This window comes from Phalacrocorax carbo, chromosome 3 (genome assembly GCF_963921805.1).
Source record: "Phalacrocorax carbo chromosome 3, bPhaCar2.1, whole genome shotgun sequence".
Lineage (NCBI taxonomy): Eukaryota > Metazoa > Chordata > Aves > Suliformes > Phalacrocoracidae > Phalacrocorax > Phalacrocorax carbo.
The window spans coordinates 26,187,690-26,331,868 of NC_087515.1; the positions used below are offsets into that span (position 1 = coordinate 26,187,690).

General features: G+C 39.2%; 1 protein-coding gene across 1 annotated transcript; it reads left to right on the forward strand.

Moving 5' to 3' along the window:
• Positions 1–24,541: 24,541 nt before the first annotated feature.
• KCNK2 (potassium two pore domain channel subfamily K member 2) lies at positions 24,542–105,751 on the forward strand. The gene is made up of 7 exons (XM_064445473.1): positions 24,542–24,639; positions 24,935–25,367; positions 39,293–39,410; positions 75,346–75,506; positions 78,271–78,457; positions 88,346–88,485; positions 103,432–105,751. The coding sequence occupies exons 1-7, from the start codon at positions 24,542–24,544 to the stop codon at positions 103,747–103,749; spliced, it is 1,455 nt and encodes a 484-aa protein (XP_064301543.1). The 3' UTR covers positions 103,750–105,751.
• The last annotated feature ends 38,428 nt before the right edge of the window (positions 105,752–144,179 follow it).

Below are 144,179 nucleotides of genomic sequence, written 5' to 3' on the forward strand. Positions count from 1 at the left end.
GTAAACCACAAAATAACATGAAGACAAATACCTTTTTGGCCTCCTTCCACTGTTTTATTTATTACATCCTTCTTCATTTTTCAACATCAAGATTCAACATCAGCCTATCTTCAGTGTTCAGCTACTGTTCCTAGTGTTTTGGAAGGAGATGGAGATCAGCTTGCTTTGGTCACTGTTTATTCTTTGAAATAGCATGACAAGCAGTTTGTGGATTAGGCAGGAGCTATGTTCTCTGTAAATTACTGTAACTTATAGATGAAATAGTGCTCTAGAGCTGTGCAAAGATACAGTGTCAAAGCAAGGGGTTCTAGTGGTGGGACCAAGGGAAGGTGAGTGGCTGAGAGCCATCAGCAATGGGGCTGTGACATTTAGTGCTCAGCCTGTATAGACTGGGGAAGAAGAGAGAAGAACCCAATACTAATCCAGGCAAGAGAGACCCCCTTGTCAGAAAGAGAGTGCCTGGCGACAGAGCTTTCTTCAGAGAGCTTTTTAACTCTTACCTCTATCAAACTAGGTGAAACTGACCTCAGTACAGCTCTGCAGCTTTCTATCCCTGTATGCTTCAAAGAACTGGAGTCCTTTCTGTGCTTAGACTAAAGTGAGCCCACTTCAGTAAAATAAGAGACAATTGTGGCAGATTGAGTTCTGAATTGTTACTTTAAACCTTTTGCAGAAATGCCGATAATTTACAGAGTAGCATTAACAGTAAGGTTATTTTCTTTTGTAAACTTTGCTAAAATCGGCCCTCCAAAAGGAAGACCATGTCTTTTAATTCTTGAAATAAATCCATTGCTTTGCAGGGACACTTAGTTATGTAACTGATATTTTTTATTTTATTTTTTAAAACAGACTCATGTGTTCTATGTTATGAAACACTGAGAAAGATTTAAAAAATTGTTCTCTAAAATATGCTTTGCACACATTCTGCAAGAATCTGCATTCTCAGATCTATAAAGATATGCTGTTCTTAGGCATAAAAGCAAAATTCCTTTACCAGTCTGTAATGTTTTAAGCAGAAACCCATCCCAACTACTATGTTTATTTCAGAAAAATATAAAATTAAAAACAAAACCCACAGAAACAGCAAAAACATTGAACTGCCAACTCGTGAGCTTGAAGCATCAAATTTTGCAAAGTTCTAGTTTAAAGAAGTAAAGAGAACCAGGAATTTTTAAAAAAGAACATAGTTTCTTTGCTCCGTATCTAAAACGCTTTAACTAATGCCGAAGTTAAAAGGAAGGCATTTTCTCCCCTATCTAGGGTGCCTGTTTTTTCTTAAATTGAAGCCAAAACTGCAGAGCTTCTTTCTTTTCCTGGATGAATAGTCCTTTTGTAGCAAATAACTTCGCATGTGGCCAGGGGCCGCAAAGCAGCACTTTCAGGCAGCTTCATAGTTTTAGCTTTGGAGCCACATCTTTGATTGTCTTGACAAATAAGCAACAACAATGAAGGTCTACCTTGAAAGTCTGCTTCCAGCAGGCAAGAAGCTGCATTCTAGAAATGTGCTGTCTATGTAGGGGTTTGTACAAGCGTGAGGCCGCAAGGCTGGTAACGCTCCAGTGCGGGAAGGGCTGAACAGGAGAGGTGCCTGTGTGTGAGGTTGGGTCACGTGCTCTTCCTGGTTTGGGTAAAAACGGAGATATTTTAAACATACTTTTTTTGATTTTAAACAAATTATTTAGTGCATTTTTAGATCCACAAACATCACTTTTTCTATGAATGAAAAAAGGTATCTGAAATGTTAAAAATTAACTATCATGAAGAATGAAATGTTGTTTTCATTGCTACAGGATTTTTGTTCTTGGAATTAATAGACAAAAGAATTGTGATTCCTGGAAATTAAATATATGGCAGTAAAGTGATAGTCATCAAAACCTACAAGTTTGACTTTTGGGTCAAATTAAAGGCTGCTAATATCATCTACAGTGTCTTACTTCAGGGATTGTTCAGGAAGACCAGTATATCCCATATTAGTTATTTAAATATGAACCTGATCCATGTCAGATGAGGAATGCCTGTTGCTGGTTACATGTAACAAAAAAAAGCCATCACTTCTTTTTAATTTTGAATCTGCACGTAAAGCAATGTAAAAGCGCAAAATATATCCTAATAGCTCTTTTGTTCCGGATTATTTTTTTTGACTTAGTCTCTCTGCAAGTCAGAATACTCATTATTTAAAAGCTTGATGGCAAAATCAAGTGATTCAAAATACATAAACTTAACCAGGAAACTATTTTATTCACTTTGGGATAAGAATTAAGATTGTAATATAATGCTTTTTACCGATGATTTGTGGTGGGAAGAGAGGCCCAGAGAAGAATAACATTTTTTCCACAAAATTAATTAGTAGTTTTAGGAGCTGTTGTACTGGAACAATACATTGGACACAGTTAGATCAGCTTGGAAGCAACTTAAGGGAGCTTACAACCTCACTTTTTCCTGCTACCTGATAAGTATATAAGTCTCCATATGTAAAACCAGCAAGATCCTATACAGGCAGAACAATCCATTCAGAATTGATTGACAAGTAGAAGAAACCCTTCCAACCCTATGTTCTAAGCCAAAATATGTTGCTTATTTCTGTATTTAACATGGACCAAATCTTGCACCAAAGTTGAAAAAAAATATTTTCATTTCATGTATTTTTACTAAAAATGTTATGTGTAGATTATTTAGGAGAAAAATTATTTTGACTCATTTTCTCCCTCAAAGATTGGGAGTTATATATGCTGTATCATATTAGAAACTAAGCATCTGTTAATGCCAGAAGAAAAACTTTCTTAACAATCACCTGAATGATGGAGTGGTGGTTGCTGAACTGTTAATTTGAAAACTGTAATGACAGAATCTCCAGTTTTATATTCCTTTATGCCGCTGAGAAATGCCTGCTGCTTTGTTGTTCTGTTTTCATTTTCATCATGTTCCAAACCAGAAATGTATTACTGTCTAAAAATGTGTTGGTAGGTAATAGAGAAAGGCAAGTGAAAGGTCAAATCTCTTGCAAACTGGTAAAACCACATAACTTCAATTTAAATAGAAGCTGCATTATATGACCAGAGATAAGCAACTTACGGATTGTAGTATAATTTATAAAATAAAGAACACTATCATTAAGGGTGCCTGGGACTGTAGCACTGATGAATAAGGCAAAATTCCCATTGACTTGCCTTTACATGTGTGCTGGGTTCTTGTTTGATTGAGGTAAGGGAATTTGTTTGGATTTTCTCTGCCGCACCTAATACCACTTTTATTTTTTCCCACTCTTCACAAAAACACGTGTACAAAACAACAACTCCTCAGTGAGAGGCGTGCCCACATAATGATTTTATCATGCTAATATTCCCATTATTCCCTCAAATAGATCTTTCAATTTTCCCGGCTACTATTTGCTTTATATTTGCTCACAAAACAACTTAGTGTATTGTGTGCACTTATGTACGCACAGGAAAGTTAGTAGAATGCTAAAGGAAGTGCTGACACCATGCTCTGCTTTCTCAGACTTGTTACTTTACCTCCAAAGGACTCTTAAGAGATTGCTGCAGGAGCCCGTCAAAGTCTCATTCTGCCCCCATTCCATGGTTAACGAGGATAGCTTCAGAGATGTTACCAATACACCAGAAGCAGCAGGAGGGATGCAGAGGCCCTACCAGAGCCTGTGCAGGTGATCTTTGTCACATGGAAGACAGAAGCTCAGATCGTGTCCCCATCTATAAACATGTGGCTTGAGGTTGTGCAGCCTCAATAGCTCTGAGAGTTGAATCTTCACCCCCTTTTTGAAGTACCTTCATGGTGTAAGTCAATGAGGCCATGGCAGCTGCTGGCAATACATGCTAACCCACTCCCACACCACAAGAGATCTGCCTTCAGCCCCACTGTTCATCTCACACGGAGAAAGCAGAGCCTTGAATACCTGGATAAACTTTCAAATACGAGACTGTATTTGGCTATTACAGTACCAGTGCTGCCCAAACTGCTTCTGTCCAACTCTTCTGTAGAAAGGGAAGCAGATCAGCAGGGCCCATCTGTAATGTGCACATGTCACTGGCTGAGCCTGGTGTACATAGTCTGATCTCTCACACAAATAAGCGTTTGCTTCCAAAGCAGTCCAGGCAGGCGGAAATCAAACATTGGAGCTGAGTGCAACATTTTGAAAATCACACTGAACTTTTATTATATACTTTTTTAAAAGGTGTGCTACCTCCAGTATAACCTTGGCTATTGCAAAGAACCAAACGAAATACTGAAGTGACATCCACTACCAATTAATGGAGGAAAAAGGTTTCTAAAGTTTTCTTGAGGCCTTTTTTGGAATGTTGTAGTGCTTCAGATCAGACATTGACCACTTTCAAATGTTACTGTAATTATTTTAAGGAATTTTGAAAACCCTCTGTCAAGCAGAGTATAAAAAACACAGTTGCAGAAATAATCTGGTTTGGGACTGAAGTGGAAAGATGTATAGCCCCTGTTGATGACATGTATGCAGAAATAATGTGGTGAAAAGTGATAGGCATCATCACACTTTTGCTTTAATTTGGAAAACCCATGTAAAGAATAAACTGTAGGAGACTGAAAGTAAAATCCTATTAATGTATGAATCACTGCTGCTTGGATCTGATGACCTCTGGAATGCAATTTCCTATGAACCAAATGGTTGCAAGAAAATGGCAGGGAAGGGCCTCGCTGAAGAGCTCTGCTGACGTAGCTCAGCCCCGCTGTAGTTGGCATTTCAGAGTATGAGCTATACTTCACCATCTGTCTTCTGGGCTACCATCATCTCTCTTCATACTGTCAGCAAACATAGAGAGGCAAGACACTCAGGAGATGCTGTACCCTACAGCTTCCCTTGTTCTTTGTATGTGCTGGCTGGAGTTGAGTCCTTTTTGAGACTGTGGCAATTATCACCTCATGTGTCAGCAATGGCTTTATGGTGGTTCTTTGACGTACTGAGAAATGGCCAGCTCTCAGCCTGTGAACCAAAGCAGAAAGTAACAATACTTATCTTATTCAAGGTGGGACAGTATTCTTGCCTTTACCAAAGTGCATGATACAAAAGTAAAATTAAGTGTAAAACTCTGTTGAAATCAATAACGAAGCTCAGTGAAACCACTGTTTCACTGCAGACACTCGACTAGGCAGTTTTCCTTCGTCATTGCCTGGGCACTGCACATGAACTGTGTGGCCATTTGCCTGTATAGCAAGTGTTCTGGGAATCTTTCTTTAGCTACTTAGAGTTACTGCAAGAGTCTTGTTTTTCTTGCTACGTAAATGCAACCTGATAATAAAAAATCCAAAAGAAGCTGATATATAAACTGTGCCTTTTTACCAAGAGTAAGAAAAGATGAATTTAATGAACAAGGAATTTGTAGCAATGGTATACTTCTGGCATTCTTAAAAAATATACAATGTATATAAAAATTGCATCTGAAAAGCTTATCCTTATGAATATAAGGAGAGAAAAACTTTCAGCATGTATAAAATCCTTAGAGGGAAGAAACCACACGTTACTGACCTTGCAAAATAAAATTTTTTCGTCATTTATATGCTTCATTTCATTAATCCTGTCCTCATACAGATTGTAAAGAGGTTGGGATACTTATATTCGAGAATCTACTTCAGGTTTCTATTCAACTGAGGTAAGTATCCAGCAGGAGGGGACGCCACCATGAAGAGCTCACCCAGACTGCTATTGTGTGGTAAAAAGAAGGCGCACAGATGAGGAATGAAATTCTGTATAGAAGTTTTCTATGTTACAGATGCTATTGCTTCCATAGAGAACTGAACACTTGTGCAAAGAAGAGAACATCATCTTCACAATGCAAATGTGCCTAACACAAGTGCAAAGCTATGGATTTGGGTGGCTTAAAATATAAAATTGAAAACTGGGGGATATAAACTGTCTCTCAACAGAGATGTAATGACAGGAAAGAAAAATACAGCTATATCCAGGAAACATATTTACTAACAGGCTTTGCAAAAGTATTTGGGATTTCTGGTAAACCATAACAAACACTGCAGAAATCCTGTTTTTAGCTGTGGGTACAGAACAGCTTCTTTGCAAAAACTCAAGTATACTTAAAGCTATGGGGAGACAGGATTGTAACAGGACAGTGATGGCAGAACTGTGGATGCCTCCAGCTGTATGACTTGAGAGTGTGCTGTAAGGCAGCCTGTATGACAGATCTCTAGACAGAAAATCATCAGCTCTTAAACAGAGGGTCATTCCTGGCACAGGCTGGCAGTCCTCAGAGTTAAGAATGGGGTAAGTCTACTGTCTTCTCTACGGAGCTCCCAACCATCGTTTTGAAATTCTCAAAATAGGTAGGCATTTGTCTGGGAACCTCTGTGTTGGTTTCTCCAAAATGTGTTCACTGATCCATTGGGCACTGTGCACTTTTCATTTTAAACTAACATTAAAATGTGCATCAGAGCTCTGTTTCCCATAATCTATGGGAAAAATTATGGGGTGGGAACTTTGCTTTTACTGAGTTTATTCAGCACTGTATAGTGCCTTAGCCATGCACGGCTTTTATGCATGGATGTAATTATACCCTGTACTCTAGCTGTGGATGTCTATTTGCATCACTGCAGGGTTAGCATATAGTAATAGGGGTGTATGATAATCATGAAAGGCTAATGCCTTCATCCAGGTTGGTGGCAGACAGAACTAGACAGCAGGAACGCACATCTGGCGTAGCGGGGACAAGGCTGTGTTGCTGTTCTTTGCTGCCATGAATTGGAGATGGTGAGAATTTTTTTTTGAGGTGTAATAAAATGTCTTTGATGACAGAAGCCAGTTCTTCAAGGAAAAAAAAAAAACTTTGCTCACAGGAAAGCATCAGTCTAACTAAATCTTCCCATGGGAACCTGCATTTCAGCTCCACCACGGACACAGTAATGCAACTTCTTTATACTGCCAGGTGCTGGATTAAGCAGATTGATACTGTCCCTTGACTCCTCCATATTCCAGATGAGGGTCCTGACCTACTGTGTAGTTGCTTATGTGGAAGAGGGCATTCACATGTGTGGGAAGGTCCAGGTTGTGACTACCTGCGCAGTCAGTGCACACACTGCCATCTTAGTTTAGCTTCAGCAATTGCCTGGCTTCTTAGAGCCTCCTCAGCAGCAAATAAGTCATATCAGCCTCTGACACCCTTTAGACGAAACAAGAAAAGGTTTATATTCATCCAAAGTAAGAAGAATAACTCTTAACAGCAGAGGAAATGGAGATGAAAAATCCTGAAAAGAAAACATTTAGATAACCAAACAACCCACAGTCAGCCCATGCCCACTCTTCTGATTAATTTTCCCAGCTCTATCCACAAACATATATTTTGTTCCCTGTGACTGCCCCAGAAAGGGTTGTCCTCCTCTTCACCGACATTTTTTCTATTTCACATGGGAACAAGCAGAGCCTCTTCTGCCATTTCCAAACACATAAGCAGAAGTATATTGTAGGGGCAAGTAACCCTGCTAACCTATGCAAATATCAAAAAAGAGTGTGAGGATTATATTAGAAAGGGTAAAAAAGTGTTAGTAATATGAAGAAGTAGAAAGAGCAGAGAAAGACTGCTTTTTAAATCTGTCTTTAAATTATTTACCTGGCACTTGACAGCTCACAATTTAAAATTTTTTCATTCATCTTAATGTTTAATCACAATTTTTAATTATATTAGTAACTTGAGGCCTCTTCTTAACTCAGCAATAGCTTCATCTTCTATTAATAAATGGCACATATCCTTGGCTTTGACACTTACTTGCTGCGAGTGTTTTGGCTTTGATAGAACATGCAGTCCAGGACACTGTTACTGCCTCTTAATTCTCAAATCTTCTCAAGTTATCAGTACAGTGTTTCACCCTGATGATAATAACTTAGCATAAAAATGTTCGACTTCCACTGTGGTTCTTAGTGCTACTGTTGCTAAAAATAGAGGAGATCAGAGAACAAGTTCTTAAAAAAAAAATCTTATTCTAAAAGACATTCTTCCAGATGGTTTTTCTTCTCCTTAGTCTGGAGAATGGACAGCCAGGTACCTGAGAGCTGTGTGTTGGAAGAACGTTACATCTCAGTGTGTGTGACTGAAAGGGTTTGGGATGAAGGTCTCGGGTTCTTTGAGCTGCATGCCAAATGAACTCCTATACTGGGGTTAGAGTGCTCATGTGGCTGTGGGCTGCGTTGGTTTAGAGGCTGCTGAGGGACATGAGCCAAAGGGCATGGCTTCATCTGGGATCCAGAGGCCAAATCCACAAGGGACCACTAAAAGATCTGGGACTTGCTGAGCTATTCACTCTCCCCACAGCTCTCTGAAGTCTATGTGGTTCTGTGAAGACTGGAGAATGTGGCTTATGGGGTCAGGAAGATTGACCATCTCTCTGCTGAGCCTCTGAGATGAATCTCCTGTTTTTGCAGGCAGCATGTCAGATAAATCTTTTTTATAAATTGACCAACCTCTATTTTACAATGCCAGGGTTTTTTTCTCATCCTCCCTATTGAGAGTTTGTTCCAGAAGCTAGCTCTTATGCTTTCCAGCCAAAATTTATTCACAAAATGGTTTTGGTTTTGTGCCAACATGGTCCATTAGCTCAAAAAAGTCTTTTTGATTGATTTACACACAGAAATCAGATGTCTTCTCAGCCTTCATTTTGTCGGAAAAAGAGAGCCGAGGTCTTCCAGTTTCCTCTGACACAATCCATCTAGAAGTCTTTTCTGCCTCTCTTTGGGCTAATTTTTGTGGAGCACCAATGACTAGAACTAAGCGCACTTTTCTCACTGGTGTTTCACTGGGGCCCATGGGTTGGCATGCAGCACTCTGATAGCACTTGCTGGCCAAACCCACCTCCTATGTATTGTTGATACTAGCAAAAATAATCAGTATAAAAAAGATGGCGGATTTAACAGGACTTATAATAAATTTGGTTAAAACATACTGGAAGGGCACAGCTTATTATGTGGCACTTCTTTGTATTCATACAGTGATAACACCAGGATCAGGAACCAGAATGCACTGGTCCACATGAGTAGTGCTCTTTGTAGGTGGGTCTGAAAGGATCAGTACCCGAATGTGTGATGTTCAGTGGCTTTCTGCTCAGGGCTGGCCACTTTGGGTTCCCTTCAGAAAGTGTTAACTCTCCCCCTTCACTTATAGGAGATGTACTGCTCATAAGAATCTCCTTCCTATGGCCACAAAGCTTATTTTAGACTCAGGTTGAAGCAAGGGTTTAAGGATAATTGGGCCCTGAATAGTCTCAGGCAGAAGTGTAAATTCCCTCTGCAATTATTGCTTTGAGCCAGAACAGATCAACAGCAAGAGGAAAAAGAAGAGAATCATCAGCTTCCCTCCCTCACAAGCTCCAGTTTACATATAGCTGGCATATATTTGTCAGTTTACCTGTTACAATTAGAAAGATTCATCACAGTTACAGGATCCAGCTTGGGCACTTGCATTAATTACCACCAAGCATACTCTCTGGTATCTGAAGAAGAGAGGAAAAGAACTATGCATTCAGTGTCAGAAAAGTAGAAGAAAATGTGAGGGATGAAGGACTACAGCTATTGCATCTGGGTTCTCAAGAAATGCAGAGGGATTAAAGGATAATTTTTTAGCTTCAAAAAGAAAAGTTTCAAAAGGGAAAGGTGGGCAAAAGCTAGCTACTCTTTTTCCAGGATCCTCAGGCCAGAGGCAGCGGATATTATTTAATAACCTACAATTAAAGAAGAGCAGTCTAATTACCAGCTTGCGCTTAAAAAAAGTTGAGAGAGACACACTCTTTGAAAGAATTAAATTCTGAGAGGATTAATTGCATGTGAAATACCCACAAGAGAAATTTATTTAATATTTGTCAAAAAACCCATTTTTTTTTCGCTGTTCATGAGATCCTAATTCTGAGATCAGATTGCAGTAGAGAGACCAAAACTGAGAGAGAAACATCATATGAGATTCTGACATGTTTAGAGGCAGTTGTGTTAGTTTGTCAGGCTGCAGAACACTCTTGGATGAGAATGCAAGTTTTAAAAGGAAAAGAGGTGATGGCACAGTAGATTGGGCTGACAAGGAAATCTTATTTTAAAAATTGATTGACAAAGTAAAAAAAAAACTTCACCAGTTCTTATGTGGAGTGAATTTTCAAGAAGTAATGTGAAAGTTTACACCTGAAGGAAAAAATGGGGAACTAAACAATTCCTGGCCTTCAATAGAGCTACCATTTTGGCAAGAAACAAAACTATCTGTGGGAAGCTGCACCTAAAAGGAAACTAAGTATAAGTATTCTGCACAGTGAGGAAGATTGTTCTGTGGAAATTGCTCAGATAGAGAGCCATTTCAGATGACTGAAATGCCCTCTTGAACATGAATGGAATTGTTGTTGCTTATAAATTGGATATTGATACCCAGGTCAATATGAAATCTTCAGGCAATTTGAATACAAACAAAAAAGCCCAGGCTGTGCAGTGAGAAACTCAGTTCCATAATAGCTGTATACAAACTAAATGTAATTGCAAAGCAGTCTCTTTAAAACATAAACTTTTACTTCTTATTGAGGGAGATGGAAGCTGGAAATGAGTGTGGTACTTGCCTCTCACAGGGAGAATGTGTAAGCTAGAAGGCCAGAAGAACTTGGAGGTAGGAAGAAAAACAGATTAAAAAAAACCAAACTAAATTAAGATATAGACAGCAAAGAAAAAATTATAAGGCAAACTTCACAAAGAAAAAGGAATATGAAAATAGTCATTATGGTTGTAAGAGAAGACTAAGGAAAATGTAGAACAAAGATCAGAAGTTAAATGTACATGCACGGTTAAAGAAACTTTCTATCCATGGTCATGATATCCGTTATATGTTTTGGAGATTTTAGAAACAAATGCCCATTACAAAGGAGAAAAATGGCTCAGTTCTCTCAGCGCACATTTACAACTGAATAGACAAAGAGCTAAACCGCAACCTGTTAAAAATTTCTTGTCCGCAGGGAACTCCCTGTGTAATCTTGTCAAGTCACTATTTTCTAGATCCCTTTGATAAAAATGGACATAGCAACACTTTTCCATCTCAAAAAATTAATGACATAAACAGCACTTCAGTGTTTAACACAGATATGCTATTGTAATCAGGCCAATACACACATCTTACCTATCTAGACTTAGCAGTCTGTGTTAGAGAGAAAATTTATTGTAAGGACTAAAGGGATAGGCAGATTTGAATAATTGGCATGCCCTCCATTCTAAATTAGTGGGTGACTGTGTTTTGGTTTGGTTCATATGCTGATTTTGAATATGGTGGGTAAGTGGGTTTCTATCATAGTTCCATTTTCTCCAAAACCAAGCTCTGCACACTTTTTTTCAGGTACACTTTTTTTCAGGTACACTTTTTTTCAGGTACACTTTTTTTAGTGTTTGCCCTTTGTGCCTTTCTGCAGCTAGTCTTTTCTGAGAGCTGTGCTCTGCTGAATGCCCATGGAAACTTCTTAAGCAGGTGGGCTACTTCTGTGTCACAGTATGTGGGAGTCCTTCCCATTTCCCTGGGCTCAGAAGCCAAGGCAGGCTGAATGCCACTGCTGTACTGGGGCAAGACCCAGGCATGCATCATTCCATTGTCCCTGCACCTCCCAGACCCAGTTCCCATGCCAAGGAAAGCTCAAGCCCAGAGCCAGAGCACGAGCCGTGGCACGTTGTAGCCGGGTGTTGGTCTGAACGCTCTGTGGAGCAGGACCCTGGGGCGTGCCAAGGCATGCATGGGAATGTAAATATAGACACAGCCACAGATCATGTGAGAACTGAACGCCTGTAAGTTTTTGGATTTCCTTTGAAGTTGATGGGAATTTGCCTGAATAAGGCATGCATAAAAATGGAATAAAAGTGTTCAGTTTTGGCCTGTTAGGACATGGGTGCCAATAGTAAATGCTTTATTGCTGAAATCATAAGCAGGTAAATACTTGGGGATTAAGAATGCTCCACCCAATGGCTTGCTGGTTAAAGCATTCACAGGGAGGTAGAAGATGTGAGCCCAGATCTCCTCTCCGTCCCTTGGGTGGATGCTTCAGCTACTGAGCTGCACCAAGTGGTGCCTTTTTGCTCTTTGTTCTCTCCCATTCCTTCCTCACTTCCCATTTTTAACTCTATCCTTGTCAAGTACTTCAAAAAGCCCACCAAAACAACATCTGGAATCTGAACTGTGAACAGATCCTTCCTTGAGAGATTTAAATCCCAGAGCTCGGCAGGATTCAGTACGCTTCTTTTTCTGTAGTGATGCTCAGTGGCTAGTTGACATCAGGTCCTGGAAGACGGTTGTGAATTCCTCTTGTGGGTGAATGACTTTTCCCGTATGTTATATAGGGAGCTTGGGTTCTAACTTTGGTCTGCATTAGCTGTGTTTGAAAAGTGACTAAAGCTAGAGGCATCAGCACAAAGCGTGGTGACTTTTACATCACTGTGTTGACTAAGCCCAAATCCCATAAGACCCAAGGTGAAATCACGAGAGATAATGACCAAAGCTTGGCTGACTTTACTTACAGTGTTGTAATCCAAGACAGTGGGATTGCTCCAGTATGCAGTAACTGAGGAGATGTGAATCTGGACTGGAAGAAATACCGGCTTAGCTACCCATGTGCTCCGTTATTGTAGGCAGCTAGACCACCTAATTCCTTTCACAAACTGGTGACCAGCTTGACATTATAAATTCTGTGGCATTAAATGAATATGAGTCTAAGGAACATAAAGGTACAGGCTTCACTACTGCAGCATCTTGTACATCAGTATGTTTGTAGTAAGGGGTCTAGGGGAACATCTATGGTGAGATAGGGAGTCCCATGATGCAGATCAGAAATTCACACATTTGAATGCCAGTAATCTGTTCAGCTAAGTGATAGCTCTAACTTTGTTGAACTGTAGGAGTGTATAAACAAGCTCATTAAGCTACTGGTATTTATTTCATTATTATAAACTGCTTGCAATATACTAATATAATTTTTTTAATCTTAGAGTAAGAATTAGAGCTTATAGCTAGTATGTAAATGCACTTAGTGTAGGTAATACAGATGTATACCTATCTAAAGTGTGAAAGTGGTATATTGAAGGATGCATGGCTGTTAGTTCATTGGTAATTGTTATATATGGCTTTAATATTATTTACTTTAAGAGAAACATGGCTAAGTGTGACACTTTAAGTATAAGCTGTGTTTTCCATATAGAGCTTTCTGTTAAATATTCTACACAGCAGCTATTGTGCGTATGTTCTCCCCTAAGTGGTCATTTTGAATGGCTGGTAGTTCAGCAGTTATTGACAGGTTCCTTTCTTGTCTAAAAATAGAGGAATGTGTGGATCCTTGTACACAGCAGGTATTCAAGTAATAATGAAAGTGACTGATGATAAAAAGCTTTCTTTCTACTCTTCTGTCATCAACAACCTATTGGGATCAAGAGAACACTGGGATAGAAATTAATCTTCCTTGAGTTATTCTAAACAGTCAGCTGATGGGAGATTTCTTTGATCTCATTCAGTTGAAATTGATTAATTCTGTTAATTACTCTGTTTGAACTGAGTTAGCAGGAATTTTCTGCGTCTTGCAGCATCCTTGATGGTTTGTCTTCTTGCATGCCAAACAAGTAAACTCAGTAAAGAATTTGAAGGGAGGTGGTGTCAGTGTCGTGTTTGCTGACTAAGACTGATGATGACTATCAGTGATAAATGTCTGTAGAAGTGATCAGATGTAATTTGTTTCTGTACTTGGATTTTTCATTGAAACTGTCACTGGTTAAAATGCATAAATAGTCCTTGGAGCAGGAATGCATGTCTACCTCTGCCAAGTGAATACATAATCACTAAGCTAGGAATGTTTTCTCTCTTTCTCCCTCTGTCCTTTTCCCACCTCATGAATCCTGAATTCTGTGGGAAGAACTGGGGTTGTATTAGAGTTCTTTAATGCCTGCTGGATTACAGGGTTGTCATAAATCTAAGGAGGTCCCTTGAATCTCACGCAATCTTCTTATTGCCCTGATGCCTGCTAAGTAGGTTCTGATTAACATTGATAGTGGGGGACGAAACTCCTACCTAGAGTCTGTTTTCTCCAGTAAACAGACAGAATCTTATGAGCTAGAAGAGACACTTGGGGTGCTTGGGACTGTAAGAATAGTCTGACATACACTGAAGTATTTTCCACATACTGAGGAGACGGCTGCTTAAGGTTTGTCAGCCATCCCGAAATCCCTTTTTGCTCTAACTAGCTTTCAGTCAAAAAAAAAGTTAATTTATTATACTAAAACATTAAGATTAAAAAAAAAGAAATAAATCAGTGACTATTTCTGGAGAGAGGTATGAGAAATGAAACAATAAAACATGTTGTAGCTACATCTCATTCTAGTTAGGCTTCAAGGTGATTTGTCTTTCCCACGTAGCTAGTAGACATTGAAGCCAAAATAAGTTCCAAAATAATTGCCACATCCCTCTGGTGCTGGGATCCAGTTTGCTTGCCTCTTGCCTGCCACAGGTGTCTTTGCTCTATAAAAGTGCCTTTGGAGTGCCTTTCTGTGACAGTGTAGGCTCAGCTGGAAGTCAGCGGCTAACTGACTCTGAAGACAGCCTTTTTGCAATAGGAAGGCAAAACATAATGACAAGCTCAGTGCTTGCTCTGGGGGTAAACAGGTCATTTACTTGTTTTCAGTAAAATTCTTTAGGCTTATGGCAAGGGAGGTTAAACTTCCTAAGCACCCTTGTACATATATTACTATTTATAAAGCTAAGGTATAAACCTTATTTTGCACAAATATGTAAGTGAGAACAACAAATACAGCTCAGTAATATTTCCTAGAGATCAGACACAATCACAGGACAGCACACTTGAGTCCAGTACTGTAAGTGTGGCTTGCTAGAACTGGGAGAGTCCTAGTGATAAGCTCTCTCCTGGAAGGTGAAAGATGTGGATTTAAATTCCTTTATGCAGAAGAAATAATGTGAGTCCTTTTCCCCATATCCTGAGAGAGTCTTCTAATCATTGAACCATTGCACAAAATCTGGGGGAGCCGTTTCTTTTATTTATGTTTTAAAAGAAACTGGTAACTATGTCTACATTTTACATAAAGTTAGTTCTGATAGCCTTCCAGAAAAGCCTACTAAGTAAAATCCCCTGAGGAGATAAGTAAGAAAGGCTTATTTTCTGGATCAATTGGGCATAAGAATGCCATTAGTGTTGAGCAGCATGGTGGGAAGTGTATTTGTGTCCAGAAGCAGAAAGCTCGCTAAAGAACGCCCGTGGTAAAAACCAAGCCACATGGAAATTAAAAGAAATAGGTGTTTTGGGATCACAGTTTTGCACAGAGGTGCCTCTGTCCAAGTCGGACGCCATGTCTGTCCCCTGCATAATGATCCAGAAAAAAAAAGAAGTAGCTGACATAGAAGTAACTCCAGAACTGGAGGCAACACAGACATGCCATAGAAGTACTGTATTTGAGCTAGTGTGCAATGCTGAGAAGTCAGGGTTACTAGTCTGAGTGTGCTGCTGTGAAGACCATACCTGCCCTACCTTCAGGAGCTGGCAGTATTCTTGTGTTATGCTTCACGATCTTATGCATGCAGCAGCTTGCTCTGAATTCCCACATGGCTCCTTGTGCAGGGTTCTGCTGTCATGTACAGGTACATCCAAAATCCTTCACATCTGGATTACACCTATTTCTGTAGATTTGCTAGCAGGACACCAGACCTACTCCCTGTGACCCTGTAAGTTAGGAATAAGGGGTATTTTTCCCACAAGTCTACCTGACTAGTTACAATATTGTGATCATAGCTGACTTTCCAAAATATTCTAGGCAATTTTTATGAGTAAGAAGAAAATCACCAGATCATCCCTCTAAAATAAAGAAAGAAATTGCCAGTGAGTCCCCAAGGATCTGGTACAAATGAGACTTCCTTACTCACTGCTTTTGTTGCACTTCTTCCATTGAGATATTCTTTCTGGATAATGCCTTAAGTAAATTTTTTGAGTAGTAATCCCCTTAATATCTGAAGTTGTTCTGAGAGAGAACATGAAAAGCTAGGAAAGCAATAATTTCAGGAACTCGTTTCTTTATGGCTTTTCTATTAACTCTTCTTGCCAGTCATGCTTCTGAAATTGGTATACTCCCATTTTTAACAAAAAAAATTCAGAGAAACTTTACATAAATTGTTACAGGGCGCCAGTTATGCTATATCTGGTGCCAATATATATAATTTCAAAAAATAATATTTTTTATTGAAGAATACCTTTTACACTAGCATAATGAATTTTTTACAATCTTACTTTGCCCACTTTATGCAATAGGGCAAGTGATCTTTTTGAGCATGTGATTATAAAAATATTAAGTTGTTGAGGATTTTAGAAATAGAACAGCCTTCTTGTCCTGGCCGCTAAAATGTCATGGAAATTTCATAACGTTAATTTTAGCTGTTTTATATGAAGGGGTCATATGAACTAAATTTCTCACCAGTCACAGACCTAAGTGCATCTGGTTCTATTTGGTGCCTGGGGTATTTACATCTGGGGTATATTTATATTTACTATGCAAAGAGTAAAATGTGGACCAGTCTTCCTCTATATTTTGTAGCTACATTTTCCTGGGAGCTGGAGACCAGCTTTTAATGTTCCCTCTGACAACTGAAGATGAAACAGCAAACTACAAAACAGTGGATCAATTTCCTTGCATGCTTAATATCAGTGGCATGACAGAACTGAAAGACCTTACTTCTAGCAAAAATGTAAAGATAGATTTGCAGATACTTTAAAGGTGAAAGGATGAGTATGAACCTTTAGCTTGGTGTTCTGCCGACACAGTCCATAGCTGCCAACTCAAGATTAAACCACCAGCCCAGAATTTCAAGGTCCATGCTTTAAAGCAAACAGAGGGAAGAGTGTTCAAGGATGGAAGCGCTGACCAATGCCAATGCACCGTGCATCTGAGTGAAAGTAATTTATGCTTCTTGCTGTCCAAGCACCTTACAAAAACTGGGCTCTTGTTCACCCAGCTTTCTGACTGCATGGTGCCAGTGCCATCTTTATCACAGCGGAAGGATTTGATCACTGGAAAGGGCAGGTGATCCTTTGCAGATAAAGCTATGAAGTTGTGATGCCCAGATTTTCAAAGTCAGACTCTTAATGTGACATGAAATTGCCTCTTTACCTCTGCTTGGTGCTTAAGCATGAATCTGGGAGATACTTCTTTTGCTCAGAGTTTTAAAAGCTGAAACTCTATGCCTCTTTAAAGTAACTAACCATTACTTACAACTGCCATATTTTGACGTTAGCATTAGCGCACAGCTTAGTTTCACAGAGTGATTTGTGAGCTCTGTGCCTGGCTTGAGGGGAGGAGAAAATGACAAAATAATTGAGAAGAGATAAAATAAGAAGTCTATCCTTAGAACAAACTATTGAATTAAAAAAACAAACAAACAAACAACTACCAAATGCTGTCTTTCTATAAAAAATCTGTAGCGTCTTTTCCAGATGTAACTCCATGTAGCTGAACATGCAGAGACTCCCAGAAAACAGAGTCTCTTGTGCACATTTGAAAATAATTCATAGATTTCGCTGCACTTTCTCATATGGCTACTGCCACGTAGACTAAGTCTGGTGGTTTTAAAACATAAATGATACTTAATGTTCTCCTTTTTCATCTCCTGATTTGTGTTCTTTATTTCTGCTAGCAAGTTCTTTCGTTATCCCTGCATGATACTGATATAGTCTTGCCTGGGCTATTTTCTCTTCTCTTGTCTTTGTCTGGTTTGTTTTGCTTCGTCCAAATTTTATTTGTGGATTATTCTACAAGAAAAGCACTAATGCTATTTTAGGCGATTTCCAGTGTCCTCTGTCTGTATTTTATTTTATTTAGAAATTGTTGTGCCATAGGTCTGTGTCACTATTTCCAGAGTTCTCTAAAATGTGGATGTAGTACTTTACAAAGATAAAAATAAAACCCTCAGGTCCTCAAGACATAATTTAAAAGTAAGCACCTGCTTACTTACTCAAGGAGGTTTCCTTATCTGCCTTTAGAGTCAGCACAAACTTTGCTCATTCTCTTGTCAGACCTGATACGTTCTTTTTCTTTCAAAATGCTCCATTCTTTTCTCCAGCCTGCAAAGACAATACAGAGATTAGGTTTCCATCTCATAAGTCATCCAGTAGCGCCATGAAAATCTACGAGGACAGTTGCATGATTGCTACTAATGGGTGTGGACAGCCAGATATAAAATCTAGATATTTCCATTGTCAGTCTCCTATTTTGAAGAGACCACAACTAGCAGAAATGAAAAACAAATTACAAACCAGCAATTTTGTAGAACATTTTGATGATTACAGAAAAACATTTTGTAATCATCCCAAAGCACCACTAGCTTTCCCTCAAGGAGATCAGTAATTCAAAGTAGTAGTAAGTTTTTCCCATGCATTAATAATCCATAATAAAGGTGACATATGGCAATTCACATTTATCATTGATGAGAATGGCATTGAAAAGTTAGTTATAATTGTTGCTTCTGAAGCTGTCCAAGCATAACTGATTTGTGAAAGCAAATATGAAAAAACAGTGGCAGAACATGTGACAAATAAATCCCATTAGGTCTGGTAACACGACAAAGGCAGGGAGGAAACCCACTGGGAGATTTGCAAGCCAGTAAAGAAAAATACACATTCACAATATTAATTACTACAGCGAATACTTTATGGGTTCTAAAACAACTTCCCACTTGCTGTACGTGGATAAATAGATAAGAATTACTAGTGATGGAAAGAATTAGAACCTAATTAAAACTGACAACTGAGCTGTATGAAAATAGATGGGCACATGTAAACATTTTTTCTAGTAATTGATGAGGTGAGAAACAATGGCTTTTCTGCTGAACAAATAATTCCTCACACTGTAAGACACTCAGGGTAGGTGTAATAGCTTGCTAGTGAGATAAAACTCATTAATACTAATACTCTAGCTGCACCACATATGCTTCACTCATTTAAAATTGTGAATTAAAAGTGATCACATATTTTTAAATGGCACTGCTTTAAGGCTTTACCATTTTCAGAGGCAGATGAGGGCTGAGTATCACTGAGCTGCAAGTGCCTCTTGCCTGTTGCCTTCTCCTTGGCCTCCTAACGCTGGCGGTGGGCTGGGAGGGTGCAGGCTCAGCACGGTCACTGGGAGCAGTCCTGTGTCCTTGCTGCCTCTGAAGCACATAGTTTGCCTTCTCAATTTGCTCAAAGGAGAAGCAGGCTGTATGCCATTAGTTTCTTGTTTAGTGTAAATTCCCATCACAGGATATGACTAATGGCTTTATGGCAGAATACAGTAACATGGCATGAACTTAATGTCATAATTATCCATAAAGAACTGACAGAGATCTTTTAATGTCTCCAAAGAAGTCAAGAGACAAGTCATTTATAAGTCCCACTGAATAAATAAAATAAGCCTTAAAATTAACTTACTAAATAAGTCCAGTAATATTTCTGCTGAGCTCTGTTGTATTAAAACTTAGCAGCAGCAAAGGTTTATCTTTGACTTTAACTGGGTGTGTGGTTTGGCCCATTCTGAAGAGAGGCAGAGGTTTCCTGCTCTCACATCACAAGGAAGTATCGTTTGCTTCAGAGCAGTCCCCAGCAAGGCCTGAAGCCTGTAGCAATATATTGTTTGATCAAAGGTGTGTCCCCCCCTGCAGCGAATTAAATAGGTGCCCATATGAGCAGTGTGTTGAAGTCAGCGAGGGGAATCCCCTCACTGGAAGCCTTGCCATAACAGTCCCTTGGGAATGTAGAAAACCTTGGCAACTAAATAAGGGTGAAGAAGGCCGGAACCTGTGGTGCCTCCTATTACACAGCTGCTTAAAGGAGAAGAGCGTTTACTGTACCCGGAGGCAGGGGCTTAGCGCGAACCCCTTGCTCTGGGCACAAAGCAAGCGCTCTTTGTGGCCTCCCAGGGAGTAGGTGGTTCCTGCAATTGGAAAGAGGAAAAGAAAGTGTTAGTGACAGATAAGAGTCCTTTTTATGTATGCTTTTTAAATTGGTCTTTCTAGGGTGATATTTTTCTGGAATAACTATTTCCTTACAAGTGTGCTCCTGTCCTACCAAAGCTATGTTTAGATCATCTACAGCTGTTATTTGTATAAATATGTGATTGCTATGTTTATCATGCAACTTTGACTTCCTCTGCATGCTGCATGCCTGTCTCTCTCTGCTGAGCCTACTTTTAACATTTCAAAGAGTTGAGCAGCTTCCAGCAGCCACCGTCTGTGAGTAATGTGGCCATGCCAAACTCATGCCAATACATTTTTAGACAGCATTTGACAGTCCTGTACTTTGTGACTCTTTCTCATGTTAGCATGAAATACACAAACCTGCATATACTTAATCTTAAAAGCATTTTATTTTTGTGTTTAGTTTGTTCAGATAAATCTCTTCGGCTCAGTAGCAAGCCCACGTGCTTGCAAGGTTGGAGCTCTGCGTTGTAGCCCCTTTGGTCCATGGTGGTTGGCAGGATGTTTTGTCAGTGATAGGCTGCATTTGAGTGTGTTTGCATAGTAAAGCTCAGGCCTGATGCTTCAAACTGGTCAAATGTCAGTTCCAAATCTGCGGGCAAAATGGTCACACACAATAGTCAGGCAATGTGTGGTGTACACTACAATAAAAATATTGGAGGGCACAACTCCACAGAATAAAAGTTGGTGCTATATAAGGCCTCTAGAAAATAGGAGCTGCTATACATGATGTTTTTTGTTGTACACTACAATAAGAATTATGGATTTTCTAGATGGATTTGAAGATGCCTACACCTACCGTATGGGGAGTGTTTATACCTGTAGCAGAAGTGTGAAAGCACAGCTTAAGTCCACTTTAAGTAAGCAGTAAGCTCCCACTGAGGATTACATCTGGGATCACAATAGGTGGAAAATACCAGCCAACTGAAAGTAGGTATTGGAGATATTTAGTAGGTAATTAATGGAAATAATTACTTCCACAGAGACAGCTCTTCAGCTATGAAACTTAAGGCACCAATGCTGTCATTTCCTGGAGTGGATCTCAAAACGGTTTCTGCCCATTGGGTGGAATGCCTGAATTTGAGGCCTGATCCAAACCCTCCTGAAGCTATTGGGAGGCTTCCCGCTGATTTCAAATTGTAGGCAATAAGCCTGGCCCTTATTCAGCTTTTAATAATAATTCCTCCACTCAAGGAAAAACAAAACCTTATTCCAAATATTTAGATTGCTAAAGAAAGCCATGTAGTACTATTTTCCACAATATTTTATAGAGACACAGGTCAGCATGGAGGAAAATTTTCATGTGTGTTTTCCCATAGGATGTTGGAAGAAATCCTGTGAAATTATTCTTTTCCATGAGATAGGAACAGATGGTGTTCACATAGGCTGAGGGCTAAGAACCCTTTTTGGGAGAAATGGGAAAAGATTTTTTTTTTTTTTTTAAATGAAAAAGTTCCAGGTGTGAAAATCTTTCATCTTCAAGAATCCCTTGAGCAAGGGAGTACCAGTAGACAGGAGTGGGCATTCCACTTTTCTTCTGTTGTTTGAGGGTTGGGACTACGTTGATGGGGTTGACCATATGACTGAAGGTCTACTTGCAAAAGGGTTTGTTGGATGGGGCCCAACGGCTCTTGTTACTTGACAACTGCCTTGCTCATTCATGGCGATGGGGAGCGATGAGCTACAGCTCAAACTGAAATAGCAGACGCAGCTCCCTGCCCTACGCTGCGCCTCGTGGAGATGTGTGAACACGCTAGGGAAGATTGGCGTGATTGATGTTGCTGAAATTGGAGTCCTAAAGAACTCAATATTACACTCATTTGTATTATGTCACATTGATACGGAGAAGCATTAAAATAAGTGACTTCTAAAGTGTTTGCTGATGGTGCTGCTGATTTGAGCAGGATTATAGCCTATTAAACACCCAATGTATGACTGACACTGGCCATTTTACAGATACAGCCTCTGGCTTTAAATGCTTGCGACCTATACCCATTTCTTACAGTGAATAATTTTTTAATGTGTTTGCAGAGACTTCTTAAGAGAGTGGTTGTGGGAGCAGTTTTTGGATTCTCTTGGTAAACCCTCTTCCATCTTTCAGGCAAGCGTAGCTGTTCATCAACTCAGCGTGAACAACTGACCCGTGGATAATGTCACAGGTGATAGATGACCGGGAAATCAGGGACTTAGCCCGTGGCAAAGATAACGAGAATAATTTCAGGCTTTTTAGTGACAGAAACCACAGCTGAAGCAGCATTTCTGATGTATCCATCGGACTAAAATGGAAGGAGGCAGTACGCTGGCAGTGCGTGCGATAGGAGAGCAGCTACCATCCCTGACTCCTAGATCCCACCTAGTTAACTCCTTGCAGCAAAACACCGGGCTGCAAAGCACACGGGTTAAAAATCAGGCCAAGCCGGGAAGGAGGGAGCCGCCTGGCTCCGCAGCCCCCCGCCGCTCCCGGGCGAGGGCCGAGGGCTCCCCGCTTGTCCCCCCGCTCGCCCGGCCGTGACATTTCGTCTAGTTCAAAAGTTCCCGGGGAGGCTCTGGCGAGGCGGTCCCGTTTTGGGGCTGGAGCGGGGACCGTCGTCAGGTCCTGCCTCGCCGGCGGGGGTGGCCGGTGCCTTCTCCCTCCTCGCCTCCCTCCTCGCTCGTTTCCAGGCGAGACCTTGGTCTCCGCAGGTACCGCTCTGCCTCCCCCCGCCTTACCCCCCCCGTCCATTTTTTTCCCTGCGCCCCTGCAGCATTTGCCCGCCGCCCCGCCGGGCTGCCTGCGCGGAGGGGCGCGGAGGGGCGCGGAGGGGCGCGCGCCCCCGGCGGGCCGGGAGCGACGGGGAGCGGCGTGGCGTTGCCCCCCCCCGCCAGCGGGGGGGCGCGGAAGGGGGCGCGGAGGGGCGGGGGGGTGACCCGCGGCGCTGGTGCCCGCCGCCCCACAAAAGGCATCGCCGGGCTCGGGCTGCTCCGCACGCCTCCCGCACACGGGCACGCACGGACACACGGACACGCACGGACACACACCACGCAGACACACGCCGCGATGTGCGATGCGCGATGCGCGACGTGAGGCACCTCGCACGCCCCGGGGCCGGGGGGAGCCGGCGGGATCCGTGCTGCCAGCCCGCCCGCCCCTGCCGCTCCCTCTCCTCCAGACCCATCCATCAGCCTCCTCCTCTCGGTCTGCTCCTTCCTTTTTCTTTTCTTTTCACTTATTTTTTTTTTAATTTTTAATTTATTTTTTTTTTAATTTGCTCTAACTGTATCTACCCAAGCCCGGAAAAAATGCCTGCCCGTGGAGCGAGGAGAGGGCACCGGGTCGGTAAATAAGAAGTGAGTACGAGCACAATGGCGTGTCTCCCCGCTCCCAGCCCTGCGGATGCTGCATGCGCCCCTGCTTCCTCCGCGCCCGGGCGCGGGGGGAAGCCCGGGATGCTCCCCGCGTCGCGGCGGCCCGGGTCCCCTTTGTACCTTGCCTGGCTGCCTCCCCTTTGCCTTCCCTTTTCCCTTCCCTTCCCTCCCGGCCCCGCTCCGCGCCGCGCCCCAGCCCCGCCGCCCCCGCCCCGCTCCCCGACGCGGAGCATCCCCGCCGGCGGCGGCTCAGGGCTCGCCCGTCGCTGCCCGCCGCACCGGGGCTGCGCCCCTCCAGGGGGGGGCGGCGGGCATCCCCCGGCGCATTGCACCGGCCGCGGGGAGGGAGCGGCGGGGCCGGCGGCGGAGCGGCGGTGCCCGGTGCCCGCTCCTTTGTTCGCCGCCGGCGGCCGCGGCGGGTCGGCGCTGCCCCGGGGCGGGTCGGCGGGGCCGGCCGGGAGGGGAGCGCCGCGACCCCCGGCACCATCCGGGGGGGGGCCTCGGAGCGTCGCGGTGGCCGCGACGGGCGAGGGGAGGGCGGCGGGGAGGGGTCTCCCCTCCGCCGAGGTGCGGGGCGCGGTGGGGAGCGCGGCCGACCCCGGGGTGCCGGCGGGGCGGGGGCCGGGGCAGCAGGAGTGGGCGTGGGAGGCGTGACCGCGTCGTGCGTGGGGTGTGCGGGGCGCCCCGGGTCCCCCAGGGCGGGGGGCTGCCTCCCTCCCGGCCGCTGCCGCCGGGGTGTGTGCGCCTGAGCCCGGGGGCGCCCGGGGGGTGACCCCGCCGAGTGCCACCGCCGCCCCTGCCGGGACGCGTCCCACCGCCGCCGGCCGGAGGGAGACTTTCCTCTAGATTTAGATCTGGGCTTTTCCCACCGGCAGCTGGAAGCGGTGTCGTGGCCGTTCAAAACGTACTTGTAATTCAAAACAATTTAAATATAGCTTGTGCGGTCAACTGCTGTGGCCATCTTCCCACAGGAGACCTTTACCTGCACTTGATGTGGCGGATTCTTTTTTAGTGCCCGTGTGGTTGCTGGTAGTCACATGAGTTATCGAGATACTTGATAACACACTCAGCTGCTCTTTTCCTAACCCAGTGGGTTTTTGTAGCTGTAAATAAAAATACATGCCTTAACAAATGGGCGACTTTTCCAGTAAGTACACATATGTTTTACTGGTATTTTCTGAAAGGTGTAATCGATACACAATTAATGCTTTAAGACCGGTACGATGAGCGATGTATTATTTTTACGGTTGTGTCTGGGGAGTTCAGAAGTGATCGCGCAACTGTTCTCAGAGAGCGTTTGTCGGAGCGCAGGACAAAATAGGTGAGAGAAAGGAGGATTTCTGTTTTACTGCTACCTCTGTAACACTGAGGTAAAACACAGCTGGAAAGCTGCTTAGCAGGGCTTAAGAGAGCAGCAGATGTAAAGAATCTCTGCAGCAAAATACCACCTTACACTAATTTAAGTGCAAGACCGTAAGGGAATTCTGCGTTTATGAAATGTTCGAATACCAGAAGGGGACAGATGCATACAGAAAATGTTACAAATGTGTGTGAAGTGGATGATACTACTCAGAGCAGCAGCTTCGTTGCAAGGTGGCATGGGGTTTATGTGAAAGATTCGACAGTTTAAGAATTCCAGTTGGAAGCAACAGAATTTCTGTAATCTCTTGGCAAGAAGTTCAGTTACCACAATCTGAGCGGCTCTGTAACAATGAACTTTCTTTTTCTGTTTTGCCAGTGGCGGCACCTGACTTGCTGGATCCCAAATCGGCCACTCAGAACTCCAAACCAAGGTTATCATTTTCCACCAAGCCTACCGTGCTCTCTTCACGGGAGGAAAGCGATTCGGCTATTAATGTTATGAAATGGAAGACGGTCTCTACAATTTTTCTGGTGGTAGTCGTGTATTTAATAATTGGAGCAACAGTTTTTAAAGCCCTGGAGCAGCCTCATGAGACCTCCCAGAGAACCACCATTGTGATTCAGAAGCAGACGTTTGTATCTCAGCATGCCTGTGTGAATGCAACAGAGCTTGATGAACTGATTCAGGTAATCCATACCAAACCCTTGCCACCACGCCCTAGAGGAACAAATTACATCTGGCAGCACTGCTGTAATAAAGAGGAAAAACTGTATGAGCAAAGCTCTGTATTGGCCGAGCGATGTAACAAGTGTTGAGACCAGAAGTTGAGTGGTAGCATTTTCTTGCAAAGCCTCATGGTTGAAAAGCTATTGCGATTTTTAGGTCCAGTACGCTTGGTAGACAGCCTTTTCACCAAAGCATGCCATTATGCTAATTAAGTGATTATTCATCAGCAATATATATAATTAATAGTTCACAAAGGAATTGATATATTGATTGTGCCTTACTAGGTCTGTCAATATTTGAAATGCCTGATTCTGAGGAAGAAAATATACCGTCTATTGCCTTAAAGGACTTCTAATTTACTGTGATTGTATCAAGCTAGCTTTCCTTCCAGCTGTATGTTTCTTTTTATTGATTTTGTTTTCAGTAGAGGAAAGTACCATGGACTTGCTATTTTGATCTTAACTAACAGTTTTCTCCACTCCTTAAAGGCACATCCACAACTGAAGTACATCGGTGCGTTCCTACTAACGTGGCTTTACCCTTGCAGGTCACCTGCCTCAGAACCATAGGAAATATTTATTTGCAGTAGCACAGAACTATATCCAGAGCCTTATGAGGCCCTCTCCAACTTAAATCCCATGTTCCCTCCCATGTTCTTATGAATATCCAGTGGCATTGCAGGGAACAGCAAGGGGCTGCCAAATAATGTCAGTTCTGGGGATGAGACCATGAACTGGGAGGCTGGACTGAACAGCCAAGAGTTGGCAAGGATTGACCTCTTCGTTAACAGTAGCTGTGTGGCCATCTGCAGAGCCCGAGATAGGACAGCAGAGAGCAGGAGAGGGTGGTGGGCATCCAGGCTCCGGCTAGCACGATGAGCTCTGGAGCATGCCAGTTGCATGGGCAGCAAAGCTTTCTGGAGGTGGTTTTTGAGGGCGGATCTGGCTGGGAGTTTATAAGTCAGTTTTACCTCTCTAGACCAATCTGCCTTGAGCATCAGCATGGACACCAATTTTTTTTGCAGTTTTAAATGCACTGCTTTGATGTGCCAAGTTATTTTTATGGCATACTACTACTGAATTTTAAAGGCAAACTGGGAAAATGTCTTGTATTTTGTGATTTCTCCCCGCCTTGTTGCTAAAATATGTTCCAAAACTCCCACCCTTTAAATGACGGGTCAGGCAGTTCCTATCTCCATGTGTCCTGACTAGGCATGCCTGAAGAGGTGCTGTCGATACGAATTTCAATGCTGCGTAATAACTATGTTTCAGCGGTTCTGCCAGCAGAATGTGAGATAATCTTTCAGAGACATATACGCGCACATTTTGATTAAAACGATCTCTTGCAGGTAGTATAAATATCCCCATATGAAATTTTTAGGTCAGATCCTGTACTTGTGAAGACAAAAATAGAAATTTTTAAGCAGTATTATCTTACATCATCTATGAAATGGTCCTTAAGGCAAAAACTGTTGAAATTTGCTTTGGGGTACTTAGATATTTTAGCATTTATGATTCCCTACCCAGAAGCACAGAATGGTAATAAAAAACCACTTTGTCAGCATTCAATGCCCATTTGACATTCTGTGTGAAATAAATGACAGTTTCAGTACAATTACCAGAGCACAGATACCTGTATCAGCATTAGCTCCCATCTTCGCTAGCAATCTTGGCTTGACCAGAAAGTCACAAGGCTTGTGAAGCACAGGGGTGTGATGTGGCCTCACACAGCACGTGGATGAGAGATGGTTGTGGGAAGAGTTTGCTCTGCTTGTTTTTGGGCTAAATGGAAAACTTAATTTCTCCTTGTTTCCTTCTGCTTCTCTGCGAAGAAGAACACCATGACGTGGAAGTAGGAACATGCTGTTACACTCCTGTTATAGGAGAGCTGAGCCATAGGGAGCCTGGCCCTACAAGTGCATTTGGGTGCTTTTCTTTACACAGAATAAGTGATAACAAATTACATCAGGTTGTTTAAGGGTCAGGAATTAAGTGACTCGCCCAAAGTAAAGTAGGAAATCAGTGGTAAAGCAGAGTCTCAAATCCATTTTTCCAAGTCTAGGCTGCTGCCCAAACCATGGGGTCATATTTCTTCCCTACTTACCACTTTGTCACAGAAGCTAAACTACTGGAATACATTTTGTCTCTCTGGGTTTATGTCTGACTGCTATTACTATATAATGCAGTGTTTCTTCAGTTTTCATTGGATGTCTGTATGAATAAAAGTAAATTGTGTAGGGAAAAAGTAAATGATATTTAAGAATTCACTGAAAGCTATAAAACTGAAAATTAATACCTACTAGTGTAGTAGGAAGCTGGAATGATTAGTGTGTGTGAAGAAAATTACAGAGCTTACAGACTGTAATGTCTTCTTTAATCAAGTATTTACCTTGAGTCAAACTATAATGAAATTAATTATAAACTTTTCCTTTTGAACTTAGTGTTCTGGGATTCCAGAAACTGGTTTGGCTCTGGTTCGTGCTAGTCATTGCTCAAGGTGCTTATCGTGCCAAGCTTTTTCAGTCTTCACAACTTCTGATCTGCCATTCAATCCTTACTCTGAAGCAGGCCTGACTTGTCTGAGACTGCTAACTGACAGTACAGTGTGAGGTGGCTTAGTCAGGTGAGCAGATTAGGAAGACTAGTTTGCAAGCACAAATTCAGCTAAAAAAATTGTACAAGTGGAATTGGAACGAAAGTCCAGCTCACTAGCACCCAGGGGGCATCTAGTTTCCATCACATTTGCTAAAATCTTCCCTTTGCCACAGAGCTGCTTACAACACAGAGTGGTGTGCTTCTGTAGGTGCACATGGGGTAAGGAATTCTCCCTTCCTGTCTTCTCTATTCTTATTTTATCTCACTGATTACCAAAAATTTTCCTGGCACAATAATGTGTACTGTTGCCAACTTCTCAGCACATACAGCCTTGGGTTTCCAATTCCTGAAATTACATATTTTCACATTGATTGTGTGGCTTTTCTAGGTGTACTCTGTGAGTTATACTTTCATAGACTATGTATTTTATACGGACGTGAAACATGGGGCAATGGAGAGCTGCTATGCAGCACAGAAAATGTGCAAAGTTTATGAAACAGAGCGCTCTGATGATGACAGCCAAGTAGCCTTAGCTGCCTCAGAAAACTGACCTGGCTTTTCCTCATAACTTTTTGGCCCAGTCCAGCAGTGTTGTTTGTATGTTGACAAAGGGATGGTCTTCATGACCTTGTCCGTCTCTGACTCACATGGCCCAGTGTTGCAAATCTCTTTCAGTCTAAACCACTCCAGTTACTTGTTGCCTCACTGTAACAAAAATCACCCGCAATGAACAGCAATGTATGACCCTGAGACCTGCTTACAGGTACATAATTTTTTTTTATATTTCATGAGCACTTCTATTTAGTACCGTATTTAAAATATGCAGAAGTCACGCAGAGCATATCTGTGCATCCAAGAGGCAGTTTTTTCCAGGCAATTTCAACTCCTTTTGCTGTAGCCTGAAGACAGTATTATCGACAACATTAAGTGGATCGCTGCATGGTTTACCCAGCAGTGCTGAGGTGGGAAGTGCACAGCAATCAGTGGTGGTATATCTAAATCTACAACTAAAGAAATGTCCCAGGGGAAGCTTGTGAACATACAAGGACTACCTTGGTGAGTCTAATCAGGATGCAACAGACCAGCAAGCTGTCTGTGGTCTGATGTTAAACTTGATTTTTTAAAGTTCCAGTTGGAAGGGCTTGAAAGGACCTCAGTTATTAACAGATGAGAAAGCATTAGTTTGGTGAAGGTTATATACAATATCTAATACAAAAAAAAGCTGTAGAAGGGGATGTGGCCAGACACTTTGCTGCTATTTCTTCTTTTGGAAGAAGAACTCTTGACAATTGGACAATGGATGGTGTTTTGGTTTCTCTGTCCATGCCTGCTCACAACTTGGTCCTGCCAGGCGATGCAAAGTAACTGCAAGGTGACAGAATAAAAGAGTAAATGTAGTTCAGACTGTGTGGATTCTATGTATATGTGACAAAATACATAAACTTGATCTTCATTTGCACTAAGGATTTTTTTACATCTCACATGGAACAGGTTTTTTCCCCACCACTGAGCTTTCTGTGGGCAGAAGCTGGTAGAAACCTGGGAGTAATCTAGCTACACACACACAAATAACAATGAGCATTAAAGAATGAAAAAAATTCTCTAATTAGAGAACTTGTCTCTCTAATTACTCAGTCTAGTTCTAGTTCTAGTTCTCTTTTAGCATGTTGACTGCTCCCTATAGCAAGCTTGCTGCTAAACATTTGAAAACGTTGGAGGCTGTTTCCAAACTCAGATGCACAAAGTGGATTGCCAAGTACTTAGAAAAATGTCCTGCTCTATTTATGCACCTGTGTGTAGTAGCAAATGTGAAGAGACCTCAGGTTACATTGCTGATGTGCAGGTTGCATGCATGTTCTGCAGTGCCGTGCAGCCATCAAATACAGATACCTTCGTGACATCTCTTGGGGTTGAGTTTGTCTCTGAGGACAGGTGAGCCTGACTGAATACGGTATCCAACAACTTTGCAAAATTGTCATGACTGTGGTATCATACATGTCATTCCTCTATAGAGGGGAAATGAATTTGCTTTCTGCCCCACCAGAACCCGTGCTGTTCCTAGGAGGTAAGGATGTGACCAGTACTGCACATTTTGGGATGTCTTGGCAATGGGAGACAAATATTTGTCCCCCTGTCAAAAAGAAAGCTGATAAAAAAGAGAAAAGCTTCTTGTGTAAATATCACCTAATTATGTATTGCTCATCAGTTATTTGTTTTAGTGTTGACCTTTATAAACCAAAACAGAAAAAAAAAATCCTTTTGATCCCCGAGCGTCAAGTTGTTTAATGTATTATTTTTGCATACAAAAATTGGAAATAAGAGAAATTTCACTTACATGTTTTTAAATATGTGGAGTGTCCCAGCAAGCTGGTGTGAATTATTTTAGTTATCTCAGTGAGTTAATTCTGAAACTTAATAGAGAGTTTTCAAGTAAAGGTACACTGAAACAAGTTAATTACAGAACATACCTCATTTCTGGTTCTTTTAACAGAAACATCCTTCAAATATATTTACTCTGAAAACCGCAAGTGGAAAAAATAATATCACACTAAACAGCACAATCTTTTAATGTGTTCCAAGTGGTAATTTTTGTCTTGGAAAGCCTTCATTTCGAAATCTGAACCAGTTTTCAGGGTGCTGCACAAAGCTGTCTCAGCAATAAAGAACTCTTGTAGAGTTTTAAGTCCAGCCCCTTTCAGGGTATGTGGATTCTTCTGAAAACTGAGTGCCCACAAAAATGTGCTTGCATTTAAAACAAACAAAAAAATAATTAATGAACCACCAGGATTAGCTAAATTGACCTTGATCCCACAAGTTGATCTCCTTGGGTTCTGTGTGGGCTTGTGGTTAACATGAGGAGAACAGCTCTCCGTGCTGGGGTCCACAGTTATGTCCCATGCCTGTTTTCATCTTCCATTTGCATCAGCTGCATTCTCCCTTTTCTTTCCATTCATCTCTCAGACTGTGAATGAGACCAAAATGTGGGTTTTTTTTAATCTCCTTTGGGGAAAAATGTGTTTTTTTTTTTCCCTCGGTCTCTCTTGAGGAAACCCCGCCAGAGTTATGACTGACATGGGAGTAGCAGTTCTTTCATCAAGCTGGCGTCACTAGAATATCATCATGGCTTCTTGTGTGATTAATTTCTTGTAAAAATATTTTACTTAAAAATACATGTTTTCTGTGGCTTCATTTTTAGAATTCAAGGTAGCTGGCTACATTAAGTTGCACCTCCACCAATAGATGATTTTACGTCTTTTCTGTAGGGTTTTTTCAACTTGCATTGTAGCCCCAAGAAACTAATTTTACTGCATCTTCAGGAATATATTGTTTTATTTCAGCCAGCTAAGCTCCTTGAGCCACAACCTCTCTGATGATGTAGAAAACTGTTAAAATAAAGAAGTGTAAATTTTTCTTTCTCTTCCAGAGATCGGAAGGTATTTGAGCTTGCTGTAGCACTTTTGGAAATAATAAATTAGAGAGATGCAAGGATCTTGTTTTCAGGCAAATCTGAAATTTATTTAGACAAATTTAAAATCCATTAGCTAAGCCTATTAAGCTTGAATCAAATGTTATTCATTCGTTGAATCACAACATTTATGGACATTCTCAGTCCTGTGAGCTGTAGCTTATGGGTCCTCTAAGCAGACACTTTTTGAGGGAGTTTGAATGTATCAGTTTAAACCCTAAATATTCTTAGTTTCTCCCTTACGCAATTCCACCCAGCCTCTCTAAAAGGAAGCAGGAACCATCCCATGTCTGGATCCTAACCTGGAAGCAGCAGGTGTTCGTACTTTGTAAGCCTTAAAACCTTGAAAAGATTGATAGATCAGCATAAAAGAAATTGATGCTGCAGAATGTTTTATTTATTTATCTGGGGATCCAAAATACCATTACATCAGTTTTTAAATGTACTGTCTGCATGTCAGACATGAAGCTTGTGACAAATTGCAAATACCAGTAGGAGAGCTGCCTGTTGGTGTTTTCGATGCAACATGAAATGAATGACTTTTAAAGTAGGCAAAAGATGAAGTGCAGGAACTGTAGTTTGTGTTACCTTCTGCATCTGTCCTTAGTGAGGTGTCCGCCCATCAAAGCACTTGAGCTTATGTATTCTTAACTTTAAGTGTAAAGGTAGTCCTAGATGGTACAGTAAGGTCCTGTTTCTCTTTTCCTCTTGCTAAGTCTGTAAGTCTAGTTTTCACCCCAGTATTTGCTTTCTGCTTCACTCTGTCAGAAGTAAACATTCAGATGCTGTTGTCTCCTTCCACAGTAAAGCCCGCCAAATTCTACATATAGCCCCAGATCAGAGAAATATTTATTAAATAAAAGATCTCTGTGAAAGACCTTCAATCATAACCTTACCCAGACCTGTCATCTACAGAGATACTCACCTGCTGTGGTCGAGTCCAATGGGCTGCAGAGCTCCTGGGTTGTGTGCACCCCTCGCTTGGGGTTGCTTTGGTTCTTAGTGTCCTCTTGCAGCCAGATCCTCTCTTCTGGCTCTTCACTTAGCCTCTGGAGGGAGGGAATTTTTTGCCAAACTTTCTGTTGCCTGGGAGCGTTCCCTTTTCTGTAGCTATTTTCCGCATGGTGTTTAAACCAAAAGGAATTTTTTTAAGCGCAGCCTTTCTCTTTCATGAGCATAAGAGCAACACAGGTTTTTGGGAGAACAGTAAATAAATTCTAACTGCCTGTGTCACTTCTTTGTTCAGGCAGGTTGGTTTCTAACTTTTCTTGCTGCTTCTGGTGTTGGGGCTCTTAAGGGATACATTTACTTCAGATGAATAGTTTTATAGGACCTAGAACCTAGCTAGCTTGAATGCATCTGATGACAGCTTTTGTCTTAGAAAGGGTGGCAGGTATGACTCATTAGTAAGTCAGTTTTGCTGAGCAGCTCTCTGCATAATTCTTCAAGTCTTTAATCTCAAGAAGGAAAGAAAAACCCTCTTCCCTGAACGTGTATGCATACATGCATATATATATATGTATGAACACACACAAAATTTATATACATAGTCTGTTTGTAATGCATATTTAGAAATAGAAATGTATTTCAATATGTTTCTACACATTTTTAATTCAAGTAGATTGTGAACATACGACAAAGAGTTCTTCAATACTTCAACGTATTGGATACTAATCTCCAGTGCAGATTACAGTCATATGTTATACAAAGTAAAAAGAAAAACATGGAGTCACAGAATTATAATACAAACATTGCAATCTCTTTCAACAGCAAGGCTCAAAAGCTGTGCTTTTGGAGGCTAGAGAATTGTTTGCTAAGTGTTAAAAGCATCCTAGTGTGCTGAACAAAGAACAAGGATTTCCATTCTTTGTAAACCAAAGCTGAAATAAAAACTCAGGACTCATGCAGTAGCTGAGCCATATAAGATTTATCATTATTCTGGAGAGTGAGAGAGCGCTCTTGTCAAACGGCAGCAGGACAATGAAGGAAGAAATCCAGGTTAAGAAATTAGCTTCCAGAAACTTTGAGGCATATCTGACTTTTTGACATTGCTTGTTAAATGATTGCCAGGAAGCACAAGCTAACCCCTGACAAGCTGGGTAACGAAAGACCACACGCTCTGTCTTTTATCAGAAGCATAATTTAAGGTGCTTGTGTTTTAATCTTTGGATAGAAAATCTGAGAGTAATGATGTGTTGCACTATATCACTTTATAAAGTGACTGGAAGATGGTACAAAAGCACGTATTAAGAGCCTGGTGTGGAACAAAGAGATTACTATTGGGGCAACTGGCTTGACACATACCTGTTTCTGCCCAATCCTTGTATAAGACAGTGGTAGACTACCAGAGGCCAGCCTTTGCAGTTTACAACCTCTCTGTATTGCTGCTGTGGTTCTGCTTACTGAATGTAGCTCTACTGCCAACAGGCTGGCTTTGGTCAGTCATCTCCATTGACTCCTTGCACAGTCAGAGGACTAGAGATTGAAATCCCTGATCTGAGAGAATTGTCCTCTGTTTTCACAAAATGACCGTGCTGTTTGAAAGGTAGTTTTATCTCTCATTCTGACAGAAATAAGTCGCAAAATTCTGTAGCTTAAGCTACAAGGGTAGTGCAGCGTGGCCTCTACGGACAGATATCTGTGTGAATGCAGGGATGTGATAATACACAACTGGACAATGTATTTACCAGAAAGTGTTTCTATATTATATAGGAAATGAAAAGATGACATTCAATTAAAATGAGATTTTATATTATCACTCTCCTTTTCCCAGTGTTCTGATTTCAAGCAAAAAATTGTAGCCTGAATGCAATGCTTATGTGTCCATGGAGCTCAGGTGCTGCTTTTGAAAGTAATCCAAGTCATGCCTGGCCCATCCACTCTAGGCTCAAGCATCTCTGCCTCTTTTCTCTGATGCTCTACTAAAGCTTATTCCCAAATATGGGTATAAAGCCAGGTATTTTGGATGTAGTACACGTTAGGACTTGTACTCAGATACAACTCATGCTTATCCTAACATACAGTACAGAACTAGCCTAAGAATCCATGTAACTTAAAAAATGGGAATGAAGTTCCTAAAAGCTTTAGATATTTGAAAATTTTGTCTCAGTTTTTATTTTACTATTAAACAAAGCCCACATTTTCACCATTATAAAGACAGTTAAAGAAGAGCAAATGGTGAAAAACCTATTACTTTTACTGTAACCATTTAATATTACTCTTAAAATCATTACAGATAGAGGCCTTGAGTGGGTGCTACATGCTGGGTGACCCCTCCTCTGCTCAGTCATCTCATATGAAACAACCAGTAGACAAATGCTCTGGAAGAAGGGAAGGCAAGTGAAATAATCTACATAGTTTCAGAACTGAAACTGTCTATATCCCTATTTTAATGCTGGCTAGTGCTGTAGTGCTAAAGTGAAACTGGTTTTGAAGTCAGAATTTAGTTTGTATATGGAATAAAAATAAGAAAAACTAGAAAATTACCACTGAGGCAGTCAGTAAAGTTTAATACTGTAAAGCAATTTTTTTTTAAAATTAAGAAATTCCCATGTTAAGATCAGACAAAGTGTTTACAGGCTGCAACATATGATAAACGTACAGATTATATAGGGTTTTCATGATTCTAACTGTTTTGAGATTCAAAATGCACAGAGTTACTATCACTATTGTGTAAGTTAGGATAAGCTGAAGGGCACAGATGACAGAAAGAAGTTAGGAAGGAAGGAACGAATGACATGCCAAACTTGTGACAAAGTGGCTGTGTTTGCTCTAGTAGTAAAGCATCAGTCAAAAAAAAAAAGGCTGAAGACCAAGAATAAAGTGGCAGACAAAATGAGATCTAAGAGCACTGACAATGAGTAGCATGCTATTTGAATGCTGAGGGCGAGATCCTGGCCCCTAGTGAAGTTAGTGGAAACCGGCTGCATGAGCCTGGGTTTTTATTCCAGGCTAAGGAAATGTTAACCAATATTCCAGGTAAGTTTGTGCAGTGGATGTAGTCAGAAAGAAGACGCTCCTCTGAAATTAGTGTCCTGAAAAGTACATATATGAGGAGTTAGGTTATATAACCCCTCCCAAAAAATCTGCGGGCAACATTCAAAGACTTCATGAGATAGTAGTATTGATCTCAGTAAACCAGGAACCTTACCCAACTGTCATCCTCAATAGTAAGGGAGACTCCTACATAATGAATGAATATACTGCAGCACCTTTGTTAGTATTTAAGGCTGGCTCCTCCCAAACATGGGAACAGTGCAGGAGAAAGCATGATAGTGTGTGTTTGGAAACTTAATAACCCGTGATGAAGTAGGCATCATCTGGCTCTTCATGACTAGAACTATTTTTAAAACAATTGATAAGGTAAATAAGTAAAGGTCCAAAGAAAGTCAATGAGAAATACTGGCAATAAAAAAATTACGTATACACAATATTCAACAGATTTATTTAAATAGGTAAATATATTATTTGATAAGAAAGAGCCTTTAATTTGGAAAAAAGAGGCAGCCAATGGGTCTATAGGAGCGTTAATTTCCTGAAAGAGACAAATAAGAAATAGCTATTCAAGTGTTTCTCATAACATAAGAATTTATAAAATTACTTTGAAGCACATAAAAATCTCAAAAGGGAAATGCTTTTTAAGTGATGCACAAGTAAATTGCAGAACTTACAGCCACAGAATGACTTGGCTCCCAAAATAAAAGTAAGCTCCAAAGGTAGTTAGATAAATTAATGGTAAAATGATCCACCCAAACCAATCAGAACACCATGATGCAGCTGCAGCCTTCCACTCAGAAAGTCCCTAAAACTGTGCTTAGTCAGAAGTTGGAGGATGTATGAAGAGAAAGCATCGCTTGCCTACTTGCCCTGAATGTTTTCCTAATTAGCAGTTGGCTGAAATCAGAGACATAATAATAGCGGCTAATTGTCTTTTGTAGCCATCTGTTGTGTTTTGTTAAGGCTGACCCAACAGACTACTTTTGGGTGTCGTGGTTCAGCCCCAGTCGGCAACTAAACACCAAGCAGCGGCTCGCTCACTCCCCCCCCACCCCTGTGGGATGGGGGACAATATTGGAAGAGCAAAAGCAAAAAAAAATTGTGGGTTGAGATAAGAACAGTTTAATAATTAGAATAAAATAATAATGGTAATAATATTGATTATGATAATAATAACAATAATGATAATATAATAAAAAGGAAAAGGGAAAAAGGAAAAAAAATAAAACTACAAACGACACAACTGCTTACCACCCACTGACTGACGCTGCCCGTCCCTGAGCTGCGATTGCTGCCTGCTTCCCCCGGCCAGCTCCTCCCAGGTAACATACTGGGCATGACGTTACATGATATGGAATATCCCTTTGGCCCGTTTGAATCCCCTCTCTTAGCTGTGCCCCCTCCCCTCCCGGCTTCTTGTGCACCCAGCAGAGCGTGGGAAGCTGGAAGGGTCCTTGACTAGTACAAGCGCTACCCACCAGCAGCCAAAACATTGGTGTGTTATCAACATTGTTTTCGTACCAAGTCCAAAGCACAGCACTGTGCCAGCTGCAGTGAAGAAAATTAACTCTATCCCAGGTAAAACCATGGCATTGGGTTCAGCTGAGTCTTTTTTCCTGGAAGTCTGTAGGTACAGTATAGTGCAGTTAGGAAATGCATAGCTGTAATGGATCTTTGAGCAGTATAGATTGGCACACCTTTCATATAAAAGGTGTTGAGGTAGCATGGCTTCAAGAATGTGTTGTGATCATATAAAGCTCTGAAAACATTTTACATCTGTATCTGTATAAAACTTGGTCTTGCTAGACTGCTTAAACAGGTGTGTTGCTCTGGGTAGTGCATTCATCCAGTATAATAAACTGTAATAAAGCATGAATGGTCCCATAAAATTATATTGATCCAGTGCTTTACCATATGACATCCTCACTGGAGACCATGTTCCCGTTTGCAGGTACAAGGACTTGTGATGAAAGCTCTTAGTCCACTGAAATGAAACAGTACTCAAAATGTATTCAGTAGGCTTTATAATGCAGCACACTGGGGTTTGTAAGTCAAAGGAATATCAATATTGCATAAATTATAAAATCAATACAAGGGATAGTCTTCAGATGCCACTTAGTCTGGTGTGTCCCTTCCCACAGTAATGTAAACACCTGCCAGTATCAGTGCTGCTGTATTTCATGTTGCCAAGTTGTGTGTGATGTACAAATGTAGAAGAAGCTAAATTATTCCAACCCAAAGCAAAATTAAACTCTCTTCCCTTTCCCCACCCTTTCTCCTTCCTCAGTAGGATTGAAAATTCCACATCTTTGATGTTTGCCTTTCTGGTGTTTAAAAAAAAGTTAAAATGAAACCACTTGAAGGTATAGAAGATAAAGCAGTGTAAAGTCTATGTAAAGATACCCCAGCTGGCTTTCTGTTGACAACCTTGGGTGTTGAAAATGGCTTAGGTGTGGCAGCAAGATCCCTGTGGCTGCAGAGATGCAGCTGTGGACTTTAAAATTGCTACTTTGTGCATCTGAGCTTTGAAAATGGCAAACTGGAAATGGTGGATTTAAGCTGAGATCCTGTCATGAAAAATTGACGGCCTGGTTAATCCAGCATTGGTATTTGTTATTTCTGTCCAGATCAACTGACTTCCATGGGCGCTGTTTAGAAACAAAAATGTTTTCCTTTGCAATTATCTGTATGTTGGGATTGAAAAAACTATTGCCACTGCACAACACTGTTCCTCTGCAACAGACGGCCCACATGGAAAACCATTCTGATCTGCCCTATTGCTGAATACCTTTATGTGCATAATCGTTGTTGGACAACTTGCCAAGCAGAAAGTATTAGTTAAAATGTTCATTTTGGCTTTGCAGTATGGCTGCCTCTGAGGTTCTTTCGTTAAACACCAATTTTTATAATAAGGATCGTGATTATGATGTAAGCCCTGTTTTAAAGTTTCAGAATGAATGTAAGTTATTACATTCATTAAAATATTTATTGCAAGTTTAAAAATACTTTTTCTAATGTGTACTGTTTAACTCAAGTACTGGTATATATCTGCAATAGAAGTATAACTAAACAGGAATACTGTTTGTGATAAGAATTTACAGTAGGTGACACTGCTGAAATAAGAAATGTTTCTTATTTCTCGAGATTATAAAAATGGCACTAGTGGCGAGCTTGTTCATTTTAGCTGCTAGAACTGAATCTTTCAAGAACGACATTTGTAAAGTATATAGTTGTATATATTAGAGATACACATTTGATAGTTTACTCTGAATTTTTATTAATATAGTGAAAGTTGTATACCTATAAGTGTAATTGTTAGTATTTAATTATTGAATTATCTATTCTACAAAAGTGTTTTAATTAATTGGAGTTCATTTGATCCAAAACAATGCATGGGCATTTTTTCTTGGAGTTTTAAAATGACTGTGTTTTAAGAAGTACGTTTCCTTGCCTAACTCAATAGAGAAATATTTTGGGAAGCTCTCATTGTAAATCTTTGTCTAATGCATATTTTTCTTCACCAAATAGTCGCAAAGGTAAAAATAATTGTGTTTGCTGTCTAGCTAAGGTGATGCTGTTTCTGATACTGTGGCTTTTGCATTCTTCTTAATGGTCTGGAGCTTACAGCTCTGCTGTGCGCTGAAGTGCTTGGGGTGTCTGCTGAAGATTAAATTGTAGCCTGGCTGAATGACAAAACTTGGGCAGAGCAACACTGATCCTTTCCTGTTTTATTGCTTGGATTAAAGAAGAGATTTAATCAATTTACTGTGTAATGTATATTAATATAATTGTTTCATGCATATTGACAAAAATCTTTTTAAATTTGCAGCAAGTAGTGGCAGCAATAAATGCAGGAATCATACCTTTAGGAAACACAACTACTCAGATCAGTCACTGGGACTTGGGAAGTTCCTTCTTCTTTGCTGGCACTGTTATTACCACCATAGGTAGGACACAGCTTATTATCTTTTCATAGTAAATGAGCTGAAATTCTTTTGATTTCCAGTGTGTACATGTATTTGTTAATGGTAAATATTCCAAACCTTCTGGTTCAAAGTAGAGAATTACTTTTCAGCTGTAGGAGCAGAAATTATAGCTGTCTGTAGGGATCCCTACCTAACTAAATGATAATTCTGTAGAAGAAAAATGCTGCTCTGTATTTCTGCAAGGTGACTAGAAGAGGTTGTGTAAACATTTTCTGGGGGGAATTTCATCAACTGTGTAATCACAAGTGTTAAATAGGGCATGATTTAAAGCACATGTGCATTAAATCTTGACTGAGATGTATAGAATTTCAAGTCTGTGTAATCCCATTCTATATTGTTTTCTCTAAATTCTGAAAAAGATAAGAACACGGTAAAGATTCAGTTCAGCTTAATTTGATCAGTTATGAGCATTGTATTGATAGGCAGATTTACCTTCAAAGGCTTACTTTGAGGCTTCTGTTGCATTCAGAGAAGTCCAAAGGTGTAGGGTGATTTATCCATGCTCACAAGCCCAGGGATTTCCTGGGCTTTTGTGCCCAAAGTCCATTTTCGCAGTCCAAATAAAAAAAAAAAAAAAAGGTGCCCCAGCCCTTTCTGCATTTGAGAGGGACTGTCCCTCTGAGCAGGTGTGAACCGGAGCAGTGGTTCGTCTTTCAGTTTCTTCCCTTTGACTACAATTTAGTGCACATGGTATACAGACAGTTCAAAGACGGAGTATAGCTCCCAGATCATAGGAGGGGCATTCACAAAGGTGACTGGAAATTTGAAGAAGAAATCAAATGAGAAAAATTGAAGACCTACATTATGAGAACAGTGTATATGGAATTGTAGCACTGCTACAATAATTATCTATACACAAATTGTGGTGGAAGGGTATGTTCTTTTCAATTGTTGTATGTACCTTTGTTCTTTCTTTATGTAGAAGTGCATGAATACTATATTTTTTTGTGTGTTTGAGTATACACATGTCTATATGAATGCATATTATGTCCATGTGTAATATCTTTTCATATCTAGAATAACTGAAACATGGGTTTAGTGAAAACAGGGTGAAACTTTTACTTCCCTGAGGTTAGTAACAAACTTAATGATTTGATAATAGTAGGTCCACAAGGTAATAAAAAACAAGTAATGAAAAATGTAATTCTAACAGATTATAACCAAGAAAAGCAAGAACCTTGAAAGGATAGCTTTATGATCAGTCTTATATTATCCTCTTCCAACAGCACAAAACTTTATGTTGTAAGTAAGTATCTATGGTCCTGTAAAAAGTGCTTAATATTAGTTCCAGTTCCAAATACGGGTAAAAGTTCATGTATGAAAAGTGTTCAATGAATTAAATGACTCAAAAGTTATTTTAAAGCAGTGGAACATTTTGTTTTTCTATTTTGTTTCTAAGTAAAACTAAGGCTTTTCTAAATAAAAACGTTTCCTGATTTAATTTATTGACCTGATTCAACCTAAACATGTGTGAGTTCCTGCTTACAGGAGAGAGAGGGATCTGCACAGGCATCCGGGCCACAGATCTGCTCTCCCCAAGAGGCAAGATAACCCAATAGGAAATACATTTGAAAATTAATATTTCAGGTCATTTCTGCAAACCAGAGTTGTCAGAATCAGGTCCGACTGGGCAACTGTAAATATTTATTTCAGGTTTTGTGACAGAAAGCTGAGAAAACCTAGGGAAAAAAGCCTTCCATAAAATATTTTGGCTTTGGCATAACTGTCTTTTTCAACAGAGATCCTTTCTGATGGGAAGCTCTCAGTCAGTTGCAGTTTTGAGCTTTGTTTCTTAGGACCTGAGGACAGCATGCTTATATGAAAGCCGTGGTGTGGTTGCCTTACTGCTGTGAACCATCTTCCCAATGGTTCACAGGGCTTGCAGTGTGACAGCAGGAGGAGCTGTCATGAAAAGCCCTTGGAATTATGACTTTCCTAGGAAAATGGTGACAAGCATAAAAGTTGGGTGTGCTTTCCCTTATTTGTTTTATTATTATGTGCCATCAAGTGATTTTGTCTTCAGAGCAATATCTTTTCATATATGAGTCACCTTTTGAAAATGAAGGCACTCCTTCCAATTAGGGGGCATATGGTTATCATGTAACTGGATATTTTAATTTCTCAAGAGACTAAAAATGTGGTTTATGAACATCTCCAGAGAGTTGCCATAGATTTCAGCCAACAATACGGATATTCTCTATGGACAAAGACAGGACCTTATAAATTCATAAAGCTACTTTACAGAAATGATTTGTAAAAGTGATTGTATAAGTATGAATAAAATTTATAAATATTATGGCCTTTAGACTGTACACCTCAAGAAGTACTTGAATACAAGAAAAAAGGATTATGACCATTTAGAGAAAACAATAGCTTTCCAGCGTTGCAGCAGATTCTCTAGCTCCAAATCTCTTTTTACTATAATTTTACCTTATCATTTAGGCCACACTCCTCCTGGTGATATCTCAGAATCTAAGAAATTCAAATGGAACCAAGAGTTTATTTACGGATAGTGTTTCCCAGACTTCTCTTTAATGACAGCATCACTTGCATCCCACAGGTATTTGGCTCCTGGGGAGAGGGGCTAATAGATAAGGCCTTTAGCATTTCCCTAAGCAATAAGTTATTGTTTTACAGTTACTGTTATTATTGTATCACAGTAGTGATGAACATTTAATTGAAAAATATTGACCAGTATTTTGGAGAACCATCTGTAGTTTCTTACTTTTCTGGGTCTCCTGTAGGCTGCTCAAAGGCTCTGTGATGGGGACATGTAAATCTATCAGGCTTCGAAGCCAGCTAACAAAAGCAGAGGTAACATTAGAGAAAGCAAGGCTGGATATTTATTTAACATGGTTTTTTATTCTCTTATAATCCTTCATGGTATCCAATAAATATTACAGTGCATATTATAATATTAATAAACTCGGTTTTAATAGAACATAATCTGTCATACTGCTACTAGATCTTTCCTAAGAAGTGGTCAGGGTCAGGGTCAGGGTCAAACAATTTCTCAATACTTTATGTAGAAAAGATCCTTTGTAGCTTTTATTTTTACCATGTCTGAGTAGTTTGGTTTTGGCTTTGCATTTACTACTGTGCAACCACATAGAACTTGTTTCAGGAAGGGACCTCACTGATTGTAGGTTTGGCTTGCTTAGTTAGGTGTTCTCACTTGCGGATATGTTTCTAGAATAAATATGTCTCATCTCAACAAAGAAATGTGAAACTATGTGATTACTCTGTGCATATAGAGCAGTTTCAGACAGTCCCTAAGAAGGAAAAGGGTAACAGGGGGAAATAGGAATGCAAAAATTGTCTGTAAAGAATAATGTTGCATTGTTCCCTGGGATACTGTGCATGTTGCAAAGCACAGAAGATACTCTGTTTTTCTATCTGTAAACATCATTATCCAGTCAGTCAAGTTCTAAGACCATGTGTCCAAAGAAAAGGAAGAAGAGTGTTGAGCAAGTGTCTTAAGCAAGAAAAAATGGTAACTCAATCATAAAGCTGGAGATAGTGCTGAGGAAGAGGGGAAAATAATCTCTATGTCACCTCTTTTTATTTTGAGAGCTCATTGTTGGCACTGAGCATGTTTTTTTATCCTCTATATAATTTCCTTCAATAGGTAGCTTAACTCAGAAATGGGCATACAGACACAACGTGTGCACACCGCGCTTCCCCAATGACAGTTTGTATTTTAGGGCCCAAGAAAGTTTTTTATTGGCAGTCGGGTAGGAAAGGAGACCTCTCTTACTGCAAGCTTGAGACCTGTATCTAGAAAAATGAAAAAACAAAGTAGACATGCCAAGACCTTGAGCTTAGCAGTTGTTTTCCCAAATGACTGCTGTCTCAGCACATAAAAAATGAAGTGTCAACCGTAATATCAGAAACCATATCATGAAAACCTCTACTAGACTTCTACGGGTCTTCATCTAAAATAGATGTATTATTTCTGCTGTTACTCAGGCCAGTCTATGACAACTTTTTCAAGCACTGCAAGTAGACATATAGGGGAAAGGACACTTCTTCAGACTCCTGGAAGATGCAGTATCTTCAACAGCAGTTGTGAGCCCGTCAGGAGTGCCAGCAACCTCACTGGTAGCTGTGGTTTACCAGAGCACAGACTTTCAGAGTAATGTCTCCATGCAGATGAGCTCACAGAGGTCCATGAATACCTTAGCACTTGAAGATACTTTGCAGCCATACTGATGTCCAAATCCATTTGTTGCTACTAACTGTGTCTACAAATCAAAAAAGGAAGAACACTTTTTTTTTTTTGTCTTTTCCCACTTTTTCACCAGCCCTTGATTTCTGAACTCAGTTTTCTCATATGCACTGGAAACTGAGCCTCTTGAGAAGTTCACTCATGACTAAAGTCTCTAACCTAACTTCATGCTGCTAGTTATGGTAATACAGTTATGTGTTTTTGGGGTCGAAAGACTAGCAACTGTTATTAAAGAGTACAAAGAAATGTGAATCCTTTTTTAAAAAAGAAAAAGAAACAAATTGTAAATATTTATGTTTTAGGGAACAGCTGTAAATAGCAAGCAGCTAAGATTCTGAAAAAAGATTAATATTTTTGGCTAGAGATCTGAACTTGATTTGTTACTTTTAGAGTTGCAATTAGTTATGTAGCTTCAAACGTAATTTCTTCCATTTTCCCACTGCCTGGCTGAAAGCTTTTCTTGTGAAGACAGGGTATTTTAAAAAGTCTTATTACATTGCTTATTGATTTGATATGATAATAAAATCCTGCTTCTAAATCTGTCCCTTCTGGCACCATTTAATTGCATTTTTGAAATACAGAGTAACAGAATAATGTGTTGATAATTAAAATATACAAAATATGTTTGATGTTATAAAAAGACAAATATTGTTGATAATCAAATATGTTACCTATTATGTCAGATAATCATAAAGATAAAAAATTGCAAATGATGTTGGAAAATTTGTTCCTTTAGTTCAGAAGAATAAGAAGCATCACATAATTATGTTAGAACGGTTTTCTTTTTGTTCGTTTGTTTGTTTGTTGTGCCACTAAAGAAGAAACAGAACTATCGAGGATGAGCGTAAAAATTGCATTTGAAAAGATTACTCCAATTTGCTTATCAGCACATAAATGCTGGGATATCTGTTCATGTATTTAAAAGGGAAGAGAGAAGAAGCAAGCAAAAGAGTGTGAAGTGCAAATGCTGAGGTGATTGAGGAGGGGGGTTGGTGAAAAACTCCTAAAAGTAAAAAACATAAAATACCTTTGCCTGAAGGATACTCTGATATGTGATTTTCTCCATCATCTCAGTATTCAAATCTGCATTTGGGACTATGACTTAATTAAACTTGACTATATGGTAGACATTGGAGTATATGGCTTCTGAGGACCTGTTTCTTTCAAGGCTCCTCAACTTAAAATAATCTTCGGTTCCCTTTCAGGTAAAATTTCATTAAGGCAAGGTGATGGATCTTATCGTCCACTAGTAGCCTGGATGCATGTGTCCAAATTTCATATCGCTTCTAGCGGGGGTATGTGTGTGGCAAAGCTGGGTATAACCAGTTGATAAGACCAGCTGCAGAGCAATGCAGAAAAAAAGTGGTTAAGATTTATGGTCTGTGAAAATGTGGTAGTGAGAGACACGCTGAAGAGGTCACTGGGGAATGAGATGGAAATGTTCCTTCTGTCTGTTACTCTGCAGAGGACTCCACCAAAGCTCCTCTTATCTTACCATGATTTCATATAGACTCTCAATGTGTGTTAATGTATATCTCATCTGATAAAATTTCAACAGAAAGAACTATTTTGTTTTTAAAAAATCCCTTGAGATCTCTTCAGAATTCAATCTTTCCTCTAGGTTAGCATTGTGCTTACCTTCCCATCCCCGTGCTGCTATTCTTAATAGAAGATGTTAGAGCTAAACTAGCTTTTTAGTCTCTTTTTGTTCCATTCTAATTTACCTCCATCGCTTCTTTTGTTGCTTCTGTGAAAAAGTGTCTGAATTTGACCCAGTTATTGGCTGTTGACAAATAGCGGTTCACTCACGCTCTGGAGAGACCTGTTAGGATTTGGAAACAAAATTCTCCAAATATTTCATCTGAACTGAGCATACTCTCTCCCAGGACAGTAGCGACTGAACAAGATTTCCTCTGTAATTATTTCTCCCAGGATCAGTGAGTAGAGAGTATATTACCTCTATGCCCTCAATTTTCTCCTGCGTTTGTTCAGGCAGCAAGAAGAGGGCTTATCTGACTCAAATGCTGAGGAAATAACACTTGGACTGTGCAAGGTTCAGAAGTAATAATTAGGATAAGACTGCTGGGAGCTAGGGAACCTGGAACAGTGGTGGAGGAAGGACCATGGAGAAGAGCTGAAAGGAAATGATATTAGATGAAGAGCTCAGTTAGAGACATTGAGGACTTGATATATCAGAAAAATTGAATTAAATTGAATGAGCAAATCGAGAAAAGAAATTGAGCCTCACTGACTAAAACAACTGAGAGTAAGAGAAGGAGAGGACTGGTTTTTTTCCTGCACGTGCTAGGATACTCAACAAGGCTAAGGGTGGCTCTGAAATTGAAGAAGGGCAAGATTATGGGATGATGCACAGCTTTAATTACACAGAGAACTACTATTTTTTCTCTCAGCCCCATTTTGATGCACAGCTATCTGACATGCAGGTATATGGTAAATTGCAAGCATTTGCATGTTCTGTAGGCCATAGTCATAACAGAAAGGATCTGATATTTCTGGTGATATTGTTACTTTAAATTGTTGGCTATATTAGAAAAGCTTAAGTCGATGTAGCCTCTTAGAAGTGTGAACGTACAAGGGAGGTTTTGTTGACCTGGTAAGTTCTGAATTCTGGACAAGAAACTTGGCAATGGATGTATAAGGGGATGCTGTCTCTTTAGAGAAGGTGGTGGCATCAGTGATGTTTCATATCACTTTTCATATCTTTTTTGCACTGATATTTTTTTACACATTTTTGGTCTTTTAATTCTGATTGAGAGTATTGCTAACTACTTACTTTTCTTTTAACACTGATTTTCAACTATGTTTATATTCTGGAATACTTTTTTCCAACCACCTGGAATGAATTTCTTTACTGAGAGAGCGGTCAGGCACTGGAACAGGCTGCCCAGAGAGGTGGTGGAGTCGCCATCCCTGGAGGTATTTAAAAGACATGTAGATGGGGCACTTGAGGGCATGGTTTAGGAGACATGGTAGTGTTGGGTTGATGGTTGGACTTGATGATCCTAGATGTCTTTTCCAACCTTAATGATTCTATGATTAATTAAAAACTGTTTTTGTCAAAAACGCCTTTTTAATTTCATTGATAAGCTTCCTGCTAGGTAGGACCGATGGTTTTATTTTGGTGTAGTGTCTGTTTATTGTTGGATCTTGCAAAGCAAGGGAGAAGACGTACCATTTTTGCAGTTTGATGTGCTTGTACATTCTGACCTTTTAATCTTCCTTTTCCTCAAAACCAGCAAAAAGTTGTGTTAAAACAAATGTCCAGGTATGCAGCTTTCCATCACTCTTTTGTACCTTCTGTAATTTCCTAAACAACAGACTACACTTAATACAGTTCTGCTGAGAGGTCTTGCTGTAGAGTGAAAATGTCAGTTCATCAGTTGTGACACAGTCCCCAATTTACACTGCAAACGAGCAGTTAAATTTTCACAGCTTACTCTGTTAATGCTAGTGTGCTAATGGAACTGGATTTTGTTTTCTTTATTCAGATTTGTCATCACCAGCTGATCAGTATAGGGTTTCTGAGCCTTCCAATCATGTCCATTTTCATTTCCAGGTTACAAAAGCTTGTTGTTTATCAATAAAGGGAAGGCTGCCAGGAAGAATTGCTGAATATGGTTACACTGTTTGCAGAATGCTAGGAAGAATTAAATTATTTCCTGCACCCATTTTTGTTTCTTCTTGTAATTTCATCAGGAGCAGTGCAACCAACCATGAGAACCTCAAATGTTATAAGCAAACAGAGGCACAGGATTTTGGAGAATACAGAAAAAGTGGATGTTTTGTGCTTTGCTTCTACTAAACAAGAAGTAACAAAATAGGAATCACTGAACATGTAGGGTTTAGAGGTCAAAATAAAAGCACGTGTATGTAGTGTGTATACCCTATCAGGATGATCTGTTGGTAAGTTCCCCTTTGGCCATGCTAAGCTGTTTACCATTATATGCTGCTTTATTCACAGCTGTTAGCACTTACTGTTTAGTTGAGCTGCTAAACAGGACCAGCTTTTAAAAAGGGAATGGCAGCCATAATCAATACCAGTTTGGGTTTTTTTTTTTTTGTTGGTTTTGGGTGGGTTTTTTGTTTGTTTGTCTTTTTATGTGTTTGGGTTTTTTTGTTTGTTTGTTTTTCTTCTTTCTTTCTTCAGACTAACAATATAAAAGTAGCTTCCTTTGAAAGTGAAGCTCAATATCTCAGCTGGAGTTCCTGCCACTGATCACCTAGAAACTAAAGCACTTTTTAGGTGACTTTAGCACAAGATCTGGGTTCTGAAGACTTGAAAATCTCTGGCTGAGCAGTTTGACAAAACTGGCTAAATAACATGTTGCTTTATATCAGGTGAGAACTTGCCTAATATAAGTCCCACTCCGTTTGCCTATCATATTGACCTGAGTGTAGGATGAGGTGGTTTGTATTCCTGGAAACTAAGATCTGAGGAATATTGCTTCTGTTGTCCTGAGGCTTTGCTCAATGTACACATCAACTGTACATCTGCTCACAAGTCCCCAGAATGGCCCTTGGCACCTTGGCTGTCTGGAGCAGGGCAGGGGCTAGTGCTCATGGGGAGTAGCTGGGCCTGGATATTCCAGTGGTGTATCCAATTGGAGATCTAGGATCTGCTGAAGAAAAGGCTTGGTTGGCCAGAGTAGACTCTTATCCCTCTATTCATTCATATGTTTGTATGTAAACTGGGCTGTACCATCCCTGACAGCTGGAATTTAAAAAAGTAATGGATTCTACTTCAATAATATTTGACACATAACTATTTTTTTCCTTTTTTTTTCCCCCCCTCCAAAGAATATGAAAAGGAAGTTACACAGTTAGCCTAGAAGGGCTTAAAGATTTCTTGAAAAAGTGAACTGCTAGTTGTATAAAATCTGATGTGTTGTGCCACCAACATTATGGAGTAAAACAGCATTAAAGTATCACTATAGCGCATGAGAATATCCATTAGCATTTTATACAAGTGTTATTTTTTCTTAACACACTGAGAGCTCTCTGTATTTTATAGGTTTCTCATTATTGCCAGCAGCAAAAAACGTGAAAAACCAAAAGGGAATCTGCGTAGAAATATAGGCAAAGGGGAAATTAACAAAATCCATTAACTTTTTTCAGTGAGTCTTTTGCTGTATTGAATCCTCTGGTGCTTTGGAAAATCTCACCCTCTGGTGTTATCCTTTTTTGCAAGATCTGCAGCAGTCAGTATGACTGCAGGCAAAGTTCTAGCTCACATCTCGGTGTGGGTTAGAAATTAGTATTTTTCAGGAGTACAAGTTTATTTCTACAGTAACGTAGGAAAATAACCTGCATATGCAGTGCTTAAGATAAAGAGGTTAAAAATGATAAAAACTGAATTGCTAATGCAAGCGTAATCATTGAGTACAAAAGTTATATTCTGATGAGTTCAATTTTTCATTTGGGAGGAACAGACATTTACAAAAGACACCTGCTACTTGCAAGTTAACAGTAAGATAGGTGGTAAAAATGACTCACAGGATGCAAATCTTAGGTTACAGTGCAGAAAAGCCCAATACATGCATTATCTACCCTTTTCTGGTGATGCTGGGTTTCACCAATGAATAGTGAGATGCTTTTCTAGATGTGAAAAAAAGGGATGTAAGCTAAAGGAAAGACAATTGTCTGGTACATACTAACTAAAAGGAAGTAAATATGTGTGGTATTACAACTATTAGCCTGTAAAACATATGAGGAGTTGCTGTCTTTCTCAAGGTGTTCTTATATGGAGGACTAACGGTTAAAATTTTAGTCTGGACTTGTGCAGCAACATCACGAAGACGCCTTTTTCCTTGAAGTTAATTTACTTTCTGAAAGTCATCCTATTGTAGCTAAGGCAGTCTCACATTGGTTTTATTTCTTTTTTTTTTTTTTTTTAAAAGAAAAGAAGCAGCTAGAAGTACTCTTTGATGCTTGATGTTAATGAGAGATTAGCATCTAAGTTTTTGGCTTTTGGTATCTGCAGATAGTTTTTCTGTTGTGGCTTTACTAGAGATGTGCTTTTCTCTCTTTTCTGCACTTGTGTTGGATTCTGATGTGTTTTGCTGGACCAGTAACCGGAGCCTAGAGAAAGCCAAGTATAATTAAAGAAGAAAAGACATTACTTCATTTGGACATCTTTACTGTGGATGTTTCATAGCAACAATGCAAACAGTGTAAATTCAAGCCTTACTTGCTGGGCAGGAATTTGATGGTAATCATGGCTCCACTTAGTCTCCCTTACCTGCAGAGAACCTTACTCAAAACCATTTGTCCATCTGAAATCAGTAATTCAGTATGCTTAGGTACTGTGGGTACAGAAATATTAATTTAATATTTAGATGAATAGGTGGAAAGTATCAAGCAGTCTGAGTAGGGGAAAAAAATCCAATCTTGAGAATTCAAATACTTAATAAAATCCATCAAAGCAAAGGTGGTTTTTTAATGCTTTGAATGTAGCTATATTTTTTTTCCCATTCCTCAGAACTTGTTATTCTTTTCTATAAAACATATGTTTAAGGTCTGGTATCCAGTGTTATGACTATATACGGTTAAGGATGACATTATTTGAAAATGTTGGTGGTGTTTCTTATCTGCCAGAATGTCATGAGGATGTCTGAAATTGTAACCAAATAGAAGAATGGGGTACATCGCTCTTGGGTCTTCTCTTGTTTTGGATAGCCAGGCTCCAACTGTAACTTCTGAATAATTGCTTTCTTGCTGTCATCACCTTTTGCTGTATAGATTTTTTTCATCTCACTTCCTTTCTCCAGGCATATAATCTGAATTAAATACTTCTCAAGAATGGATTGATGGTGTTCAGTACTTGTGGGGCTAACAAATAAACTCTTCTCTGTCACTGGGGTTAGTTGTACAACTTACTTTAGTTCAGGAAAGTTTAATTTTGGATACTTTTATTGCATGTTAGTGTATTGTTAGCCTGTGAAAACTTTCACTATCTGAAGAGACTGCATAGGAAGGAAATTCCCTCCTCTTTTCTACAGTTGGTGTTTCTTCTTGTCCTAATTTAGAATGTTTTAGTTGTCTTTTTTCCTCTTCAACCCCCAGGATTAGCCATAGTGAGGATTATTTGTTCACCTGTAATTTTTGCAGAATTTCATTCTGAAATCATATCATTGGATCATATATTAGTAATGACTTGCCCAGTTTACCTGCATTCTTCAGGTAGTGTGGCACAAGACAGTTATCGGGGAAAACATGGATGAATGACCTTGGTTCAGAGGTCTTTGAGGCTTTTTGCAGTGTGATGCATCACAGCGACAAAAGTTTGTGGAACCAGCATGATGCTTGACATCCACTGTTCTGATCTCTTTGCTGTTGCATTGTTTTGTATGTCTTGTTTATTTAGATCACAGATTCTTTGAAGCAAGTATTTTGGGTCATAATGGTAACAATAGGATCAAGCATCCCAAGTGTCTGTATTGCTCAGTTCAACTGATGACATGTTAGGGAGAACTTTTACAATACACAGGTAAAATTGCTATTTTTTATTTCCTAGCTCTGCCATCAAGAAAAACTCCTGCATCAAGGTTCTCTCAGATTAAGGATCTGTACTACTTCTAATTTACATAATCTAATTTTATGTGATATTTGAATACTGTTTAAAAAAAGAACCCAAACAAAACAAAACAAAAAAACATGAACCCACTACAGACTAACTTAAAAAGACTGAAACTTCTTTCAATGTAGTGGTGGATCTTTTAGTCTTACTCAACAATCTTTTAGTTAAATAAGATAATGTCAGGCTATTAGAGCCTCTAACTTTGGCTTTTAAGTAGGTAACTTTCTCTGTAGAAAATAATTTTTGTAATTTTGATGGTTTAGAAAGGTCCTTGGTTACATATACCCACTCTAAAGTGATGTTGGCAGTCTGAATGTAGTCTTAGATTTCGATATACTTATGCTGAAACACATTTGATGTCACCAAATGCTTTTAGCAATCTGCCAGCATTGTTGCTGGGTTAAACGCTTTCTCCTCTTCCAGCTGACCTGGATACCAATTCATGCTTTTATTGCACCACAGACTGATAAACTTCACTCTGAACAGAAAAGCACATATTATTTGCAAAAAGCCAGCATTTGGGTTTTTAATAAACAACCGTGATGGCTGCTTGGAAAAATGGGTGCAGGAAAATACATTTCCTAGCATTCAGGAAGTGCTAGGGCACCAACAGCTATTGCAGTGCTCCTGATGAAGGCAAAGAAACTGTTGCTCCTTGGTTTGCTCTATTCTTTCTCTGATATAAGAAAGGATGGTGGATGTGAAAGGAGATATATTAGGGGCCATAAACCTTGCTCCACATTTTGGACAGTGTAATTGGAAAGTGTAATTCATCAGCCTGAGCAAGGAGAAATTCTCTGACCATATGTCTGTCTACTGTCTGGTTAAGAACTGGCCAGAGAAAATGTGCTTACCAGAACAAGAATCCATGATCTGATTCACTGCTTTGTTACAGATCATCAAAACTGAGAAATTCTTAATTTTTGTGTGTCTCATAATGAGATTTATCGAGCTTCAGCTGAGCCCTGAAGTGGTGTTTTCTTAGGCTACATAAAAATGTAATTTAGGTCTGCATTTGCCTGAAATACCTTATTTTGCTGTGAGGTGAATTGTAGATCATCTGTGTGAAGAGATATCTATAAATTGGCAATGATTTATGACAGTTTCTTATTAATATGTTTTTATCCTAGTAAATAGCTTTTAGATCTGTACTTGCAAGCATCACATGCTCTTGTCTGAAGTTTTGACTGCTAATTAGTCATTGCTGTTAAATTGATCAGAATTTTCATGTCTACAGACAAATATAAAATATGGCTTTGATTGTTCAACTAAACTGATATTCCCTTTTGTCCACTATACGTCAGTGCAGACTTGGAGAAGTCATTATTCTATATTCTTTGCTCTTGCTCTGTATTTTTTTCTTGCAATCTTCAAGCTATGCTTTTCTTATGATTGGGTAAAAGGAGTGGTAACCAGTGTGGTTCTGCAGCAGTAATTATAGAAAAAATGAGTCAGTGCCATCAGAAATGCACGCATATTAAAAGTGAATGATTGCTACTAGTAAAATATTAGTCTCAAAATAATGTTAGATAAGAGTGAAGACTCTGAAATGCAAGAATTAAAGATTTCATTGCTAGGTGTCTTGTTAAATATATAGATTCTTTGGTGCCTCTGAAGCTGCACTATAACCAGTTGAGTGGTTTTGGTAGGTCTGGCATAAAAAGGGAAAATGTTGTATCCTTCTACTAAACCAGTTGACTTTAGGTTAGTGTACCAGATAAGATACCAACATTTGCTTCTTTCTTTTTACTTTCATTGACTTATTTGCAGGAGAGACAAACGTTTGCACAGAGTGATTCACTGGTGGGGTGAGAAACCTGAAACTTGGACATGCATGTCCAAGTGTACAGTATCAAATTGTCTGGGACTTTGCTGTATATTTTTTTGCTATGAAGGAATGTGAGTGTGTTGCAGAGACCAAGGATCATGATCTGTTTTAAAGGGTGGATTTGCAGGAACTGCAGATTGTAGATCCCTAGTCTTGGAGCTTGATGTATTAGAACTTGTAACAGAAATGATCATTTGATATCTTAAGTTCAGCTTCTTTGTTTCATTGAAATAACAATGCATAGAGGAGGCAGGAGTACAGTTCCTTCAAGCACAACAGGAGAGATGTGTTATGTTATGCCATGTTCTGCCATCCTTTGAAGTAACCTGTCCTGGCAATTGCCCCCAGTGGTAGTGAGCTTGATGTGCCTACATGATAATGTAGTATGGCAAATTCTCAGTCCTGTAGATTAGAGATATTTAAAGAGTTAAAAAACATCCTAGGTGATCAATAACAACAATAGAGAAGCAGAGATAGACAGGAAAGAAATTGGGATTTTAAAGATAAATTTAAATTAAATTTTAAATTATCTTTGACATGAAAATAATTCAGATGGGTCTAGTGAAGGCAGGTCATAAACCTGGAAATGGTTGTATGAAGGAGTAGATTGTAGCAGGGTATGACTACTATTTGTTGGTGATCTCTTAAGAGTTTGGAAGAATGTTTTGTGTAGGGATGACTTCTTTTATGAGCAAGTCTTACTACATATTGATAAAACCACAGCGTTTTATGATGGAGGGTAACGACTATGACATGGGCGATTACTTGTTGGTAAGAAGACATATGATTTGTAGGGAAAGGCACTATGTTTTACTAGAGCCACTCAAAACAGCTGGAAGAACAGATACACTTTTTGGGCATAGCCGAGGAAGGCTTCATTTACCCAAAATACTGTTGTTTTTCTAATTCTATCAGATACTCTACTCAGAGACATTTTGCTTTTTTATCGTTTTAGCCCACTTATGTTCTTCTACCATCCTGATTATAAAAGAACTATTTTTAGGCCTCTCTATGAAATGTTTGAACCGTCTTGCTGGTATTGAGAGATTCATGTCTCCCTTCTCATAGTAACACATTTTAAAATGTTTATTGTTCTCGCTTATTTTTTAAAATGAGATTTCCATAATGATATGCTGCTGGATCATCATACAAATATCAAGTACAGCACTGATGTGGAAGTGTAAAGACCCATCTGTGGTACTAATTCCCCACCCTCCCCCCCCACCATGTTTTATGTTTGATGGTTAGAGCACCTTAACCTTGGTGGTTGTCTAATATTTCTCTGTGAATGGTAACCCATAGGGACTAATTAGAATTAGTAATTCTTTCCATAATATGCTGAAAATAAGAGATCAGATTTAGGATAAATGAATTTAGAGATATGATTCATAAAATTTAATGAAGCAGTCAAAATTATTTGTCAATTAAGAAAATAATTTGTAATACATTGGGTTCCACATTAGCGACATCCCTTCTCCAGGTTCTGGCTGACTGAACAAGTCCTGTCCTGTGCTCTGCAGCCATGATAGGGCAATAGAGGTGGGAATCAAAGGAAGAAACATGAGGACTTTCCCCTAGAACTAGCAATAAAACAGAGATTGATGATAGGATGGGACCCATATACAGCTGTCAATAGCATTAACAAGTTTTGTATTTGTCTTTGAGAGAAACCAGCCCATCATGTTTGAGTGGGTAGCTTTGCACCGTGGTGCTTTGTGAACCCTATGTTTGACAGATGTGTGAATGAATGTGCATACATATGAATATATAATGTTATCCATCATGAAAGTAGCCTGCCAGTCTTGGGCATGTGTGAGTTCCCTGCCAGACAGGATGCATGCAACAGTGAGCAGTATGGCTTTCCTGAGGATACATGCTGTGATGTGTTTCAGAAGGGCAAAAAATATGTCATGGCAGCTTGCCACTGGCTGGCCACGTGCTCCTTCAATTGTAAAATGGTTCATGTGCTGGGTGTAAAGATAGGGAACTACTTCATTCTCATCCCCATTCAGAAAGCTCAGGATTTTGCAAAAGCTGGATTTTTGTGTTCTGCTTAAAGCACCTATTTCTAATGATGAGATAGAGGAATGAAGTATTAAAAGCTGTTGGAAGACGTGAAAGATTACCAGATGCTGGTTAGAACAGCATGTTGCTAAGTAGGCACAGAGAGAGAGGATGGCAACTTCAACTGCAGTCCTCTGTACAAATGCTCCCACAGAGATCTGCTTGTTAACTAACACCAAAAAAATAGCAAGAGAAGCTGAAAAAGCAGCTGGGATGGTGAATGCTTTATTGATGAGGGACCATTGGACACAGAATAGTGCAAAGTGCGTTCTGTCTCTGGGAATGTTATGCCTCTCCCTGGCATATGGCCTTTGGAGAAATTGTAGAGAGGAGACACCTACCATAAGCATCAAAGCTGGGATGTTCCTCTGAGTTGTGTGGAAGCCCAAGTGGGTGTTCTTCGTCCTGTGCTGGCTGCTTTCTCCAGCACTCTCTCCTCTCCCCATCCTTTTCTAACATCCTTTTCATCTCAGATTCGTCTACATCCACCTTTCTTGTCTCCTTTTCTGTCTGTCCCCCCTCTGAACTCACCTGGAAAAATAACTGCAGAACTAACAGAACACCTTGCCGGTGAAGGCTGCATCCTGCATCTGAATGAGGGAGGGGCTTTGAGACAGCAAGTGGCACCATTTGGAGCTGCTTCTTTTTATCACAAAGCATTTTAAAACTTAGGTTTTGGGCTAATCCAGTTGTAAGCCCCTAGTAATAAATCTGTCACATAATATATTGCATATGGCACTATCAGTAACAGTATAGCTAAGTACTAAATCACGAAGAAATTTCTAGGGAAATTTAAATCTGAAGATTCCAGAGAGAAAAGCAGATTTGACAGCATTTGACAGTATTGATGCATACAGCTAGTAAATCTATACATGAGTCAGATGGAATCATATCCAACTGTGAACATTTAAAAATAATGCATGTGTGATGTGGTATAGTTAAAATGCTAGGTCCTGAGCCTACAAGCACCTGTGCATATGCCTGACTTGAGGAGCATGAGGAGGTTCTTTGTGGGTCAGGACCTTGGAGAACTCTGTGGAAAAGGGATGATTGTGAGGCTAGGAGAAGACAAGACGTGCCTGGTGTTACAGCTGGATCCAGTATTTGTGAGTTCAGTGATGTCTAACCCCAGAATTTTCCATTCTTCTGTTTTTGATTTGTGGTAGAGGCATATGCTTCTGAAGTCTTTCTGTAGTCATGAGACTTTGTGCTTCCTGTGAGGCACGCTTTGGTAATTGTAACACAAATTAATTTAAATGCACTGGAAAAATAGTATTTTTAAAAAATTTCCTTTGATCTGGGGAAAACCACCAGGGTTCAGTGAAAAGGTAGTTTTACTGAAACTACCTCTAGGTGACTTGGCTATATATCCTTTAATATTTCTTCAAATCAATGCCATTCTAATTTTCTCTCTTAGACATATTAGCTTCTGATGAGTTTATTTGAAACTGCTGAAGTCCTCTCTGCCAATTCTTGTCCTTTCATACACATATCAAAATTCTATTTTTTCATAGAAATTGTATGTTTCTATTGACTCACTGGCTTTCAGTCCCCTTAAAGCATGTAAGTTCAGCAGTCAGCTATTGAGTACTTCACTGTTGGCTCAGTTGCTACCCACGCTTACTGTATTTTGGACATTCTCCACTGAAGTCCCACTCAAAACTGGTAGACAGATGCTGAGTTCAGACCTTTGCTGCTTTGAGTGCTGCATATACCGTCCCAGCTGACAATGCAGAAAAGTTTCAAGTCCAACCCAGTAAGGTACTTTTGTTTTGGAAATTTTCTCTTACCTGTTGACAGAATCACAGGTTGGAAGGGACCTCAGGCATCATCCAGTCCAACCTTTCTAGGAAGAGCACAGTCTAGACAAGATGGCCCAGCAGCCTGTCCAGCCGACTCTTGGAAGTATCCAATGTGGCCGAGTCAACCACTTCCCTGGTGAGATTATACCAATGGCTGACTGTCCTCACTGTGAAAAATTTCCCTCTCATGTCCAGTCGGAATTTCCCGAAGAGCAACTTGTGTTCTAACAGTGGAGCAATTTAGTTCTTGGTAGCTGTGTTGTAGGGCAGCCACAGCTATTCCCATAACTTACCTCAGCTTTCTCAGTGCTAATGGGGCAATAACTTAACTGGAATAGCAAAAAGACCACCAGGAGGATATGTCTTGTTGTATGTAAGAATATGAAGATTTCCTGGTATTTGGCTTCAATACAGCCATGCAGTAGGAAGAACGATATAATGCAATCTGTGTACAATAAACTTCTTTATTCCCTAGCTGCACAAATAATGTTTAGACATTATTTAACATATTTAAACATGTTTTCATCAAGGTCTTTTTTTAAAAAAATATATAAATAGCCTCTCTACAAGCACTATATGGCTTTACCTTTTAATACTCACTAATTGTTCCCACCTCCAGACAAGTAAGTGTATGTTAACAACTTTTTGTTCTTGCAGAGATTTCTCTTCAAATTAATGCAAAATGGAGAGAGGCTGACCAGATGTGAGAAATCAAATCTCTTGTACATAAATTGTATACCTAAGGTCTCCTTCTGGGAGTTGTTTTGAGCGTTACTTCACATGTAGCTGATATACCTTGGTAATTGCTGTATAATGTCCATTGAATGTATTTGTCTCTGGGATGCAAAGATGCAAAAAACCCCTTCAACCAGTATATAAGTAAACGCTGGTTTAAAACCTCTGGTGTCTGCACCAGCTGCACCAAGGCTGTGTGGCCCAGTAGCTTGTGGTGTTGATGTGGTGACACCTTTGGTCCTCTCCTCTCTGCCCTGATACTTCCCTGCCTGGTGGGGGGTCTGCGGCACTTTGTGCTCTGCAGTTTTGTTCTGTGTGAAGCTGTTGACTGACAGGTAAGCTTGGCTGTCTAGGGAGGCTTTTGGTTTGAGCGATAGCAGGAGTGATCTTGGATGCATATTATCAGTCCCTTTGAGAATAGTGCTGTTTTATGTAACATCTCTAAGGGATTTCTCAGGGATTTTTGGAGCCCTGAGCAGGATTCTAGCATGTGCAGGTCTAATCTCTGGTAGAAAAACTAAAGATATCCAGCTTTTTTAAGATACTGTCTTAGGAATTTCGGAGAGGATTGGTACTGCGGTCAGAGCCTCTGGCTGAGCTCTGGGTCCTGGTTTCATTTCTGGTCAGAGAGGTTTTAATGGAGCTAAATTCTTTGCGGCTCAGGAGTTTGTCAACCCTCTCTGAAGGGGGTTTTGTGAAAGGAGTGTGGGAGCAAATAAAAGAAAGCTAATTCAATAACTGTGGGGGAAAAAAACCCTTTCCCTGTTGTTTTCTTTCTGCTGTCTTTCTCCCTTGTTGTCTTTCTGTTGTCTTTCTCCCTTGTTCTGAGTGTCCTCAGCTGGGACACCTCATGTCACTTGGCTAAAAGATACAGTTTCCTCCTTCATGTTAGAAGACAACAAGTAACACAGGGGTAGTGGTAGCTGAAGCTTAAAACAGTTATGTGGATAGTAAAATCAGGGGATGGCAAGTCACCAGGCCTATCCTTTGTGTCTGCTTAGAAATACAGCGGGAGAAAAAAGGACACACTCTTGTGGCTTCCCTGAAGAGGAAGAGTAGAGTTAGCAGTGTGTCTTGTTTTCTTTTTGTGCATGAACAACAGGGAGGAATTTTAAGTAGCTGATTGCATTCATGAGGGAGCTCTTACAGGAAGAAGTTGCATTGTAATTTATATTCTTAATTAATTTTATTACACAACTGTCGAAAGGCCAGGGTGTATATCCAGTTTTGGGCTCTGAATTTTTTATACGTATTTCAATAATTTTGCTGGGAGATCTTTGTTCTCAAATCAGCTTGAGAGTGGCAGGGGTTAAAATGAGTAAGAAAGTAAAAGGAAAACATCCGCCACTTTGAGAAATGTACAACTTTTTTGTCCAATCCTAAAAATTTTATTTGAACTTCCTTGACTGTTATATCACTTGCCCAGTTTCTCCTGGTCTTCCACCATTGTTACAGACAGGCCTGCATCCTAAAATACTGATTAAAATACTTATTTGATGCCAAATAAGAAAATAAACTAATTTTTTTTGTTGGCTAAATGCTGACATGCAAAGATGATATACTGACTGGAGAAAACTTCTGGTTTTGAAGATATTTTTACGTGGAAGCCTGTATTTCCTAGCCTAAATTGTTTAACTGAGTATTCAGTTTGTGTAGTAGTTTCTAGATTCTCAGTTCATCAAAATTATGATAACAGTACTGCAGGGAAGACTAGTTGTGCACTAGGTGTTTATTAGGACTCCGTAGTGTTTACCAAGAGTTTATGAGTACAGCATTGTACGACCCAGCAGAGGCACACAATGTAGGTTTCAACTGAAGAGGCTGCACTGAAAAGCTCTATGCCAGCTTCTGTTAAACGCAGATTGTATTTCTCCACTGCATCAGATTTGTAATTATTACCCCCCCCTCCAGTTCTACTGATATATGAAAATGAGCATCTGGAGGCTATTCAGGATAGAAGAGGTAGCATCAAGTGTCTTAGTCATATGCAGTAGATTTTTTTAAGATATGCAGTTACTATCTCTGTAGTACTGAATACACTTATTTCCAGTTCACAGTATGTTCTTTGCCAGGAGAAGAATTGGGAGTGGCATTACCTATTCCGAGATTATTAAATGTAAGTTAAAATGGTTGTAACTTTCTTTCTTTTGGCAATACACATCTGAAAATACACTTAATCTCAAAGGTAGATTATTTTTCCTGAGATATCTATGTAAAATTATAATATTTCTGCAGTTGATTTGTATTTTTAATTGGCAAAATTCTTCTCAAGATCAGGAATGTGATTCATGTGTTTCACAGCTAACATCTTTTGATGTCCAAGTACTTAAGCATCTCATCAGGATAGATAGCCTGAAATTTCACTCCCAGAGCTCTGTCCGGTACATGCTTTTTTTGAGGGTTTTTGTGTACTCATGTTGAGGATTCAGATTTTTAAAATTTGATTCCTCTTTTTCAGTTCAAGGGATATGAGACTGGCTCTTTGTATGCACACTCATGATTTGCTCCACTTTCATTATTGTCTGCATGTATTTCTAACCTGTATGCGTGGATTCTGAAGGCAAAAGTGTTCATAGCTTAGTCTTAATATCTTTTTGGAAGGGCATTTCTTCTTTACTTAAATAAATACACCAGTATGCATTCATAAAAAGAACTGTTACTGTATTTCTGGAGCACTTTGATTTAGTATGAGCTGATGTCTTGAGCAACTTTCCTGAAGTGAGGAGCAAGGAAAGGCACATCTGTTGCACCTAATTTTTTTTTGTATGTGTATGCTACACGAATATAATTGAAGACATGGAAGGAACAGGATACTATTATGTAGAAACTTTGTATGTTCTCTGTGTTTCCTGAGTGTGGCTGCATGTGAGTCCCATGCCTACTTATTTTCATAATGGCTATTCCAATTACAGACAGCTTTGGATCATTCAGCTCTACCCCTGTGGTTTCGTCTAGAAGGCTGTAACCATTTTATTCTAGTAGAAAAATGTATTTGGGAACAGTATTTCTTCTGAGAATAAGTTTCATCTGTAGGCATTTCATTAAGCATTTATTTCTGTTCAAAATGTTTTATCAATTTTGACCATTCTGAAGTGTAGAACTAAGTGTAAATTAAACTTACATAGAATTGTTTAGAAAAATATTTCTAGTCTGGTTGTTCACAATTTTAATGTATTTTAATGTGTGTAGTGCTGTAGTATTTAGCTACCAAGCAGCCTAAATTGCCAACAGTCCCATCTGGAAGAACCGTTATTGCCGTTCATTCACTTATAATTCTTGCTGCATGGGATGTTCCCCTTTTTTCGTGTGGAAGCAATATACTTTTTTAATGCTCTGAGAACTAAAGTACAACTTTAGATTGATTTCAGGAACTCTAGTAAGGAAAACCCTTAGGTCCCAGATTTGCATCCTTTTGATTGGAGCTAATATACACATGCAGATAATTTTGTGGCCTTATTTGGGGGAAAAAATATGTGGTGCATAGGTTCTTTCGACTTCAACTTTAACACCTGGGATGGAGTAAGGATTTAATTAGTGTCTTAGTCACCAGTTGTGAGCCTAAAAATATTTTTTTGGTGTGGAAAAATTTAAAATGCCAGATGATAAATATCGTAACATTTGTACATAATCACTTATAGAAGAGAATCAAAAGACTTAGAGTAATGAATCCCACTGAGTCTTTGGGCAGATGAATAGACATATGATAATTTAGCTTTCCTCTATTCGTGGTCTGTTTGTGTGTAAACATAAAGAAATCACTCGATGGTTCTTTTTCTACCACAAGTCAGAGCTGTGCTGAGAAAACCAAAATGGCAGCAAACAATTTGTTTCCCATTTTTGTGTTGACAGATGTAGCTGGGAGATACCAAACTGACACAGATTGCTCTTACAAATATTTCTGGTCCCAGAAAAGAAGTCCTGGTTAAAGCAAGATAAAAATCATTAGTCTTCAGTTTATGATAGCTTAATTACTTGCTGCAAAATTAATTATTATAGTCAGAGGATTATGGTGTTCTCTTGGATGAATAGTCTCCAGTAGAATCAGACAACTGTAGTGTAAACAAATTAATTTAGGCTTTAGAAGTGGGATTTTTAAAAACATTCACTGTTTTCCCGGTTATCATCCCGGTTAGGTTCCATTCTGGTTGCTTGAGAAAAATGAGATCCTGTAAGCAAAAGCAGCTGGAGTTACAAAGTGTTTTGAGTAGTAATCTTTCCGTGATAATTCCATGTAAATTAAATAGGAGACAATGTATTATTTTTTTACATATTTGGACACAAACTAGCTACTCTAACTTCCTTGCTCAAGCTGATTGTAAAGAAATTAATATGGATTGGGGAAAGTATACATTTTAATTTTTTTTAATCTGTTCATGATTGTTATTCAGGCTTCTGAAAAATTAGCTGTTACTATTTGCCAAAAATAATGAAGAAAATAATTTGAAGCATTTGGCTTCTTATAAGCCCTTCAACATAGACAGTCGTGGTTATGCTTGTGTGATTTTCAGGATCATATACTCCTAAATAAAAATGGAAACCTTTGGAAGGGGTAGACAAAAGTATGATGAGTAATGCTCTTGTGTTAACCTAGACTCTTAATGTCTGGGTTTTTTTATTGTCCCATCCGGATGTGATATGGAAATAAGCACAAATGTCTGTTCAGGATGGAAATGCTTACAAACAAGAATTTAATATTTGTGTGAATAAAAGCTATATAGGTAAATGTCATAAGTGTCTTAAAAGCCCAAAGGAATAGAAACATGCTTAAACTTAACACCAGTTCAGATCTTCAAAGATAGTTAATGAACTCTGCTGCAGAATATTTGTAAAAAACCCTTCTAAGTATTTTCTGGCAAATACTATTTTCTGTGTGTAAGGGCAAAATGCATTTTAAGAAAATGAGTGCAGATTTATTTATTTATACAGGATTTTTTTTCCTGAAATGTAGCCTGGGGAATTTTAAATTCCATGCTTATTTGCTGTGTCAAACTGGAGTGTCTAACATGGAATTCACAGGAGCTAAAACATTGATGAAACTTTCCATATAATTGAGGATGAATCTGAGCTACTATTTGCTTATTTCTGTTAGTAATGGAGTAGTATTGACCTTTAGTGGGGCTAATTAACACTTGTTCTCCTTTGCAATGCATTTTAGAATGCTATAATAACAATATAAAAATTAATATCAATATATGCTATCTGCTAAAATATTACTAAAAATATTAGTCGTCTTATCTCCATCTTACTCTTTTAGATTTTAAGGTTGAACAAGGGCATGGGTTATACTTTAATGTAACTGTCCTATTTTCATACCAGGAACATTCCTATTGAAAAGTCATTAAGGTTTACTGTCCTTAGCTTGCATAATTGCTGTGCTGTCTGTATCTCTATATGCTTCCATGTTTTATTGGAAGAAAACCAATATTATTCAGGAAAAGGTTTTCCCTGTCTCCAAGTTCAAAGAGTTGTCGTGGTTTTGAGGAAAAGGGAGCTGTTGCATTTACAAGATGTACTGATACTTAAAGGAGAGACAGAGAAAAAAGTCATCTCATGCTTCTGTGTTTTAAAACTGACGTACGGGTGAAGATGTTTGTTCAAAGTAGGAACTAGACCAAACCTGAATCCATTAAACCTATAACTTCTAGTTATATTGAAAGACACCAGTATGCGCTCCCCAAAGGTGATGCTCTTTCCTTCTCTGACTCTGTTTTACTCTTTGGCAGCGGTAATCCAACACAGCGCTTAATTTGCTTCTGGTATCTTTCCGGAGTCGTCATTTACTTTCATGTGGGCTGTTGGACGCTAAGTGATGGAGAAACCAAAGGGCCTGACCCTGCAGGGTGTGAAATGCCCTCAAGTAGTTTAGATTTAAATAGGACAGCTCCAGGGAATACCTGGAGGCCTTTTGGGAAAGCCAGGGAAGAGACAGGTTGTGCCTTGTGCCTCACGGCCATGACGAAGAGGAGCACTAAATGTTTGAGCTGATGATCTGACCTTTTAGATGTCAAATTCTCAAGTTATTTTCCTTTTGATTTTTCCCTTTGCTTAATAAATAATATTTTTTTTACTCTTAGTTGGTGTGCTTTTTCTGAGACTGTATTTCATACCTGATTTCAGGAGACTACACAAATCCCATAGTCCAGGCAAGATTCAGAGCTGTGTTTGTAGAGTCAGACAGCTTAGTCTAACTTAGCTATTCCAGCTCAGGGCTTTGGAGGGCAGGGGAAGAAGTGAAATACTGTTCGAGAAGTATCTTTACACGTGGTTAATTTTTATATACATTTATTTTAGTGTTCCTTTTCCCCCTGTGAACTGAAATGCAAGATTATATAAATTTAAGACCTTTAGCTGAAAGCCTTATTCTCTGTCTTGTTGAAGTAGTCTGTCCCATTTTGAATTATTTTCTTATGTGCAGGTGAGGTGATTAGAGATTTCGGAAAGATTTCTCTTCCTTTATTAATGAAAAATCATAGCTTATGTATTAAAAAGGTGTGAAGAAAATGACTGTTCATGATTTTACTATTTGCTGAAATTCCTGTCCACTGTGAATCACATTGGCTTCTTCCAAAAGCAAGCTGAGCGTGTAAACCCAAAATATTTCAGTGTACTTAAAGCACAAACTTTGGAATTTATTTTGCATTGCCTGACAATAATCTTTTTAATGGCTTTACAGCATGCACAGAGGCAATTTAATATTCCATTACTGCTCTGTTAGGAACTTTTGGTTAGAAGCACAAACTCTTATGAGAAACTTATCTTTATTTTTTTCTATAGATCCCCAACTCTAGACTGCTCTTTTTGCCAAAGAATCAAGGGAGAATTCCCGGTGTGATAGCTCACTTTGTGGCTTGAGTGAAGACATGGAGTTGTACTGAGGTTTGGTAGGATCCTGGTGAGCCAGAGTGCTCATCTTCCACTGCCTTCTGCTGAAGCACTGTCACTGCAGAGGAAAAACCCACACACCTGCATAGTTTTAAGTCAGTAAAAAGTGAAAACTGTGGAAGCAAAAATTAATTCTTGCTCCTTTGAAGGATTTTAAATATTTTTTGCAGTCTTGTAATTGCACTTTCTTCAGTTGCTTGGATAATGACATTATAACAAAAGATTTTTGATATATAGTGTGAAATTCTGAGAAATTAGAGCTGGTGACAGCATGATTTCCAGGATTGATTTCTGCCACATAACAACAGTGTTGAAAATCAATTGAAAAATCTATTAAGGATTTCATTTTACAAAGTATATATGTTTGTTCATCTTTGCAGGTATTTATGCTGACGGAATGAGTATGCTTTCAGGTATTTAAATGTTACCTGAATATAGATCTATTTAAACATTTTTAAAGTTAAGCATATTTGTTGCTTTGCTGAATCAGGAATATAACACATAAGCAGCTAGAAGCCAAAATGTGAAGTCAGTAGAAGTTAGTTATGCATAGTGGTTCATTTTTTTCTGTTCTTAAGTTTCCACATTAGTACTAATTGTAAAGAAAGCCCCAGGAGAGTGGAGGGAGAAAAAAAAAAAAAAAAGAAATAGGAGAATGACCTCACACTTTCTGATACCTGATGGTGAGCCTCACAGTCAAAAAATTCTCTCATTTTCTTTTTAAAGAAGATAATGCTGTGAATAAAAATCTTTAGAGCTTTTTCTTTTAGAAACGTGGTAGTGTTCTTTTTTAACCTTAACTCTTTTGAGGAAATTGTGTTTCTTAATACGCCAGTATATGTTAGGACTAACTGCACCAAGAGGCATTTTTTTAGTAATAAAATACTCGGCTATTTGACATTATGTGCAAAATAACGTGTGTAGGTATTCTCTTGAAGAGCCCTCATTCCTACCTCCCTTACTAAGGTGAAGCAATTGTGTAATTAGATAAATATGTGCAAAGAAGGATGGTCTCTTTCCTGGCAGTCTCCTTGCCTCTGATCTCCCCTGGACTGCACTGTCTTCCCCAGAATTTCTCTGCTTATCTCTGATTCAGGGTGAATGATCTGGATGAGCTGCGTACATATAGCTCATAAGTAAGGATAGATACAGGACATTCAGAAAAAAACTGATGAGGCAAAATATTTGCATTTTTGAACACTGACCTGGTGAAAGGTCTCTTAAGGTGAAAAAAGGTAAATGAAAATAGGTTTAAAACCCAAGAAAACTGTAGCTTACCTCACAGGTCAAGGTGCCTGCATTCATTCTGGCCAGTTGTATCAGCTTAAGAGGATCTAAGGTCTGGGTCTGTTGACTGTAGGATTATGGGATTTTTAGTTCTTGTTTTGAGTCTGTGACTTCAGTGAAACCAGGGTGCATTTGCAGAATACCTGTGCTGGCACAGAACATGTTTCAGAAGAGAAACTGGGTGTCCTCAGCTCTGGGAATAGCAGTGGTCCTAGAGAGGACCTAGAGAGGAAGGGCAAGTGCTGGAGACTTGATGTATTTTAGCTGTTCACGTCTCATTTGTTGCTGTAAGTCTGCCATAGTCTTGAAGTTGCTAAAACTTTTTCTATATTTTATTGTTTGTAGGAAAGACAGAAACATATACAGGCAGGGTGCAGTTTAACTCTGCTGGATTTAACATGCGGATTGCTTTGTACTTGGGATTGAAGAGGCCAGCAAGAGCTTGCTTTACTCAGAACCAAGAACTGCTTTATTTGTAAACAAAAAACCAAACCTGTTTCTTCAATTACTTTTAGAGAACAAAAAGGAAAGGTATTAAAAGAAAGACCCCAAACTCTAGAAGAAAAATTATTTCATATCTCCATTAAAGTTGCAATGTCAGAGAGACTGTTCATGGCTAGTTTTTATCAGTACATCTGAAATTCACAATTTTTGTTTTTCTGTGGATCACCTGTATCAATGTGTTTTATCTAAATGTTGATATTGTTCATGACTTTGGTGCAGAATGAATGTCACTTTGTCACATTTGATACATGTTGACACTTGATAAGAATATGTGGGTAGTAAAAGTTTCATGATATTGTGAACTATTGACTTTTTACTTTAAACTACATTATGTTTTAGCCAGGCATCTTGCTCCCATGGAGCAATCTCGCTTAAAGGAAAAAAGCAAGTGGGAGTTTTTGGGTTTTGGAGCCAATTCAGTTTTGCTAGAATAATAATTAGAAGTAAAATGAAATCAAGCAATAACAACAACAAAAAAGAAATAACAGAAAAAAGGACAGAAGTCCTACTGCTGTTGAGTAGTAGATATTCTTCACTGGGCAAAGTGACAGCTGAATGAGATGAAGAACCTGTACTGGGAGGAAGAGCTATCTGAATTGGTGTTTAAGCTTTTAAAAGCCTTTTAACAATTATTACCCAGTTCCTTGAAAAATTGCCTTAGCAACAGAATGTGAGTTATTGAATAGTGCAACAGCTTCTGTATCCATACAGAGACTTTCCTTACAATGCTCCTTCACCTCACCAGCACAGCACTTTGACTTGAAGGAAACTTGCTTTCCATGAATATTTATAGCCTGTTCTTTTAAAAGAAGTTTTATTGATTTGATTACTGCTCCCACAGAACACAGATGAAAAGAAATCACTGAAAGAAGATCAGCCTCTGTCTTGTCAATTCTTGACTATTACACATTTTATTAATGTCAGTCTAGGTTTTCCTGTTATTACTCATAGCTGAAACAGAGAAGTTATATCTTAAGGTAATTGAGAGGGTTTTTTAATAAAATGTCTTTTTTCAGGCTTGAGCCAGAACATTATAACCTTCAAAATAATATTGACATTTCTGTGACACAGAATTATGGATTAGTGCTAAAAATCAGAATTTTGTAGGTTGGAATCCAGATAATACCAAAGGGAGTACTGTGCTGAGCAATGACATGAAGTAAATAGCAGCACTTTGTGACAACATAGGTTCCCAAATCACTAAAACTAGTAAGAGAACTGACTTCTAGAAACTACAGTAACTCATAGAGAAATTACACCTAACTCCTGTAAAGCAGAGATTTTCAGTTTCATAGCAGAGCGCAGTTTAAAACAGAGGTACCTTCACCTCCGTATTGCACAGGGCACTGCCTTCAGGAAGATTCAGGCAGCAATTTCATCAATTGCCTGTACAGAGAAGTATTTAACTTTTAAATTGAAGAATTAACTTGGAGGAGTAGCATTGGTTGCACGCCCATAACAAGATCCACAGGCAACAGCTTCTGAGCAATGGCTATAAGATATAGTTATAGTATATGCATGTGTGAAAGAATTAATGCATATATGTAACACAGAAATATTGTACTTTCACTGCAAGGTTATTCCTATTCAGTTCATCCAAGTATTCAGATTTGCAGGCAGTCTGTCCTTATTCAGCCTGCAAATTCTATTGCACTGTGTTCAGGAATGTATGTGCATGTGCATATGTGTGTGCCCTGACAGAAGAGGAGTCATAGATTTTGTAAGTATTCACAAAAGATTTCTGTGTGGCCTCGAACAAACTTGGCTAAAGTTCTCTGAGGACTTTAGATGCCAAGGTTTCCCTAGTTAAGGGTCAATGTAATGTGATTGCATAGTCCTCAGCCACGGATTTGGTGTAGTTACAGTCCTAAATGATACAGAGACTTTTGGACTTTCCTTCCCTCTGTGCTTCAGTTATCTATTCATAAAAAGGGGAATGGGAATTTTCAAGCTACTTAACAATGTTGGGAGGACAGTCACATAGAAGACTGAAAATGCCCTTATATATTACTAACCAAAGCCATAAACCCCATGAAGTATTTATTTGTAAATATATATGTATATGACATGAGTATGATAGAATCATAGAATCATTAAGGTTGGAAAAGACCTCTAGGATCATCAAGTCCAACCATCAACCCAACACTACCATGTCTCCTAAACCATGCCCTCAGGTGCTACGTCTACCCTTCTTTTAAATACCTCCAGGGATGGTGACTCCACCACCTCTCTGGGCAGCCTGTTCCAGTGCCTGACTGCTCTTCCAGTAAAGAAATTTTTCCTAATATCCAATCTAAACCTCCCCTGATGCAGCTTGAAGCTGTTTCCTCTCATTCTATTGCTAGTAACGTGGGAGAAGAGACCAACACCCACCTTGCTACAACCCCCTTTCAGGTAGTTGTAGAGCGTGATAAGGTCTCCCCTCAGCCTCCTCTTCTCCAGACTAAACAACCCCAGCTCCCTCAGCTGCTCCTCATAAGACTCGTTCTCTAGACCCTTCACCAACTTCGTTGCCCTTCTCTGGACACGCTCCAGTACCCCAATGTCCTTCTTGTAGTGAGGGGCCCAAAACTGCACACAGTACTCGAGGTGTGGCCTCACCAGTGCCAAGTACAGGGGCACGATCACCTCCCTGCTCCTGCTGGCCACACTATTCCTGATACAAGCCAGGATGCTGTTGGCCACCTCGGCCACCTGGGCACACTGCTGGCTCATGTTCAGCTGGCTGTGAACCAACAACCCCAGGTCCTTCTCTGCCGGGCAGCTTTTCAACCACTCTTCCCCAAGCCTGTAGCATTGCATGGGGGTTTGGTGGCCAAAGTGCAGGCCCTGGCACTTGACCTTGTTAAACTTCATACAGTTGGCCTTGGCCCATTGATCCAGCCTGTCCAGGTCCCTCTACAGAGCCTTCCTACCCTCCTACCCTTGCGCAGATCAACAGGGACCACCCCTGTTAACCAGAACAGCTAGTAAATGATGGAGAGTGGCTTGGCAAACTTCTCTGCCAGCTCCCTCAGTGCTCTTGGGTGGATCCCATCCGGCCCCATAGACTTGTGAGTGTTCAGGTGGAGCAGCCGGTCATAAACCGCTTCTTCCTGGATTATGGGGGGTTTATTCTGTGATCTGTCCCTGCCTTCCAACTCCAGGGGCTGAATACCCTGGGGATAATTGGTCTGACTGTTAAAGACTGAGGCAAAGAAGGCATTTAGTACCTGAACCATTTCCTCGTCCTCAGTTACAATGTTCCCCTCTGCATCCAATACAGGATGGAGATTGTCTTTGATTCTCCTTTTGTTGTTAATATATTTGTAAAACCATGTTTTGTTATCCTTTACAGCAGTGGCCAGGTTGAGTTCAGTATATCAAACTTTGGAATGTAGGACAGAGTTAAGAAGAGGAAATGAAAGGGGATCAGTGTAAAAATGCAGATGTTTCCACACAGTGAATACGAACATGCAAGTTTTAGTATTTCTGCTGTGCATGCAGAGATTTCCATATAGCCAGTATGGGGACATATACTGCCTTTTTGTTTAATGATTATGTCCAGACAATTATTTATGCTAAAAGGGATATCTTATTCATCTATGAATAAGTGCATATCTTTGCCTTGGCACCGATGGGCAGGCATGTATTTAAACGCTGATCTCCTGAGTCCAAATGGCGATCCAAATGAAAAAAGCATCTTACTACTAGAAATTCAGCAACGTACCTTTAATAAGGATTTTGTCAGATAGCTCCTCAGGGTCTGGAAAAAGCATCTTTTGATCTCTTAAAATCAATTTGACATTCAGTATCAAAACATATGTATGCTCTTTGAAAAAGGTAATCACTGTAATTGAGCTGCATAGTCAGGGTGGATGTCAGCTTATGGCAATACCGCCAGCAGCTGCACAGTGTCCAGTGGCTGAAGGCGAGGGCACAGTAGCTGGTTCACCTGGCTCTGGCCTTGTGGGATTCAGCAGCAAGGAGCTCAGCCTTTCCTCTGAGTCTATGCAATCTTCTCAGTATCAAGTTCCTGTAATCCATTTTTGTGTAATTAAGGTGTGTGTGTTCACCAAGTAGTTTATCTTTCAGTATTGAAGTGTTTCGTCAATTGCCCACATATCCAAACCTACAGCTGTGAGTAGTTTCTCATATCTCAAAATATATGACATTATTTCAGTATAATCTTCATTTTGTTTGCTACCTGATGATCTCTTGTGTAATCTGAGGTATGTCAAAAACAGTGAGAAAACGTTTACTGGTATTTGAATTTACATTTTCCTGTTTGGAAAGAAAATGTTTCAAACCTTCCCCAGACCTTTCAATCCCACTTAAGCTATTTAATATAAATGAATCATAAGTGGTGACACTCTTTTCCAGTTAATTTTGCAAGTAAAATCTCGTCCTAGAACTCTCAAAAGCACCTGTAATCTCTCACATGAGAAAAACTTAATTGCAGCCAGCTAGTTTCAGTAGATGCCCTGCTTTGTCTAGCAATTTTCTGTGAAATTATATTCATCTGGAATCTCTATTCTTCTAACTCAGCTTTGAAAATGTGGGTCTAAGAAAGCTTTCTAAAAGACTGAGGTACCAGTTAACTAGAAAGCAAAGGGATCTTTTTCTCTACGTAAAACAGGAATTAGATAGTTTTGTTTTCAAATTAGTTGCCAGTCTTCTTTTTATGGGGGTTTGAATGCAAAGACAGTCTCATGCCTCATCTGAACAGAATTGTCTTGTCAATTGTGTGAGAATTTCTAGCACTTCAAAATTTTCCATATTTGCAATATAATCTATCATTTTTCATGGGAAAAAAAAACCTAGAAATTAAAACTTGAAACATTGTTTTGCTCAAAAGCAGTAATATATTTGTAGTTATCAAAGTTACAAATTTCTACCTAATAGTGAATCTATTTCAGATAGAGAAGTTAGACACTTTCATCCTCAAATATACAAAAAACAGGGAGCATGAAAATAAAAAATAATTCCTATAAAGTCTTTTGGGATTTTTCTTTTCATTTAGCATACCCTTGCTTCCATCTCTGTAGCTGGCCAAAGGGGCTGAGGTTCTCCTTGAATCTGATTTGAATCTTGGAGGCTGTAAGACCTTTGGAGCTTAAACCATGGAATATGTTATGTTGTTGAATGGAGCAATTGGTTACAATCTATTTGCAATGGCCTTTTATTCTTAATTCACTCAGGGGTTATTGGAAGCTCCTTCTAAAATGTATTTCTTGTCTACAGCTGCTTGTCAGAGACAACATATTCTAAATGCACAAAGTCCTTTGGGCATTAAAGGCATGCTAAGCATTTAGCAGGACGTGAAAGGGGTTTGGTGAAACCAGGAGGCAAATCGTGCTTCTGGTTATGAAAGTGAAGTGAGGGGGTGCATTAGGGAAGGACAGTCTGAACATGGTACTGACATTATCCTGGGTGAAACTGATCCCATTCTGCAAGTTAAATTTTGTACTGTGTACTGTTCATTGCAGTCAGTGTTGGGTAAAAGCTCTTTAAGGAAGACTTTCCAATAAATCTAGCAAGTTTAAATCAAGTGTTTAGATATTTTCCCTGTTCAAATCAAGTATATTGGTTGTAATGGGGAACCAACCAGTTCTAGGAACAATCCATTTAGTATAACCAGAGGAAGAGAAAAACTGCATGGGATGGAAGATGGGAAGGGTAACCGAGGTACTGAGGCTGCCTGGGCGATTACAGCGTGTGCTGTTCCCCATCTCTAGGCAACCAGCTCAGAGGGAGGGAAGAGGCAGCAGAAAGTGTGGTGTGATACGGCTGATTCCCTGAGGTTTCTCAGTAAGCGAGACAGTTGTAGACAGACGTTATGCTGGGCTCTGGAGCAGAAGTGGAAACGGGAGTGACAACTCTGTGCCAGGCAGAAGTGGAAACTCTGGAGCGACAACCCTGTGCCAGGGAGCTGCTGCAGCAGTGCCGGGCGTTCCTGCCCTGCATGTGGGCAACAGCCGCGTGGTACGCAGTGATATGTGGTGGCATTCCTGTGGCTGTGTGCTCCTCTCCAACCACAGTTGGAGTTGCTGCTAGGTAGAACCAAAATGAAGTTTTCCTTTGGTTTTACCTAGCAGCAGGATTTTTCTGATTTTCTATGGTTTTTTTCTTTAAAGAAAAGAATAATACTTTTCTGAGACAAAACCCTCAGGAATTACATCAACCATATGAAATACAAATACATTTTCTGTCCCATTGCATAAATGATGGATTAGCTTTTCACCGGAGAAACCGAGATTAGGATGTAGGGACAATTTGTGTAACTTGCAAAGTAGGCTGTGGTGTACAACAGCAGACTGTTATGAAACATGACACTGTGGGACATATGATAAATGTGTGATAGGCACCCCTTGGTAGATCAGTTCACTAAAGTACATGTCCTGACATGAGAGCACCATGGTTTGTATTATGTGCAGTGAGCATCTAGACAGAGATAAATTACTACCTGTTGGAGTATTATTTTATCCAGTAATGTGTGAGATTTTTAAAGAAGTATAATTAATAATACAAGACCTTCTTTGTCGTTTATGGAAGAAAAGCATTTGTCGTTTTTCAGGATGAAAAGCAAGAATTTGTGAGTGTAGAAGTGAGGTACCATCCTTTTCTTGAGCAAAGCATGACTCTAATTTAGGGAGGAGAATATATAGAACTGAACGTGAACTTCTTGTCCTCATACGGATTAGCAGCAGATGAGAAGTATGCCACAGAAGCAGGTGTCTCTGTAATAGCTGTGGGATGCACAGAAAAGGCCACTTTGCTTTATGAAGGTAACAGAGTAGAACTGCCTGCTTGGCATGTGCTTCACTGGGCTCGGATTTTGTCACCATTACAAGACACCACTTTTGTAGGGCAAGTGAATACAGTTCTTAAACAAAAAAAGGGAGAACACTTTCCAAATCCTTGTAAGTTTTATATATCTGGTGTATCCAGACCCCTGATTCTGAATTGCATTAAGACCCCTCAGGAATTATACCCTGGCAACTATTCAAGCTCCTGTTGATGGATAAACAGGCATATGTATGAAACAGAGTAGCTTGGATCTGTTTGTCCCTTTTTGGTTGGTGATGAGCTAATTATATTTTTAAACTCAAGGGTCTTTGCTGCTTGGTGCATGAAGGGACAGAGTGAACTCAGTGGAGCTGAAATTTCCTGAATTTTATAATAATCTGTAATTTTAGCCCTGGCTCTGGGTTAGGGAAGCATATTAGGTTGGTCTAAAGGCACTGTGACTTTTTCCACTTGCCTGAGACAGACTTTTTTATTATACTAGTTTGGGAAAACTTACAAAGTTGGAGGACTCCATGACCAGTAATTGATGATGTTTCCTGTAGTTTTGTCCTTTATATTTAGTTTGACAGGGTTTATTAGTTATTAGGACAAAATATGTAGGAGTAAAACATATTCCCAATATAATTTAATTTTTCTTTAATGAAATTGGGTAAGGGGCATCTTTCTCCTGTGTACTGAAAGGAAAAAGTAGTTTTGACACAGCTTTGGTGTAGCTTACCTACATGAGAGCAGAACCCTGATCCTAGAGGTCTTTTCCGACCTTAAGGATTCTATGATTCTAACAAAAAATTAAGATGATAGGTTTAGCAAAGAAAAATCTATATTTATGTTAAAACAACCTGCTCAAAATAGTTAAATAAAAATTCTGGTAAATAGGTAAACTATTCATTAAATGTGCTTTGCATTGTGGAAGCTTACAGTCATTCCACATAAATACTAAGCTATTTTAAAAGGAAACTGACATTGCAAATTCTGAATAGGGCTGATAAAACTTGTCTATCAGCTTTTTCACATGAAAATTGCATTTTCATTGAATGATTTTTGTGTATATGAAAAGTATCTCTTTTAATATTTAATTAAGACACTGAGAAATAAGTTTCTCAATTACTTGCTTTTATTTACAATTTATTTTTTACAACAAAAAAGGTAACTTTTTAAAAAGACCTTTGTTTAATTTCTCCATGGAAAATAAGCCTTTTTCTGACAAAAGGCCTTTTTTTCCCCCAGAAAAAAATAAGTCTTTTTCCTTCAAAGTGCACATTGTGCTAAAAAGTGAAATAACATCAAAAATTCTGGGGTGTTGCTACTACTGCCCCACTGTTCCCTCAAAACACTGAGTGGCCCTTTGGAGGAGAAAAACTTTTGAATTAAAACTGAGGACTGATGCTCATGAAACTCATCTGTAGGATTCTGCTGACCTTAGTAAATCATTAAAATACCAATCCTGGGAGATGCACCTGAGAGCGTTTCACAGATGCTGGGGCCTGTGCTCTTTGTATTCCACTTTCTCCGTTTTAAGTAGACCAGCAGCAATCGAGCTATTACAGGCATATCAGGGTGCTCTTTTACAGTGAAGACAAAATGTTTTCCACTTTTGAACGGACAGAGCTGTGAACTGTAAACTGTTTCCCTAAGCTTTGTTTGCAACACTGAAAGAACCAAAGCCTTTAATAATGAAGACTCTAAGCAGTTCTATTTATTCTAGAAATCCCCGTTTTACTCATCCAAGAGGCTTTTTTTCAGGCTGCTTCACTTTGAAACACAGCACATCTGAAGGAAAATTGTATCTTGTTTACAAGTACTGCAGCCTGCCAATTACAAGTCCAGTAGTAGACATTTCCAGGTAGCAGAGACTAAGGCATATCTTAACCAACTGGTATTAACTACCTGTAGTAGGTGAGAAAAGCTGTCATTTAAATAATTTTTTTTAAAAAAGTTATTTCTCTAATGGGAGTGGTTTTTTTTTTTCTCCATAGTATATATACAATAATAAAAAAAATTGGTAAATTGTACAGCAGTTTAATTTTACCTCAAAGAGGATTATATGACCTATACTTTAATTTGATTTTTTGCAATGTTTGCTGTGTCATAGGGTTATGACCTGTTTGCAAATTGTCCTTTTAAAATGTGTAATGTAATATATGTAACTCCTTAAACATCTCAAGTAATTTGTAATTTAGGCTTTGGAAACATCTCCCCACGCACACAAGGTGGAAAGATATTCTGTATCATCTATGCCTTATTGGGAATTCCTCTGTTTGGTTTTCTGTTGGCTGGTGTTGGAGATCAACTAGGGACGATCTTTGGAAAAGGAATTGCCAAAGTAGAAGATACCTTTGTTGTGAGTATTCTGACCACCTCATTTATTCTGAATGCTGCTTTTTTTTCTGAAGTTAACAAGTGAAATGAAAAGTCGGAAAAACGGGTTATAGCTCATCATTGTAACCAGACGTCTAGCAGCAGGTAGGAAAAACTTAGCAAAGTCTGAACATGTTATTGAACATTGTTAACTGAGAATTGGATGAAGCCCAACATTTTCTACAATAATTATGGTTGGGAAGAGGAACAAGATCCAAAATATTTTATTTTTGCTTTGCCTTTATACTCCTAAGCGTGCTATGATGTTCACCTTTAAAGGTTGTCATATAGATTGTGGTAGGAAATCACTGAATCGGAGAGCTGGAAGCGTGGAGCCATAGGGGTAATGTGAAAATTATTGCTGCTGCTTTTGAGTTGATTCACAGAAGTTCGTTAGTGTCTGAGCCTAAAATCAGAAGTCTTAAAATCTCTGCAGAGATGCCATCATACCGGAGGAAATGCTTAAAGTCTGTAGGCATCTACATTTCCAGATTTACAGGTCTGTAGACCTGTCTGTAGAAGCAGGACAGCCTAAATGGTACAGAGTCTGTTGGTGATTCCCTGACATTGGACTTCCCTTTGTGGTCTCCTCACTAGGCTGTAGTATGTTCTACCATTTAAGGTATTTTCAGCCTCTTCTGCTGAACTGCTTAGCACAGCCTAGAGGTTCATGCCCTTCATTCTCTTTGGCTACTGATCTTCAATTATTCATGCAAAGTGACACAGCTACATTAGAGGAAGACACCTGTCAAACAGACTAGGAGCTTGTGCAGATACTGATAAAGTTCATCCATACCCAGTCCTTAACAACCAAATACTTTGAATTCTAGCAGAGAATTCTTAGTCTCTGTTTCACACAGAGAAAAGTTTATTAAGGTTGTATTTTACTAGTGCTGTTATTAAAAATGTATTTACTGAGATTTTTGAAGCATAGAATAAATGGCATAATGAAACTTAATAAAATTATTTAGGTGTTTTGCTAACCTTTAATTAAATATTGTAGGTTTAACTATTACCTAACATTCAAAACATATGAAATACTATTTGTTTTTTGATATGTAGAATATGTCACATCCAGTGAATACTGAGTAAGCAGTCCAATTTTGTAGCTGTTTGCATTAGCACTGCAAGTGTTAGAAGGATTGTTTTTCTGCAATAAGCGCTAATCTTTTCTATATAGGAAGGGTCTGCCATGGCTTTATTTTTGAAGCGAAGCAAACTGGGGCTGCACTGAGTAGTCTTATGCAATAGATAAATGCAAGCTTGAAAGCTTTTAAGAAAGACAGGTAGTTTTGACTTTGAAACATCAGTTCAAGTCCAGACAAGTTACTGGTGAATAACATCCATCTCTACTGAGATTTGCCTAAAAACGGCAAGAACATTCCATCAGAACATTTTGGTTTTATCCTTTCTGTTTTTTTACCACTAAAATTTTATTTCTTGTTTAAAAGTACAAAAGATATGAGACCAATTTGTGTGTGTCTTAGCCTGTTGCTCATAGGGATAATGGTTTTCCTTTTTTTGTAATGGATGTACATAATGGATGGACAACAAGAATGCCCCAATATAAAAAGCAGCATCTTGCCCCCTTTAGTCAACCTCTGAACGAGAACACTGATCTATCCCTACTGTGATTTGGGTTACAAAACCTGGACCTTGGTCATGCTGACTGTAAAACATAGTTTCCATTGGCACTAAACTTAAATACAAGAAAACATGTATCACGAATAGTCTGATTTCATTTTTGGTCTCCTTTTGTGAAAGTTTTCAGTTTTGTGCAATCCCTTGCTTACTTTAAGTTGAACCAACATGCTTTTGATGGATGGAAAACTACTGAGAGGAAAATTGTCAAACTGGCAAGGCATGTCAAATGGGACATTGCAGTCATCTGTTCTAGCTTTGGTACTGTTAAATTTCATTAATAGTTTACTCGGCAGATACAGGACTTTGTTATTAAATCTACAGATTATCTCAAGATGGGGAGAACTTAATTTGGAGGACAGAATTTGACTTTAAAATTATCTTGAAAATTTTGAGAACCAGTCTGGACTGGTTCACAAAGTAGTAATTTCTTTCTTTGCATTGTCTAAGATCATAAATAAGAGACTTAAACTGAAGGAAGGGAGATGCAAGTTAAGCATTAGGAAAACTTTCTGAAGACAAGAACAGTTAAGCGTGGTCACATATTGCCTGGCCAGTAATATATCTGCAGTGGCTTAGTTGGGTTGTTTTTGTCTTAGGGCAGGTTTGGAAGCAGTGGTCTCTCCCTTCCAGATCTATTTTCTGTGGTTCTGTTTAGCCAGTTACTTGATTAGAGAGAACTGCATGGTTAAAATTCACACTTATTATTCAGTGATCTGAGGATGCGCAAAAGTAGAGACATCACAAGTGCAAGAACTACTTGAAGCTTACTCAAATATCTTTCCCCTCACTCAAAACTTTAGCATGATCAGCTGTTAATATTAATGAATGCTACACATGCCACTCACCCAGATCACAAACCTGGCTGCAATGAAGAGTCCAGCCCTGCTCTGCATTTCCTGCTAGTAAGTGTTTCCTAGGGTAGTCATGTTTGCTTTGAAAACCCTTTGAAAATAAAACCATGCTTTGATTTTCCTGTTTGTTTGAGAATTATAATGCACTGTCCTCTTCAGCAATGTAGTACTCACTGTGGGTGATAGGTGCTTCTGTACAGTGGCACAGTTTTATTAACCATGGGTTTCCTCTCTTTCCCCTTCCCTTTCCAGAAATGGAATGTGAGTCAGACAAAGATTCGCATAATTTCAACAATAATATTCATACTGTTTGGCTGCGTGCTGTTTGTTGCTCTTCCTGCGGTTATATTCAAGCACATAGAAGGCTGGAGCACACTAGATGCAATTTACTTTGTGGTTATCACTTTAACTACCATTGGATTTGGTGACTACGTTGCAGGTAAGATTTTCTCGTAACTCTTTATCTTATGATATTTTGCACAGTGATACATGTTCTGTATTTTTGTATTATTTTGAGACAGACACATCTCTGTTGCGGTTCCTCTCTCCCAATTTTATCCTTTATCATTCTTGTGTCAGTTCACAGGAGGGGGTCTGCCCTCACCTTGGATCATGTGGCAGGCTAGCGACAGGAGGTGGGACAGTGAAATGCATGGTGTCTGTCTCTGCATACTCTGTTTTTCCTTCTGTACTGTTAAAGGATGCTTTATTTAATTTTTTAGGTAGATGTTTTGTTCTTACAGATTGAATAAGCGCAGGAATTAATACAGTGTTTTAGTCTGCTGAGTCTATTTCTTCAGCTGGAGTTGCTTAAAATGTCTCACCCTGTGAAGTTATATGACATAGTTTTTGTGTGCATTTTCAGAGTGTTGTTCTGGAGCTCTGCTCCTGCCACTGAGATTCCTCTATTGCTGTTGGATCCCACTTCTGTGCTTTCTTTTGTTTGCTATGTATGCATTTGTCTGTGTGTTTTGTAATGTAAGGAGAAGGTTTAGCACAACCCATAGATAACCTGTCCAACTTTTATGGTTCTATTAACCCGGATTGGATTGGTTGCAAATAATTTTGACAAACTGAGCTAAAAAAAGCTTGGGCCAGTTCTCTGCATCAGCTTCTTTCTTAAAAAGTCTCAGAATAGGATTAAGTATATGTTGTCTGCATTGAAGAAGTGTGTTGGTCCAAGTCAGTGATGTGTTGAGGTGAGGATTAGAAATTCAGAGCTTTGTGCTCTGAGTCTGAGACTTGCTTTCTTCAGCCTGATCTCATGCTTCTCCTGATGCAGCACCATCCTCTCTTTCATGAGAAGCCTCTCTCCCACGCCTGAACTCTGCAAGGCAGAGGTAGCTGAGAAAGGTAGATGAGAAGGACAGCAGTGCTGGGTTGCTGTCAGTGAGCTATGCTGCAGGAGGGAAGCGTTTCTAGCAGACATCCATGTGGTGTGGGCTCCTCCTGTGTCCCATCTGTAGCCACAGCTGTTGCATGAGTCCAAGTGCACCAAGGTGAGGGTCTCGGGTTGGGTAGCTCCTCCTGGTGACTTGCAGGCCTGCCTGAAGTTTGCCTTGATGGCGGGAATGTGACTGGTCTTGTTGCTGGCAAAGGTTTTTCAGGTTAGTGAAGTCCCACAGAGCCCTCTGAAGTGTCTGAACTGTTTGGCATATTCATAAATGGTCTGGGTAAAATGGAGGGAAATTTAGTTAGTGTTGAAGATACTAAGTTATGCAAGCTGTTTAAGAAACAAAGGCCACACGAGATGTTGCCAAAGATTCTCAGAAATTATAGAACTGGGCTGTAAAACGGCAAATTAAATTTATTTGGACTTTCACATTGGGTTTTTTGATGTTTCCATATTTCTTGTGAATGTGATTTCTCTTTCCTTTTCTTTTCCCATATTGTTTTTCTTATTTCCCTTTTGCCTTTGGGAATCTGTGATTCTAGTCAGAATCTGACTAGCAGCAAATAAAAAATTTATGCTGTTTCCAAGCCAAGAGTCTGGGTGTTTTAGACTTTCATTCCTGAGGGGCACATGTATGACAGGGAATAAAAATAATACTGTATAAAGGCCTGGTTATATTTACTGTAAAGCATTATGTGAAATGGCCCACTTGGCTCTAACTAGAACACTGAGTACATTCATCATTACCCTCATTATAAATTTCCACAGATTTTTCTATTTGTAGACCACTTGATATCATAATTGGTTCCTACATCATGTCTGTTTTTTAATTTTACCAGGAAACAGTTTCTCTTTGTACAGAATGTCCTTGAATTGCATTGCTCTATAGCTTATGGCCTTTTATGCTTCACTTCATACAGTTTTTTTAAATTTTCAAGTTCCACCATAAATGCATAATGTCAAAATTTCATGAATGTTTTCTATTTTCTTTTAGAGTAACATGCACAAGACTTGTATTTGTACTGTAATGCGCTATTGACTTAAAGTTTTAGTGTGTGGGAATTAGATTTGTACTTGAAGAGATGATGCTCAAGAGAATAGGGTTAGATGACCATCTCCATCATAACTGAGAGGTTAATGTTGCCACTGGACTGTATTTTGTCAGGGAGGAAGTTCACAATATTAGCATCTTTGTGTGGACTAACATACTCAGTTCATGACAGATTACTTGAAGGAATTTTCAAAAAGGTCCGTTTGTTGTCTTGTTATTCTAGTACATAACTGTCTAGTTAAATAAAAATCTGAAAAAAAAAAAGGTAAGGTATCGATTGACTGTGCTTTGCATTGTGGAAGCTTACAGTCGTGGGTGTGCATAAATACGAAGCTGTTTGAAGAAAACTGACATTGCAAGTTCTCAATAGAGCTGATAAAATTTGTCTTAAGGGCTGGGCTTCCTTGTTAATTTTGAGGTGTGCAGAATCTTTTACATGCTAACAAATTAGTATGTTGTCTTTATGATTTTTTTTTGGTTTGCTTGTTTTTCCTTTAGGGAATTCATAACTACCTTGCAGACACTAGGGCCATTGATATTTTTGTGGTAAGCTTCATCTAGAACACTCTTTCCTTGAAGTTTAGGAAAGCTGAGTGCCATAAACATAGGCAAAACAAGCATGTAAAGTTAAGGCATGTAATGCTGTATAAGGCTATAGGGGACGTTGTCATGATAGAATGTGGGTATTGCATCTGAAATGGTGGCTCTAGAGCATGGCGTTCTTGGTTCTGGTTTGTCACAGTGAGGCATGCAGCAGTCAGAATGATGCTTCAGTCCATTTAGTGCCTGGACAGCAATGCATTTGGAAAAAAACTCACACTGGCATTAATTTATTAATTTTTTTCCTGGCCAGAAAGGCATGTTTTGTAAATAATACCTAGAGTGAAAATTACCTTTTTCCACTCAGAATTATAGCCAAATCTAAAGCAGAGTGGTGAGCAGTGATACTCCAATTTGCAACACAGTGGAGTGAACTACTTTAGCACTAAAAATAAAATTGGCAGATCCTTGTAGCATATTGGAGATCCACGGGATATTTCATGATTTTGTGTCAATTTTGGCTCAAAGTTTCCTCAAAAATGCAAAATTCCTAAATATTTGAAAACTTCCAAATATTCTGGTAATTTTTTTCTGGGCACTGTCATCCCAGAGGAAAAAATACAGGTTTGCAAGCCCTCCATACAAGTGTCATGGTTGTGATAACATGTGTATTGTAACAAATATTTCTCACAATATCTGTCATTTTTCACGAACATGGAGTGCGCTGCTTTCTGGCACCACTGCAGGTAAGAGCTGAAGAGAACCCCTGAAGAACTTATAGGAGGGAAAGGAGACAGTGTTTCTGAATAGCTGTATCAAAAGGGAGCCAACAGAAGAACTTGGGATTCAGGAATGTAATGGTATTAAAGGCTGTAGTGCTGGTTGTTGTATTAGAAATTCTTGTAGAGTTCTCCAGAATTTTTCTACAAGTTTCTTCTCGTTTGTACTGGAGACCAAGTACTCTGTTCCCAGAAACTATAATGCCAAAACATCCCCTTTTGTACTCAGAATCTAGGTTGCTATTTGGAGCCTCTGGAAGTTTCAGGTGCAGTTTCCACCAGCACAAGAAGCCTTAAGGCAAACATAACAGACTGATCACTCAGGGTGCATGCAAGGAGGGAAAAGGTGAAGACCCTTGTAGTGCATGGTCAAGCAAAAGTATGAACAGTATTCCAAAAAACAAACTTAATGTTTGTCTGCCTTATGAAATGGTTTGATTTTTCTAATTTTTGGAGGGGTTGATTTATTTATTTTATTTTTGTAGGGAAGTGATTTTTTTTTTTGTACTTGAATAAAGTTTATTGTTGTGGCTTTTCACAAAAAAAAAAAAAAAAAGGAACTAAGAAACTGTACGACAGCCTGCACTGTCTTATAAAAATCAGGACATAGTCAAACATCCCTTTTCGTGTTTTCAAGAGAAACCATTGACTTTAATAGGACAGGAGAAAATCCAGCCAGTATTATGAATGTTCTGTGAAAGAGAAAAGAAAGAGATCTTTACATGTAAAATGTGTAATTTTTTTAGTACAATGAAAAATATTATGGGGTACTAAAGTTAGCACTGAGGTATGTGTGGGTATATATTGTATAACATGTTAATAAATTGTTCATATGTGCAGATAAATCCTTTTAACTGCAGTGTAGATTGGAAGGTATAGTCCAATATTTCTAAGGCAGTTAATCTAACAGGTTTCAAATCTAGATTAGATGAGATGTCCAGAACTTGACTGAATTAAGTAGGGGCCAGAAATATAAATAGCACATCTGTTGTCTGTTTCACAGTGGGGCATGATGATACAAGGTTGTGCTGCAATCAGTCCAATTCAACAGATCACAGAATTTTGCAAGTGTTGCTTCAAAAAATGTGTTCTAACTCTTTTATTTTAATTTGCTTTTGGTTTTTTTGTCTTTTGTTTGGTGTTTTGTTTTTTTTTTCTTCTTTGAGCTCTGATTTTTTAGCTTATTGCTTCTTTACTGTTTTGGTCTGTAATTTAATTTGGTGTATTGACACTGTAATACAGATATCTAGGTCTGTACAGTATTGCTTGGCCTGAGACCCAGTTTGTAAAGTACTAAGATATTTTAGTCTCACTTAATGTCACTGAACTGGAACACTTCACCTGGTGGTCAGAGCAGCCCAGTAGAGCTGCTCTCACTCTGTGATATTACTTAACTGGCAGAAAAATCTCTACAGAAAGAAATCGCTGTCATGCCGAGCAAGAGGCACGTGTTGATCATCCCATAAAAGAGCTGTGTGCTCTCCTGCAGGGTTTGTGTCTTTTTTGGGGGGGCATTTGGAAGTGCTCTTTGCCACCTCAGGACTTCATGTCCATGATATGGGCTGTCTGGTATGAACAGTGCAGTCTGCTTTAAGCTTAAGTCAGCGCACCATGTCTTGCTCAATTTCTGTATAGGACAGCTTGCAAGGAGCATTTTATAGATGTGCTTTGTATTCTGAAGTAGCTCTCCATTTCCACTGAGTGGCATCAAGTAACTCGTATGCCCTACTTACATTCTTTCTCACAGACAGTGCAATGTTATCTTGTCCCATGCATGCTGCTTTTCCATGTCTCCGTTTAAGCTAGCCCTTCTCTGTCCCTTTTCGCAGTCCATGGAGGTAATTCCTTTCAAGCTGCAGGGCTGAACCTCTGTAGTCCTTTGGAGTAGGATAAATGACATTTCTGGATTAAGCCTGTTGGCCAGGTTTATCACAATGGGGATGATGGACAGCTACTCATTATTCTGCAATTAAAACTGTGTTTGGATTTAATCATATTTCTATACCCAGAATAATTTGTACTGCTGATAAAAAATGGTAAAAACATTTCCTGGTTTGAAGGGCCAACGTTTGAGTAACCCAGAAATTTGTGCTGGTATGGAATTAAGATACTCAACGCCAATAGCACTTTCTATTCTCTGCTTCTACATTTGAAGCAAAAATGCAAACAAAACCAGACTATTTTACAGAAATAATTGCATGTTTCTATATTGAGTCATTCAGCTGTAAAAGAATGGGGGAAAGAGTGGCAACAATAAAGAAAATGGTTTACTTAAAAAGTACTTATTTTATGTAAATAAATAAATAAAACATCATCTACAAGAATGGCTCGAAGGAGGATCCGGGTAACTACAGGCCTGTCAGCCTGACCTCTGAACCGGGGAAGGTTATGGAGCGATACATCTTGAGTGAGCTTACTAGGCAAGTGCAGGGCAACCAGGGGATCAGGCCCAGCCAGCATGGCTTCATGAAAGGCAGGTCCTGCCTGACCAACCTGTTCTGCTTCTATGACCAGGCGACCTGCCTAGTGGATGAGGGAAAGGCTGTGGATGGTATCTACCCAGACTTTAGCAAAGCCTTTGATGCTGTCTCCCAAAGCATTCTCCTAGAGAAGCTAGCACCTCATGGCTTGGATGGGTGTACTCTTTGCTGGTAAAAAACTGGCTGGATGGCTAAGCCCAGAGAGTTGTGGTGAATGGAGCTAAATCAATCTGGTGCCTGGTCATGAGCGAGGTTACCCAGGGCTCAGTGTTGGGGCCAGTTCTGTTTAATACCTTTGTCAATGATCTGAACAAGGGGATCGAGTGCACCCTCAGTAAGTTTGCAGATGACACCAAGATGGGCAGGAGTGTTGATCTGCTTGAGGTAGGAAGGCCCTACACAGGGACCTGGACAGGCTGGATCAATGGGCCAAGGCCAATTGTATGAAGTTTAACAAGGTCAAGTGCCAGGGCCTGCACTTTGGCCACCAAACCCCCATGCAACGCTACAGGCTTGGGGAAGAGTGGTTGAAAAGCTGCCCGGCAGAGAAGGACCTGGGGGTGTTGGTTCACAGCCGGTTGAATATGAGCCAGCAGTGTGCCCAGGTGGCCAACAGCATCCTGGCTTGTATCAGGAATAGTGTGGCCAGCAGGAGCAGGGAGGTGATAGCGCCCCTGTACTCGGCACGGGTGAGGCCGCACCTCGAGTACTGTGTTCAGTTTTGGGCCCCTCACTACAAGAAGGACATTGGGGTACTGGAGCGTGTCCAGAGAAGGGCAACAAAGTTGGTGAAGGGTCTAGAGAGCAAGTCTTATGAGGAGCAGCTGAGGGAGCTGGGGTTGTTTAGTCTGGAGTCCTTTCAGGTAGTTGTAATGAGGTGGGTGTTGGTCTCTTCTCCCAAGTTACTAGCAATAGAATGAGAGGAAACGGCCTCAAGCTGCATCAGGGGAGGTTTAGATTGGATATTAGGAAAAATTTCTTTACTGGAAGAGTGGTCAGGCACTGGAACAGGCTGCCCAGGGAGGTGGTGGAGTCACCATCCCTGGAGGTATTTAAAAGATGTGTAGACGTGGCACTTGAGGGCATGATTTAGGAGACATGGTAGTGATGGGTTGATGGTTAGACTTGACGATCCTAGAAGTCTTTTCCAAGCTTTAGGATTCTATGATGTATATGAAGGCTGATCCCTTACCTGAGAACCAGAATATGTCCTAATGTACCCCTGAAATCATCTTTAATGCCATCCTTCTTTAAGAAACAAAGCTTTTCACCTCAGTAAGGAATATGTGTTTGAGCCATAAAACAACCTATGCCTTCCAAAATGTTGAAAATTGCAAATAATTGAAAAGTAGTTTGGCAGATGTAAGCATGCTGGCAGCACCAGTACAATAGCCTGTGATGAAGATGGATGGAAAGACTGATTTCTCATAGATTGCAAGGGACTTTGGATCAAATCTTTACCACAAAAGATTCTGGCAATAAACTGTGGCTGCTTTTGGTAAAAGATTATGGCAGTGAGACTTCTAGTTAAAGAGTAAGCACACTCCTGTTGGGAGGTAGGTTACAACCAAAATAAAGAAGAAATATATATTCCTATTTCAGATAGAGGTCAAAGTTGGAAAATTTTGTCCCTTGGCCCACAAAACTGGTTTTGCCGAACAACAAAATTCAGCTTCTGCCTTCTCAACATTTTGCTTCCTGAAGAGCTATATAAAATAATCTGCTTTGCAAAAGAAATTTGATAGCATTAAGTAAAAATTATACTATGAAAAATCCTTGCAAATGTATCATGTTGCTATGCTTTTTACAATGTTGCCAGTAAAATCATTGGATGAATTATCTCATATACTTCAGTACAAATACAGTTACCTATACAAACTCATGCCCGCATACATTCATATCCATTTATGTGAATTGTAGAGTGGTAATTAATGAACTCCATTTACTATATCTTCAGTACAGTTGACTTTTGGTCATGTTTTCCTACCAGTGAAATCCTGTTGAATGACATTCCCAGGTAATTGCATTATAGCACTCTGTGATGTTTAAGCATCCCAGGAGACAGTAGTTATCTCAGGACAAACATCCTTAGGTTTGTCTCTCCCTGGTATTCCATTAAATTGAGACCTCACCTGGGGAGTCCTTGAAATTCAGAAACTCAGCAGCTGATAAATATTTTAGCTGTTAAGCCTTTTCCTAGAGCGTTATTGTCCCCTTCTAACTTTAGGAAAGGTGAACTCCTTTGGGCATGGCTAGATGGAGCCATCTCCCGGCCAGACAGTAAAGAAAACTCTTGAGTATGAATGTGTCCTATGTTCTGCCCTGGTAACCTTGCTGCAAACAAACTAGGCATAAACTGTAAAGGAAATGCTCCCTGCAGACTGGAAAAGTTAGGTTCCAGTTTCAGCTTATAAACTTAACAACCAAAAATTAGAAACCAGCTGAATGGATGCTTTATATGATACTTTCTTGCGCATTGTATGAACTGCTGGAGAAGAAGGTGAACCGCTGAGTGTGGTTCGTTACTAGCTCCTGATAGAGCAAAGGCATAGTGGTAAAAATTTTTTGAATGACAATAGATTTTGGGTGAATCATCCCTAAAATCCTGTTTAACTGAATAGACATGAGCTGGATGATGTTAACAAATCACTTAGTTTCTGGTATTTTGTTTGCCTTGGGCTGTGACAAACTCTACCATTTGGTGGTTGGCTGTCTTCTGTTCCAGACAGAGCCCTGTCTTCTACCTCACTTGTGATCATGCAGGTTTTGAAGTATATCTATTTTTGCAATGTGGATTCACCTCTTGGATAGTTGAGTAAACCACTACAGCTCAACGCATTTTATTGATGAAAAGGCTTATTGACATAAGAATAACAAAATTTCTGCCTGTGAGGGCTTCCATACAAAGAAAACCATCAGTAAAATTCTTTATTTGCATATAATCTCTGTGATGATTAGCTAATTACAGCTACGAAAAAACATTTTTCTTCATGAGAGTTAATCTTGTTACTGTAACAAGATATTGATATTTTGGGGCCAATATTACTTTGACTGTTTTAGTACAGGATTCAGATACATAAAGCATGTACCCGTACGGACTACTTTAATGTGCCTGAAAATGTTTTACCGTAGAGTCTCTTCACTTGTGGGGAGATACACATATCAAACTTCTACTTGCAGCAACACAAATTAGGAGCTCGATTTTATTTGTCATAACACAGCTGAACTGCAAGTTTAAGGCTTTTGTTTTGTTGTACTGAAAGATATGGAATGTGAGTTATTTTGTGTTGTCATGAGCTCTGGGTGAACGTAACATTTTTTTGTGGAAATTAAGCGTCTGTTCTCTATAGCTGTATTGTACCTGAAAGCTCCATTACAGACACCTCTGAAATGTATCATTTTTTACTCTAGCGTGGGAAGGAAGGAAATGACCAGTGCTTACGGCAGTGGGAGTCAAAAAAGCTGCCTTCAGCTGACACCTATTTTATCCACCTTTTTTATTGAGTATGATCAGTTCAGCTCAAGTCCCTGCCCCCTGGTTTCCTCCTCTGCAAAATGGAGATAATGTTTGCATACCCAACAGGGATACTTGTTACTGCAGGTGCTATTTTTCTTTACTAGGGCTAAAGGATTCATATAAGGATTGAGATGTGTTTCAAAGTCAGCTTTCTCGGGATATGAACACATTATGTATTCCAGGGCAATATTGAAATTTGGTACAGCGTTGTTATTTGCAGCAGCTGGGAAGTCCTTTCATTCAAACTATCCTCAATGACCTCTACCTTAAATAATGATATATCAGAAGTTGAATCAGTTTTTCTGTGTTCACTCTTTAATTATTATGAATGATTAGCAATTATTGTCTAAAATTTGCATACTCCAAACCATTTTCAAGAGTGGATGAATTTAGATCATCATTTATTCAAATACAACAAAATGCTTTGCTATGAATTTTTGCATGGGTAAGAAAATAGAAGTTGTAAGAAATTTAACTTTTTTTTTTTTAGGAAAAGAACTAAGTTGAAAATACTTTTGCACCTATAACTATTAAGTCTGCTTTAATTTTAACTGTATTGTTTTTCAGGGGGATCAGATATTGAGTACCTAGATTTTTATAAGCCAGTGGTGTGGTTCTGGATCCTTGTTGGGCTTGCTTACTTTGCAGCTGTCCTCAGCATGATTGGAGACTGGCTAAGAGTCATATCAAAAAAGACAAAGGAAGAGGTAAGAACATTTTGAAAGGGGAAGAAATACTAATTTTTAAAAGCCTTGATTAGAAGTCAGGTGAGCTTATAGCTGTTTTGCTCTTAGGGCATAGGTCATAACTGTTGATGTATGAAGTATATGCTGCAGCTCAAGCTACAGCAAACTTAGTAGCACTCCAGTTGAACATAGAGTGATTTTTACACGGCTGCATATAAAATGAGATTAAATGTATTGTTAAATTCAGTGTATATGCACAACTGCATCAGATTTAAAGGAAAAAATTCTCTAAAAGGATTATTCTAGACAGCAGTATGTAGTCCTTAATTTTTGAGGCAAAAATCATTTAGCTTTGATAGTTTCTATATGGGACACAGGCATGTAAAAAAATACTAAATCACTAAATGGTTATATTCAAGATATCTCTGATCATTTTATAGTGCTAAGAGAATAAATGTTTCATATCATGCAAGGTATTGGAATGAATTATTTAAATATGCATGGGTGTATTTTACCATAATATCTTCAGTGGCATGCCTAGTTATTTGTAGTCAGGTGCTTTGTTTTCAATTCAGGTATATTTTTACTTGTAAATGTGTATTTATTATTCCAATGATGCTACAATATTTTACTTTAAATTTTGTCTTTTAAGAAAATGTCCCGGTTTTGAAAATGTTAGAGGGTAAATAAAGTTTCCTTTGATTGCAGCTAGTGCAGTTCAGGTTTTACTAGAAGTTTGAGAAATAAATTAATTTTGGTCTAAGTAACATATTATTTCCCCCTAATTTAACTTAAATTCTTCTGTATGCATCGGGTCATTTGTGTTACTTAAATATAAAAACTCTAATTCCTTTCTGATGGAATGAATATGTTGGTTACTGCGCAGTGGCCTACTACTTATATTGTTTTAAATTGTCTTCCTAGCTGTAGGGCTCGACGTCAACACTTAGATGTAATCCTTGAATTCCCAAAGACTTTGCTGTAGAGGGTAGCTTACCCCCCCGTACACCTTCACTCACTGCAGACCCTCAGGGTCCCTGCTGCTTTCTGACCAGAAGGCAGCAGTGATGGTGACAGCAGGCAGGAGGAGGCGAGCTGAGTGCTTGGGCAGGGTTAAGCCCACTTTGTGAGGCATGTGGGGTGGGCAGCCCTTTTTCATTACCCTTGCTATGCTCATTGCTCTTTACAGTTAGAGACAGCATTGTGGCAGGTCTGTTCTAAGTACACTCTTACCAGACATTTCATAAACACTTAGCTCTGAAGCAGAGGACAATATTTATTTGATCAGTTCCTTTTAAAGAGTATCACCTTCTGCCCCTGTGATGTAGATTTGAAAGGGTATTTATAACTTACACAACAAGGTTTACTAGTGTCCTTCACAGATATGGAGCAGCAGGTCTCACACAAGTGTTCCCATTTACAAGTTCAACAGTTTGCAGAATCACCATTTTGTTTTCTGGAAAAGCATTGAGGGTGTCTTTAATACCCAACCTGCACGATTTACACTGACTGCAGGGAAACCAATACATCACTTTGAATGCCATTAACCTGCATTTTTTTTTCATCATTATTTCGAACTTCAGAATTAGGTTGACCTAGCCCATTTTTTCACTCTGAACTAGGAAGAAGAAAGAGCTGGGCAAGCACATGTGGTGTTTCCACTGTGCACTCTCCTAGTGTCTAAATGTTCTCAACTTGGAGCATTTCCTAAACTGCATTTAGTTTCCCTGGGTTACTTGTTTCTGGATTCTTGAAAAAATGTGATATGACTGAAGCACTATGACTTGGGACTGCAAAAATACCTTGCTCAGACTTGGTTTTGCTGCATTTCCTTAGACGCTGGTGACATAGTCTAGTTCTTCACACTACTTCCTAGAATTAATCTGGTCTTTGATCTCACTTTTCTCATACTCTCCTCTCTTATCCAGACAGTAAGATCTCTGGATAAGATGCTCTCTTGTCTGTATAATTGTACATAGCACACTGAGGGTTTAACCTTGTTTAAAGTGTCTCATTATCCATGTTATTGTAATGATGATAATATATTAATAGTATTTGAATTTATAGTATCTTGTTTTTATTTTATACTCAAGCTATTCAATATAGACTGATTTTGGAAAAGATTTGAAGAAATATGAATTTAACAAACTCATGGATTCCTTTAACACATTAAATACATTCTTATATCTATCAAGTAAAACTCCATTTGCCAGGTTATGCAGCACAATTCTATGCCAGACTATTTTCTCAGGCACCAGGAACGTATGCCCTATTTCATCTTTCTATTCTTTCTCACCTTTGTAGCCTAAACAAGCATAATCATTTTGTCTACAGAAAAGAAAACCTCATTCTTCAGATATATCCAAATTCTCTTGGCTGATGCAGGTATTCAGGATTTTGCTGTATACAAAGTGTCTCGCGCGTTAGGTTTGATTAAAGACAGACATAACATAATTGGTACCACTTGTTCAATTAATCATATCTCTGATGTTCAGAAGTCTCCCTCCCCCTACTTCTTAACCCATTGCTCAGGCATGTCTGAGAATTCATAACAGAGAGAAAATATTTTAGCTGTTTAAAAGTGCTAGTTTTAAAAATGACAGAGACCAGTCTGAGAACTGAACTATGGCATAGCACAAGTTGTGTGCTAGTTAGAAAATATGAAAAATTATTTCCGTATTCTATCCTAATGATACTTTGTAGGAAGAAAGTTATATAAAAATATTGCATTTGGTATAGGATTTGCTGTGTTTGAACAGAAGCACTGTACAGATATTCACTTTACAATTAGCATTTTATGATTAAAAACTGCTGCTCTTAGCTCATGCTTACTATCTGCCTAGGAAAATTTGAGTGAAGAAGCTGAGGGAGTTTAGTGGAAATGTAATCATCAAGTCTCCTCTATGTCAGCAGAAGCCAGAGGAGACTCTGAATTCCTTGTATTGTCTGTTTTTTCAGTTAAACCTAAATTTACGATGTTCTGTTCCAACTTTTGTGGATGCAGATTATAGCGGAGGAGCATATCTGGAGTTCAAATAGAAATGAGTGCAATGGAAAATCCTAGTTCTAAGTACGTTTTTTGACTGCCTTTTAAGGAAACATTCTGTCAGACCTTGGAGAAGTAGCTCATTATACCTAAAGGTAGCCTTTGAAATTAGAAACAATGTTATATACTGAAATATACTGAAATACAGAGGCTATGATAAAATCTATAGGACCATAATTAATGCACTCTGAAAACTCTAACAGTTTAACGTATTTCCTAGGTAATATAAGACAACGAAAATCTTCCTTCATGAAACTTACTATGGGTATCAACACCTACAAGTAAACAAGATTTTGTGTGGGATTTGTGTAATATTTTTAATTTAAAAAATAGTAGTAGCCTACCGTGTTGTAGGTACAGGAGGGAGCAGATCATTCAGTAGCGATCATAGAATCATGGAATCATTAAGGTTGGAAAAGACCCTTAAGATCATCAAGTCCAACCCATCGGTTGTGTTGATTTCAGTGGTCTAAGACAGAGGGCCGATAGCAGCCAAGTCCAGTGAATTGTACCAGAGTCCAGGATGAAGACAGAGGGATTGCAAGTGTTGAAAAGGCCCTCTCTTTACTTCCCCTCAACAACCAAAACTATGTAACAGCTGAGGTATTTGATACCTTTTTTGATAGGCAGCTGTAATAATATATTTTTTTGCTTTTTCCTGTAGTCTAAAGTAAAAAATAGTTTATCATAGCATATTTAGGGACACTATTGTGAAAGAAAACCTCCATATTCCACGAAGTCGACTTGCTGACAATATCACCTAGTATCTGTAGTCCTGTTCACATTTTTCTTAATGCAGTTGCATTGTTCTTAAAAGCAGTTTACGTAAGACTTTGCAGTAATAATATTTCAACAGAATAAAACTTTTCTTTTTTCAGGATACTTCCAGGAAAGTTTGCCATATACAAGTGGAACTGAGATTAAAAAAATCTGATCAGATATGCACTGTTGCACAATAATGCTGTTTTTGGATATTAAAATCCACATAACCAGAATGTCTGTCAGTTGCTCAGGTGGCTTTTGTCTCCTGAAATACTCTTGAGAGTTTTGAATGCATCAAATGGGGAGGGAAGTGAAAGACAAGTAGAGACAGAAGTGGGAGTTTTAGAAGGATAGATCTGCTGCTGGAAGCAGTTCATACAGTAAGATAGATGAAGTGTCAGAAAGTCACTGGAACATGCTGTGTGCTGTAATCTTAAGTAGGCGATCTGTCTCTGAAGTTCAGCTTCAGCTGTACTAGCTTGCCTTAAATTCCCTCCTCTTCATTATTCTCTATACTCTGATTACTCAGAGCACTTCTAAAGTCTTCTGATTTTAGTCTTTTTGAAAGGTAAAACTCCAGCAGGATTTTTTTCCTTGTCATATTTTACTTTTACTTCAGTATGCAGTATTTACTTCTGAATTTCAGCATTTCCAGGAAAAATGCCTACCCAACCAGGAATCTTGGTCTCTTGAGCTATACATTTCAAATTCCTGTTTTTAAAATTAAGTGATTATGTCCCTTGGCCTCACAATAGTCTCGTTGTTAAGCTCTAGTCCAGACTCCATTCAAGTCAATGAAGATGGGTTTCATCTCCAGTGTAGATATCAACATCTGACCTAGTCATCTACATTTCCTTTGTAGTCAGGGGAAGGAAATAGGTGTTTCTAGCATGATCCATTTGAATTTTTAAGGCATCTACCATATGAGATGAATTGCATCTGGGCAGAGACCATTCTCTTCACTGTATATCAAGAGTCCAGGTGACTGACTCATGTTAGACATCAGCTCAGTTTGGACAAGTGATTTTTCATGCTGGGTGTCTTTCTTTTGAATTGAACAATATAGATCCCAGCTTTAAAGACCAAGCCTAAGATTTCATGAGAAATATCACATTTAATTCTTGTGGAAATTCAAGCGGCAATTTTTATCTTTGATATTTATAAACAAATTAAACAAATTCGACCCATTTGAATCATCATTCAATTTAATTTTCTTGGCACCCGTGGCAGAGCTGTCACTCATGTTTGTCAAAACAGAATTAGGTTTGTCATGATGATGCCATGGAGATTATCGCACTCCCTATATTTGTTGTCTTTCCATTTTACTAGCTTCAGGCTAAAGGTGCTTACCCAGCATAAGGGTCCCAGACTAAAGAGACCTTGAACTCATCTCTCATATCCCCCCAAGGAGGGACCTCAAGTGTAGGCTGTATGCATGAAAAGATGTAAAAAAGAGTGGACTCAAGTGAGAAACCATTTTGCAAGGTTTCGGTGAGTTGAACTGGCATCCCAGGCAAACAGATAGGCCTCAGAGGCTATTCAGTGAGGGTGTGTGATCAAGGAGGAGGAAGAAGTTCTTTCAGTGGTGGTGAGCTCTTAATCTGGCTCTCTCTGTTTTAAGAAACAAAATCTGTTCACCTAGAAATGAAGGTGATAAGAATATCCTTCAGTCTGGTGTTCAGAGGCTTTTTACAAAGGCGTGAGCCAATTGCTGATCCATTGTGCATTGTTTTAAGCGACACAGATCTGCTTCTGTTAAAGAAACAACTATTTGGGCTTTTTCTTACAAAAAATTTTTTTAAAAAAAGCACTATTTTTAAGAATATTATATTCACAAGTTCAATGGGTAGGTAGACTGACTTGATGGAAATCTGTTCCTAGGCAGCACTGGATCAGAAATATTTGTGAGACACAGTCGTGGTGTGAAAGCAGTTGCATGTGAAGTCCTTTTGCAAGGCAGCGCTTAATAGGGATGACACAATTCCAGGATGGGCAAACAGGGGATCACTGGATTTCTGTAGGAAAGTGGTGCTACTGCTGCAGATGTTATTAAAAGATATATTATCAGAATACAGTCCCTAGATCTGTGGCCTAAACTTGGAAAGAATGCAGAGAGCTACAAAAATGGCAAAAGAACCGTCTGAGATCAGTCCACCTAGCATGAAGAGTTTTTTCCAGTCCATCCAAGATGGACAGAAAAGTGTATTTGAGAAGGAATAGCCACATTCAAAAATGTGATTGTTTCTAATAATTTCAATGAGATGGTGAAAAATATAAAATCTTTCTACAGTAAATATATCCATAGGTCTCCAGTCAAATTTGACTAGCAACAGAACAAAAAAAACCCCACCAAAAACAAAAAAACCCAACCAACCAAAAAACAAATCCAAAACTGAAAGATGGGAGTACAGTCCCTCCATAACATCTTGGAGATGTATAAAGAGTGGTATTGTTGTAAGGAGAAGGTAGAAATGGCTGATCTGATTTTGAACGCAGTTTGACCTCTTCCCTTCTCAAGAGATTGTAAGTCAACCTGGTGGTGTTCTCGGTCCTGCCCTAGCAACAGTCTGTAATACTGAGTTTCTATATCGATCACACTTTTACAAGTACACTGTAGTACTATGTGCAGTAATGAATATGAAAGAATGTGTTGTTCTGAGAGTCCCAGGAAAACTAATCTGCTGATGGTTTTTGACAATTTTTTGAGATGTCTTTCCTCATAGCTTTGTGTCCTTTGGCCATGTGATGCCTGCTTAACTTCAGATTCAACACACACACAAAGGTACCATCCACACTGTTATCATTTTAGTGTGGTTTATATCTATATCACACCTCTTAGCTGGGCATATTAAAGCCCTTTAGAGACAGCTGTTTGTTATTGCATATTAAGTACCAGGTCCCAAAGTGATGCTGCTGTGGTACCAGGTACAAAAGACGCGCTGCCTACATACACTTCCATGAACTAGCGAGGCATGCTGTGCTTGCGAAGGCAGGGGGGCACTCTCGGTGCCTCGCCTGCCAGACCCTATGCCCGGTCCTGTTCTCCCACAGTGCTCTCCCTTCCCTCACTGGATGGTTCAGAGGAGATGGAAATGCCTCCAGTGCAGGCTGCATACAACCACGTAGTGATGGCGAGAGCTATTGACTTTGCAAAAATAGAACTAGAGCAAGTGACTTACACTTCATGATAAGAGAAACTGATTAAAGAGAGCTCGGTTATAGCAGTGGCATTTCTTGGAGTTAATTACCCATGAAGATTCCTTGAATGTACATTATCATGGTTTACATTAGGAAATCTTGATCTCTGGAGACAAGATGTAATTGATCCTTTATGTCACTGTGACAAACATATCTGTGATTTAACTCTATTGACAGAGTGATATTTAATCTGGAATCTGTTCAGCCCACATCTTCATGATTAACATTCCTGAAAACTTTACTTTTTTGAAACTGATCTCAGTGCTTGGATATTGTTAGGCAAAGATGCCAAAACATTTTAGCAATACTGAGTGTGTATGCATTTGATAGCTGTCTTTTGGATGAGTCCCCAGACAAAGCCAGTCCAGCAGAATACCCTTGCATCTTCAAGAAGTTGTGTTGACAGTGAGGAAACTGCTTTGCAGTCATGGATAAAAAGGACTGAAGAAACTATGGAATGTTTTCCTTTACAAGGGGCGAGTGCAGCTGTAATACTAGTGTTTAAACAACCAAAGTGGAGCTTTAATATTTCACACAAATATTACTCCAGATATTGTCATTAGAAAGTTAAGAAACAAATGATTTTTTGCTGGGACTTGACCATGTAGTTACAATAGCCATTCCCTACTCAGTACCAAGTCAAAATTAAAAGTTCTTTTTTTAATATTTTCTTTAGCATATCTTTATAAGCTTAAAAAGTCCAATGGGTTTATGAAACAGTCGTCATCTCTTTCCTGTGGTAGAAAGTTGAGACAGTCTTTCAACTGCCTGTGGCTTGTATTTCATTATGCTTCTAGTATAATTCTTAAAATGCTTGCTATTTCTGGACATGGCAAAGTCATTGGCTGTATAGTGATGACAGAATGCTGTTCTCCTGAATCACCTTAGGCTCAGCTGGTAGGGCTTTATGTAAATCTAAATAGTTTCTTATGGCTAATACTTGTGGATGTAATTCATTCTCATCAGTTTGAAAGAGGGGCTAAATGGCTCTCTGAGGTAGATGAAACAACTAAACAGAACAGCTGATTTTGATAGGAAAATGTCAGCATCTTTTTTTTATCTTTGGAAGTTATTAATGAAGCAGAACACTAGACACTGAGATAATCAGGCCAATAACTTGTACAGTATTGAGACACACACACATTCAGCTCTATGCAAAGAGGTTTCTGATGGGTAATATTCAATAATAGTTCTGAGGAGGTATCTGACATAGAATTGTTCAAATTTCTGGGGAAAAGAAAAAACAAAACCTAAACAAAACAGATAAACTAAAATAAATGTGACCGTTAGTATATCTGGTTCTGATTTTGTAGACTTTTTTTTTCAATTTTGTGGGCTATCTGTTTTTATTTTGTTGAATCAGACCATGATAGAGCAAAAGGGCCATTTCTGCATCCGCCATCTGTCACATTGCCACAAAACATATTCCCACAGTTGCCACCATAGATGTTCCTCCACAAAAAAATAATCACAATTCATGGGCTCTCTGCATTCCCATTGGAGAATGTGGTTTATTTCATCTAAGGCATCAGATGTGCTCATGGAATTTATGTGGGTGAAACCAAACAATCATTGCTCACCAGAATGAAGGCACAAACATCACTTATTACAGGACTGAATAATCCAATTTCCAGTGGGAGAGCATTGTTCCCAAAATGTTTCTGACCACCATTGCTACAAAAATACAACTCTGTAATTTAAATGTTACTCCAGAAGATGGCAATTTCACAAAATAGAATCATTTCCCCTCTAATATTTGCCTGAAAAACAGACGGACATCTATACCAGTCAGGGGAACCAAAAAAGAGATCACTTACTGCTTCAATTGTGTCATTCATTTTGAATGTCTTTAAGCCTGGTAGCTTAAAGACCTGGTGTTAGAAGAGTTCTCTGCTAGGGTCGTGTTAGAATGAAGGAATAGACAATAGTGGTGAAATGCCTGGGAAAGCTCAGCATAGGTATCTCGTTAGTACCTGTGGTATTTCTACACTGCATTTTGCTACTGTTTCCTGTTACCTTTAAAGACAAGTAGAGCACCATCTTCCCTAAATACCTGTCCACAGATTAGAGCACAATGGGGTTTGGGTACTTATTAAGAATGCTATAATTACAGAAATACTAAAAGCCAGATAATTGGGATGGGAATTTATTTAGTTAAACTTTAAATGAGATTCCTTTAATGTACTGAAAATGCATAGGCTTCAAAACAAATGTCTGTGAAACTTGTCTTTTTCTCTTTTGCACTCCAGTCTTTTCTTTCTAGCCTATAGACAACTGATGTACTGAACATAAATTTGTGGCCAGCAGTAGCTCAGGTGGGAAGAGGTGGTGTGTGCTTGCCCAAAACTGCAGAAAAGTGACATGGCAGCTAGACAAACCCTCCTACCCACACAAGGAATCAACCCACCCAGCAGCTGCCTTGTTAAACCCATCAACTCTCTCCATACCTCCTTTTTTTTTTTAATTTTTATTTTCAAATGGGACTTTGAGAGCAATTTCTGCGAACACTGGATGAGTTTCTTGAAAGCTAAGACAAAATGTTAAGTACTCTGCTGCCTGGGTAATGTGACATGTACATGCTCTTTCTAGTTTTGTCTCTGAGTAGCATATTTTTAAGTTATTTTTAAGTAACAGAGTAAGTACATTGGAAAGGAAAAAATGAAGCTGTGAAACTTTGGAGAACACATGAGGAATAAATGTTAGAAATTATATACTGAAGAACATCTAGAGCATTAAGAATATCTGTAAGGAAGGACACTTTTTTTCTTTTTCCTAAAACGCTATCAGATGGATATCTCCAGCTCATCTACTTGCTATTTAATTAATTTTTTTGGCTTGCGCTAACATGGCCATTGTAAAATGTATGAGCCCTATATGCCAAAAGAAACAACAAAGTACAGCTATGAAAGAAAAAGCTACACACATTATTTAGAAATATATATTTTCATTTTCATTTTCTTGCATAGCATGTATAATGTTAATTTTTTTCTTATTTGGTACTTAGTGGTTTAGCTCCTCCCAAGTATATCATAGCTTTCGTGTCATACATCTGAGTTCCATCCAAGCAGGATATCTTTCTTCCCGCTCTGTAAGTAGATTAACTGGTTATACTGTACTGTTGGGATTTTTCAAGAATCCCCCTGAGAGAGAGAAGTGAAACTAAAGCAAAGTTAAGTTAGACAAATGTGTATTCATTTTGGTCTATTTAGAGACACCCTTACTTAGGCTTGTGGGTTTTTTCTGTTAGACCAGAGATGTGGCTTAATTCAAAGTACAGATTACTCATGTAAAGGTTATGGCTACGTAGCTTGTGCTGTCCAGACCACACTTAATAGGATCAGTGGTCTTCCTGCATGGTGGGCAGTTTTGTTTGTACAAATATTTGGAAATCTGTTGTGAGCAGAGTGTCCAGAAAGATCCCCAAACTCCTGACAAGTATAAGGAATTAGAGTGAATGTACTGGAGAATGAAGCAAGTGCTTCAGTACCTTCAAATGTCTTTTTTTTTTTTTTTTTTTTTTTAAATTTTTAACAGTAGCATCACCTTGGACACACTTACATTCTCAGTTATGCTGTTGGCCTCTATCCAAGTGCAGAGCTCAGCTACACAGCGAGAAAGCTAAAACATGGTGGCGATGAAAATGAGTAGAGAGTTTTGGTCTCACCAGTGATATTGGCTGGGAGCCAGTTCTGGGTCATTATTAATTTAGATGGGTTTTGGCAGGAATAGGTGAAGGAATGTTTTTTTTCCTAGTTCTGTCAAATTCAGTATGTCTGTCTTTAAATGATATTGGTGATAACGCATGTGCACAGCCTGGGAGCTGCTTGATCATGCAGTATTTGTTTGATGTATTGTTAAAAACGAAGAGCCAAACCCCTGAAAAATAAAAAGTGACTTTAACAGGAATGAGTAGACAGACTTGCAAATTGTACAGAGGCTCTTCCTCATTACATCCTAATAGAGTAAATGTGACATTTCCACCACGGGTAGACAGAGACACCTTAACATAGACATTTAGAGGTGCTGTTAGAGATGACCTATGGTATTCGAGATATTCCCATGGGGCTGTCAGGTATGATGCAGAATGTATGGGATATCCAGGCCCATCTGCAGTGGTAGCTGGAGGTCAGGCAGCCTGTGCAAGGAATTGGCTGTTTATTTGATAGAAAAGTATCTAGTTTTTTGTGGTGAAGTGTGCTGTGTGGAATATTTAATTGTGTTACCATTACCATATTTCTTGAGAATTTGTCATTGAGACCTGTCTTCCCTGGACTCATAAGGTAGGGAGGGTATTGCTTCATAAATACCTAATAAAGTCACTAGCTGTTGATGTTCAAAGTACAGTGTTAAAAGGTTAGAGTTGATGCTCCTTGTGAAATATGTCCAATGCCTTGCAGTCTAATTTGGATTTTGATGTGGAGGAAGTAAATCCTGGAGCTGGGCAAGGCACTGTGTCCCCATTACTGGTGGTATCTCTATTCCCCGAAGGTTAGGAGTGAGCAGCATCACCAGATTAGTGCTGCTTATTGTATGGCTGAGTCAGGTGCTATCACTGTGACATGTTTTTCCTATTACTTTTGAAATATTTTGTGTCATTCAGCCTTATGTAAGTACTTAGTTGTCAATAATTTCTGTGACTAAGAAGACTTGTCCTCATGTCACATTGCCCCCAACTATGACAGCTGCAGAGTCTACAGAGCTGTGAGCTGTAATGAGGCAAGAGAATTGGAGAAAAGTAAACAATTGTTACAGTAGGTAGGTATGTGAAGTTTTTTTTTTGAGCAGCACAGGCAACTGGCTTTTCAATCACTTTGCATAAGACATTTTGTGGCTGTCAGCCCCCAGATGAAGAGGCGCTGTAATGCAATACGATAAAATGTCATACCCTAAGGACAGAAGGAACCTGAACGTATACAGAAATGCCCCTATGGATAAAAGTGGGATCAAATCATAAAAGCAAGTTGCTTAGGTACACTGGCAGTTAAAAACTGCACATTTCTTTTACCATAACCTTTTGTGCTTGAGTCCATTAGTGCTATGGAATTAAGAGTTTTATTCTGAAAAGGTAACATTTTTGAGTGCATTTCAGTTCACACAAAAGCTAGGGGCTGAAAGCAGTAATCTGGGGCATGCATAGTTCACACAGCACTGAACATCTAGTTTCTCATGCTGTGCCAATTACCTCTGTTTTACTACTAATGCATTTCAATTCTGCTTAGCCATAGCGCTGCATTTTTCTATGATTTTAATAAAACTGAAATTGTGCCAAGCAGCAGCATAATTCTGGTCTATACGAAGATAGGATTGAGTCCACCATGTTCATGTTCCACATCACCTTAACTGGAACATGAACCCATCTCCAAAGGCATTATTTAATTATGTTCTTCAGCTACCTGCATAAACTTGTTTCCCAAAAGAAATCTAATTAAAATTTAGTAATCAGATATCATAACAACTGCAATTTTAAAATTCTCCTGAATAACTTACATGCACAAGAGTTAGAATATAGCAGCTTGCCCTGTGCAAGACAGGTCCGTCACCAGCATGTGGTGAGGTGGGCGGGTGAGGGAATTCTGAGCCTATCCTAGGGGTTACATAGTCTTGCTTTCATCACAAGGATGGCCAGCTGTTTTTTCTTTCCTGGGAAAACACGACAGAAGTGGGAACTGAAACTGCTAGCAAATGGAAGTTAAAAAGCATATGGGGAGAAAGTTCAAGATACTTGTAGCTTTCTGTAGGTTGCCAAGACACAATTTTAAAGCTACCAGTCTGATAACATCCCTTGAATTATGACCATGTGCAATGCCCTGGAGATGCATGCCTCAACAAAATAACTAGTCTGGCAAATGCTTACACAGCTGGTGAGGGGTACAAATCCATAGGGTAAAACAGGAAACAGTATACTGGCTCTTTGCTCCCCTGGACAGAAGCATGCTCCAGAATCTGAGTAGCCTGCCTTTAGTAAGACTTTGGAGAAGGACAAAGTTGCCCTGGGGTGTGCACAGAAACTGCCTGTCATATTTTTATTACTTGTTTACTACAAATAAAAATATCGTAGCAGCTGAAATGTTTCAGCATTAAGGATTTCATTTTTAGATCTGAAGTGCAGTGTGTCTGATCCTAATTGCACAATTTAAATACTAATAATCATTCAGCTGGGCAAGTCCTCTATGTATTACAGATGATAATCTTTGTTTTAGAAAATACACATAATGGGTCCACATTAGTCACCTGTGTAATTCACTGAAGCTGAGACAAATGTAATAAAATGAGCCCTGGGTGAAAAGATTTTTTTGTTCTGTTTCTGAACGGGGAAAGTTTTCCTGAAACTCTGTCACTCCTGGGTCAGCTGATTATTTTTTACCTTCATTATATGCCTGTTTTCCACTGCACTGAAAAGCATGAATAAGCCTGTGGCGACTTTTCTCTGATGATTTACCCCCTATATTTCTCTGTGTTAACTTTTTTTTTTAAATTTCTATACTCACCAAATCCAAGCTTGCTTGCCAATGATTGAAAGTCGGGACTGAGCAGTACCAATTAGACTAATTTATTTAAGTGGGTTAATTCTTCTGAAATGCTTTGCTTTAGAATTATATCAGCAGTCTATCTTCCCTGTGCTATACCTTCCAACTGTTAAACTGTCTAAAAAAAGAGATTTTAAGAGAAACAGTCTGTTTCCTTTGTGATTATAATGTGATAATCTCCTCAAAAGGTGCCTTCCTAAACTATCTGGATGATTTATTTAATATTGTAAGAGTGTTTTGGTTGAAGTACAAAAGCAAAACTATAAATGGCTTATAAATTACAAGGCCATAGTTAACCTCAGACTATTACCTAAAGTAAGCTCCTCAGTCTACCTTATGCCATATCTGGGAAAAAATAAGGATAACTGGGGATTCTGTGCCAGCAGCTGCCTTCCTCCCCCTCCTCAGCCCTACCCTCAGAGCTTGGGCTTATGGGATGCTCCAGCTTTCCTAGTACTGAAACACTGAAATGGTGGAAACAATCTTAAGGGGTAAAAATTAGGGTAGTTTTTAGTGAAAGTGGATCAGCCTTTTCCAAAGCTGTCAATATAAAGACATATAGAGTTAGAGCACAGGAACCGAGGGAGCAGCAGGGGCTATACATATGTTCATGAAATGGTGGTGATGGTACATCTACCACCTTGCAGCCAACCTGACTGGAGATCTGGGCATAGCAGGGGAAATACCCCCCTCCAGCTACATGGTAACTGTACAGCAGCCGCCTGCGGTGACCGGCAGGCTGCATTTCCTTTGGGTGTGATCGGTAACAGCTCCCGGAGTCCCACTCTGCAATTGTCTTCGTGCTGCTTTTTAGTATGTCACTTTGGCAGAGTCAGGGTGGTAAGCAGACATGTTGCTGACACGACTGAAACTGCTGCAGTATTGGTGCTACGTTTGAGCAAGCACAAAAAAAGATAATACAAGCAGCTGACGTTTTCCTTTCAAAAGCTTTTCTGTCTAATTTTAGAAAATTCTTTGCCAAGTCTCCCAGGGATCTTTCCAGAGACAGTAAAAGTGATCATAAATAACCCTGCACCCTTGTAACAATACACAGTACAGCCTGGATTGCTGGGATTTCAGCATCCCCTGACCAGCTGGGTACTGTGCAGCTGTCAGGGCTCTGTAGCTTCCCCGTATTGTTGACTGCCTATAATTAAAGAAAATTTAGCAGAAAAGATTTTTATTGTGTTTTTAGAATTATTGTTAACTCTTACCTAGTGCAACATTTCTTCTTGTTTAGTCGCTATCAGTAAGAGAGTAAGTCTGCAGCATGAGAAATCTGTGCCAGCAGCGGGTCTTTGCCAGCCCAAAGCCACACTGCTCTCTCACTAGGCTCTTGAGCCTAAACGGCCTTTAAAGCCCTCGACCCCATAATGCTTTTTGTTTGTTTGGTTTGGTTTTTTAATTATTTTTTTTTTTTCATTTTTGCTGCAGGTAGGGGAATTCAGAGCCCATGCTGCGGAGTGGACAGCCAACGTCACTGCAGAGTTCAAAGAAACTCGAAGGCGCCTGAGTGTGGAGATCTATGACAAGTTCCAGCGGGCTACCTCTATCAAAAGGAAGCTCTCTGCAGAACTCGCCGTCAACCACAATCAAGACCTGACTCCCTGCAAGAGAACCCTGTCAGTCAACCATCTCACCAGTGAGAAGGACATCTTGCCAGCTCTAACAAAGACGGACAGCATTTACATGAATGGTTTGACACCGCACTGTGCAGGAGAAGAGATAGCTGTTATTGAAAACATTAAGTAGCTGTGACTTTGGATCCCAGTCCTTGAGAAGCTCTTGGCTTAGACTAGCCATACACCATTTTTTCTCCACCCTGTCGATGATCAATGCTAATAGCATTTTATATGTGTGCATGAGTTCCACAGAAACTACAGTCCAGAGTTACCATCGCATCTCTTCAAAGACACAAAGATGAATGGCACTTCTGTTATCGAAAGATGCTGGAACAAGCAACGTCTTCTGCCTTTATCTGCCCAGACTGTTTTTCACTTCTCCTAATGTGCCATATGGCCTCAAGAATGAATCACACTTGTTTATGGTAACAATGTAGCTTTGAGGGATCAGTCCTTAAAATTTCAGGGTCTACCTTACTGAGCCTAGGAATGGACCATTTCTGGACTACAACACATTTGTAAATGGCAAGAAATTCTTATGCAGCCTTTTACCTAAGAAATTTTTGTCAGTGCCTTATCTTTTGAAGAACCAGAACCTCTACAGTTCCTGTATGGTTTTTTGTTTGGTTGGGTTTTCTTGCATGAGAAGTGTATTTCATTTGAGCTTTCATTCTTCTTGAAACGATGGTGTTTTAAAGGTGTCTGTCATGAAGATACCAACCAGCATGAATGAATGCCAAAACTCAACAATCGTCAAATGATGTTCTTAGCCCTAAATTTAAAGGCACTGCAGTTTCAAAAGTTGCGAACATGTCCCCCAGAAGCATTTTGTTTTACTCAGGTCCAGCTGATACTTGTTCACACTGACTTGTAGAATTTGCAGACCCTCTTCAGGTCGTTTTTTTCCAAGCAGTGTTCACCAGTCATTTGTTGGTTTTTTGGTTTTATTTTTTTTTTTCTGTGTCAGATGTACCAAAAAACCCTGCAGCTTATCTATCACTTAATTATTTGGTAGATGACAAGAGCAAATAAAAATTACTGTTTTGAGGAGAGGCAGGAGAGGCTTTTAATTGCTGTATTCTAATAACCACATCCAGAAAACAATGCAGAAAAATATAGCAATTTTTAATAAGCATAAACCTCCTGCCAGATATTTGCTCTGTGAAAAGGATTCTTAACTTCCTCTTTAAGTCAAGTCACACCAGACGCCATATGATATTTTACCCAGGAATCCTGCTGGAGTGCTTTCCTGAATGTCATGCTGTACAGTGGCTGCCTGTGCCGGAGCTGTGACTAACGTGGGAATGCAACTGAAACTGGTATCACTGTGACTTTCTACATTTCAAATAGAGATGGCTCTGAATATAAGCGCAGGCATGGAGAAGAGCTGATAAATAGCACAATCTGAATACCGATGATTGTTCAGACAGGATAGGCTGACGAGAAGCAGATCTAAACCAGACTATGGGTTTTCTTTATTGGTTTTAAGAAAACACATTAACTTTAATTTTGTATCTTCTGTTTTGCTTATATAGGTGTACATGAGATTCAGAAGAAATGCAGGATGGAATGCATAATTTTGCATTTTTTTCTTATGTTAGTCTGTTGTAACCTGGCTGTACATAAAACGAATAGAACAGGCCTTAAAGAATAATTTAGGCTCTGTGTAAATTAAAAAAAAAAACGGGACTTTGCTGATTGGGCATGATTCAAGTGGCAAATCTTACAGCATCTCTGACCATTAGATAACATGCAAGATATGAATGTTAATGTTTTTTGGATGCTTAGCTTGTTTTCTAATAAATATAAGTTAATATGTAAATTCAGTCAATTCAGTGTAAATATCAGTCAATTAACATTTACAGAGAGTACGCTTTTAAAACTAAGGAAGTTCCACAACACAGCACCGAGCAATGCTCTTATAACAAAGACCCTTGTCTCCCCAGCACAGTGTTCTGAATGTCCACATGGCGAGGGTTCGTCTTGCCATGTATAAACTGTGAACTGCAATGAAAAATAAAGTTTTTAATGAAAATAAACTTTTCTGAATCTCCTGCTTGCTACAACTGGAATGCTAAGAAATAATTGTGAAACTGATTTTTGTGCTTTCATTGGTTACAGAGCATAGCAGTTTGCCACCTGCTTTAATTTCAGCTGGTTTAGCAATAAAGGCTTGGCTCACCCAGCACGGAAATTATTTTTTTTCTTGATATTAAAAATAATGTTGTTTGGTTGCTGTACCTTAAGTTGCGTTTCTTGCGATTTTGTTTCAAAAACTTGGAAGGCTGGAGTTTTCTTCTGTCGTGTGCTACAGAGCTGACGGTAATTGCTCTGACTTTGTACTGAGGGAGGTGTGGGGAGCTCAGATCTGCTGCCCTGCCAGTTCTCCCATGCTGGTGGTAACCTTCTGCAGAAGTGTGTGAACAAGCAGCTCTAAGGGCAGTAGCCTTTTCACACCAGAGCAGTCATTTCTGCAGTGAATATTTTACAATGGACTCCTTAATTAGGTCTTGGCCAAGGGAACGTAGCCTGCAACTGGTGGTGGTAAGTGAAAAGGACTGTTTTCTTACATTGTTCCGATCTGGTTTGCATGGGGTGTGTCTCAGTGCCTTTTGGATCTGATTTTTCAGAAAGGGACTGGTAATGTTTAAGATTTATTGTCTTTGACACTCAGAGATGTGCTATCTTAGTTTAAACCCTGGATCATTCTAAGAAGTTTGTTTCCGTTTACCAACCTATGGAAGCGAGCGTCTGTGTGGTTTCTTTAATTGTAAAGACACTTTTGGTCATCTCAGAATCTGCTGAAAAGAGTACACTGTTTCGAGATCCTGTGACAATGTTTGAGATATTATGGATATTTGTTAAACCCATTCAGCATTTATTTTCCTTCATTTTGTATATGATCTCTGGGAAAAGAAACCCTGTTAATTTATATATAAAAGATATCGGTTCTTTTTTCACGTTTGTAACAGATCTAAATTGTCCTACCTTATTAAAATATATTAGATTTGTCTGTTTGGAACAAAGCATTAGCAAATAAAATCCTTTATTTGTAAGTTTAGTAACTGAAGAAGAAGAAAAGATGCAACAGTCCAGATGGTATAAGTAGATAGAGTTATCATGAGCCAAATGTGCCTATTACCATTCATGTTATTGGAAAATCTTTTTCTCCCTCTCCATATACAGTGATAGTTCATCAATGATGTGAATGGCTAAGTGAATTTATATGAACTCTAGAAAGGTTTTTCTTTTTGTTCCTGTAAGAGCAGACTTTTATATTAAAAACCTGTGTCTTTCTTGCCTCTGGAAATCTTGTATAGCTCACTTTTCCCTTCCAAATGTAGAGCTACAAAAGCATGAACTAGGACTTAATGAAATTCCATTTGTAACCTTCTTCCTCTCACACACACGGAGACATTTCCAGCCTGTTAGGATACTTGCTAATTAAGCAAGTTTGTGAAAACGGTATTTCAGTTTGGTAGAGGGTTGTTTTCTCTTGTACTGCCAAACAAATAACATTAAAAAAAAAAATACATTGGCAAAACATTTTGGATGAGAGACAAGTTCTAACACATGAGAATCTGTAAAGGCACATGAACCACCTAACAAAGTAATTTATCCCTCAGTGCTACAGGAAACAATACATTAATAAATATGACCCAAAATCTGTTAGAGAAGTAGCTAGAGATAATCTGTATTGTTTGCTGTTGTCTATGCTAATCCTGCCTTTTCTGTGCATTCTCTGGGGTACTACATCTGGTAAAGTGTCCAAAGTGTCTATGTTGGTCAAAGCCTCGATTTTTGGATAGCCCTGCATGAGTAGCAGGGAGACTGAGTGGCAGAGAATTTGTCCCATGCCCCATTCTTGCTTCAGTACCAGGGGAAGAGCTTGCTTTGGCATCCCCTCCACATTTTGTAGCTACAGGCTGCCTGTTCTCCTTTTCCTGATATGTAGGCAGCCTTGAGGTGCTACCATCTGAGCTGCAAACAGCCGGAGAAGCTCGCTGAATCCCATGAACATCCTAGCCGTGCCTTCCTCTCCTCACCTCTTCCTGAATTTTATTTTTTTTTTTAATACAACAGGATGAAACCTGGAGGGTAACACAGAAACCCACAGAAATGCTAAACCTCTAAAGGCACCACCCTCGAACTGGAATAGACCTTCCTTAGGTCACTAAGCAAGTCTGTAAGATCAGGGCAGGAGATGGGAAAAAATCTGTATGTTTGTTTTGAGTTCTTGCTCCTCCAGCATGATTTCTACACCAGTGGTCTCCAAATAGGAATACAGTATGCCCCATGGAAGAAGAAGTGGAAGGCTGCTCTATTTAGTCAACCCTACATGCTCATTGCAAGTCTATATATGTACATAATTTTATTTCCTGGGAAGGAAATTTTCCTGTCAGGGAAACTACATATAGTATCACAATACAGCAGTAATATCTCTAATAAATTACTGTCATGCAGTTATGTGGTAATTACCTTTTCTTTCCCACCTTGCAGTACTGTTTGAAAAGAAAGGATTTTATATATTAAGAAAAATATACATTTTACATTAATTTGTCAGAGTTAAATTATTTTGTCATAGAAACATGAATAAGATTTTTTTGTTTGTGTTGCCCTGCAGATTCAAATGAACAACATAACCTTACTGCGACCAAAGTGTTCCACCTGGGAAAAATAGAGAAGATGCTGATTTACTGTTATTAGAAATAAAAAGCTGTTGAGCTACATAGAGATATTAAAAATGCTAGTTCTTCTATTTGAATAAGCATTCCCTGCTTTGCCAAATTATTGTTACAATTGTAAAGAGCCTGTGTGAGAATCGATTGTAATAGGTTTATTGTACTTAGCAAACTTGACCGTTTCAATTTTAGGCCATTACTTATCATGCTTTCACAAACTTTCAGAGGCATATGTTGAATAAGTTTATAAACAGGTACATTACTTATTGTAGAACAATGTCATTTTACCCTTTATACATAATGGCTGATATAGTAGCTTATACAGCTTTTTATTCCGGACCCAGATATATTCATGCCTTCAATATGTATTAACATTGTTGTAGAATCTTCAATTAACTAAAACCCCACTTTGATACATCGACTATTGTTTTATGTTAATGCAGAGATTTGACAATATAACTCAATTTAAAAACAGTATCTTAGAAAACAAATTGACTTCACAACTTTTTATGAATTAGAGCAGCCTAGCTACATGGTGATATAATAAATAATATATTATTTATTGTCTGTTTTAGTTATTGCTGGATGTGTAGCTGGTTTTCTAGCCTAGATGCTGTAGACAGATAATTACAGAGAAAGCAACTAATCTCTTTACGGTTGGTAATTAATACACTATGACCAGGCTTTTGACACTAGACTTATTTGTGACTAAAACTGGGATAATACATTGTGTTCTGTCTCCACTGTTAGTAATTATTAATAGTACTATTCATTAAACACTCAGGGTGCACTGTTTTATTCTGGGAATGGTACAAGGGTGTTTATATAGACTTCTTTAGTATGACTTTGCCAAATGAATGCCCTCGGTGAGAAACTCCTTGAGAAGGATTTACTTTAACTCAGTCGTTAATTCTAGCTAATTCTCAAGACTAGTTATAGGCAGTCAGATCTTTGTCCTCCAGAGAAAGGCATATGATATGCATATAATAGAGATCCTAATGGTAACGTACTATTTTTCATTAGTAGTGAATAACAGTATTCTCCAGAAGATGAACAGCAGCCTAGAATGACTTCTTAAATAGTAGTTTAGTGATGGCTCCCTTTTTTTTTTTAATTGCACTACTAATTTGATACTTCAAATTAAACAGGGAGGTCTGGGAAGTTCTTCTGAAGAGAGACATCTTTCACAGTAAGTGTATTTTAGTCTTGTCTGGCTCAGGGGAGACCGAGACTAACTTTGCTGGTTGACTAGAAATATTGAACCTATTTGTTAAAAATTCTCTCATGGGAACATGGAGAATATGTTGCCGTACTCTTGATTCTGACTTTTAAACCAGTCAGAAATCTGCTCCTGCTTTGTATGGATTTTGCATTTTCTCCAAAGATTACAGTATTCAGTATTCATGCACTCAAGCGTGCCAAACTAGTGACGGAAAGCCATTCCTAAAGTTTTTTCTCCAAGATCATGGTTTTGTCCAAAATTTCCCTATACCAATTTCCTGAGAGTCAAGTACCAAACCCAACAGGAATATCTGAGTATTAAAGTTAATAGTCTGAAAGGGGCAAATCCAGGATGTGCCCACACAAGGTAGAGCGTGTCACTGCAGCAGGCAATCCCTGATTGAGCTCCACTACATCTGGCGGTAAACGTGATCAAGAGAAGTTCTGCTTTAACTAGCACAGCCACACTTAGCATACCCTTCTCTGTAATTTACAGAGCATTTAGAACAATTTGTCACCTTTGCTTGTTCTGTAGCAGAAGAGAGGGAATTTTAGCAATTTAAAGTCACTGTATTCTACATTCGGACAGAATAACAGCCCAAGAGTCGCAGCCTAGGCCCTTGGGAACTACAGAGTGAAAAGCTGCAAAGTCTGAATGCTTTTTTAATAGAGAACACCTTAGTGGTTTGTAGCAAATAGGAGGATAAAAAATTAGGCTCCACTGTGAAAAGTGGAAGTGGGAGTAACATGTCATGTACTGTTGTGTGCTTTATAAAGTGGAGGTGGTACAGGCACAAAGACCTTTTCATTTCTCGGTGTCCTTAGAGACTGTCACAAGAGAGTCAGAATGTAGCCTGCATTATATCAGTGTACCCTTGCTCTTCTGCAATGCTTTTGCAAGCTCTGAATGTGCCCCAGATATAAAGGTATTACATTTTTCTGGGTGACAGTTGACTAACAATGATGGGATAGCTTGAAAAGGAAAAAACTTTTTGCTTGCTCATACTGCACAGGTGGAGTAAGAAGAGATGGGTTTAGCATTTGTAGGACAGAAGCTGCCTTTGGGAACAGAGAGTCCACAGCTGAATGCTAGATGAAATTTCAGTTTTTCTGGTATGAAGCCCCTGAAACACTGTTTTACATAGAGAAAGGGTTTTGAAAAAACAGATTCCTGTTTGCTCTCTCAAGACCAGAGCAGAGGCTGCAGGGTGTTTTTTATCACTGCAGCTGCATGCTGCTTTTGAGCTTGGCCTGCCTTTTAATGAGCAAAACTTTAATACAAAATTAGCACTCGAAGTGGTTTCTACTTGTGTGGACTGAAAATGTAAGAAAAGAGTTCCTTGGAAATTAGTAAAGAGAAAATTCCTCTAAATTCTTGCCGCTGGTTGGTGATCATGGAAACCAGGTTTAGAACTGAAATTAATTTTTATTGTCAGCACAGAAGGGCTGCATTTGCACATCAGTTTAACTCTGCTAACCTCAGTGACGTTGTTCCATACTTACTGTCCTTTAACAAAGCCTACTGCTCCAAGAGTAAAGTATTACAACGGAGAATATGTAGAGCCCTTAACTACAGAGCATACCATAAACCTTTTGTCCTTTTCATTACAAATCCAAAGCCAGTTACTCAATACAGAAAAAAACAGAATGCAGAAATGCATAATTAGCTACAAAGATAAGTCAGGGTATCTTCCTTTTATTTTCTCTTTAAATTTCTGTTTATGTCTGTAGGCTATAGTTAAACGTGTTCATAGGTTTTAATGTTTTTTTCAGTGGCATCGTGAATAACAAATGTAACTCACTGAAGCAAATTTCTGTGCTGTATGCCTCTGGTCTGCACATTTCCAGTCCTATTAGAAATCAATAAAACAACCTCCAGTGCAGGTGGAAAGGGTTATTTATGAAAAAATACATACAAAATGGTAAAGCTGGACTAAGCCTCTGATTTGTGTTTTCCCAATTAATATGCCAGAAATTTTGAAAACAATATGTTGCTGTAGAGATTGTGGCATCACATGATGTATGATGAGGACAACACGATCATGTGCAGACCTCCGTGTGTTGCCATTTCCTGCAGTGCCTAAGACAGCTGTTGGAATTGCATGCAACCAAAATACAGCTGTTTTCCTCTCTCTTCCAGCTTGTCTGCCTGTCAGTTTAGTAATTTTGCAGCAAAAAGATCTTTGAAGCCAGCTGGAAGAACAGAAAGACAGGGGGCGCTGACCTGAAAGGATCTGGGGACAGCTGCGGTGATTACATCCAGTTCTCAAATGTTTTCTTTCTCCACCTGTCCTATTTGGGAGCTGTGCAAGAGGAGTAGCTTGACAATTGAAGTGCTATCCATCTCATCACTGCAGATATATAGCTGGGGTTTGAAACTGCCTGTGAGCCTCCACTAAATCTTATCCTATCTGAGATAAATAAAATAAAAATTAATTCAAGCTAGCAATGGCAGTTCTTGGGATAGTAAATATCTCAGGAGCTTTTGATGGTCAGCCTGTATTTGAGCTATAACTGAAGCAAGTGATCCTTAATACAAGTCCTGAGCATTACAAATCAGGGTATCCTGAAGCCAGATCGTTTACACCTGACTTCATATTCCTCTGACATCCTACAGATGACGATAAAAGCCAGAACCAAAAATGATTAGCCTGAAAAATCATTACAAACAAAATCAGTCCAACAGTTCAGCAGAATTCCTTCTTTCCTCTGTATTCTCCAGCAATATCCCACCACTATGATGTTGCCATTTTTTTCTTTTTTTTAAATTTTATTTTACATTTGTTGCACAGCGGTTAGAGAGGAGTTTGAGAGTTAGGTTTATGTACTCTATTCCAGTTTGTGGCTGATTCAGAGGCAGCAGTAAGTACCTCTTTAGTACAGGTAACAATTGTGTTAGGATGTATCTGTAAAAAGAAAAAAATATTTTTAACACTTAACACAGAAAGCATTCTGGAACTGCATTTTGTTTTTTTTTTTACTGCTGCATGTTAGTACCAGCACATACTTCCCCTCATGCTTGAGAGAAGCTCTCTACAAGTATTTTATCTTATCTCCTTTTTTTCAATCACTCTAAGAAAATCTCTTTTGCTGTGATAAAAAGACAGAGTACTGTTTGGCTACTGTTGTGCTCAGGGCAAATTTGTTGTGGTCACTCATTTTGTTTCCATATTAATGAAATACTCCATGTCTTTCTGTATCCCTGTACTTTCTCTTGTCCTGGGATTGTAACCTTTAGAGACACGGATCTTCTCTTTACTCTTTGCGGTACTCTCTGCTGTGTGCAGCAGGGTTCTCTGTTGGTATTATAGTAATGCAGAGTCACGATGTGATCAAACAGTTCCATCTTTTCACTGGGTTGGATACCAAAATGCCTAATTTCTTTCTCGTGGCAAGGAAAATGAGTCATCCTGAATACCCTAATCATGTAGACTACCAGGAACTTGTTCTCCATAGTTATCTTGGCCACCGGTGGTTATTTATCACCTCAGATATCTAGTGAAGTGCAGGGTGATTCTGAAGAAAGGAAAAAATGTGCACAGAAGAAATCTTTTTGATTTGGGATGTCACAAAAATTGCTGTGTGTTTGTGGAATTAGGATGATACTTTAATTCTTAACCAGTGCAGTTTACTGGGAATGATTTGTGGCTATGTAATAAATCAGTAGGATCATCGTAGTGAAAAGTATGGGAACCACAGATAATATGTTAATCTTGTTTGCCATGTTTATTTGAGAGCACTCTAAACATCTGTCAGGTCACTATAATGACAGGCATGTAAAATCAAAGCCAGCACTTGGGGTCTGGCCTTCTCCCTAGAATGGAACTGCTGGCTCACTGACACTTCATAGTCTTAGGCTATAAAGCAGTACTCATTAAATGCCACAATTTTTCTAAAAAATAGGCAACCCTTAGAGTACAGACTCTTGGAAAGTGTATAAAGTGGAATAGACTTTGGACCTACACTTCAAGCTGTAACAATGGTTACCTCCATATCCCCTTTCAAGGGAGATGACAGCAATTATTAATTTACTGAAAGCTCTGCTGCCAAATCACAGTAAAACACTAGACGTGAAGCTGCTTTGATAAATGAGGTAGCCAGATTGCTGGAGTGCTTCAGAGGTGCTACTCATGAAAAATCCAAGTCCAGTGGCAGGTACATGAAATGAAAAATATACAAGAGAAAATACAAAAGGAGCACTTTGCTTTGAGTACTACTACCAAGAATCAAAAGCCCAGGAGGCAGAGTCCTGGTTTTTTATGGCAAATAAACTGTTGCTAAAGGCAACGCAAATAACTCTGCTTCCTATGAGAAGGCTGTTTAAAGGGATGTCCTTCCATCTGGGCACAATATCAGGCCATAGTCTCATCACTGTATCTCTTTGACTAACTCTTCTTTAACCCAGTCTTCTCCCAGAGTAGGGTAAAAGAGGATAGTTTCTACCGAAAGGAACTGAAGGCTTGGGCAAGACAATAGGAATACAATGTTTGCAGAGATAATTTCAATGCTGTGTGCCTCTTTAGGCTTCTAAAATTTGGATGAAGTGTATTGTTGAAATGCTATTCCAACAATTTTTTTGACCCTGGCCTTAAAATTATGCTTTTGCCTAGTTTCTGAAGGTGGGGGGGAGGGGCGGGGAAAAACCCAAACCACCACCACCACCACAAAAAAAAGCATTTTCTTGTAGTTTCTTCTCATTTGCTAGTACAGTTGAATTTCACATATAAATACCACAACTGCTTCTGCTCCAATAACCCATAGGGTAACATTGTCTTTAGAAAAAAGTGGGAGAGTGAGGACATTGCAGGAAAGGGTTTGCTTCAAACCGAAGGCTTAGCACTTGCAAAAGCAAAATTTATGCAGTGAGTGGGAGCTTAATACAAGTGCAATTAACTGTAATGGCGTTGCTAATATGCCTGAATGTTCATTCATCTTAGCAATGGAAGCTACAAAATCAAGCCACTTTCAGGGTCTGTTGGGGTCTGCAGCCATCTCGGCCCACTGTCAATGTAGCTGAGTGGCAGAAGGGGAAAAAGCTGCTGTGGGCATCTTACAGCTGATCCTAGGGTGATGAGGTGCACTGAACTAGAGCTGCTTACAGCTGGCCTAAGCTGTGCAACCTGTGCTTCCTTCAGACCTCTTCTGCTGTCCCTTAATTTTAAAGATGCGTCCTATGTATTAGCGCAACAAACACTGACTCAAGCTGGAAACAGAACAGTCACATCACTGTGACACTTCAAGTCACCTAAGCTTTTGAGAGATTTTCCTGGTGTTCAGTAACTTGCCAGCTCAACAATTTTACTTACTGAACAAATGCTAGTATGTGTGCCTGATACCGTGTGTGCCAATCTGCATGGAGGTGAGAGAAGAGCTACCTCAGTGGTCCTTTTGACTTTCCCCATTCTACAGAGCAGCCAAACCTTCTGGAGATGCTTTTTCTACCCAAGGGAACGCCTGTCCCATCTTTGTCAGTCTCAGTTTATTCTGTATGTAGGACAGATAGGCTGACAGAGAAGGTTACATCTGATATTTTTTGTTCTTTTTTTTTAATAAATCAAGCTAAGAAAAAGAAGTGAAGAGGAAGAACTCAGCTTCATCTTTCTTCAATGTCACTACTTAGGTTGTCTGAAGATCTTGTCACAGCCTTCAAGCCACTAGAGAAAAAGAAATTTCCTTGTCTGAAAGAAAAAAAAAAAACAAAACAAAAACCAACTAAAACAAAACAACAAACCACCAAAGAACACTTTCTAAGGCAATCTTTATGCATGTAAGCTCCATAAAGGAAAGGGCACAATATGTCTAAATTTTGCTTTGCAAATCACATGGAGGTGACATAAGCACAAGAGATGAGGCTGGACTATCATGTGGTGGGATTGATTTCTTCTGTCTTGCCCCATTTTTGAGTGACCTCCACACAGCTGAATTTTTACTAGGTGTAAAAGTGCCTATCAACTGCTGGGAAGGTTTATTTTTGGTAAAACAAAATATGGAGTTAATTAACATGCATTAGAATAACTTCTACCCCTCATCTTTATTATATTACAGAACATTTTCCTTCTAACTCATAAGCCCTCAAGTTTAAAAGATCAGGCTTGACATAAAAATATCTGAAATGACAGAAAATGAGAATAAGAGACAGAGACCTCTGATCAAATGAGGGAATGCTAAGCTTTCAGCTAACATGAAAGGCTAATTACTGAAGTAATTCTTAATAATTGATGCCTTCATTCAGTATAGCTCTGAGATTTAGGTCCAATAAAGAATTTATGTACCTAAAAATAGTCAATACAGAACCTAATTTTCCAGCATTTGTTCCCCAGATAGGGGCCCAGAACCCTACGCATATTACTGAGGCCCTAGAGCAACAAAGCAGCCAAGGAAATTTCTCAGATCATCAGAGAGGGGCTAAGGTTAGTGCCCTCAGCCTGCCCACAATTAGCTAGGCTGGATGTGACTCTCCTAATGATGCAGAGGATGTGGCAGAGGGGCTGAGGAGCAACTGAGCTCTCTTCTGCCATCTGTTAGAAAGCACCAGGGTTTGCTAACACAAAAGTTGCAGTTTCCTTCAGGTTCCCATTGAATCCTCATGTCTAGATCCAGTTTAAAAATTGGAAATGCTGAAAATAGAGGCAAGTGTTATGTTCAAGACTTATCTGAGGATGCTGAGACATGCTTCTTCCCAGTCCTTGAAATAATGTGTTACTAAGGTTTTCCTCCCGAAGCACTTAGCAGGACCTTTAAATGTGCAGTCAGGGAAGGCTGAAGTGGGTTTTGCTATTGCCCCTTTTCACACAGTAGCTCTTACCCAGCAGCTCTCTGGAAGGTTGACTTTCTTTAGCTGTAGATGATGAGTTCATGCATCCCTGAAGAATAGCTGAACCATGGGGCAACAGGTCAAACTGTAAAGGTAGGACTTTTACTTCTCCTGCCTGAAACTGAAGTGGTGTGTGGCAAAGCACGGAGGTGAGGAGACAAAAGCCCTGCAGCTCAGGTGCAAGCTAGTTAGACCTACACAGCTGAGCCCTATTGCTGACCCACTGCTCACATAAAGCAAGGTGGTGGAGAAGTAACCAACCCTAGGGGCAGAAGTGGTAGCCAGCTTGGTGAGGCTTTAGTCTGGGAGAGGTCCCTGTGTACTACCCTAAGGAGTAAAGCTGCTTCTGAAAAATAGCCTAATTTTAAAAAGTCCTAAGTCCCAAAGAGCTCTGGGACTAAGAAGGTTGATCCAAGTCTTCTAGTAAAACACAGTGGTTTTGTGCCCTGTGACAGGGTGTGACCGGAGTCTCGTCAGCCTCTACTGTGGCAGCTGTGGAGGTGACATCAGGTGGTGACTGTGGTGGTGGTGGAGGAGATGATATCAGGTGGTGGGGGTGATTATGGTGGTAAAGCCTTTTAGGTCACTGGGTTGCATGGAGGGTTTTTGGCCACACAGGGCAGTGAGCTGTGGTACTAGACTGAGGATTTGAAGCTTGCTTGCCTGGTAAGTGGGTTAAAACAAGGGAGAAGGGTAGTGTGCTTACTTGTTCCCACTTTGAGGGGGGTATTGAGTTCAGGCTGTGTTGGAGAAGGGGGTTGAAGGGCTGTCTTGACTATGTTTTACTTTGATTTTTTTTTTTTCTAGTTTAAAAATGATGAGTGAGGGTTTGCTGCTGTTTTGTTTCCCACCAAGACCTTCTAGGGCTGGAGGGACTGTAGGTCTGTGTATGTAGCTGCCAAGTAGAGGGGCTTGTCTGGAGTTGTACTCAACCCAGATTGGGAATCATGGGAACTGGGGGGCTTATGCTGGTCTACAGTTAAAGAAACTAATACTTTTTGTTACACTATGTTGCTTCTTTTCTCTCAACCTAGAAGCGAGAAATTTGTTAGGTCTGAGGTTGTTTTGTGCTTGAGCTAAGATGGTGGTGCCTGCTGTAGAAAATACTACGACTGGTGATGGCAAGTTAATATTCTTCCTACAGTTGTGGAATTCCTGGAGAGCTGTAGGAAATGTCCCAATGTTGTTAAGTAAACAGGATGGTAAGAAATCCAGCAGCAACCATGCTGCAGATAGAGGAATCAAGCAAGAGCAGTACATTAATCAAATGCATAAGAGGAATGAAAATGTGCTGTGCAAATCAAATGAATTGCCTCTTTCACTGCTTAACATATTTTTATGTTGATAGTTCACTGAAAAAATGCTTTGTCAGGTTTATTGCTGAAGGTTACTTACTATGGGGTTTTGTCAGATATAACTAAAAGGACAAAGCAATTATCAGTGTGTGCAACTGGCTTTCAGGAGAGGAGTCAAGCAAGTCCATGTTTTAGTACAGAAGGAAGGAAACTTCTATGCAAGCTAGTTTTTCTTTAAGTTGCCTTTTTGTCATTTTAGTTTTCTATTCTTTTTTGTCTTTGATCCAAGTCTATCTGTACTGATGCATCATGAAGAACAATACCTAAAAATACATCATTTTTTCCTGGCCTTATCCATGTGTTTCTGTTTGCCTGTTTTGTTTTGTGTTTTTGGGGGGGGATTTGTTTTGGTGGGGATTTTGTTTGTGTGTGTGGTTGGTTATTTTTTAAATAAAGCACAGTTAGGACTGTCAGGTGAATATGTACAATTGGGAATTATTAAATATGGTCTTGAAAACAGTGGCACTAGGTTTGGGTATATAGCAACAATACTGAAACAATCCAGGGAAGGTCATCACAACCAACTAAGAAATCATGTGACTTTGACTCTGCCTCTTAAAAAAAAAACAAACCTGGAGGCCTTCCATTTTGGTCCTAATTAACAAATGTTGGGTTTAGTGTTTAAAACCACCTCAAACAACTGTTTATCACTTTGTTCTCTGTGTTGACTTAGTCACTTGGTTTGGTCTTGCATCCTTCTGGAAGAGGTTGTTCTCCCTCCTTCTCTCATTTGGAGTATTCAGGTTATCACCATTCATGTCTGCGTGAAGGCTCCTGTTCTGGCTTTGAACCAACTGCCTAATGATAATGTCACCAAGCTATGGTAATAGGCCACAGAAAGCCACGTGCAGGTGACCACAGTGCCTGGAATTGAGGGCTTTTGGATAGCCACCCAGAGATGTCAGCTGAGGTACTGTTGTCAAATAGTTAGACATATTTTATTTACTCTTCCTGCAGAGAAATGGATTAAAAAGTAAGCATTGCTAGATTCTGGTCTGCATCTGCCAGATGCTTGTGTGCTCAATTTACAATATCTTTCTTTTTGTGTTTAAGAGGAATAGACACTCCTTCCTCCCTTTATTTTAGCATGCCTCAGCCTGCTTCTACTCTGGTGCTCTCTTTGTACTGACTACACGGTAGTTTGTTGCTTTGGGAGCTGCAAATACCCTTCTCTAGCCCAAGGCAGATCTCTCCACGGAAGTCTTGCTCTGTGCAAGGTAGTCTGCCTGGGGATATGGGTTACTAAGCTTATCCACCTTCATACCTGCAACGAGCTGAGGTAGCTGTGAGTTGTGGGACTGCACTTGGAGAGACATTGAATTGCTTGTGTATGTTGTTAACTGGTTAATTTCAAATTTAGGTCAATGTGCAAAATATTTCTGTGGTCATTCTTTGCTGATTGACTGCTGTAGAGATTTGTAAGAAATATTAAATTTGGTATGGATAAAATATGAATTGAAACATGTCCACGAAAACACGGGAAGAAGCATCAGACCAAGGGTTAAAAGAATGGCCTGTACTCAGAATGAAGGATACTGCTGCCAGGTCACTCTTCCCAGAAGTAAAACTGAGAAACATGGATTTTATGTCAAAACCCCACTGGCAAGACTACAGAACAGATGACTCCTTGGTGGAAGACCCTGCAGCTTGACAACAGGAGATGTGACATTCTTTTTCATGTTTGCCTAACAATAAAACAACCTTCCCTCCCACCCCCCTTCTTTCTTGCACTCTGCAAAGAAATTAATCTGTATGTTAATTCTGTCCTTCTGCAGCAAAGACCCGAGGAAAGCCCCACCTTCAGCTCTGATATCCATAAGGCTGCTTTTCTCCTCCCTGCTCCTGTATCAGATAAATTTTTTTTAGACTGTGATCGTATAAAACTTAGTTGTGGAGTTCAGCGAACTTAATTCCCGCATAAGACTTGTGTACCCTTATTGGCAAATCCCTCAACAGGGTCAGGTTAAACAATTTTGGAAATTGGTGACTGACGGATAATGGCTTTCTTAGCATTGCCTGTTGCTTGGAATCACTATAGCACTAAAAAGTAGAAGTGTAACAGCAGACAAACATGTATGACATATAACATGCTTGCACTGTTTATTTTCAAACTGTGCTGTAGTTTATTAACGAAGCAAAAAAGAGAGATGGGCAGAGAACTTTAAGGTTTTACCTTTGTAACATCCATGCTCTTTTCCCTTGACTTTTGATTATTGATGAGGTTGTTAGCATCTTGGGGGATAAAAATAAACCAGTTCAGGCCATCTCTGAAGAGTGTTAGCACATTAAAGATAAATTATTTTGTTAAGAGGAGAGGACAAAAGAGGAAACAACACCAGCATAATGGCCATATGGTCCCAATAATAGTACAGCTCCAAAAGGAACTACAGCTGTTTTAAGTGTGTTTGTCTACAGCAGATACATTAATTTCTAGTTAACATTAGTAACCGAACCACTGAAAGAGGGTAATTGTTGTTTAATATGAAAAATGCAACAGTATGATAACAGGCCAGGATTTGAAGGAACTATTAGATTTTCTGCAAATAGCCAGTCTCCACAAATGTAGCTTTATGTAGTCCTGCTTCTACCAATAGTGAAGAAGGCATTAAAGAACAGAATTATTGAAGCTTCCAGTAAACAACATCCTCTTTGGTCTGCTCACATTCTAAGCTATAATCAAATTATTTTTTATTTGTATAACCTAAAGCTTGGCAAAATTTTATCCAAACCTCAGTGACTCTCTTTAAACTCAGGAGTAATTATCCTGTAAACTTACTACAGCTGAAAATAAAAACTGCAAACCTACCCAGCTTGCTGCTGCCCTGGCATGCTGAGTCCGATTTCCAAGTTCTGTTTTTATTAGCTTAAGCAGGCAAGTTGGTAGGAGTTAAATGTGAGATCAGTTACATAGTGCATTTCTGGGTATTCAAAAGTGCTGATAAAATCCATTATGGATTGTGTGGATCAAATGTCATTAGGTGCCAGACATCTCTCACATCTGTGAGCTTGACATTGGGCTTTTGGCAATGCCTTTGAGAAATCTATACCTTTATTTGGAGCTACCTTTATGTTAACCAGTACCAGAAGGGGACTCTCTTGAAAAGAGGCAGTCCATTTTTATGTGAGTCATACCTTCATTAACCCACTTTCCTCAAAGTGAAACAGCATGTCAGCACTTGAATGGCATATTAACTGGAGAAGTACCTGATCATTTCATCCTACCACTACAGGTTAGAGAAAATGAAGCCTAAACGAAGGTTAAAAATTGCCACTTCTTTCTTCACTTAATCTCTAATCTGTTGTTCCTGAATGATGTGAAAATACATAGATAGCCTGGTCATTTTTTTTAATGGGGCAAAATCCGGGCTCTACTAGATTTGGTTGGCTTCTAGATCTTATAGCTGCTTTACCTAATCAGAACTAGAAAAGAGAACAACTCTGTTCACATGATATACACAGCCAAATCAAGTGACTAAAGAGCCAGTTAAACCCCACTGTGCTCCTTATTTTTCTTGGAGCCATTTTCTAGAAATAATGAAATACTACTGAATAGAGAAATACAGCACACTGATTACAACAGAAATTTAACTGTTGTACTATTTTTATCAAAGCCTTGCTCACCCATATTTTTTTAAAACATGAAGGGTTGTGCAGGAAATGCAAAGTATTATAGTACAGCTGTTTTGAAGATGCCAGACATCTCAGGCAAAGTTTTATACCTCTGAAAGGGTCGTCAAAACTTCTCTTAATGGTGTGATTGATGGTAAATCCTGTCTTCCTTGCTCAATTGCTTGCTTACTTTTAGCCTAGAGGAGATCATCAAGGCAGAAAAAACAGACGTTGGTGTTCAGGAATAGCAGTACCATTCCATGATTTACTACTCTCTGTGGTGCTTTGGGAATGAAAGATTTTTAAAATTATTATTCAGGATGTCATATTGGGTGCTCAAGGTCTATTGGTGAGGGGAGAAGATGGAGCTGGAAACCACTGGAATTAATAAACAATGTGGATTTGTTCAAAACTATTTCTGTGTTTTCTGAGGGGTAGGATGACATGGAAAGCTTCCAGCACCACTACCTATGCTGTTCTTGTCCTCTGGATTAAATGAGGCTTTTCATCTCTCTAACTGCAAATCTGACTTTCAGGGTACCAAAACTACAGATGATGTTCAACCCTGGGTTTTTTTTGAATCTTCAACTCACTCTGCTACAGGATGATAACGTAAATGTGCAACCACCTGTTCGATCTGGAAGGTAGCCTGGGTATCTGGTAGTAGTGGAATTGTGGTTCCAGTGCTTTGGAATGCAGCCAGGCTAAGAGTATGCTTAAAATCGCCCCCCCCCCCCCCCCCCCCCCCCCGCAAAACCAGAGTTTATATGAAACGACATAAAAGGTCTTATAACAGAAATAAATTCTGTTTTCAAACAACACTAAATTAGAAATATTTTTTGTTTCTCTTTTAATGATCGCTACTCCTTAGGATCCTTTCACAGTCCTATTTTTATACTTGCAGTGTCTCAGTCATTTGTAGCAGGATTTAATTTACTGTTATAGAAGTGAAGAATCTCAGGCTCATCAAAGCTCATCTTGTGTTGCAAACAGAGGATTTTTTTTTTTTTTTTGGTCTCAGCCAGCCAAACTTGTCTTAGCTGAAAACTATGCTGAAGTGACAATGATTTTTTACTGTTGTTGACTGTTTTTACTTTTATATTGCAGTGATTTAATGTCAAGATATTATCCTTTGAACCAAAGAGTTAGAAGTTTAGCTGAGTGTATGTACTTTTCTCTGGAGGTTGTATGGCATGTCTGTTTTAATCAAGGATAAAACTGAGAATATACATGGTTCTTTAGAAAGGTTAAGAGAGTTTTCATGTCTGGATTTTTTTCCCTCTCTGTTGATTTGGGGGTATTTTCCCTACAAACTTAAAGCTTTGAAAACATATTTCTATTGAGATGGGAATTAATTTGCTGCCTCCTAATGATCAACTCTGACTAAACTCAGGGACTTTATGTTGATGTCATTGGATTTACTAATTCAGTGTCTGATTCTGCTTTTAATCTACCTGCAAGGACAAGCAGTACAATTTAACTTCTAGTTTTTACTTTTGCATTTATAGTTGATAACCTTAACAGCTGGACTCTCCAAGGATATGCAGGGTTTTTCTTCAAACTTTGAGGTTTAAATTTAATTACTGTGTGTAACTCTTGAGTGGGTACCAACAATTTGATAAGAATGACTTGCTTTTTCTGTTGGCTTTCATAAGTAGCCAGTAGAATAATTTACATTTGTTTGTTAAAAAATTATTCTGAGTTCCAGCAGTGTGCCCTGGAGATACATTTCAAGCAAAACAGGCATCCTCTCCCCCTACCCTGAATAAGAAAACATTCTATTCACCTTGCAAAGAAATCAATTTTTTGCAGTCATCTTTGGAGTGGTAGATGATCAAAACCTTCTAGGCTATGGAGCCTAGATATAGAATTTAGTTCTTGCTAGAAATCGTTTTAAGCAATTATAATTTTAGCTGCTGCTTTCTGAAAATTTAAGTTTCCTAAGCTAAAGTAGCATGTCTTGGAAATTGTTTTCTGGATCACTGTGATACAAAACTAGAAAACAGATACATAAAGTCAAACAATCTGCCCATGTGAGATTTCAGAGGAAGGTGGAGAACTGCCCAACACCCAAGTGCCCCACTATGTTAGAAATTAGAATGCTTTTAATGTCTGAGTAACAATTAGACTTCAAAAATCTTTCTGAGTTGTAGCATTTCACTTATCCTGCCATAAAGGTCAGCATACATTACAAAAACATAAGCCATGACGTGTTTCTGCAGATGTGCTCACCAGTTGCATGCTGTAACGATGTGGGGGAAGTCACGTAAATCAACTGCTGTTTCATGGGTTTCCCTAAGGATTTCTGCAGGTTGCACTGTAAATGAAGAGCAAGCTTCTGATAGCAATAAGCTGTGTATGCTAAGATGGCTGAGGCCATTGATGTGCTGTGGACCTCATCTAAGGATCTGCAACCTAACATTGGGTTTTCCTTTCAGGTGTGTGTCTGGAGATTGCAGTTTCCCAGCAGTTTACTAAGATTAGATTAAGGCTTATCTAACAGTAAATGAGGCTACAATAATCTTAAAGGGAAATCCTACTAAAAAGTGAAGTTTTTGAAGTTTTATTGTGTATTTTGGAGTAAGGGGGGAAAAAAAAGCGCTTGTGTTCCTCTTCCTAGAGGGAAGAGAGTCTGAAGGGGGGGAGCAGTTCTTGGAAAGATACTCTGGTTATTGGGCCTGTACTCATTATACCAGGCAGAGATCACCTCTTAGCTGCATTCATCTAAAAGTTAGTTGTTTAGGTTTTCTTTTTATCTGCTGGAGAGGAAAGGCTTATTTTGAACTACCCATCCAATTGACTTGGGTGCAAACTTTAGCTAAACCCTTCTATGTTACAACAGTTTTTTTTACAGTGCAGTATATACAACATGCATATATAGAATATGTGCAGTATATACAATATTATAGAATTATAATATGGAATGAAAATCTAATATAATGTACATATAAATAAAATTCAACACAATCTACTTCTATTAAGAGAAGAATTCTCTCCCCTTTATTCAGTTAAAACTCCTATCCTTCACAGGATAGGAAGTGGGAAGAAAAAAGGTCAAGTTTTAGTTAAATAAGTAACCTACCTGACTGTGTCTGGCTTCAAATTTTAATCCTCCCGAAATTTAAAAGTATACAAATATCAAATTTTGTTTCAGATCTAGCTCTAGAGCTTTCTTTGAAATCCAGAACAATTCTCAAAGCTACATGACTACTCCAAATTAAAACTTTGTTTTAATGATCATGCCTGGATTGTTTCTGTCATTTTTTTTTGCTAAATCAGTATTTCTTAAGATACTTCAGTGAAGACCATTTAATTAAGTTAGGTATTTCACCTATGGAATTGCCAAAAAAACGCAGTCAATTTGCTAGCTTAGTTACTCTCAACTCATTTGCAAACTAGTATGCCTAGCTCTTTTGCTAGCAAGCCTTTTGCCGAGTCAACCATAACTTCTGCTATCTAATTAATGTGATCCGAAAAACTAAACAATGATACAAAAGGTATAAATAAGCCCGCAGATCTGAGCATATCATCCCTCTCCCTTATTTACACTACATTGTTCTTCAGTAATTAAGGACAGACTTAATCAAAGGTATTCTAAGCTTGCCTTTTATAGCAAATGAGCTGTGAATGTGCAACTCTCCAGGGTTTCATGGGATTGCTGTCTTCCATATTTTTCAGCGTTTTTTAATTTTTTTTTAGGTTTGCTGATATTCAGTCAAGATCAAAACATGAGAATACCACCAGCATAACCCCACACCTTTGCTTGAGGGTATCTAAAACATTTTATTACTTTTCTAACCCTGAAAAGAAAGAATGATGGAGGAGGGTTAATTATTTCTGAAAGCTGATTTATTTATAAAACTTATTTACAGAATTTCCACCTGCATATCTGAAGAGATTTTACAGATGGTAGTGATATTATCCTTAAGAGTGAAAAGATAATGTGCAGTTTCAAGCAACCCTCTTAAATGTTTTTCCTAGAAAAGAATCCCAAATTATTGTCCTCTTTTTTTTTTTTTTTTGTGCCCGGTGCAGTGGTGAAAAGGAAGGTCACCTGTAGCAGAACTGCTCCTGTTGTTCTATCTGAAATTAAACATCCCTTCCTCAAAGCACAGCTATCCATGAAAGAAGATTTCTTACCATTCAGTTTCCATTTCTTTTTACAAGCTAAAGAAGAGACAGCAGTCACTATACCTGTGTAGCTATTGCCCACCCCAAAGAGCAGAATCAGAGCGGTGGTGACTGTATACTTTGAAATGCCTGATTGGAAACACTCAGTGTTTTGATGCATAAGAATAAGAAATAAGGGATATGTATTTAGGAGTGTATTTTTTTAAAAAAATAATTAAAATAAGCAATGTTTCTGAAGTGATGATTTCTGAAATAAATGGCTGTAAGAACTGTAGCTTGGAAGTACCCCTGGTTTTTGATGCGCAGCTTCATTGCCACAATGCTGAAGATCTGCACATCTGTTATGTTAGAAGTCCACTGTGGTTACCTGTCAGCTATGTCTTTGTTGGTGAAAATGCCAATATTAACTTTTAAATTGGTTTAAGTGGTACAAAATAAGGGCCTGAGTTTTGTGGGCAAAAGGCCGCTTCTTCAGAGTCTTAAGCACTGAAAATGCTGAGTTTTCAGCTATTCTAGCTATAAAATGTGAAGTTTCTGAGTCTGAACTCCTACGCTCCACCTTCTGGGGTGGAGAAGGGGAGGGTATCAGGATGAATAAACGTGCTTAGAAAGCTATGTGCTTTCCACAGAACCAGTTTTCCTGTCTTTTTCTTTGCACGTCTGTAAGTCATATAGACATGGTAAAAGTTAATTAAGAAGTCTGCAAACTGCACAAAAATTTCATTACTCTGGAAGTAGCATGTTAGAAGGTTGTGAAGGGCTGGAACATGCTCAGGTTCATTTTTAGCCTAATGCATGTATAAGTTCTTCAATACAAATAACTATGCATGGTCTCCATACACTTGGTAAGATTTTTAAACGTTGTAGCTGTCAAGGTCCAGCAAGTCTCTACTAATTACCTGCAAACAAATGATTCTCAAAGGTACTTTAATAGGATCTAGGGAGCCTGCACCATTGACACAAAATCCATAAAGTGATTAGGGTTTTGCAGAGTTGGAACTGAGCAAAAGTAGGGTCTTAGGAAAGTTCCCTGACATCCTCTATTAAAACAGCTACAGCTATGCAGTTCCACGAGCAGCCTGGGCTAGGAGTCTTATAAAAAGTTTGTACAGTGCTAAAGACTCTGAAAACAAACTGCTTGAAGAAGCAGAAATATATAATGGTCTGAGAGGGAGCGGGGGTGCGTTTTTCATTTATTTTGGTTAAGCCTTACTTGAGAAAATGGCTGGTATTTTGTCTCACTGCAAAGTTCTCATTTAAAATGGCAAGCCATGAAGGATCCTGACCATTTTGCTACACAATGCCACAAAATGAAGGATATCTCACAGTTCTCAACTCAACAAAATGTACAAAAAGGGGGGAAAAAAAAAAGCACGCACAGAACCAAGTTGAATGGGATTAATGGTGAGAGTGGTCGCTCTGCCTAGGTGCAGGAGGTGACAAGTCAATGGGATGTCACTGAGTGACCTTAGGGTGATCATTTTGTGCTCTCCTACTTTTGCCGTTCACTAGAGAAGACAGCAGCCGTGGCTGGTGCTGGGAGGGGCAAGGCCTTGCTGCTGAGCTATGCTGGAGCTGTGCCTTCCAAAAAAGAGACCTGGCTTGTTCAGGGCGTGTTTCATCTTTGAGCAACGCTGTATAAAGTGTTGATGGAGAGCTGAGCTCAGTTTCCCACCTTGCAGCAAATTGTACTTCACCCTACACCAATGTGTGAAACACTGGCTGTAAGCTACTGTTTGAAAGTGTCATTTGTATCCCGTGTATTTTACATTATATTTCAAATAATATTATAGTAACTGATACATTACTTAAATTACAAGTAACTTAAAGCAAAGTTACTTCCAAACAAATACACTATTTCTTCTCACCTATTAATGCTTGCTGCTAGGAAAATACTACTTTTTGCATATGTGGAAGGAAAAAAATAACTGAATCTAATACTCTCTGATTGAATGTAGTAAAGATAATATCTTTTAGATTATGACAGCTTTGATTACTTTGGCCTACAGTAATGATAATTACAAAAATTATCATGTTCAGTCTTGGCCCTTTTCTGAGTTGCATTTTATAGTGGAGGGATGTTTGCAGGGTGTTTGGTGTAAAGTAGAACAATAGATATTTCATATGGAGCCTCAGTATACAGGCATTGCATCAGTCTTGCTGTTACTCTGACCCTATGGATATGGAAGGTGACCATCCGGACACCCAAGCTGACATGATTTTAATTCATTGTATTAACTTATGAGTTAAGGCTGCCTGTTCCTCATAGCATTCATGTGGGCTGGCAGTAGTATCAGAATCTGGTCCTAAAGAAGGACCCTGTAATTTTCCTGCCCCTTCTATGGCTTTCCTGGTTTTTTGTTTTTGTTTGTTTTGTGTTGTTTTTAAAAAAGTAAAGGCACAGATGCTTTATGTAATCCTAAATATCTGCACACACAACAAGCTATGTTAAGCAGAATGAGGACTGAAACTGATATTTAAGCTCCCTCATGTGTTTCCTTCCCTAAATTAATATTATCTGTACAGTGTAAGCTTAGGGGCCTCTGTCTTGATATTAGGGCAATGTTACCAGTAGGGATACAGTAGTTTCAGAACTAGTTGGGGGGGGGGGGGGATGGGAGGATGGGACTCCAGCCCCTTCTTTCCTAACTGATATTTCTGATGTGCTAGAAAGCTGAGACAAAAAACATCAAAACCTTCTTTAAGAAAAGGAAGGGATCTAGCTTCCACTCTGAAGGAGTCAGTCAGTAGAGGAAAAAGGTGCAAAATATGTTTGCGAGTTACCCTGACTTTTATAATATTTAGATGTGTGTGATCGCTCTATTGACGTCATCTGGCAGGGAAGGATGGCATTCTTCCAGAGCACTTGTTTCTTTTCTCATTAGCAACCTTTTTTCAATATCATGTATAATTGAAGCCGCAGCTTCTGCACCATGTTTTCATTTCCAGCTACTTGAAAGGATCAAGGACAAACTAAAGGGCCTCCTGTGACTTGCAGAACATTAAAGCTTATAACCTCTGGGACTGATTTTAGAACTTGATAGGGTTTGGTGTTAGTTCTTCCCCCCCACCCCCCCTCCAAATATTTTAATGCTTTACAGAAAAGTGTTTCAGGACCCAAGCTGATGAGCCATGTCTCCATTCTGGTTTTCTTTTCTTTTTTTTTTTTTTTTTCCCCTTTGGCTTTTTTTTTTTCCTGATCAAAGCATCTCAGCAGAATTTCTTTGATGTCTCCCTAGCTCTAGCTGTATCATAAGCAGTTTGACAGAGTGAAAAGGAAGAAAGCATTTGTGGAAAAAACAATTTTGCAAATAAGATGATTTGTCACTTGAGTGACTAAGAAGTGCATGGGGCAAAGGCTTATACAATCGGTGTTGTTTTGATTCCATGCTCAGCCTTCAAGGAATGGAGCACTTAACCAAGATTTTGCTTTTTTTTTTCTCCCCTCTTTATTCATGCTAGCTTTTCTTCTGGAGGCTCTCATATGCCATCTCTCAGAGCCTCCCCTTGCACTGACTGCAAGAAAGCCTGCTTATTCCATCCCAGTCAAGACTTAAACAAGTGTGAAGCCTATTGTGCGTGAGAGGAGAATCAGGCCAAGTGTGTTTATATTGCAAGTTGTTAATAACAACATCTCTTGGCTTTTGTGAAGCACATGCCAGGCAAGGAATGCAAAGTGCTTTTAAAAGAGGCATTAAGGTTGACAACCTCCACCCTCTTTTGCTACGAAGTCAGTAAGGAGCCAGGAACATTGACTGGCTTTTAATCTCCCTTCCCAAATGGTGACCTGCCCTTCGAATGGCATGGCGGGCGCACCAGGGCAGAGTAACAGAGAAGATGGGACCTTTCCAACCGTGCGAGGATGGTGCTATTCCCTCCTATCCCCAAGAAGGGGCTCCTGGCACTGAAAGTCTTATACGAACCAAGAAGCAAATTGGCTTTGGGGGAAGGATTTCTGAGGTGTGTTTTGATCTCTCTCTAGAAATGGCTGCTGTTCCTTAAATGTTAGAGTTGGGACTTGGTCAGTTACCCCATGGTGGAAAAAGATCGATTGCTCACAAGATAGTTGGGGCATGGTGATACGGACTGTTCAGCTGGGCGGCTACTCTTTGCTGGATTTTACCTAGTGATAGAAAATCTCTGAGCTGAGCCAGAATGTAAATAAATAAACAAAATTTTTACATTTCCTTTTGGACTACAATTGCTAGAATTTAAAAATACTAACAAAGGGGAGCTGAAAACTGTTCACACTATTTTCTGTACCTGCTTTCTGTGAGGAAACTTTGGTCATGCACACCTGGAGAAACATATAATGGCTACTTTGCCCAAGTTATGTATTTGTGCAGACACTGTGAATATGACGCTCTAGTCTTTGATACAATACTAGGATGAAGTTATCCATAGAATTCCATAGTCTTCAGCAGGGTTTGTATTGGACTGAGATGTCACAAACTGATCTGAGAACTCTTCTTCTCCTCACGCAGGCATCCAAATGCTCTTTCATGGACCTGAGCTTTCCCTTGAGCTGTTTGGGCTAGCTGAACCGGCTGACAAATCCAGCAGAAAACTATGTGCTGCTTTTGCTAGATCACTTTGCTGCTGAAATTGTCAGCTGAACTGACTTGTGAGTAGGGCCTAGAGAAACTATATGTTGATGCATAGACAATGAAGAGAGGAACTACTCATTTGTTTACGAGAGGGCCCTTTGAGGTGTGGTGCCATTTAACAAAGTTTTTTGTTTTGTACGCTACCAGTTTTTCCACATTTCCACATTGCTTCTGTTAGACTCCCTCTTCTTTTTAATCACCAGCTGTTCCTTCATATAAATCAGCTTGTTGAAGCATGTGATTTAAAACCTGTTTTGGAAGCTTGCCCAGTGAAACATCAGTACGTGGAGGGTGTTGAGAGTCTCAACCAGTAGATAAACTTCTGAAAGACCATATTTCATAGGTGTGAAGTTTTAAACACAAAATGTTACTTTGTAAGAAGTAGCTAAAAATATTTGCCTAGAAAGAAACTCACATCCCTGGATTAATTGTCTTAAATACTGCAGTAGGAAGTCCTACTGAATTGAGGAAAACTTGTGAAGTGTGGTATCGGAACGTAAAATATGCTAAATTAGACGTCACCTTAGTCAAGAAGTTCTTTGATAAACAGCCTTCTAAATATCTGACTGGAGCAGTCAGCCACAGCAGAAATGCCTTTTTTTTTTTTCCCTTTTTTTCCTGTGCCATGAGTATAAACAATAGGTTATAATTCCTGGCTCAAACTCCAGAATCTGATTTTATATCTCTACTCACCTCATCTAACTCAGATGGAGCCTGAATAATATCAAGGTTATAACTTATAGACTTATTGTATCTCTGCCTTTAAATGACACAAAAGTATCTTTAGATGCCATTTTAGCATCTTTAGATCTAAAAGGTGTTTTAAAGTATCTTTTAACACCCTAATGTAAAATTATTGTTTTACGAGCTTCCAGATTAATTCAGATCTTCTAATATGGCAATTATTTTAACATATTTATAAATAATATACAGGGGAGTAGTTTCTTTACTACTTTTTTTTCTTGTAATCTTTCATGCAGCTAAGGATCCAAATCATCGCTTATAAACTAAGTTTCCCTGGGAAAGAAAACTAGTGTTCAATGGCATGAACAGTAGCTCAGTTTTATTAAATTTAATGTATATTTTAGAAGGAAAACTAGTTAATTGGAGCTAGACATGACAAAACTAGACTGACATGAAGAGCTAATACCTCAACACCCTGCCTCAAAACACCAACCAAAAAAAAGACTTGTTACTATTAAGAGATTTTTAACATAGCTGAGCATGTCCTGGCCATCTGTTATAATACTGTCCATGTGGCACTTATTTTTTGTGTGTATGTAGTTACCTAGCGAGCAGACTCATGATCTGTTCTGTTCTACATCCTGCCCCCATGATAGGCCATCAGTTCTTACTTCAAAGGAGAATATTCCAATTTAGGAGAGAGTTTTCTTCTGTATGAGTCTCTTCCCTGATCTTGAAAATCATTATAATCTGTAGCCATCCTGAGGCTTGGGGTTCCACGCTTTTGTAGCTATGACTGGTATAACTTTTAGGTAGAAACAGCTGATTCCTTCTACTAGAACTGAATTATAGATGTAGTATTTGTGTAAACATTTTTTATTATTAATTACCTGAATTGCCACAGTCACTATATAAACCAGTTATGGACCAGCTCTTTACTGTCTTAGGAGCTTTGTAAACATAGAATAAAGAGATTTTCTGTGTCCCAGAGAGATTAATATCTATATAAAACTCTTAAGACAGTGGGTGCTGATTGACAGATGGAAGTACTGAATAGAGGCAGCAATGAGAGGGATTTTTGCATGATGTGGAGTCATACCAACATATCTGAGGCTTAACTTCTACTAAGTTTATCATAGTTTGAGTTTTAAGGAGCAGCAAGGGAAGTGAAGGAAGATCACTGAGGTAACTTTCTGGGTATGGATGAGGAATTCCTTTCCATCACAAGGGGTGGTATGGGAGAAAGCAAGGAACTGTATTGCAACAGAAGAAGGAGGAGGGAATAGAGAACTCATCTGTACTGATGGACTGGAAGTTACAGGAAAAAGATGTGAGAGGGTATGATGTGAGAGGCCTGGTGATGTGGAACAGCAATAAGTGGTGCTTGGGGAGAGGGAGCACTTCAATAGGATTTCCACTTACAGTTTAATAATAGTTAGAAGCAAAACACTCCAAACAGAAATTATGTTGGTAAAATGAGGTTACCTTCAGCGTTTGCTTTTGTACCTCAGAGTACATTGTCACACTGATAGCTAATTTGCAACGTACTGGTTTGGCAAAATCAGTGTCCCAGTTGGGCAGCTCAGCCCATGTAGATATGCCTTAAAGCCATAGTTTCAGTTACTTGTTATGGTCCTCTATAATGAATAAATAGTTGGTCTATATAGGCAAATTGTTTGGGTAGTATGACTCAGCACAGCTCAGCAGTATCTGTAAGGGGCATATTTTGACTTGGAATAGTGGGGGCACAAAAGCAGGATTTGCAAAAGAGCAATTAAAATAAACAAGGGTTGCTTATGAACAGTGTGGGAATATAATGACTTGATTAAGGAAGGTGCAATGCTTAAAGCAGAATTTCACTGACTTGATTTATTTCCATGCAGTTCTTCCCTCCAATGAAACTTAAGAGTGCAACTGGCTACTCTGAAGCTACTCTGTTAAGCATTCTCCCTATTTCCTGTGTGTGGCACCTGTGAAATCTGAATTTATATAGAATTGTCAAGAATAGCAATCACACTAACAGGGAAGGATGAAGTCTCTGTGGTTTATTTTCTGCCATTTACTGAGTAGTGAATTACAATTCATAAAACCATTTGTCTGCTCTCAGTGCACAGTGCCCCATATTACTAAAATAATTTGTTTTCACAAATCTGATTATGTTCATACTATTTCTGAAACAAGACACTTCCCTTTCTGTTATCTTGGATAATACGATTTCCAGTGTGCATTTAGAAGATCAGAGAACATCAATGACTACAGCTGTTCCTATTTTTACGGCGCATATTGTTAATGGTTCTCCACAGCTAGAGATTACTTAGTTACGTGCTTCTGATTATTAAACCTTATAATAACATAAGGCATGCTATACAATCAATTAGAATAAATGACTTTATTGCCAATATCTAGCAATTTCCTGTTATTCTTATCTCAATTATTTTCAACAGAACAAGTTGCCTAAGGGTGAATATGGGTGTTTTATGAGTAGATCAGCGTGACCTTAAGGCTCCAAGCGCAATGCATGTAGAGAAAGCCTTGAAGATCCTTAATCATACTTGCTCATTGCTGCATCTAACCAGGGAAGCGTGAAAGGTGCCTGCCTTGCTTGTGCACATCTTAGTCCTGAGCATCTCTGTTCATGTGATAGTTCACGAGCAGCCTGTGGTGGTCAGAGAGAGAAGATGAAGATGCTGGTTATGGTAATGCTTGACTGCTAAACACCTATGGGTTGACTTATAAATTATTAAATGGAAAAAAAAAATCAATATTTCACCAGTTTATGAGCCTTTGACTATTCCTTTGTGGCAATATGAACTAGAGCAGTATTTGAGAGGACTGAAATTCTCCTGCAACCTCCCTGAGAAATAGCAAGTAAAAAAAAAATAAATTTAAAAAGATCACAGGAATGACACTGAAATGATGCTACAGCCCATGAACAACATCTCATGGCAACATCCCATGCATTGCTGGCTTTGAAGAAGCAGGCTGAAATCACAGGAGTGTTGTGAAAGGCCATCCTATAATGCAGGGAGTGACACTTGCTGCTTCCAAGAATATGCAGGCTGAACCATCAGACTGCCAAACTACGTAGCTCGTTTTATAAAAGACATTAAAGTGCAAAACAATGGACAAAATTTGGTCCAAACCCTGTATGTAACAGGAGTTACAGTGGAGCTCAGAGGTTCCTATTTCAAGTTCAGAGAATTAACTAAAAAAGAATCCCCTTTCATTTCAGCATATGCATCGCAGTGCTCAAGAACACTGAAACTAGCTAGGGATCCCCCGGCTCTTGCAAATCCACCCTGATTTTTGACTTTCACAGGCTCTGGTACCCAGGGAAAGCATTGCTGTGCTCTCTCTGCCTGCATCCCCCCTCTTTTCTAAGTGACCCCTGTGAACAATTCACGTGCTGCTGTCACGACCTTCACTTCAGCAGAAAATGCATAGTTCCCTGTGAACAATTCAGGTTTGGGCCGGTTTGAACAGGCTTGGGAAATATGTTACAAGATAATAGAAGCAGCTGACTAGAAAGTGAAAGGGAAATGATTTGCTATTCTTTTACAAAGATGAAGAATTTATCTGTTTCCATTGGTGCAAAGTGGAGGAAAAAAAATATAAAAAGAAGCAGGAGAAAGTAATGCAGCTTTAAAGTAAGCTATTTCTATCAGAAAAGGAAGATTATTGTTTGCTTTTGCTTTTCTGCATTATTTTTCAAAATAGAATTGAAAGTCCATTCTTTGGGAGCTTTTTCTCAATAAGGGGCTACTTAAATGAGCGAAGAATTTAAGTTCTAGGTGTATTTTTTGTTGGAGGTTTGGGTTTGGTTTATGGGGGGTTGGTTTTTTGTTTGTTTGGGGACTTTTTTTTAAGCTTATTTTAAAATGTTATTTCCTTGCATGAATAAAGTTTCTGTCATATAGCAGCATTCACTGTTGTGGAAATCAAGGTAGAGAGCTGGCAGGTCTGTTAAAATGTTTTGCTAAATAAATCATAATGTTCATTTATTAATATATTATTTGCCAGTTAGAGGCTGCAGAAGTCAAGAATAATGTCCAGGCTTGTGTATTTGATCCAAAATTCATTCTACTGACCTGAGGGCCTAATTTAAGAGCCTGAGTTCTTTGAGCTATGGTTGGCAGAGAGATGCTGGGTGGGATGCATTGCCCGCAGCAGGCTCTCCCCATTAACTCTGGAAGGAATCTGAACAGATGGATTTTAAGTGCCAGGGGTCTGAGCCCTGAGGTTCAGACTGAGAATCAGATCTGAGTTCTGACACCTGATTTTTCACAGGTTACCTTTAGATGGGCAGGTTCAGTGATTTAAAATTTGAAAATAACTTTTAAAATTACTGTATCCACATTTAAAGGTGTCTGGCTTGCTTCAAATTGGAATTGGTTTCTGAAGCTTTGGCTTTCTGGAAGTGTTAGACTAGTTCTGGTCTTCACAGGTGGCGAGTTAATAAACTGCTTGTAATAAAGCACTTCTCAGGCTTTCTGCTTTTCCTTTACAGGTTCCTATATCCTGTCTGAGACTGATCTGGTGAGTGGAAGTTCTTGCAAATAGCACTACTTTTTAGTCTAAATGAGTTAAAGTTCTGCAGCTCTGCATTGCGAAGGTCTCTCAAATTTTTCTGAGAAGGAATTCTTTTTATACAACTCTGCCTAAAAGACAGAAAGGTTACGATCAAACAAAATCCAACTTGCCAGCAGCTCTCTATGAGGTTGAAGAGGAAGGGAAAGTAGATTGCTAATAGCAGGCTACCATCCTCTGTCTGAACAGGCTGAACTTATGATGAGGTATAAGGTGGGACACATTTTTGACACATGGTTCTGTACCAGAGCTTGAGCATTTTGAAGCTTTAACAGGAGCACTTGAAGGTATTTCTGTGTATGAATAGGAAGAAAGTTTTGTCTTAATAAAAATCATGTTATTTAGCCTTATATTAATCCTGGCAAAATTCTGAAACAGCAAAAACCTTAATATATCGATTTCTCAAAACATACCAATTTAGCAAAGAATTTAACCACTTGCTTAATACTTAATGTAAATTAAGGCTTTTTTTTTTCTTTTCTTAAAATTAACTGCTTTCAAATATTTTGTTCATTTTGGGCCTAAAATTTTCTGTTTGAGTATAGGGAAAGCTTGATTAGGGAAATAATAATTGCAGAGTCTCCTGATATAGCTTGTCCTTGGGAGATCCTGCTCCTTTGAAATAAGTTCTCTTTGTGTTGATTTTGGAGAGCTACTGCTTAGCTGAGAAACCAGGACATCTATTTCATTAGTCATTTTCCTCAGGTATGCTAGATAATGACAATATATTATGTGTTTACAAAGCAGATTTATCAGCCCCTAGTCTGTGAAAACCCTTAGGACTCAAGTCTTCCATGTTTGTACATGAAAACATCCAAGAGGATCTCAGGAAGACTTTTTTTAATGCACCCCACTGGGTTCATTGAATGGTCTGCTTGACTCATAATACCTTCATGGTCTGAAACTGCTGTTACTTCTTGTGAGAGAATGCAGTGGAAAATGTTTTATCAACACTTGTTTCACTGGGAGGAAATTTAATCTATGGTGCTCTGGTCTTTAGCTTGATGGGTCCAGGATATGAATGTTTTATCAGAAATTTTCCAAACAGGAAGGGACTTGTTGACCATTATCAAGCTCATCAGTGATAAAGCAGAAGAACGTGGGAGTTTTTCATTTTGAGCCTTGCACCTGGACTTTGAGAGCCCTCAAACAGATGCGTGTTTTTTCCCATTTTGGAATTGGCAGTCCTTATGAATCCAGCTTAGACATCCTGAACACCTGGCATGGAAACAGCAGAAGTGCCAGGTTAGTGGACTTGGACACAGCAGGACATTTACAGTTCTTCTTGGCAAGTCTTTTTATTTTTGGCTGTGCAGTGTTTTTTAATGTCTCATGCTACTCTGTTTAAAAAGCCCGAAGAAAAAAATCATAGGTGTTCAAGTAATTTTTCATTTCTGGGAAAGCAGTACTCCCAGTATTAATATAACTGGACATCTGCAGTTCAGAATTAGACCTGCATAAGACATAATAGCAGTGAAAGTATATTCATATGAGTTCAGAAGCTTTTTCACCACTTTTCTTCTAACTCGATGATCTCATGTGAGTCTCATGAGAGAGAACTTACTCAGGTTTTGCTGGAGTTAAAATCCACTCAGTCCCTGGGTATTCTCTTTGGCATTGTTGTGGTTTTATATTTGTATACTCATCTTCATAGTCATGACATTGCGGACACCTTTTCAAAACACCTGAGAAAACTGGGGTCTAACTGTGTTTGGAAGTAGGAAAAATAGCTGCAATAAAGCATGCTTCTCCTAGTCTTTGTGGAAACAAATAGTGAAACTCACAATTAAAGTATGTTCAACACCTCTCTAAGAGTACTTAGCTGACAACACTGTAGCTGATAAAATTACGGTTTAGATATATCTGTGCCAAAAAAAAAAAAAATTAATTACTTCTCAGCCTCTAATTTGTCATGTAGGTTCTAGCACAAATCTCATTTTCTTAACTACTCTCAGTGCACCAAAATATACATCACTTAATTCTCGGCCATAGTTGTGTTGATAATTCTTAACAGTTAATGAAATGTAAATCATAGCAATTGTTGGATGTGTCCTGTGGCGCAGGACAGCATACAATATGCTTATTAAATGTTAAAACATGACCTATGCTCATGCATCATAATCATCCATAGATGGATTAATAGCATCCATCCTTCTGAGACAAGGTGGCCATTTGTAACTTTTACAGTAAATGCCCCAGAATAGGGACAGTGTCCCTAGATGACACCTTGCAATCCAGTATGTTCTAGAGATACTGAGTATGTATTGTTACCAGGAAAAACAACGCAATTCTCTTTTCTGTTTTAGCAAATCCTGAGTGCTACTTGATTTAGTTGTTTAACTGGTGTTTTCATACTTAGACCATTGTGCTAAAGGTCTCCTAAGAACAGAATCGGTGCTAATTATCAAATATAAAGGGGGCTGTCAACACAGGAGAAGTCCTCATCACCACATGAGACCTTTTCCTTAGAGATATGTTTGAAATTATGTGCTTTATGGTGTCAGGAGAGTTTCTATTTTCATGTGCATTAAAGCAGTGAAATCACATTAAAATAGATATGAAATCACATATATATAAAACTTATTAGGTATGAATTTTATATATATATATCATGTTTTTGACTGGTTTCTATGAGTTTAAGGAAGGATTTGCTAGAACAGAAACCAGTATTTCATTGTGGGACCCTGAAATGATAGTCAGGGGGTAAAAGAGTCCCTAACTGTACCACAATATAATCAAGAATATTTTGTTCTTCTACAACATACCAAATGTAATCCTCGCCTTCGTGAGGTCATTGCAATTTTTGCAGTCAATCACAGTGATTCATCTACCAGGCTGCATGAAACCCTGTAATGAAGTACGTTTCATTAATAACTTCTGGGTAGAGAACTATACTAAAAGGTCATACACTGCAGCTTTCAAAATTAAGTTATTCAACAACAGGAACAAGTGTATTTCTGTTGGAAGAATATCAGTGGTGAAAATGGATTATTTGTACTTCATATGCCTTTCAGGAGTCAAAACATCATGCTAATTTGCAATGAACAGCCTGATTTTCAAATTATAATTAGAAGCCACTGAGGTCTTTTAGAATGGTGTTGCAAGGCAGTCTGAAGATCTCATCTCACTTACATCCCTAGAGGTTGAAAGATGGAAAATTTCGAGCCTGTGAAAGGATATCTGGAGGATCAATAATCTGTAGACAAAAATCACAGAGGATGCCTGTATCAGTAAAATGTAGAATGTGCCTCTTCCTTAAGTGAAAGAAGGATCTTGGAAGCAGGACTGCATTTGGTATATTCCCAAATTCTGTATGGGGAAAATAAAGGGGGGCTGGTGGGAGGAAGCACTGCAGTTGAGTTGATGTAAGGTTTTGGGGTTTTGGGGTTTTTTTTGTAATGGAAACTGAAAACCTAATTGAAACAGTGCAGTCTTCCCAGTATTATGTAAGAGGAAAAACTGATTATTCAGTCACTAGTAGAAGGTTTTGTACTGCTCATGAAAGCACTTCAGTGTGAATGGTTTCAAAATAAACACTAGAGCATGAAGTTAATGCTGTAATATTGTAAATATCTCTCACCATCTTCCTCTGTATTTCTGTGGTGAGTGCTCATCCTTTGAGTCATCATGTGGTTTCTCAAGGAGGTTTCTGTGGCTTGATATTGGCCTTCAGGATCTCATGGGAGGATGCAGTGCTATTCTACTGCCTTGTGTGGTGAGATGTACCTCTCTACACCCATCTCAGCCACACACAACCTTTTTTTGACACAGGAGAGAGATGGGCAGTCCAACTTGGAAAACACCATGCTATCTGGATCTTGAAGCTGGCACTAGAAGTCTAACAAATATTATCCAGTTTCAGGGCATCGTTATGGCCCTCAGTAAGGTCTGACAAATTCAGGACAAAGGCTTTTACTTTGTGGAAAGAGTGTAAAGGAAGTAAACTTAGTCACATTGTTGTGTGGGTGCATGCTCAGCTCAGTGGACTATAGGTAAAAGGCCCCCTCCTGCTCACCTTCAGCACCCTAAGCCACTCAACAGTGCCAGCAGGACAGGACAAAACAGATACAAAGCAGAGATTGTATCTGGAGTATGATTTTAAACCAGTTCTGTATTTATGCGTCCACCAGACAGCCCCGGTGAATCTGGTGGCAAATGTGGGCAGATTAAAATGTCTGTCTTCAGGAAAAAATCTTCCTCCCATTAGATGTGGAGGATAAAAATATCATAATGTGATTTTTAGAATTTGAATAAGATTTTAAATAAAATGATGTTGCCTTTTTTAATCCTTAAAATTAAATCCAGAGCACTCAAAGACAAAACTGGGGAAACATAGGTCAGAAGTAATCTGGGCAAAAATGGGATGTTACTAGTAATAAGGCAATATTTCTCATATAGTGTTCACTTTCACCTGAAGCAGGATTTGCCTCTTTGATATATTTTGTGCCATTTGTAGATTATTGCTCTTAGATTAGGTATGTTGATTAAAAATCAGTGGGTCTAACAGCAGCCTTGTTACAGATGGTATGAGAAAGTGTTTCTACTTATTCAAACATTTAATCTATACTTACAGATGTATATCTGAGTATAGCATTGGGACCCCCTACTGTATAGGTAAATATATAACCAGGTTTTAGTGAGTAAATGTACCTGTCACAAATAACTAGAATGCTTTAGCAGTTGTCTTGGCAGAGAGGCCGAATGAAGTCAGACTGGGAGAAGTCTGTATGAGGACTTTTCTGTCCAGAGTGATTAATTAGACTTCTTTCACATGGGCTTAAAACAAAAAGGAAAGCTCTTTAGAAGCAAGTGAGTTGTCAGCAGTAATTTGCATTACTGATGTATATAGTATCTCAAGAAAAACTATGCATGAGAGGCTGACCATGTGCTAGAAGGGACTTCAGGACATAATGATAATTTATTTGACGGAAAGATAATAACCATCTTAAAATACAACAGCAACAAAAAAACCCTTACCACCTGAAAACAGCATTAACAGCAGCCCAGGAAGTTAAAGCATATGCAGTACGTGAGAGTTTTAATGTGAAAAATCCAGGACCTCTAGCCGTATCCTTAAATGCGCTGCTTTCAAATTTCAATCCTCTTGACCACTAAGGAGAACCTTGACGTGTAGGATATGAATGAGTGATGTCTCTTCAGCTTAGCTACTCCAAATTGAAAACAAAAGAAGAGCAACACAATTCCTAGTACTGGTCAAGCAGCAATCTCAGCAAGAGGAAGACTTAGACCCTTTTCTGAGCCTTAGGCTAGCTGCTGTTTCATGTTTAGAGGGCCAAAGCCTGATTAATCCTGGCAAAGGTACCCACAATGTATATTAGAAGGAAGGGATGTTCTGAGCCCCTCATTTGGCATTTTTTGTCCTTCTGTACTAGCATGTATTAAAAATTTATCAGTTCCAACTCTTAATGCTTGATTGTCTTTACATTGTAAAGTACAATAAAAATGGCATCCAAGTGTAAAGGAGGATCAGTCCTGTCAACATTTCCAATTAAGCTTTTTTAAATCATAACAGGGATATAAATGTTTTCACTATGTCTCACTTCTATGGACTGTCAAGATCATCAGAAGAACTTTCCATCAAAGCATAAAGATAATGGCACCCTGAAAGAAACAGAAGTCACAAATACAGATTATTCTTGAATGTTTCTTGTCACCAACATTTTCCTTGAAAAACCCAGCATTTTATTTGGTCTATTTCCATATGGATGCTTCTCTTTCCCCCCAGGTAGGAGAGAATAATTTAAAGTGAAATTCAACTGTATGTGAGAATGCACCCACCAGTTATTGTAACACTTGAAGGTTTATGCAGGACCAGGTGCAAGAAATGCAGTGTCTCAGAGACGAGGGCAAGGATACTGTTCATAAAACACTCCTCAGAAGTCTACAATGAATTCTAAACCCACAGTTAATGTACCGATATATGTATGTATACTTTGCCCGACTGTGTTTTGAGTATTTGCAGGCATGGATGTTCTCAGTCTCCATGGGCACCTTGTTTCAGGGCTTAAGCCAAACCTTTTTCTTCTGTTCATCTGGAATTTCCCTTGCTGCAGTGTTCAAAAATTGCACCTCATTCTTTCTTTTTGTACCACCAAGAGGAGTCTAGCTCTGTCATCTTGATAGCTGCACATTACTGCAACTGGATCCCCTTTACATCTCTCTAAGGCAAAGTCCAGATTATGTAAGGGTTTAGTTATATATTTTGTCTATTTAATTCCACATAAGCTCTAATGAATTTATAAAATACACCTAAAATTAAGTACAATTTGTGCATATTATCAAACATGCCAGTATAAACTGGGTACAAAGAGTATGGTTTTGTGTTAGATTAGCTGTTTAGAGTGGATTTTATAATTTTAATCTTTAAAGTTTAAATTTGTGTTTCCAAGAAAGATATTATTACATACAAAGGACTAACATATTTAGAAAATGTAGTATTTGTGCTCCATTGAGATGACAGTCTGCAATAAGTATGAAAAAGTGATAAAAATATGCAATAAAATAACTCCATGCTCTAGGGCTTCAATTTTAGATAGATTCTGACCTCTATATAAACTGTGACTGCAGTTTTCTTTTAGTCTCATAGACCTTAAGTTTCATTAGAAATGTGCGTCCTAAATTATGAAAAATTAACTTAAAATGGAAAAAAAAATTCTCCTTTTCTTCCTCTTCAAATGGAGTATTATATAGAACTATGGTTCAAGCACATACTCTGTATTTAATTGTTTGGGCTTCCCAGACAGAAGCCCTGTACTGTCAGAGACAGTGGTGCATGCATTGCCTGTGCTTTATGGGGCCCTGTGATTTAGTGAATAGTCTGCTAGAGCCAATTGGCAGAAACCATCTGGAGGATGCCCAACACTACAAGGATCTACCAGATTATGCGCTGATACAGAGACTGGTCATCTTGTGTATGTGCAACAACTCTGTGTGTACAGGTCTGCTGATGAATTGTGTGGGAGTCTTGGGGACAAAAATGCTGCCTCCCTTGCTTTCATCTGCACTTTACTCTTTCTGGTCCCTTTGCCTAGGGGCGGAGTTGGGGAGTTAAGTAGTAGAGGAAGGTCAGTCAGGGAGCATTGAGGGAAAGTGCCTACACTGAGCACCATGGGACTGGATGGGATGCATCCATGGGGTGCTGTGGGAAATGGCCAATGTCATTGTGAGGCCACTACCATCATCCTAGGCAGGTCATGGCAGTCAGGGAGGTTCCCCATCACTGGAAAAGGACAACATTGCAGCCATCTTCAAAAAGATGAAGAAGAAGCTAGAGAACTACCAGCTTGTCAGTCCCTGGGAAGATCACAGAGCAAACTCTCCTAGAAGTTATTTCTGCTATGGATAAGATGACTGGAAAGAGCCTTTGTGGATTTGCTAACAACAAATGTTGCATGTCAAACCTCACTGCTTTTTACAATGAAGTGATTGTTTCAGTGGATGAGGGGGGAGCAGTGGGCATACTTTCACTTTAAAGTGAAGGTGCCTTCCAAGGAAGAACCTCATCTTGCAGCATGGTCTCCCATAGTATCTTTGTAGTCAGACTGGAGACATACAGACTGGATGGGTGAACTACAAGTTGAGTGTCAAACTGGCTGGACTATTGAGCTTCAAAAGTAATGGTCAGCAGTTAAAAGCCAGCTGATGTCTGGTTACTAGCAATGTTCTTTATATCTAATGTATTTGTTCCTGGATGATGGGACAGAATCAACTTTTGCAAGCTCACCAATGACACCAAGCTGGGGAGCAGGGCAGGGAGACTTTCAGAACATGGAGGTGTTCAGAACTTGACTGGCTGAGGCTCTGAGCAACCTGATCAAACTCCGGAGTTGGCCCTGGTGTGAGCAGGGGTCGGACCAGATGATCTACAGAGGCCCTTTAGGACTTACACTATCCTATGATTCTATATACAGCATCTATGCAAGAAACACACATTGTATCTTTTTTTTTGTTTATGAATGTCCAGCTTCGTGGTGGTGACAGAGCTGCCCAAGGACCTTCATCCACTGAAACTGTGTTCCTACGTAAGCAGGTGTGTAAGATTTATAATTTTAAACATGCTTACTCTATCGATTATATGTGTAGAATCTTCTAATTTTTAAATCATGAAGTCATTTCATTCTTCACAGAAAAAATGAACCACAAGAGATGTTATTAACAATGCACCCTTCTAGATGTCCTAGATGTAGAAATGGTATGCTAAAACAATATTTTTAGCTATCTATCATCATTTAAGAATGAATTTATCATACTTTTACAAGTAGTCTCTTTTTGTCTCTGCAACTCTGTCTGATATAAAGGTACCACCTCTGTCAGCTTCTCCTTCTCCATAGTAAAATTTACTTTTATTTTATGCCAATTTGGGCCACAGAGTTAGTAGAGAGAAATTCCAAGTGGTTAGATACAGCTTGTGCTAGTCTAGAAAACTGAAAATTACTGGTGGGTAAACTTTTCCTTTGCCCAGACAAGTGCAAGAGAACTTGGGGGAGATTTAAACATGGTGTAACCGAAACTAGCACTCGGTTGCTGAGGCGAGCAGCTCCAAACAAGAAAAAATTAATCCAGGAAGAAACCTACCAAAGAAGTATCTCTCAGCTGATTACTGAGCATTATGGGTGGAAAGTGTATAGAAACTGAGAAAAGAGAGGTCCTGGGAGACACATGGGAAATGATCAGTAGAAAATCCAGCCCTTATTACTTCTGCGATTTTCTGAAACAAGGTCAGAAAGATGAGGCCTTCCCATGTTAATGGAGAGATAAGGTTTAGTTTGGCCAGTGTTTTGGGTAAGGTGAGGGTTTTTTTAGTTGCTATATTTCTTTCTCCAGAAGGTAAAAGCTGAATGAGTCCATCC

What these genes read in the sequence shown, in the direction of transcription:
- KCNK2 (XM_064445473.1), top strand. Translation starts at nt 24,542, where the DNA reads ATGAGCGATGTATTATTTTTACGGTTGTGTCTGGGGAGTTCAGAAGTG. An exon ending in CGGAGCGCAGGACAAAATAG is followed by an intron (nt 24,640 to 24,934) that starts GTGAGAGAAAGG and finishes TTTATGTGAAAG; the next exon opens with ATTCGACAGTTTAAGAATTC. An exon ending in ATTTGGTGACTACGTTGCAG is followed by an intron (nt 78,458 to 88,345) that starts GTAAGATTTTCT and finishes ATTGTTTTTCAG; the next exon opens with GGGGATCAGATATTGAGTAC.